General features: G+C 42.4%; 1 protein-coding gene across 5 annotated transcripts; it reads left to right on the plus strand.

The window, feature by feature from the left end:
• Window positions 1–15,179: 15,179 nt before the first annotated feature.
• On the plus strand, window positions 15,180–103,197 carry LOC127569425 (regulator of G-protein signaling 14-like). Of its 5 annotated transcripts, none has more exons than XM_052014053.1 (16): window positions 15,180–15,300; window positions 23,041–23,157; window positions 30,918–30,939; window positions 53,672–53,841; window positions 63,287–63,379; window positions 65,337–65,480; window positions 69,425–69,589; window positions 75,446–75,590; window positions 77,078–77,193; window positions 85,832–86,023; window positions 91,514–91,590; window positions 91,882–92,008; window positions 92,791–92,872; window positions 96,527–96,573; window positions 97,257–97,395; window positions 99,533–103,197. In XM_052014053.1, exons 2-16 carry the CDS (start codon window positions 23,113–23,115, stop codon window positions 99,838–99,840), a joined length of 1,872 nt encoding a protein of 623 aa, XP_051870013.1. In that variant the 5' UTR covers window positions 15,180–15,300; window positions 23,041–23,112; the 3' UTR covers window positions 99,841–103,197. The 5 variants fall into 5 exon arrangements, with proteins under 5 accessions (XP_051870013.1, XP_051870018.1, XP_051870015.1 ...); XM_052014058.1 differs by having other exon boundaries at window positions 91,882–91,939; XM_052014055.1 differs by having other exon boundaries at window positions 75,449–75,590.
• Window positions 103,198–111,667: the final 8,470 nt, after the last annotated feature.

The raw sequence follows: 111,667 nt of genomic DNA on the forward strand, positions 1-111,667 counted from the left end.
TTGGTGGGGAAACCAACACAAAATGCAGAGAGTAATCCTGGACCAATATTGAACAAAATGTTCTAGATATTTCCCCCTTTCACACCCTCATTCATTTGAAACTAGTCCTGAAGATCAAATGGACCAATGTTAGCTGTAGAACCAATTCACCCTCTATCGTCCAGATGAAGGGTCTTGACCTGAAATGTTGACTATCCATTTCCCTCCATAGATGCTGCCTGACCCGCTGAGTTCCTCCAGCTTTCTGTGTGTTGCTCCAGATTCCAACATCTGTAGTCTCTTGTGTCTCCTTCTATATGATGCAATCTCTGCCTCAGCATCTCCCTCTCAAACTCATGTGCCCTCTGAACACTTTGGTTGTAATGCTCCCATCATTCAATAGCCTGCCAGGGCTTATTGCTTTACTCAGGAGGAGTGTGTCATTGTTGATGTACAGGTTGGATAATCTTCAGGAGAGAAAATCACCCAAATGTTTATTTCAGTTTTGAGACATAGAGTGACATTTAATCTGACACTTTCTTTCCTACAGAAAACTGTGGAGGTCAAGGATCTTCCAAAGAAGTTCAGACAACACCTTCCATGGCCCACCTCCAGAAGAAGGTGTGGAAGAAGTAAAGCTTTCAGTGGAAGGTTGGAGGTGAGTCATGTCCATGACAAAACCCCATATCAATTAAAAATGGAATAACTTCTAGTTGCGCCAGTTTCCTTTTGATGGGCAATGCTGCATCACTAAGAAAAATAACAACTGGCCTTCTCAATAATAGACAAAGCTGGCCTTGAGGTCACAGACAGATTGCAACTCTGGCAGAACTGCTCAACTCTTTCAAGCCTTAGATTCATTCAGAATTCACACAAGAGAGATATTAGTGGCAGAGTTACCACTGATTCACTATCAGAATCAGAATCAGATTTATTATTACTGACTTATATGACGTGCAATTTGTTGTTTTGCAGCAGTAATACAGCGCAAAGACATAAAGTTACTATAAATTACAAAAATAAATAAGTAGTGCAAAAAAAAAGAGAATAAAGAGGTAGTGTTCATGGGTTCATGGACCGTTCAGAAATCTGATGGCGGAGAGGAAGAAGCTGTTTCTAAAACATAGAGTGTGGGTGTTCAGGCTCCTGTACCTGTTCCCCAATGGTAGTAATGAGAAGAAGGTATGTCTTGGATGGTGAGGCTCCTTAGTGATGGATGCCGCCTTCTTGAGGCACCGATTCTTGAAGATGTGCTTGATGGTGGGGAGGGTTGTGCCCATGATGGAACTGGCTGTGTCTACAACCCTTTGCAGCCTCTTGCGATCCTATGCATTGGAGCCTCCATACCAAGCTGTGATACAACAAGTCAGAATGCTCTCCACCATACATCTATAGAAATTTGTAAGAGTCTTTGGTGACATACCAAATCTTCTCAAACTCCTAAGGAAGTAGAGCCGCTGGCATGCCTTCTTCATGATTGCATCAATGTGTTGGGCCCAGGATAGATCCTCTGGGATGTTGATGCCTAGGAACTTGAAGCTGCTCACCCTTTCCACCACTGACGCCTCAATGAGTACTGGTGTGTGTTCTCCGGATTTCCCCTTCCTGAAGTCCACAATCAAATCCTTGGTCTTGCTAACATTGAGTGCGAGGTTGTTGTTGTGACACCACTCAACCAGCCGATCCATCTCACTTCTGTACGCCTCCTTATTGCCATCTGAGATGCAGCAAGCAGAAATGGAATGACTTGATAGATTTATTGATATTGATAGTTAAAGAGAAGGAGGGAGAGAAAAGCAGCCAAAGCTAGGATCTGACACAGATAGGAAACTGCAGAGATAGGCATTCTACCCTGGTCTGTAGAATAAATTGCAGAACATTCAATTTGTTTAAATTAAATAAGTTAGCTCATTGATGTGAGTATTCATGATTTGTTCATTGTTTTATATCACCATACAAAATCAATGACTGAATAAATAAAGTGTATCTGAACATAATAAAGATAAATGAGTTAGCAGTTGGTAACCACTAACAATGTTATCTTCTGGTTTGGAGGTTCAAGAGGACATTTTCACAGCTTTTGTTTACCTTCTTAATATTGTCAAAGGGTGTCTTTTTGTTGCTTCTTCTGGTGAATTACTTAGCTTTTGGCTATAGGTTCCAGAGGGTCCAGGTGTTATATTCCTAGATGATCTAGATATCATGATCCAAGAAAATCCAGATGTCATGATATAAGTTGATCCAGATGTCTGGCAATGGGACAGACTTCATTGACTGTCTTGTCTATTCTTGACTATCGTTGTATATTGAGAAATTCAATTGGTTCAACAAATCTTTGACATGTCCTTAGAGGGACTGAAGAAGTACTGTACATTTGTGAAAGGTATTGAGGTCTGGTCTTTGTTACCCTTCTGGGTTTACTTTAGTACATTTAGGTCAGTCTGGGCCAAACGTGACCACTCACACTGCTGAAATCTTCAGGAGCCAAAAAATTTGCTCTGTGTGTTACACAATTGAAATTTGACTCCACCCTGGGGTGAAGTGTAATGACAGCCCTTTTCAGTTGATGATAAGCAATAGGACTAACCATTTCTTGCTGTATTTGCCCGCAGAAAGAACCAAACTAAGCAACCCCTGAAGAGATAATGAGTCTTATTTGGGTTTCCCCGGTTTTCTACTGCATTAGTGCCTGATCTGGCAGGAAGCTTGGACCAAAGTTACCAACAAGTTATTGAAGGGTGAAGTAATTTGGGTTGAAAAACTCAACAGCATGTTTGAGGTCAACTTCATCAGAATGATAGCTGAGTGTGATATTGACAACATCGGCAGGATGTGACTTCAGAGGACTATGAGCCACGCACACGTCATGTATGTCTGAGTAATACTGCAAGGACTGCTCTCAACGGTGTTGATTAGATAAACCGACGCTAAAGAAAATGTGAAACCACTTTAAACTTCAATGAAGTATTATTTCTATTTGTAGTTTCTTTACGAGTCTTAATCTCATTAAAGTGAGGAAGATGGGGAATGAACACTCTTCATTTTGAGTGTTTCTTTCCTTTAACAAACTCTCCCAGAGTCAATATGGCACAGGTGGGATACAAAGCAAAACTTCCTGGGCGGCATAATATCAAGCAGTTCATCAGAAGTACATCTCGGAATTGGAAGCAAGGTGGAACCTGGCTGGATCTGTCCTGCCACCCAGACTCGTACACCGTATTCTCGGCCAGATGTGGATGACTGGACAAGCTGGGAGGCATCTTCATGAAGGGTCTCGACCAGAAACGTCGACTGTCTGTATCCCCCCGCAGATGCTGCTTGACCCACTGAGTTCCTCCGGCAGTTTGTTTTTTGCTCTAGATTCCAGCATCTGCAGTTTCTTGTGTTGCCATTGGCAAAGTGCCTACAGGACTGTACCTCATCCCACGCACTGCTAAGTCCCTGCTCCTGGAATATCTGGACGGGCTTTGACAGCAGGCAAGGCTGGGAGACAAACCTTGACTCTTCTCAAAGTCAGTGAGGCTTTCTAACAGTTTTTAAATGTCACTGAATATCAGAAAAATTTAGGAACTACTAAAATTATTTTATATAACTTAAAAAAAAGAAAAAACAATCACTAAAAGACATTAAAAAATCAATTAAAATCTTTACAATAAAATGAGTGAAACATAACATAATTAAACTTAAATTTTTCATCCGAAACTGGGTCTGGTTGGCTCAGTAAGGAAGTTTCCTCACAATGCTGGGAATCCCAGCACAGCAGGGCTGTGTCACTGAACTGGCAGATATACCAGCATGGATCATTCAGCTCGTCCCAGGCTTAAGGCCAGTCTGCCCAAGTCTGGAACTCCCTGGGAGTGGCTGAATGTCAATTGTTCCCTTTAGAACTCTAGTCCATAACCAGTATCATTTGACCATTGAGTGGAAGCTGACCATGTGTCTAATTCTATGCCTAACTCCGTGCCACATCTCTCTCCTGGGGCAAGGGTACAGCATGAGTTAAACACTAAGTAATGCCCCTCCGCAGTGTGATATCAAGTGCTTGCAGAGTAGGCACACCATGAATTAGATACAAAACGAAACCCCCATCTACAATGCCCCATCAAAGACTTTGTGGGCAAGTGCAGCATAAGTTAAATACAAAGTGAAGTTCTCACTACACTGTCCTACCAAGCATGGGTGAATCTCTTTGATGTGTTTATATGGGATGTGGGAGGTTGCAGCCCTTGTTTTGTGGACTTCTCCCCACGTCCTGGCTGCATTTCAGCCTTGTGTTGCTGATTTTTGGTCTCTCGGTGCAGAAGGGTGGGTGAGTTGGTGGGAGGACTTTCTTATCAGCTCTGGGCTTGGTAAAGTGACCATTTACAGGTCCAAGCTGTGGACCAACAGATGAGGTTATTCATCCTAATTGCCTGCCCCTCCTCTGAGTTACATTGGTGCTTGATGTCCCTGGAGAGAGAGTATGTGGCATCCACTAGAGCACTTGAGGCCTTCTGCGATTGGTGGGCGACCCAATGGTGAAGTGTAACCTCTCCAGCAAGGAGAACAATTTAAATGTTTGCTTTTGCTTTTAATATAATTACTTTAAGACAAAACAAGAAAAAATACACACACATGAAATGGGCGATTGGGTAAAAAGGGTAAATAAAAATTAAAGTAAGGGTGAGCTACTAGGTAAAACAGCCTCTTATGTTCGTACGTATCACATTGCAAAGGGGCTTTCACTATGTGTCTATTCCATGATGTACCCCTTCCCTGGGAGAAATTGATATGGCAGAGGCACAGTATGGGTTAGGCATAGAGTTAGACACATGGGTTAGGTTTTGGTGTTCTGGAGACACAAGAAACTGCAGCCACTGGAATCTGGAGCACAAACTATCTGCTAGAGGAACTCAAAGGGTCAGGTAGCATCTGTGGAGGGAAATGGACAGTTTATGTTCTGGGTCGAGACCTTCATCTGGGTTAGGTTCTGAAGGGATTAAGGATGACTTGCTTCCATTCCAGTTCTGTGGGTTGTCAGGTGGCTGGAGAGGATCATGTGAGACTGCCGTAGGTTCTGCCATATGTGAGGCAGGAGATACTTCATGCAAACTGCCTCCACAGTCCAATAAGTGCCACCATGGCAGATACAGCACAGAATAGATGAACTTTGCACTGTGTCTTTGTTGCATTTTGTACATTACATATGACTGTGGTCATTTTGACTGTTAATGCCTTCAAGGCATAGGATATACTGGTTGATTTTTTACACTTTACTCATAAAGGTAGACAGTGCCATGTTTTTTTTAATCCATTTGATGGAACTAGGCTGAAGTGTTGACCTAGAATAACTCAGGTGAGCCTACAAGGTTGACAAAGATGTTCTGATTGTTCAATTGCCTTAATGTTACATAAAAACAGACATAAAAGCTCACAGCATTAAAACCAGCCTGGTGATGCAGATGTGAAGGTCTCTTTCTCTGGCAGATCACTCCCTGCAGTTCCTCATATGTTACTGAGAGTATCTGACACCCTACAGCTACTGTTCAGGGCCTAGAAACTGCACCCATTTGTATTTGGTGCAGAAAAAAAAGGTGTTAATGCATGAGTTCAAAGGATAGCACCGAAAGGTTAACACCTGTCACAAAATTGGTCTGAGCACTTCAGCACATTGTTTACCTTTGCCCAGAAAACAATTTCCAGTATCATGAAACAGAAATGCTGTGAGAACTCAGCCAGTTAGAGAAACCAGTTAATGTTTCAGGTTGAAGACCTTTTATCAGAAATCAGGGTCCCCAACTTGAAATGTTAAATGTTTTCTCTTTCTGCAGATGCTGCTTGACTGGTTGAGTTCTTCCACTGTTTCTATTTTTGTTTCAGATTCCAGCATTTGCAGTCTTATTTGCTTTGCAAACAATTTTCAGTCATAATTTGTTCAGCTAGTGATTCTGTTGCCGTGTGCAACTCAACTTTTAGCCTTTAGCATTGTAAATTGCGCTTCCAATTGAGATGCGAACACCCTGTGCCACTTTGCTGCTTTGTTCATGATTTGGAAGGACAAGGCTCACATCAAGCCTGAGTGAGGTGACAACAACATGGCAGATGCAACATGCTGTGGAAAAATGCAGAGTTTTTTTTAAATGGTGAGAGTGTGGGAAGGGTTGATGTTCAGAGCTAAAGGGGTTTCCTTGTGCACAAGTCACTGAAAGGAACCATGCAGTTGCAGTCAGTGATTAGGAAGAGAAGTGGTATGCAGCCTTTATTATGAGAGGGTTTGGGTGCAGGAGCAAAGACATATTATTGCAAATATATATGGCTCTGGTGAGTTAGCATCCTTGAATATTGTGAACAGTTTCAGTTTCCTTACCTAAAAAAGAGTGCAGTGAAGATTCAGTAGACTAGGTCAAGGGATGGTGGGTTACACATGAAGAGTTTGCACAAACTAAGCATGTGTTCTCTGGAGCTTGGAAGAATGAGACAATATCTCATTGAAACTTTCAAAATTCTTACAGGGCTCAACAGATTGGATGCAAGAGGGTTTTTCCTGGTTGAGTCTGGAACCAGTGTCACAGTATCAGCATAAGGGGCTGGCTGTTTAGGACTAAATTGAAGAGAGATTTCTTCATGCAAAGTGTGGTGAACATTTGGAATTGTCTACCTTGGAGGCTGTGGAGACTTAGTCACTGAGTTCATTCAAAACAGAGATCGATGGATTTCTGGATATTAAGAGAATCAAGAGAAATGTGGATAGTGCGAGAAAATAGTGCTGGGGTAGAAAATCAGTCATGATCTTGATGAATGGTGGAGCAGGTTTACAGATGCCAATTAGTCTGCACCTGCTCCTGTTCCAATGTGCTTAAGTGGACATTTGAATGGCCACATTCAGAGATCAGGTTTTGCTCTTGAAATGCCTTCCAATGCCCATTGATGGCTGAAGCCCACAGTGAGTGACTTTTATTCCTTAAGTATCTTCGAGGGACTTAGGTAGTCACAACAATGGGTGCCATTACTGGAGAAATTGATGTGGTGATGATTGGCTTCACAGAACATCTCAGGGACCTCAATGCAGGAGGCACACACATTACCAGTAAAGGTAAACCTTACTCCCAAGTCTTCAGAAACTCTTCCACTATTGAGACCTCACTGCTGAGCAGTATCATCAAAAGCAGTCGTATCAGAAATATGTGACCTGCTCAGGGAAGATTCTGGCTCTCATGCCAGAACTGCATCAGTGAAGTCACACAGGAGGAATGACTTTTGTGCAGTTTGATTTCAGTGAGGAAGACGTTACCTACTAGTAAGAATTCTAGTGAGAATGTATTTATCAACTTAGACGTTACCTACTAGTGAAAATTCTAGTGAGAATGAATTTATCAACTTAGACATTACCGACTAGTGAGAATCCTAGTGGGAATGAATTTGTCTACATTCTAGTGAGAATAACTTTATCTACTTAGACATTACCTACTAGTGAGAATTCTAGTGAGAGTGACTTTGTGCACTTCGATTTCAGTGAAGAAGACATTACCTGCTAGTGAGAATTGTAGAGAGAATGAATTTGTCTACATTCTAGTGAGAATGACTTTATCTACTTAGACATTATCTACTAGTGAGAATTCCAGTGAGAATGACTTTACCTAGATGTTATCTATTAGTGAGAATTCCAGGGAGAATGACTTTATTTACTTTGATTTCAGTGAGGAAGACATTACTTCACGAGTGATGGGAACTGCAAGACTTGCTGTTTTCCCACAAATTTAGGGAGCCATTCACTGCACTGATGTGCCCATAGCAGCTCCGCCTGGTATTTCCAATCAGTTCACCAGCAGGAAGAACCTCCACTTACTGAATGTTCAGGTCATGGTAGATCATCAGAAGCTCTCACTCATTGTTCAATGTAATATTTCCCAATGGGGCTCATGATGGATTCAGCTTCAGGGAAAACAGGCTGTCAGAGATTTTCAGAGGGTTTCACTGCCCAGCAGGAAGGATCCCAGGGGACAAGGGCAGCCCTCGCCTTCCTTGCACTATTTACTCACACTATTGCAGAGCACCCCTGTAATGCAAGCCACACGGGTGCCAAGATCATGGTGGGGAGCATCATAGTTGTCCTCAAAACATGACTCGGATTTATCCATCAGTCCATGGGCACCCTCCAGTGTACTCCACACAGGTGTGTGACCTTCATCATCATGCACTGTATGCCGCACAATCTAGCAGCGCTCGTGTGCTGGAGGAAGAAGCAGAATGAGCCCCAGAGCCTGAAGACCTGAGGAGAGAGTCAGGGGAAGAGGTGCAAGAGGAGGAATCCCCAGGTGGATGGTAGCTTCATCTACCTGCGGTAGGTAGGAGACTAGCCACCAGATAAGGGTGGGAAGAGATGCTTCTCATGATCACTCTATATAAATAGAGTTCCAAACCAGGTGACCCAACACACAAAAGAATCGCCGTCGACAATATACTTCTCCAGTATCTAGCCAAGAATCATTCAATGTGAATACTCAGCTCTCACTTTCAGGTACAGAGGCACTGCTGATCGCACGTTAACGAAGGGTTGCCGTGCCTCGTGTGTCATAATGACCGAATATGTTTTGAATAGATTGGACCTATCAAATCCAGCACGTCCTCCAGAAGCAAAACAACCTACCCTTTGCATCTGCTCCTCCGTACAATTGTTGTTTCAACATTCAAGGTCAGTGGTCATTGTAGGTGACCAATAAGAACCAGAGTGTCCACAGCAGCTGACAGTGATTAACATAGCAACAATGTAATCTGATGGGCATTCAGAGGTTTCAAGGTTAACACTTAAAGCCATTCAAGTCACATCTCCCATATCAATGAGATTCCATTTCAGGGTCATCTGAATCCATTGGACACACAAATCATTTCATGGCAGGGTGTACGGTCAGAGTCCCCACAAGGTGTGTGTGGGGTTAGCATAAGTGGCAATGACCCAGCGCTCCCGGATGAGCTCAATGCCCTTTATGCAGGCTTTGATAGGGAAAACTATGACACACCCACACGAGCCCCCACATCTCCAGATGTCTCTGTAATTTCAGTCTCTGAGGCTGACATCCGGGCATCCTTCAAGAGGATCAATCCATGATACGCGTCTGGTCTGGACGACATACCTGGCCAAGTACTAAAGATCTGTGCGGACCAACTGCTTGGAGTATTTACAGACATATTCAACCTCTCGCTTCTGTGTTCTAATGGTCCCACCTGCTTCAAAAATGCATCTTTTTGCCCAAGAAGAGCATGGTGACCAGCTTCAATGATTACCGTCCAGTAGCACTTACATCAACCGTAATGAAGTGCTTCCAGAGGTTGGTTATGGCGCAAATCAACTCCTGCCTCAGAGATGACCTGGATCTGCTCCAATTTGGCTACCGCCACAGCAGGTTAACAGCAGATGTGATATTTCTGGTTCTTCACTCTCCTCCGGAACAACTGGACTCATACGTCAGGCTGCTGTTCATCGACTACAGCTCAACGTTTAACACAATCATCCCATCCAAACTCATCATCAAGTTTCAAGACCTGGGCTTCTGTACCTCCCCCTGCAGCTGGATACACAACTTCTTCATCAGCAGAACTCAATTGGTGATGATTGGTAACAACATCTCCTCCTCACTGACCGTCAACACAGGTGTACCTCAAGGCTGTGTGCTTAGCCCCCTGCTCTACTCTCTATGCATACATGACTGTATGGTTAAGCACAGCTCCGATGACATCTTCAAATTTGCTGACAACGCTATTGTTGTTGGATAAATCACAGGTGGCGATGAGTCAGGTACCAGAGCGAGATAGCTGGTTGAGTGGTGCTGCAACAACAACCTCTCGCTCAATGTCGGTAAAACTAAAGAGCTGATTGTTGATTTCAGGAAGGGGAAGGAGGGCAAACATGCGCCAGTCTTCATTGGGGGATCGGCGGTGAAGAGAGCCAGCAGCTTTAAATTCTTGGGCATTAAAATATCGAGTGACTTGTCCTGGGCCCAATACATAGACGTGATAATTAGGAAAGCACCCAGTGTCTTTCTTAGGAGGTTGAGGAGGTTTGGCTTGTCACCGAACACTCTAAAAAAACTTCTGCAGATGTACTGTTGAAAGTATCCTGACTGGTTGCATCATGGTCTGGTATGGCAATTCGAATGCACAGTAACATAAGAAGCTGCAGACAGTAGTAGACTCTGCCTAATACATCACAGGCACATTCCTCCCCACCATTGATAGTATCTACAGGAGGCACTGCCTCAAGAAGGCAACATCTGCTATCAAAGATCCCACCATCCAGGCCATGCTATCTTTTCGCAGCTACCATTGGGCAGGAGGTACAGAAGCCTGAAGTCCCACACCACCAGGTTCAAGAACAGCTACTTCTCTTCAAACATTTGTTTCTTGAACCAACCAGCACAACCCTAATCACTACAGTTTAGCAACACTGTGACCACTTTGATCACTTTGCACTAAAATGGGCCTTTTTTGTTCTAATTGTGTTCTTTTTTGTAAAAATTGTGTATAATTTATGGTTAATCTATGTTTTTCTTGTGAATGCTGCTTAAGTGATGCCATGTGCCTGTGATGCTGCTGCAAGTAAGATTTTCATTGCATCTGTGCACACATGTACTTGTGCGTATGACAATAAACTCAGCTTTGAGTCAGTGGCAGCCAATGGGTCCGACTGCTCTCTGTAATTGTTAGAAGCAATTTATTTCCCACAACACAGCCTGATCAATCTACTAGACCTCTTCCCCACACGATCTGTCAGTTAACTCTGCAGCTCTCTCACACTCGTGTCTCTGTTTAATTCACCTCCAAGAGGGAGTGGGTCCTCAACAGAAGGTTTTATAATTCCACAAGCAAGCTCCCTCACATTTTATCACCTTGGGCAAGAGTTCCTGAGCCATTTATGGCAGTGATAATTGGAGTGAGTGTGGAACAGGAAGGAATAAGAAGAAAATAATAGGGCTCAGATGTTATACTACTCTCATAGTGAAGAGGGCTGCTGCTTAGTGATTGAGTGGACGTGGAGAGGATATTTCCATCAGTAGGAAAGCCTAGGACCTAAGGGCCTCAAAATGCAGGGAAGTCCCTTTAGAACTGAGATGAGGAGGAACACCTTCAGCCAGAGGGTGGTGAAGCTGTGGACTTCGTTGCCATGGAGGGCTATGGAGGCCAAGTCATTGGGTGTATTTAATGCAGAGATTGATAGGTTCTTGATTGGTAAGAGGGTTATGGGAACAAGGCGGGGGAATGGGGTTGAGAAAAAAAATCAGCCATGATTGAATAGTGGAGCAGACTTGATGGGCTGAATGGCCTAATTCTGCTACTATACCTTATGGTCTTATGGTTATACCACAACTCTATCAATCACACCCAGCAGAGGAGTGCAGGGCAGTTGCAAAAAAATAACGAGGTGCTTTCCATATGAGGTTGTGTTTTAACAGAAATGTGTAAAGTAGCATGAATTTAAACAGGAAAATAAGTGGACAAGCTGTCTTTGTCAACACTCTGACACTCGTGTTTCACTACCTCTTCTGTAGTTAGATAGTTCTTTGCACCACATCGCAGCGTCCCCTTACATTGTGGCTGCAGGCTGAGTGGCTGCTCCATGCTCATTGAGTGTGAACAAATTGCTTGAAGCCCCACGGGAAGTTCTTGCTCGGACCACCAGTTTAGGGTGTCTGGACCTGGGCCACAGTGAGCATGCTGCCAAAGAGGGTGTTGTGCCTGGAGACTTTGTTTCTGCCAGAAGAAGATCGACAACGTGAGTAGGACAGCTGTCAGGACTGGGAAGACAGTGGTGGGATGGCCAGGCAGCACACAGACTGCCCCATTCTTTATATCAACCTCTAGAGCTGTTACCAAGCTAGAATACAGACATCCAGCAGAGGTGACTGGTCCCTGCTGACTGCACTCCTGCTCTCTTTGGCAGCCGAGGACAGGCCTCTGTCTGTGTGTGAGTGGAGGCCTCACGTGCCTGCTCCTACATCAGAGGGAAGGTCACACGAATGCCAATCTGCTTCTGTCTGCATTTTATCTGGTATTACAGGAGAGCAGTTCACTGCCATGCAACATCTGTGTGTTCATTTGTGGGTGTGTGTCTGTGTAATTGTATATTCCTGTGTGTGTTTTTCTGTGTGTGTCATACGTGTGTATCTGTGTGCTATGTGTTTGTTGTGTTTGTGTCTGTGTGTATGTGTTGTATGTGTTTGTGTTGTGTGTGGTGTGTGTGTGTTCTCCTGTGTATGTGCATTGTGTGTGTTTGTGTGTGTGTGTTTGTGTTGCGTGTGGTGTGTGTGCTCTCCTCTGTGTATGTGTGTACGTTGTGTATGTGCATTGTGTTTGCTTGTGTTGCATGTGGTGTGTTCTCCTCTGTATGTGTGTGTGTTGTGTGTTTCTGTTGTGTGTAGTGTGTGCTTGTGTTCTCCTCTGCGTGCGAGTTCTCTGTGTGTGTGCGTATGTGTGTAGAGAAGGGATCACAGGGATCTCATAGAGTCCAACAGCATGAAAACAGGCCCCTCAACCCGTCAAGTCTCCCTGATCATCAAGCAGCCATTCACACTACAGGCCACCCCTGCATTACGGCTGTTCGGGATACAGAAATTCACCCTTAAAGCATTCACAAATCACCACCCAAAAATTTGAGATATGGAATAAATTTTACTCTCATACAGATCGTGTGAAAAAGGTACATAAATCAACGTAAAAAGTAATGTCTTTCTTGATGCATATGCAGGTAATGCCGCTTCATGCTGACAGAAAATAGTGATAAGAGCCGTTTTCTAGGAATGCAACACCACACCCCCATCCATAACTCGGGGGGAGGGGGGGTCATCTGTTACCCCATTTTATTCTCCTCACATTCCCATCAACTGGCCCAGATTCTACACTCACCTACACACTGGCCAATTAACCTACCAACCCACATGTCTTTGGGACATGGGAGGAAACTGGAGCTCCTGAAGGAAACCTATGCAGTTACAGGAAGAATCTGCAAACTCCACTCGGACAGCACTGCAGGTCAGGACTGAACTCAGGTCACTGGAGCTGTGAGGTAGCAACTCTGTTAGCTGCATTACTGTTGCCCCTTTGTACACAGTCACTGAGAGTTAAATATGCAAGTATAGCAAGTATTAAACAGGCAAGTGGTTATGTTGGCCTTCATTGTGGTGAAGCAAACTTGAAGGACCTAATGGCCTACTCCTGCCCCTACTTTCTATGTTTCTGGTATATAGGGCACAGTGTAACGACATGTCGTGCAAATCTTCATTGTTGTCATCATGATTCCTCTCAGTCTTCTCTCTTCTCTCCAGTAACCCTCTCTGCTCCTCCCTCTCTCCGGTGTCTCCTCCTGCCTCTCCCCCTCCACTCTCCCCTTCTGCTCCTCCTCTCTCTCCAGTATCCCCTTCTGCCTCTTCCCTCTTCCCAATGACCCCTCCTGCCTCTACCCCGCTCCACTGTCCCCTCCTGCTTCTCCCCTCTCTCCAGTGACTCTTCCTGCTCCATTCCTTCCTCCTCTGTTCGGGAGGTAGACAGCCCAGGGTTTGGATGCTATGAGGCCATAAAAGGCATTGCATCTTGGCCCCTGTGTTGATGTAACTGAAGCTGTGTGCACCACTGAGGAACTCGGTAGGATTGCCGTATTCAGAATGATATATTGGAGTGCATACCCAGCCTATGTTCTTTCACAGTTGTCTGCAGTTCTCAAGCCCCTCTGCACATCAGTATCAGTATGGTGAACCCCTGTTTGGTAAGCCACCTCTCCAGTCCATGATACACATCTTTGAGTGAGTGTGGGAATGAGAGAGTGAGAAAGAGTGAAAGTAAATATCAATGTGCAAGTTGTCCTTTACGTGGCTTGATACATCTCACCTTGAGGTATCTGCTCCAATCTCAACACTTCCTGGGAAGTTGCTCCATGATCTTTCTGGCTGTTTCTGACCAACCTCTCCCAATGGTGGTCCTGTAAGCTCTCCTTACCGCGCCCCCCCCACCCCCCCCCCCCCCCCCCCCCCCCCCCCCGGTAACAGGGCACCTCTACTTGTGCCTGAGGCATTAGTGAGCACTTGTAAGTCATGCAGGGTGAACTGCAGAGGTCTTTCTCCCTCTGAGCTGCTGCCTGGCATCAACCCTTGCTGTTGTTATTAGCTACCTGTGCTTGCTGAGGTGCTTACCTTGAAGAGCTGACACCTTTGTGGGTTCAGCATGCTAGAAAGTGCGTGCTGACCCACTAAATAGGGTTGCACACTTGGTACAAACAGCTCATGCCCTGTTTAAAAGCATAATTTTGACCAGCTTTTCTAAAGATGTTTTCAGCTAAGTTTGCAGGACTTACTAACGAATATTAGTGTTGTACACAGGGACACTTTAGCATACTGACAGTAGGTAAAGCCCAATTTACAGGCACAAATGTCCAAATATTTTAAGGTTTCCCTTTTAATCCCATCTCCCATTTGGAAACCAGGCAATGGGTGGAGAGATGGTTAAAATGAGGCTGGTTGCTAGCACCCACTTTTGAGTAGGTTAACAGTGCATTCAGTGGGTCTGCATATGCATATTGAGTCTAAGTTATTTCTAGGAACCCACTGCAGTGTTAATCAGAGGCCTTGGCAGGGTTGTGCCAATGGCTTCCCAGCAGACCAAACCCCTTGAAGGAACAGCGTAAGGGAGCACAGATTGTAGAATTGTGAGAATCCTTATTTTCTGTCTCCTTGGGTGTCGGAAGGGTCACATTTGCCTTGTCACATCCTCCCACTCCTCCTTACATTGCACATACACTCTCCCTTACTCTGATCCAAACACATCTCCTCTCTCAATAGACCACAAACCCCATTCTCCAGCTGTGATCTCCTCATGCAGTTCTCCCACCCCATGCAAAGGCAATGGATCTGGTGGCCTTAGGCAGGAGTTGAGAATATTTAGGTAAATCACATGGGCTACAGGGCTCCACTGGATCCAGGACTCTTTTACTCTTTCACCATTGTCATACCCTTATCTCCCCTTCAAAATCATGACCTTAACCTCCAAACAACCGACAGGAGGTTATTAAATATATTATTCAGGTTGTATCGCAGAAGTCGTCCAAGCACCAACCTTCTTAGAGTGAAGTGAAGTACGCCTGACTCAGTAGGGTGAGATTTCGACTTCCTTCTGTGGTCTGTTGCTATGACAGTCTTTCCTGAGGAAGAGTGACTGCAGTACTCTGAGTACTCGTTAGAGAACAATACCAGTCATAAAGCTGCCTCTTTCTTCCAGCAAGCCTCTGTTGAAAATATCCAATGTTTTAGACAAAAGGCATGGCAGGAAAAACAAAGCTTGCCATCAATGGGAGGATGGTGAGTGTCTATTGACCCATGACTTAGAGTGTGTTTGTTTTTAAAGTGTGCATGTTTGCTAATCTCTATGTTCCCTTGTGCCCATATTTTAACAACATGATTGTGCCTTTCGCTGATCTTAATTTACGTTAAGCTTAAACCTACTTAATTTTAACTTTGTTTGTGTTAAACAGGACATTGAAATTGATACAAATGATGATAAATTTGTTTAAGTGGATATGCATTTGTTTTGATTGCAAAGCGTTTTATAATTGTACAATTTTATTTTTGGGAGGGGTCAGTTGGTAAGGACACATTCACTATATTATGAAAAGCAATCTTGCAGGATGACATTAGTATCCAATATCATCTCATGTTGGTAGATTTCTCCTATTGATAAATTTAGGGGGGAAATATCTGTTGGAAACCAATGTTTTTTGTATTCAATTGTTTGTATGCAAAATGAGTGTAAAATGCACAGGACTGGCCTGGTAAATATGTGGGGCTTCCTTTGTAGGCTTCCTGCTCAAAACTGGGCAGGTGCAGGGACCCCACCCTGCTCAGGGATCTTCAAGTGTAATTTTAATCTTTAAATCACGTTAACCCAATTCTTTGTCTGTTGTTAATGAAACTGTCCCAAGACCATTCTAAAATAAGACCAACTGAGGCTGGTGTGCTTATTGATCATCTGTCCGTAGTGTGAAACAGTTCGCCTTTCTGTGATATGTCCAAGAGAGCCCTAAGGAACTGAATGTCGGAGTCTACTTTCTCCTGTTTGTGCAGAATTGTGCCATTCCCTTATTGCAGCATAACATTGTCAAGCCCTTCTGTAACACCAGCTCATTGCTGCAGTGACAGTCTCAGCTGCGTCATATACTGGAGATAGTGAAAACAGTTGACTGTACTAATGAAGGTGCAGTCATACCTATCCCATTTATTCCTTGTGACAAGTTGCTTTCCACCGATTTGTTCTTAGTCTTTTGTTTTAAGAGATTGTTTCTCAATTATGCTGATGAATGGTACATGTGCCAACCAATACCCATCTGAAGGATATGTCTGCACCAACAGAGATGTAGCTATTTGGTTGTTTAACCCTTTAAACAGGATGTGGTTGAAGCTTCTGAATGAAATATCTCAGACATGCTTGCTGTGAGTGACAGGTTAATGCACACATACTGCCTCACCAGAAAAAGTACATTCTGTGTTCATAGTTTCTGCATTTTAGTTCACATGGCAGCACTCTTGCCTCGAAGTCTGAGGGTTCTTGTTTCAAGTCCTACCCTGGAGACCAAAATATTATCAGACACTCCAATGCAGAACTGAGAGGGTGCTACACTGTCAGAAGTGCTATCCTTCAGACAAGGTATTAAATCCAAGCTCTGCCTACTCTCTCTGGTGGCACTTTTTTAAGAAGACAGCCAGTGAAATATCCCCAGCATCGTTGACAGCATTTATCTATCAACCAACATCACCAAGAGCATATTATCTGATCTTTACCACATTACTGTTTGTGGGAACTTGCTGTGAGCTACTTGCCTGCAATGTTTCCTGCATTACACTTTAAAAGTATTTCATTACTCTCTTTATCTTTTTTCTTTTTCGTTCTTGGCTGCTTTCTTTTTCTTTCTTGCTTTTTCCTTCTTTCTTTTCTTTCTTGACTATATTATATCCCTTTCTTTATTTTAAACACTTTGATATGATCAGCGCTCATATCTAATCTCAAGAGAAAACAAAAACTTATATAACTTGCCCTCCACATTTTAACTCTCAGATGCACTTATGAAGAATGATGTGAAAAGCCAGACCTGACAAGTTTAAGGGGTGATATGATAGAGGTATTTAGGATTCCAACTAGATTCAAACAGCGGGATCTGATTAACAAACTCTCGAACATAATCAGAAGGAAGAAACCCACTTTTATGCCAAGGGAATTTTTTAGTTAAAATATAAGAAATTTCTATGGGGCCCTGCTGATCCAGTGTTTCTGTTGAATTGATTAGTTCAAAGTGTTACAGCATTGACTGAAAAGCAAAGTAAACTGTAGACGTTGAAAATCTGACATAAAACAGAAAACACTGGAAATATTCGGTAGATCAGACAGAATCTGTGGAAAAGTTAAAGCTTCAGGTTAATGACGGCATTGCAGGAACCACTTTCTCCCTCACAATTCATCATACACCCAGTACAGTGAGCAAGAGATCACCATAGTGCTTCCCTATTTGCAACAGGGAGCATGAATGGAGCCCTTTGGGGATCAATTTCTCTGTACTACAATGCCTTGTGGGATGACTTGTTTGGCCATGCATGCTGTATCAATTATTGAGGTGTGATGTTACTGCATGACATCAGGTAGAGTCATGCTGTTAATGGTGAACTATACCTCTATGCAGGTGGTAGGGGTTCATTGTACTCCATGTAGCATAGGAGTTGGGCCTAAACCTACAAAGATTTCCTGCATATTTTGGGGGTTGTCATTTATGTTATCTTACTGCAAGGTCATGCCCCATAGTTAAGGACACCATTAACACTGATAATTATATATATGTTGATAAGTTTAGTGCAGATAGAGATAATTGACTAAAATGGACTTTTTTTTGTTCTAATTGTGTTCCTTCTTGTTAAAATTGTGTATAATTTCTAATTTATGTTTTTTTTCTTGTGAATGCTGCTTATTTGATACTATGTGCATATGATGCTGATACAACTAAGTTTTTCTTTGCACCTATGCACATATGTACCTGTGCATATGACAATAAACTCGACTTTGACTTTGACTTAATTCAGCCCATTGAAATCTTTCAAAGAACCACCAGTCTTAGTCCCACCAAGAAGCTCTTCCTCCATATCCCTGATATTTTTCTTCTTCATGTATTTTTCAGATTCCATTTCAAAGACTGCTCTTGATTCTCCATCTATGAGATGGCAAAAGCAATTCTGCATAAAACATTCTTTGTTACCTTTGGCTTTCTGCCAAGAAGCATTAATCTGTGTCCTACAGTGATTGCCCCCACCCCCCCTTCAACCACTGTCAACAGTTTCTCTTTATTTAATTTTTCTAGATCTGTACGATTTTATGCAACTCTATCAAATCTCTTCCTAACCTTATAGGAACATAGTAACAGGTGAAGTAGAAGCAGGAGTAGGCTGCTCAGCCCTTATACCTGGTTCACCATTCATTAGAATCATGGCTGAGCTTTCACCTTTCTGACACTACGCCTGTGTTCATTAATTCCCTTATCTGGTTTTGGGAGATAATCCCAGTTTCTCCAACTACAGAGCAGAGATCCCTCGGTCTGGAACTATTTTCACTTCAATTCCCTGAGGTTCACCTTTAGCCAAAAATACTTTTGCAAATGTTTTCTGCAAATCCACATAAAAAAATATTCATTGACATTGTCCTGTCCACTATTTTAGTCATCTCATTGAAAAAAATCATTCAGGTTATTCCCCTGGTTCTAGATTCTCCCACAAGGGTAGCTATCTTTGTAACGTTGACTTTGTCAAACCTCCCAGGATTTGATTCATGCTATGTAACAATTTTTTCCTCTCTGATGTATGTTTCCAATTCCCTTTTAAAAGTTACCATCAAGCAATCTTCAACCAACCTTTTATGTTGTGTATTCTTGAGCATAGCATCATGTAAATAGAAATCCCTTCAGGTCTCCACTGGTTCTTTAGGCAATTAGCTTAGATCTATAATCCTGGGTCATCATTCCAACTGCCAATAGAAATAGGCTCTCCAATACTTACTTGACTAAAAACCCTCATAAGTTGGAACACTTCAATTCAATCTCCCCTCCATCTTCCCTTCCCTGGGGGTTAAGTGACTATGTTGGTAGCCAATCGTTATATGGCGGGGCTAGTATTTCTGAGCTCAGCATATTGACTTGGCAATGCAAGTTCAAATCCCACTCAGCGAATTTAACTTCGGCTTACTAAATGAATTTTCAGTAACCAGTATTATTATTAATAGTGACTGAAACTAGTGATGAAGGTAAATTTGTTGTCTTTCACCATTCCAGCCTTTATGTGATTGTAGCGAACTCATAATTGAAGGACAATCAATTCAAAGGTAGCTAGGGTTGGAGTTTGAAGGCTTGATATTATATGCAATGCCCACATCCTGTTAAGTAGTAATAAAAAAAGCCACCTCTGCAAGTTATTGAAAGTCCCACGACCCTGCTGTCATCCTGGTAAACCCCCTTCAGTACTTCTCATCAGCGGTGTGAGGGAAGTGAGCAGTGATAATGCATTCCACTCCATCCATGGAAGATTCATGATATTTTGGGCAGACTGAATTTCTGAAAATAAAGAGTGTTTTGGCAGGCTAGAGGAATGCATCCAATTCCCAGCCCAACCGTTGTAAATTCCAGTGAGGTAATCATTTTCTGATGAGCTGTGTGCAGTGTGTCATCTAAAACAAGAAATAGTAAACTCAAAATAAACTCCGCGTTGGTGCTGCCTTTCCTATTTTGTGCTGAGTGTTGAAAATGACCATCTATTGTCATCGTACAGAGGGGAATCCCCAATACAGAAAATTTCCATCACAACAAAGCAATGGCCAAGCATATCAGTCTTTGATAGTCATAATAATCCATGTGGGTGAGTGGGAATAAGTGACCTTTTAGCACTGGCCTACACTTTATCTGTTTTCTGCGTTTTTGGAAATTTCTGTATTTCAAACTAATTCAGGGTTTAATTTCTGAGTGTTGTATGACCTCAAATCTCCAGGCTACATAAGGTGGAAACTAATTTCTAACTCTATTCTGGTGTGTGTGTGTGTGTGTGTGTGTGTGTGTGTGTGTGTGTGTGTGTGTGTGTGTGTGTGTGTGTGGTGTGTGTGTGTGTGTGTGTGTGTGTGTGTGTGAGTGTGATTTGTGTTCATGTATGCTTTTGTGTTTCATTGTGTACCTGAGTGTTTGTGTGTGTGTGTGTGTGTGTGTGTTTGTATATTTGTGTGGTATGCATGTCTATGCATGTGCATGTCTATGTTTGTCTATGTGTGAGCATGCAGGTATGTGTATGGGCTTGTGTGTCTATGTATGTGTGTGGTGTGTGTTTGTGTGTGGTGTGTGTGTGTGCATGTGTGTGTCTCTATGTGAGTCTGTGTGTTTGTGTGCATATACATGTGTGTATATAAGTTTGTGTGTGTTTGCACACTTGCATGTGTGTGTGTGTGGCTGTGTGTGTGTGTGTGTGTGTGTGTGTGTGTGTGTGTACACAAGGGTGTGTGCATGGATTGGAGAATCATAAGCATTTTATGGCAGTAGGCAACATGAACAGCTTCATCCTTGAAGTTGAAAGCTTTTCAGTGCTCAGATATGATATTTTAATTTAAGCGGCAATACTTAACTGAGCATATTTTGAAAATATTGAACTGTAACATTGTGGGATTGAACGTTCATATGTAAGCAACAAGTGAGAGAAACAATAGCCTCATGAATAACTTTAAAAATATTATGTGCTTAACTTTGACCAAATTGATTTGATTGTAAATAGTAGGAGAAAAATCTTTATCCGAAGTACTTCACAATTGATGCAACAAGAAACCTTGTGATAAATATGCCTTTGGGAAGAGGGATCATAATATCATAATTAGATCTTGTTGGAAATTATTGGCAACCACATCATTTATTTCTCCATGTAAGTGACACATATGTAAACACCAAAGCCAATCAGATACCTTGACGTCCCAGAGTTAAATCTGTTTTATTGATGATGTTGTGGATTGAAAGTTGGGCAGGAGCTTGGAGAGAACTCCCTGCTGAAGTTAGAAATAGTCTCATGGGATTGTTTATGTTCACTGGTGCTGGCCTCAGTTTCATCTCTCATCCATTCATCTGATAGTGCAGCACTCCCTTAATGCTGTACTGAGGTATTAGGTTTTTAATTTGCTTTCAAGCCTCTGCAGCACAACATTCTGACTCAGATAGGAAAGGTGAGAGTCAAGGAAGGAATATCTAGAGGTGGGTTGCCTCTTTGTAACCATACGTAGGAGAGAGTTTCAACTCTTAATGGAAATTTCAAAAGCAAATTCATTGTTTATTCTCTCAAAATTAGCAACTAGTCTATTTTAGGGAAGTTGATCTTTTAACCAAAGACCAATCAAACCCCAGTTAAGTTTGCTGGTAATATTAACTGTCAATTACCTAACCCATTGGTATGGTATTCCTTTGCTATTTTATGCTAACTTGTATCAAACTTGGATTACACCAGATTTAGAGTACTGCTCTGATCACCACATTGGGTCGGGGTGTGTGTATAGCAACTGTACACACTTCTCATGGCCCCTGCCCATGCTCCAAATGAGCTAACTCATGAGACAGAGCAAGCTCCACGTGACAAGCAGGCTTCAGATGGTGTCTCTGATATTGCTGCTGCTGCCAAAGATTTTTAAACAGTCTTTATTGGAATTGGAACTGGTTTATTATTGTGACATGCACCGAGATACAGTGAAAAGTTTTTGTTTGCATGCCATCCAGACAGATCATTCCATACATAAGTGCATTGAGTAGTATAAAGGAAAACAGAATGCAGAAAATAGTGTTGCAGTTACAGAGAAAATGCAGTTCAAGTAGACAAATAAAGTGCAAGGACCACGACGTGGGAGATTGGAAGATCAAGAGTTCACCTTTAACATATGAGAGGTCCGTTCAAGTGTCTGATAGCAAATGACTTTGACAGTCAGAGACTTCTAAGAACATGGATTAAAAAAGATAAAATGATTTTAAAAAAATTACAGAATGAAAAGTATTGATTAGAAACATATTAAATGCTAACATGTAATTAAAAAAATAAAGTAAGATAACTCAAGCATTTGCCACATTTACTTTCTGTAGGGCTGCTGAAACTCATTCATTCGTGGACCAGCCTGTCCTGCTGTAAAGTGGAGGATCAGGTGCACAACGTACCCAGCCCTTCTTCAGTATATCAGTGTTCCCTCATGGCACAATAGAGAGTCCAGGGGTGGGGTAGAAGATTAGATGTGTTGGCATTTGATCTCCTGCATATTTTGAATTTCTACATTTCAACTTGCAGTTTAGAATCCAAAGATCATTCCATCTCTGTTTTGAGTACACTCAGCGAACAACATCCATAATGTCCTCGAAGCTTCTTAACCATTCGAGAGAAGAAACTTCCCCTCATTTCAGACCTAAGTAGACAATTCATATTTTGGAACTGTGCCTCTTAGTTCTAGACTCCACAACCAGAAGAAACATCATTTTAATCCACTTCTTGTCAAGCTTCTTAAGAATTTTATATGTTTCAATAAGATCAGTTCTTTAACTTTTTAATGGGCAAAGTAAAAATCGATGGCACACAAATAAAGAACTTTTCACTGTGTCTCTGTGCATGTGACAATAATAAACCAATTCCAGTTCCAATTCCAATACAGACTGTTCAACCTTTTATGGGCGGCATGGTAGCTTAGTGGTTAGCATGTTCAATTCCCACCGCTGTCTGTAAGGAGTTTGTAAGTTCTCCCGTGACTGTGTGGGTTTCCTCTGGGTGCTCCAGTTTCCTCCCACATTCCAAAGACATACAGGTTAGTAGGTTAACATGGGTGTAATTGGGTGGCACAGACTCGTTGGGCCAGAAGGGTCTGTTACCTTGCTGTATAAATAGAGTTTTAAAGTTTAAGACTCGAGAGATTATTACCCTGTATTTTTCCAACTTTCTTATTATGGGATTCAGTCTTGAATGTGCTGGTTGGTAGGTTAATTGCCTCCTGTGACTTGCCTCTGGTGTTGATGTTTTGTAGGAGAACGAGGAGGTGTTGGTGGGCAAATGTGAAAGAACTGGGCAGCCACTGGTCGGCAGGGACTTGAAGGGCCAAATGGCCTGTTTCCATGTTATACAACTCTATGACTTTGTGACTCTAGTAAGTTACAGGGAGATTAATTGGGGAATGGGATGGATGGAATTACTCTGAGAGCTGGCATATTACTCTGAAAGCTGGAATTACTCTGAGAGCTGATGGATGGCTTCCTTCTATGTCACTATGAAGTACAAAATGTAAACTTTATTACACTCCTTCTAAAGAAAGTATATCTTTCCTCAGTTAAGGAGTCCACACTGTACAAAGTACTCCAGGTATGACCTAATAGTGGCCATATATACTTGAACCCATACTTGTTACTCTCATAATCACATTATAATGAAGGATAACAGGCTATTTGCTTTTCTAGTCCCTTTGTATTAATTTTCCATGGTTTATTTTAAAGGACACCCAGCTCCCATAGTATTTCCCAGTTTTTCTCCATTTAACATTTCTATGGAAATGGTTACATCCATCCTTCTTTTCTTGACTGTTCATGTCATCTCTTTCCAGCCTCTTTGTATCCTCTTCCCAGTGTACTTTCCCACCTGTCTCCATATCATCAGCAAAATCGGTCACATGACACGTCCTTATTTAAATCAATGACCCAAACATTGATCCTTGTTGGACTCCAACAACAGCAGTTGCCAACTTGTGAAGAGCCAAATAAAAACAGAACATTCTGGAAACACTCAGCAAATTAGACAGCATCAGCTGGGAGGAAAACAGAGTTAATGTTTCAGGTTGCTGAAGTTTCACCAGAACTGGAAAAGTGAGAAAGTAAGCATGTTTTAAGTTGCTAAGAGGGGGAGAGAGAATAAAAGGGATGCCTGTGATGGGGTGGAAACCAACCAAGGGGGACACAAATGCTGTTGGTGCCGTCTACGAGAGGATGATGAATGCTTGTTAATCACAGATGATATATCTACAGGAGGCAGATGGTGGGCAGAAGGGCCTGTTTTGTGCTGTATGGTTCTATGGAGGTCTAAATAGAGAGAGATGAATGAGGGCAGAAGAGAAAGGAAACAAAATGCTGGAACTATGAATTGCTGAAACCTGAAATACAGGAAAATGCTATAAGTATTCAGCTGGTTTAACACCATTTGTAGCAAGAAACAAAGAGTTGATTTAATATTACATCTTGATGACCTTATATCATAACTGTCCAGTTCAGGGATGAACAAGAAAGGCTAGTGATCTGTTATATTCAATATTGTGTCTCTAGGCGATGTATGTGAGATGAGGTGCTGTTCCCTTTGCTTACCTTGGGTCTCATTGGAACAATGAGAGAGAACAAAGACAGAGAGGTTCTAATGGGGCAACACACAAATCACGGGAGAAACTCAGCGGGTCAGGCAGCATTTATGGAGGGAAATAGACAGTCAACATTTTGGGTCAAGCCCCTTCATCTGGACTGGAAAGAAAGAGGGATGATAGCCAATATAAAAAGGTGGAGGGAAGGGGTGAGACAAGAGCTGGCAAGTGATAGGTGGATCCAGGTGAGGGAGAATGAAAGGCAGGTGAGGGAGGGGTGGGAGAGTAGGAATGATGTCGGAAGTAAGGAGGTGATGGGTGGAAATGACAAAGGGCCTAAGATGATGGAATCTAATGGGAGGGAATGGTGGAGAATGGAATAGAGTGAGGGAGGAGGGGCGGGGAAACAGTGGGAGTGTCGTGTGGGAGATGGGCAGATGCAGAGGGAGAGGGCAGGGAAGGGGAAAGGCATAAGGTGATGGGGGCCAGTTGGATCAGGAGGAGAGAGAACAAAGAAAAATGGGGGGGAAGGGGACAGAGGGGGAGTGGTTACCGGAAGTTTGAGAATTTGATTTTCATGCCGGCAGGTTGGAGGCTGCCCAGACGGAATATGAGGTGCTGATCCTCTAATTTGTGTTTAGCCTTGACGTGGCAGCGGAGGAGGCCGTGGACAGCCATGTTGGTGTGGGAAGGTGAAGTGGAATTAAAATGGCTGGCCACTGGGAGATCCCGGCTGGCATGGTAGACAGATCGAAGGGTATAATAGAAAGATTATAGTGGGAGTGGAGTGAAGAACTAAAGTGATAGATCACTGGGAGCTCAGGGTCATGCTGTGGACTGAATAGAGGTATTCTTCTAAGCAGTCACCCAATATCTGCTTGGTTGCTCCAGTGCAGAGGAGGTCACATTGTGTTCATTGCTCTAGATTGGAAGAAGTGCAAGTGAATTGTTGCTTCACCCTGGAAGGACTGATTGGATCCCTGAATGGGGGGAAGGGAATTGTTGCCTCTCCTGAGATTGCACAGGAGGTTTCTGCAAGAAGTGTGGCTGTTGGTGAAGACAGGAAGAGCAAATCAGCTGAGTTGTAGATGGAATGGTCCCTGTGGAGATTTGAAAAGGGAGAGGAAGATACATCTGGTGTGGCATCTTGCTTAAGGTGGTGGAAATTAGAGGATAATCTAATGAATTTGGAGGTCATTGGCTACAAGGTGTGGCCAAGGGAAGCCCTAATCTTGTTCAGGGAGAGAGGAGAGTGCTTGAGCACAGAAGTGTCAGAAACTAAACATGTGGTTGAAAGCCCTGACAACTATGATAGAAGGAAGCTACAGCTAACCATAAAGGAAGATGTCTCCAAAGCACTATTGTGAGAAGTCTCATCACCAGAATGAAGCCAGAGAAACTGACAGAATGAAATGGAGCCCTAAAGGAAGCTGGGTGAGAGGAAATGTAGTTGTGTGAGCTTGTAATGGGCATTGGTCACTAGCCTAGACCCTGAGATAGAGATCAATATCAAGAAAGTGAAGAGAGAGTCAGAGATGGACCATGTGAAAGTGAGAGTAGGAGAGATATTGGCAGCAAAAGTGAAGTCAAGTTCTTTTTGAGATCAGGAAGCAGAACTAATACAGTCATCAATGTACTGGAAAGAGAGCTGAGACTGGTATTGTTCCACATATTCCTCATGGAGACAGGAATAACTTGGACCCATGCAAGTTCCAATAACTACAGCTTTGACTTGGAGACGTTAAGTGAAGTAGGCGAAGCTGTCCAACCTAAGAATGAGTTGAGCCAGGGTTGAATGAGAGTAGTGGAGAGGAACTGTTGTACCTCTGTTCAGGGAAGAAATGAGGGGCCCTCAGACCACCCTGGTGTGGGGACAGAGATGTAGGAGAACATCCATGGTGAAACTAAACCAGTTGGGAAACCACTATTGTGGTGAAAGGTGTGGAGATATCATAGATGTAAGTAGGAAGGGGCTGCATAAGTGGTGAAAGGATAGTCAAGGTATGAAGAATTAAGTTCAATTGGAAAAGAACAGGCTGAAACAATGGGTCTACATTTGCAGTCGATGCATCTTGGGGAGGAGCTGGAAATGAAATGCACGGGACTGAGGAACCATGAGACTGGATGCTGTGGACGGCAAATCTCCTGAGGTGACGAGGTCAGTGACTGTCTCAGAGACAATGGACTGATGTTCAGTGGTGGGTTCATGGTCTAGAGTGACGTATAAGGAGGACTCTGAGAGCTGACATTTCTGCTTCTGCAAGGTTGAGGTCAGTTTGCCATGCTACAAAAGTACAGTCCTTGTCAGCAGATTTAACAGCAAAGTTAAGGTTGGTACTTACTGTGCAGAGCACTACAAGTTCAGCGATGGTAATTTAGTTTAAGTGAGTATTCTGAACAAATTAAGATGGCCAATGTTGCATTGACAGTTAGAGAGGAATAGATCGAGAGAGCATAGAAAACCAGAAGGAGAGATCAAGGGGGATAAGAAGACAGGAAAGAGATTCAGAGAGTCTGAGGTGAAGATTCTTGGCCAATGTAATGGGCAAAGGTGGTGGGAGAAGAGCTCAACATCATGTTGGACTCAGAATTTGTTGAGCTGGGATGTAAAGGATGAGACAGAGAATAATGAAGTGAATAATGACCCATTTGCAATAACCCATTTATTCCAGCTCTCTGTTTTCTGCCAATTAATTGAGAATCAATCTAGAGTAATATGTATTACTATGACCCATAATATTGAAAAATAGCCTCTTGTTTTGGACCTTATCAAATCAAAATATACTGCATCCATTACCTCCCCCTTATCTAATTTCACAGTTAAGAAAACCTACTTGATTTCATTTTCCAAAACCACCCTTCCCATTTTCTAAGAAAATCTTGTTTTCCAAGAACCTTGTTACTTTATCTCTTAAAATAGCTTTGTCAATTTCTTTGCTACTCCTTGCCAACTGGCCAATAGTTCTATGTTCCTCCCTTCCCGCTTGAAGAGTGGGATTAAGAACTCTAACTTTCAATTTGCAGATATTATTATAAAATCTAGGGAATTCTGGAAGATCCCAGGACTCTGTAGCAACCACTGTCAGAGCCTTGAGATGTAGATCATTAATTTAGACCTGCTGTGAAGATTTTATGTTTTAAAGGGAATATATTTCATTTGTAAATTAGCATATATTTTAAAATGTTTGCCACTGCTTATCTCTCATTATATATCTTAATCTAGTTTTCTAATATATCCTACCCAATATGTCACTCATACCTTTACAGTTTGTTTTATCAATCTTTAAGATGCTAGTTCCTTATATAATTACAACAATTTGAACCTCAGTGTAAAAAGTTAGTGGGTCAAACTTCTTGGCAACCACCTGCTGCTGACCCATGGGCCTAGGTTGACATATATCTTCTCTGGATCTTCTGGTGTTACCTTGCTGTCTGAAACCATCTCAACCATAAATGTATGACCTTGTGTGATAGCAGGGCTTGAATAATGTGGACAGGACTGAACAAGCCCTTCCATAAAATTGTTGGAAAGATTTTTGACAGCCAAGTGAATCACACTTCCTGGCTTTGCCAGCTGTCAATCTATCGAGAACTATGAATGTATCTCAATGTCCTTGGCATTCAGAAACATTCAAATATGCCTAAAGTAAGGGAAAATATAACAAAAAATCATTACACATTAAAAAATAAAAATAGAGAAAGAAATTAAAACATTTAACTAATTTCAATTGATTAAAAATATAAATTGCCTACTACTTATCCACTCTCATAGCTTTTCCTTTCCATTCAAGTTCAAGTTTATTGTCACAGGCATACATACACAGGGTATAAATGCCATGAAAATTAGCTCCTTGTAGCAGCAGCACAGAAGATTACAAAAATGACAAACATAATTTAACATTAACTTAAATCTAAATTAATATAAATTTTACATGACTTACATGACAAAACAAACATAACGACACAAGTGCAAGTTGAGAGAGAGAGAAAAAGAAAATATTCGCCGAGGTAGTGTTAGGATTTTCATGTCGGTTCAAGAACCTGATGGCAGTGGGGAAGAAGCTGTTGTTGAACCTTGAGGTGTGGGTCTTCAGACTCCTGTAACCTCCTGCCTGATGGCAGCATTGAGAAGAGGGCATGGCCCAGATGGTGGATGTTACCTTCCTGAGACATCGCCTCTTGTAGATGTCCTCGATGGTGGGGAGAGCTGTTACTTGTAATGGGATTGGCTGAGTCCACTACTCTCTGTAGCCTTGTGCATTCCTGTGCACTGGAGTTTCGATACCAGGCCATGATGCAGCCGGTCAGAATGAATGGATTTTCTCAGGAATTGTACAAACTATGTGGAGTTCAACATCAGGGTGCATTTGAACGAACCCCAACCTAGAATGGCCAGCTCATCCTTGTGGAGGAATGCTCAGTTTTCCCTGTACTGGTGAGAGTGCCTGTCATTCAAAACTGCCTGCCATGTCATCTTTTAGCTAACCATTCAAAATCTTTATTTGTTTTGTCCTTTGCCAGTTTGCTCATGACTCAGGTTCAGTGCTAAAGTTAGCTGACTAATGCTAACAGCATATGGACAATATTTTGGACTCAAGTTCATTGAACTCTCTCTTAAGTGAACCCCATTCCTCATTCTACTTGGTAACTGGATTGTTCTCAATACTACTTTCCACTCTCTCCCCCATTCACTTCAAGTTCTTCTCAAGCAATGAGTTGATGTCCGTAACCCAACTTAACCCTTGTTGCTCCCAGTCAATGCTGCAGACAACAGTAGTTATCCCTCTATCTGTGTTCCACCACAAGAATTTTAGAGTTTGCTCTTCCTCTCTCCAGGGGTATTGGAGGGGTGTGCCGTTTCCACCAGGGGATCAGGCAGATGATCATTGGGTTGAGCTAGGTCACAGGCTTATCAAGTGAGTCTTGTACTGCCTTAAATCTCCTGTGAGCCTATGCTTCAAACAGCCTCTGCTCTGGCACTACATCAACCTTATTTTACTTTAATTATAATTAGTGCTTTTTGTTAACCTCTCACCTATCAACATTGACTTCTCAACAATTTTTTGTTAATGTGTTTCCTACACATTCTCAACATTCCTTTGGAGTAACCTTTAGTCTTTGAAAGAATTGGTCCTCTTCTGATTGTGACACCACTCCCCCTATTCTTACATCTGCACGTTTATATAGACAGTGAATAAAAGTTGGCACAAAACTAAACCCTGCTGAGACCTCTAACACTTTCCAATCACTTTGGAAGACTGCCTTTAACTCCTACTTTCTGTTTTCATAGAGTTATAGAGTCATACAGCATGGAAGCAGACCTCTCAGCCTAACTGGTCCATGCTGACCAAAATTCCCATCTAAGCTCGTCCCATTTGCCTACATTTGGCCCATATCCCTCCAGCTTAACCAATTTTTAATTCAATTTGTTTTCATTTAATTCTGTACCTCTTAACCTTCTTCTTGAATCACCAATATGATACCTTGCCATAAGTTTTCCTAAGGTTCTTACCTCCAGAAGGGATTATGTGAAGTTTATCCAGCACTACTGCTGCTATAGTTACGAGGTTCATGGTGACCAGATACTAAAGGTCACAACCTTGTTTCTCCATTTGGTTCAGCACTACACACAGGAATGAACCTGTGTTAAAAGGCAGCAAACCAAACCAAAACCACAGCAAAACAAGAACTTTCATTTGCACAGAATCTTTAATACAGAAAAGGTGCTAGACAATATGGGAGGTTACCTGTGGGGGAAAGAAAAGATCATTGGAAACATTTACATTCACATTGTCTCATCAGTTATCACCCTAGCTTCTGATCCATTGACTCTCACCCTGGCCTTTGACCTGTAGACATGCACCTTAAAGTCAGTAATAATTTTTATCGGACTCGTGACGGAAACATTTAGCATTTAAGATATAGTATATATTTTACGTATTATGTTATGGCACAGAAAGCAGCCACTAGGCCCATTAAGTTAATGTTGATTCTCAGAGCACACCCATCAGTTTGATTCCCCCATTTATTCCCTTACGACCTATTCTTTCTCACATGTCCATCAACTCTCTCCCCCCACTTCTCCATCTCTCCTATTGGGACAATTTACAGCAGCCTATTAACCTACCAGTACATCTTTGGGATGTGGGAGGAAACTGGAGCACCCAGAAGAAACCCACACGGTCACAGGGTGAATGTGTAAACTCCACACAACCAGCCACTAGAGGTTCAAGATTGAACCCAGAACATTGAAGGTGTGAGGCAGCAGTGCTAACCGCGGCGCACTGTGCTCCCATAGAATTGTAACTGGAGCCAATTTCTCGTTGTGATGATTCGATCAGTTTGTGAAAGAGAACAGTGGATCCAGATTGTTCTTCTGAGTTACAAGTGATATCATTACACCTGAGTGATTAACACTGGTGTTTATACCTGCTAGTTTGAGCTGAGAACAATGACGTTGGTATTATCAAGTGCTGGTATATATGTAAATACTGTAAAACAAAATTATGTGTTTAACCCTTTCCACATCATGAGCAAAATCTCTCATCTCTTTCTGTGTTTTTTTCTAGGCTGTGGCCATTTCTGATGGAGGTTAGTACTCTCGTATGGAGACAAGTGATGGACAACGTTTGTGGTAGGATTGAAAAGCTAGAACGTCAGGGCACTTGGGGTTAAAGGAACAGTTTTGGAACAGGTGTGAATGTCCAGGCCTAGACAGCATACAACAACGTAGTGAACAACCTTTTGAGGAAACAATTAATTGGTTTATTATTGTCACAGGTACTGAGGTACAGTGAAAACCTTTGCTTTGCATGTCATCCATACAGATCATTTCATCACATCAGTGCATTGAGGTGGTACAAGGGAAAAGCAATAACAGAATGCAGAATAAAGTGTTACAGTTACAGAGAAAGTGCAATGTAGGCAGGCAATAAGATGCAAGGCCATGACGAGATAGACTATGAGGTTAAGAATTCATCTTATCATGCTCGGTGACCGCTCAGTGATCTTATAACAGCGGGATAGAAGCCGTCTTTGAGCCTGATGGTATGTGCTTTCAGGCTTTTGTATCTTTTGCCTGATGGGAGGGGGAAGAAGAGAGAATGTCCAGGGTGGGTGGGGTTTTTGATTATGTTGACTACTTTACCAAGGCAGCGAGAAGTGTAGACAGAGTCCATGGAGGGGAGGCTGGTTTCCGTGATGTGCTGAGCTGCGTCCACAGCTCTCTGCAGATAGACCTGGATCTGTCAGAAGGATCTTCAGTCACCTGTGTCACCTCTCAAATGCCAGACTGACAGCAGAGTTTCTGTAAGCACCCTCCTACAGAGAGGACAAGTTGGTTTAAAATATTTGCCAGTAGAGGAGAAGTTGACTTTTATTTTTTCCTCCATGCTCAGCCACTGAGCCTGACCATGACAGCCCTCTTACCCCCTTCAGCTGGCAGCAGGTGGTTTGGTGAGGTTGGCTATTTGGCTGCTGGAGAGCTCTCATGCCTAATTAACTCCATCATATGTGATATCCTCTGTACAAACATCTGTTGATTTCAGCCTTAAAAACAGCAATTGGTCTGATCATTGAAAGCATTTTGGTGAATGATCTCTAGATTTCTGTGAACCTTTTTGAGAAACTATACTTCCCTAACATTGTTCCAAAGTATTTTTCCCCTGAATTTTGTTATTATGCTGCCTTGATCTTAATTCCTCTCATCAAAGAAAAAGTCTGAAAATACAGATCAGCCAGTATTCCTTAGCTATACAGCCTTGACATGTCCCTTTGTTGTGTTCTTTCTCTACAACTTCCCTCATTCATCTATTTATTGGATGGCATTGAGATCACGTGGGCAACACTGGCTTCACTCTATCAGGGACAATTCTTTGTTATACCCACCCCTCCCCTACCCTCTCTGCAACCTAAAACTGACTTATTTTCCTTTTTATCAGTTCTGATGAGAGGTCTTCAACCTGAACCATTAACTCTGTTTCTGCCATATGCTGCCTAACCTGATGAGTGTTTCTGGCATCATTTGTGGTTATTTCAGATTTCCATTATTTGTAATTTGTTCATTCTTAATGTTTCTTACCACTGCACTGGTCCATAAAGAGGAGCCAACTTTCTTTTGGATGTCGTGTTAGGTGTTCTTGTTTAAGGAAATCCAAGATGCATAACAGCCACCCAGTGGACAGAGATGGGTTTCCATGGGTCCCATTGCAGAGACCTGAGTAACTAATCCATCCTGACACTCCAGTGCATACAGTGGTCACTGTAGTACAGCCTTCAGGCTCAGAGGGATAGTACCGCCCACTGCGCCACAGTTGACATGTGGAAATGAGTTATTGCTTTTACGACCTGGGCCATTAAGTTTGGGCATGACAAAATCCAAAGAGGAAAGTCAGTCTTGAGTTGGTTTGCAGACTGGTCTATTCTTTGCGAGTGAGTGGATGGGAAAACAAGGAAAAAAGGGAAGAGGACCAGAATAATGAGGGAAATAAAGTTCTGGAGAAGAAGAGAGGCTCAGTTGGAAAACTGAATAGAAACTATGGAGCTGAATTGATCTTGAGTGACAGGGCACATTGGATGATGGTGAATCATCACCTTCTCTAAATGGAAGACAGTGAAGAAGCCACCGGTGTTTCTGGTGCCCATAATGTGATGTTGCCATTGAGAGGACATCTCTGACAGGAGGTAGCTCAGGAAGAGTAGGTCCAGAACTGAATGGATATTCCACCCATTAGTTAACAACCTTGATAATATCTATTGTCCTTAAAGTCACAACAGAAATCACCTGTTTGTTGCTATGAACATACAAACAGACAAATAAGGAGCAGGAATCTCCACTCTCCACTCAGTCCCAACAGACATCTTCCACCATTCAATACGATCATGACTGATCTAACTGTAACCACAACACTACATTCCTGCCTATCAGTGGTAACCTTTCACCCACTTGCTTATCAAGTGCCTTAAAAATATTCAAATACTCTGCTTCACCACTCTTTGAAGAAGTGGGGTCCAAAGACTCACTACTCAGAATGTGATGCTTGTAACCCCTCTTATCCCTAACCATTGGCAGCATGTTTTCACCTGCTAAGGCTTTAAGCTCTGGAATTCACTCCCTCAAATGCTTTCCCATCTTAAAGCTGTCCAAGCTAGTGATCACCTGTCCAAATGTCTCTTTATGTGGCTTGGTCTGAAATTTTGTTTGATCACAACCATATGAAGTTCCTGGGAATGTTTTTGCTCTGTTTAAGTCACTGTGTCAATAAGATTTGATCTTACTGAAATACTCAGAGTGTATGTGGCAAGGTGTGGGCAGGACAGAGTCTGAGAGAGGGGATTGTCTCACCTGGATTTGCCTATCACCTGAACTCACCTATCACCTACCTGCGTGTGCTTCTCCCCCTCCCCCCTCCTTCTTATTCTGGCTTCTGCCCTCTTCCTTTCCAGTCCTGATGAGGGGTCTCAGCCCAAAATGAACTGTTTATTTCCCTCTATGGATGCTGCCTGATCTGCTGAGTTCCTCCAGCAATTTTTGTGTTAATTTTTGATTCTGAAGATTAATGGAGTGGTTGTGGGGAGTGGGTGTGAGAAGGAGGTGCAATTGTTCCTTGCATCGTTAGTTTAGAATTCCTTCTGAATGTTTTCCAGCTACCCACCTGACACCAGCTTTGCACTGGGTCACGGACAGCTACGATACCCACCTAAGTCAAATAGCCATTTAGTACTTACAGCTGAAGCTCACACATGGTGGAATCAACCCTGAGTCATTATACTCAGCAGCACGGTAGCGGGGGCGGCATGGTAGCGTAGGGGTTAGCACAATGCTATTACAGCGCCAGCGATCGGGGTTCGATTCCCGTCGCTGTCTGTAAGGAGTTTGTACATTCTCCCGTGTCTGCGTGGGTTTCCTCCGGGTGCTCTGGTTTCCTCCCGCATTCTAAAGATGTACGGGTAAGTTAATTTGGGGTTTAAAATGGGTGGCGCAGACTCATTGGGCAGGAAGGGCCTGTAACCATGCTGTAAATAAAAAAAATAATACAACCACAATCGGTGTCCAGAGAAGATAGGGCAAAGTGCATTGCATAGATAAGTAAAAACTGAGTTCCTTCATTCTGTGAAACAAAATGACCAAAGTATGTTATTGATAAAATTTTTCTGGTGATAAGTGTGCCGTAGGGTTCTATACTTGTGATTATTTGGGGCTTTGAGGTGTGGTGTACAATAGAGAATGGGTCAGCTGTCAACCAGAAGGTGGGGTGGGGTGGGGCTATTTGAAATCAGGATATCCATATATAAATCCATATATGGATATCCATATATGTGAATTGGTGTCAGGATCCCATCGTGAAGACTCAGAATCAACAGCTTGTAAGTTGGCCTTTAAACACAGTATAAGTGCAGTGTGGCATCATTTCGCCCAGCGTAAAACCAAAGGAATTAAATGTCCTTCTTGTTTTGCACAAAACCACTCTTACATTACCATGTTCTGAATGATAAACAAATGCGGGGGCACTGGTCAGGACACAATGCATTTCCTTCCTTAAAAAATATTAGTACACAAAGACCTATTTTACCCACAGTAATAGTTTAATTCCAGTCAATTATTTTAAACTAAATTCATATTCTCAAATTGTGAGATTTAAGTTCAAGTTCAATTCAATTACAAGCCCATTAACAAACCCACTACACCACCATAGCCTACATTTTACTGGGTGTTGGTGAAATGTTGCTGAAATTGGGTCAAGATTGAGTAACCGTGTTTGTCTAGAATTTCTCTTGTAATTTAAATATTTTTAGGTGTGGTTCAAATAAAAGTTTAAGAGGAAGTAGATACAACGGTTTCAGTGAGGATAGGATGTTTATGGGGCTGCTTCCTAAATACAATCTCCAAAAATAAACTTGCATTTTGTGTCATTAATTGGTCTCAGCACCTTTACCTAGGCAAAATTTTCCAATAGAAATTGCCAGCTAGCTGCAGATTTCGCTACACTGACACCACATTTGTGACACACGTTAGTTTGGTAGGAAATGCCTTAGCTACATTGATGCAATGCATGTAAATTTCATTCACATTTGCGTGTTTCATTAACATTCAGCATACAAAAAAGTAACTCACTCCCAACAAAGAAAGATGCACTTAAGCACTCTGCTGAGTATTCTTTTTAATTCCCATATAGGTTAATAAAACACAATGTCATTTATTAATATGCTTAAAGGAAGGAAATCTGTTTGCCCCGACTTGTTCTTCAAAATCTGTTTATTGTTCAGAACTTTGCAATGTACGATTGGTTTTGTGCGAAATAAGCGGTTGATTTAATTCCTTTGGTTTCAAACCGGATGACCCTACGCTGCCCTGTACAGCTTTGTACTTGTCGTCCAGTTTATAAGGTGCTGATTTGGAGTCTTTGCCATGGGATCATAACACCAATTCACACATGTAGGTACCCTGATTTCAAATAACTTGCCCTCCTACTGGGTTGACAGCTGAATGGCAGGCACCCATTCTCCATTTTATACCATGAAAAGTAAGGAAGGATGTTTTTCAAAGAAAGATAATGAATGCAGTGCAATTGCCTTCCGTTGGCAGAACTTCTGATGGCCCTGCCCATATGACAGTTTTACTCTGTGAGGGCTGGGGGAGCAGGGTTTGGGGGCACAGGGATGGGGAAGTCTGCTGTTATATACAGAGTCTCGGTGAGAAGGTTTAAGCAGGCATTGTATAGCTAGTTCAGGCTCTAATCAGCACTGATCTCTTTCCACAAAGATATGTGCTTTTTCTTAAAACTCTACTGCCAATGTTGTCCTAGGTTGGTGGTGTGAGAATTTCTGCTGTGCATGAAAAACACTATGATGCTGGAGGAACTCAGAAGGCCAGGCAGCTTCTGAGGAGAAAAGCAGGGGGTCAACGTTTTGGGTCAGGACTTTGGGGGGAAAATCATGGCAAATCTGCCAGTGCTTAAGAAATGGAAGCAGGAGGAGGCCATTCAGTCCTTCATGCCTGCTCATGGTTGATCTCTTGCTTCAGTAACACTTTCCTGCACTAACCCTTGAATCCCTTGGTATCTACAAATCCATTGGCCTCTGAACGTACAGTGACTGAGCCTCCAGAGTCCTCTTGGGTGGTGAAACCCAAAGACTTGCCCACCCTTTAGGAGAAGAAACTTCTTCTCAACTTTAGTCTGAATGTTGAACTTTTATTTTGAAACAATGATTCCTGTTTTTAGATCCCCAAGCCACGGGAAGCATCATCGCCACAGTTATCCTGTAAAGCCCCTTGCCATTACACCATGTTACCAAGGGCAAATTCCTGCTTCCGGGTGCAATGTGTTTGGGATCAGAGAGTCATAGAATCATACAGCACAGAAACAGGCCCTTTGGTCCAACTGATCTATACTGACCAAGATGTCTATCCAAGCTAGTCCCATTTGTCTACATTTGGTCCATATCCCTCTAAACCTCTTCTATCCATGTACCTGTCTAAATGTCTTTTAAACATTGTAATTGTACCCACTTCTACTGCTTCCTTTGACAGCTTGTTCCACATATCCACCACCATCTGTGTGAAAAAGTTTCCCCTCATGTCCTTTTTAAATCTTTCCCCTCTCTATGTCCTCTAGTTTTAGACTCCCCTACCCTGGGAAAAAGATTTTGACTATCCACCTTATCTATGGCCCTCATGATTTTATAACCTCCATAGGGTTATCCTTGGTCTCTTACATTCTGGGGAAAACAGCCCCAGCCTATCCAGCCTCTCCTTATAACCCAAGCCTTCCAGTCATGGTAACATCCTCATGAATCTTTTCTGCTGCTTTTCCAGCTTAGTGGCATCTTCCTATATCAGAACTGCACACAATGCTCCAAGTGCAGTCTCACAGATGGCTTGCACAGTTGTAACATGATGTCCCAACTCCTCTACTCAATGCCCTGACTGATGAACACAACCCAGTGCAAAAGTCGTGGTGTTGCAGGCAGCTGCTCATGGCTGTTTGCCTGACTGTGATCTTAACGTTAGACTCTGTGTGCAATCCAAAAAGGGTCAGATACTACAAAGTTCCACACAGCATCAGATCCCACAGATGGACATCCTAAATGGAGACAAGAATTATAAAGCAGCCTCTGCCAAGTGAGGGAAGGAAAGCATTGTTGAAGCAGCTGTAGATGGGGTTGGTGTGTTTATAACACTGACAAAGGAACATTGATTCCATTGACTTCAACAGAGGATAATGACTCTCAGGACTGAGATAAATGGTTGTTTTTCAGTTGTTTAGATGCACTTCAGTATTTTTAATTGCTTTTATCTGTTTTCAAAATATTTTTTAAAAATTTGTTAACCATTTGGAGAGTTTTTATAGTTTTGTTATTGAATGCCAGAATGAATAAGTGAATGCCAAACCTTCATTGTATTTTGACACTTGCAATAGTCCTGGCTATGTTAGGGAGCATGTTTTAGCCTTGTTTTTTTTTCAGTAGTTGTAGCATATTCTGGCACGCCTAGTTGCTGGAGTTATATGGAGGTGAAGTCTTGCTCATGCATAAGGTTTCACCATGACCTCCAGAGTTAGCTCTGGGTTGCATGTTCCAGATGGAAGAACCACCAAGGTAAGTGCAAATTTCCTTTTGAGTAAAATAGAGGGCTATGAGTAAGCCTAGTACTTTCTAGAGTAGGGACATGTTTGGCACAGCTTTGTGGGCCGAAGGGCCTGAATTGTGCTGTAATTGTTCTATGTCAGCAGTCAGCTAAAAAGGAGTCCAGTGTCATTCTGTGTCCCACTGAAGTGTGGACTTCCCAACTTGATAAGAAGAAGTGGCCACCCTATACATGGGACGTGGATGTTCCTGTAAAGGGCAGAATTTATTGCCCATCCCCCAAGTACCCTTAGGAACCATGGTGGTGAGTTTAAACAAAAACTGATAATGCTGGAAATCCTCAGCCAGTCAGGCCATGTCTGTGGGAGGAGAAACAGAATCAACATTTCAGGTTGGAAACCCTTCATCAGAACTGAAAAGGAGACAAAAGAAGCCTTAATCTGCAGGGAGGGTCGGGGTGGGGGTGTAAGTCTCTGATAGGGTAATACCAGGGTGACCATGGAGATAAGCAGTAAACAAAGTCATCTGGTCAATGAGTGAATGGGAATAGTTAGTGAGAACATAAACAAAAGAATGTAAGAGATGTGAAATGCAGAGCAGGAAGATATGCCTGGCAGGTCAGGCTGAGAATGTTCTCCAGTTCCAGAGTGAAGGAAGAAGAAAAAACAAACAGGCTGAGCTAATATCACAGATGGATGGCTGATACAGACTGAGAATTCAAGTTACCTGCAGTTGTAGAATTCAACATTGAGTCTAGAAGTCTGCAACGTGACCAGGTTGAACCTGAGATGTTGTTCCTCAAGCCTGTATTGGGCCTTGTTGCAACTTGCAGGAGGTCACAGGCAAGAGGTCAGGATGGGAGTAGGATGGAGACTTAAAGTGGTAGGCAACGGGAAGCTCAGAGTCGTCCTTGCAGACTGAAAGACCGCAAGAGTTCCTCAATGAGGTCACCCAATCTATATTTGGTTTCTCCAATGCAGAGGAGACCACACTGTCAACACCATTTGCAAGTCACTAGATTGGATGAATCTGGAAAGACTGGGTCTCTGGATGGTGAGAAGGGAAGACGTTCTTTTGTTTATGTTCTCACCCTCCAACTGCTCTCATTCACTCATTGACCAGATAACCTTGTTTACAGCTTATCCCCATGGTCACCCTGGATTTGATGGGCTGAAGGGCCTATTTCCCTGCTGTGTGACTCTGTGACTCTATATGATTATGTGAGAATGACTATGTTAGCATGTTGCCTGATTAGTCTGTGGAACAACGTTCCCAATTTGTGGACAGCTCTCTACATATTGGTGAGGAGGATCTTGACTTGGCTGTTCGTGGCTTTGCCACGTTGGAATCTGCTGGAGAATCTGGCCAGAGTCTTATTGCATTAATTCAGTGCAACTGGATGACCTCCCCAGGATGTTCCAAATTTGGAGATATCTCACCATTCCTTCATTACATCGGGGTCAAAATTCTGGATCACCTTACCCAACACCATGGGTGCGCACCTTCACTAGAAGGTTCAAAGGGCAGCTCATTAAGGGTCAATAGGGACGGGCAATAACTGCTGGCATCACCAGCCATGCTCTGATTCTGAAAAAAATGATTGAACAAAGAAAGAGAACTGTTAAGAATCAATCACATTGCTGGGCGTAAGGTTACTAAACCAGATGGGTTCTTACAGGAGTTCTGTAACCTCTTAATTCCACTACTATTCTCAATACTTGGCAACTTTACCAAAACACAAAATGGTTCAGCTTCTCATGCACTTGCTAGGCGATTATGCTTATTGAGATCACAGGCCCAATGAGAGTCTATCGCTCAATTTTAACTCACTAGTTGGACACGGATTGTCACTTGTGGCTTACAGTTAACATACTGAACTGGTAAGAGAAGACCAATTAGGATTCTTAGCACAAGGAGGAGGAAAAGTAAGGGTTTGTAGGCAGGATTTGTGGGTATTCCAGGTGACTAATTATTACTCATTCATGCATATCATTACTCACCCCCTGGAAGCACTCTGGTGGTTGAGATTGCAAGTTAATAGTGGTTGATGCAAAGAGGAAGAGCAGCATTTACACAGAGCCATATCAAAGCAGAACTCCCTGCACCTGTTCATGTGGTGCTCTTTCATCTTTATTGTCCATTAAGGCCAGTGCCTGGGATGGTGCAGGACTTTCCCAGTACTCCAGCCTTGGTTGTTTGCTTGTGACTATAATGGGCTCCAACCCATAAACGGAGATAAGAATCAATGAAAAAGGATTAGCAAACCGAACAACGCGATGAGCTCCATCTCATGTATTCAGTTCCCTTAAGTGAAATTGGGAAAGGATTGTAATGCTGAAACTAAGCCCAATATTGCAGTAATAAAGCTACTTAACAATCAGGAACAACTTTACTACTGTAATATTGACAAAACATTGTGAAACATCTAAAACTGTCTTTGCTGGATCCTGTTTTTCTTGAGAAGGGATTGCATGGGGAAGGGCAGGAATGGGCGTGGGAACATTTAAAAAGATCCCAACAAGGGTCTGATCCAAGCATTGCTTTCCCATTCCTGCTGGCCAGTTTAGGCTAAAATATTTCTACAGGGTGGAGTTTAACATTACCGAATTGCAAGTAAGGGAGCTTTTGCTCTCTTGTATTGTAGTTTTAAATTAATCATTAAATAATATATAGAAATGAAACAGCTGGAGGTGGGAGGTTATTGAAAGTTTGGGTCTTTAAGAAATTATCATAACTCTATACCTCCATGTAAAAGCACCAATGAAGTACTTAAGTGTAATCCTCATTGTGGAGAAGAGAACTCAGTGACAAATTTGCAAACAACAGGAGCCTTCAAATGGTTTTAATGAGGGGATAGTCAATTTTCGGGATCTCCGAGGTAACTCTGTGGATTTTTAAAAAAAAGTTAGAGGGAAGGATGAGAATTTTTTATGTGGAGAATGGTGATGGGAAGTGAGACTAACTGAACATTACATGTTTGGGAACTAGAACGTCACTTCCTGTGAATTGTGTGGGAGAAAGGAGGAAGGGATAATTCAGGATTCTGAAGAGCCCTCAGTGATTATGCTAGCATGCGTGGAGACTAACATGTTTAATTTGAGATGCTTAGTATTACTTAAGGGCCGATACAGTAACAGAAGGTCTGGTGAGTGCCAGTTTGGCTAATGTGATTCTCATGACTGTGGGTTGGGTGGAACTGTTGGAGGAGAGAGTCACTTTTTTGACAGTAAACACTTGATGAAAAGTCATGCGATTGAGGGAGAGGTGAGGCATTTGAGGGTGATGGGTTGGGTTGGGTTGGGGATGGGAGGGTGGGAAACAGTCACTGGTGCCAGATTGGATACCTAGGAGGTGGATGGATTTTAGTACATCTTGTTGCTTCCCAGAGCACTGCTTCTTAATTAGACTTCCATTTCAAAATCTGTGGCTCAACAAACTGTTTATTCTCTAGCCTTCATGCTATGGTCTGTCTGAGTGGTTCAATGGGTTCTCCTTATACAGAATATAGTGTACCAGTCAATGATGTGCCAGAAGTACAAAATAATACGCCTCAGCTACGATGGAGTTCATTACTTGATATTACAATAGTGTAACATTTCCAATAAGATAACATCACTGTAGAGGTGGGAAGCTGCAGAGGCTGGTACAATTACAACATTTAAAAGACACTTGGACAGATAAATGAGATGAGATATCTTTATTAGTCACACGTACATCGAAACACACAGTGAAATGCACCTTTTTGTGTAGAGTGTTCTGGGGGCAGCCCACAAGTGTCACCATGCTTCCGGTGCCAACATAGCATGCCCACAACTTCCTAACCTGCATGTCTTTGGAATGTGGGAGGAAACCGGAGCACCCGGAGGAAACCCACGCAGACACGGGGAGAATGTACAAACTCTTTCCAGACAGCGGCCGGAATTGAACCCGGGTCGTTGGTGCTGTAATAGCGTTACGCTAACGGCCACACTACCGCCCCTGCACTACCTACTCGACATAAAGAAAGGTTTAGAGGGATATGGGCCAAACACAGGCAAGTGGGACGAGCTCAGACAGACAACTTGGTCGGTATGGACGTGCTAAGCTGAAGGGCCTGTTTCTGTGCTGCATAACTCTGTGACTCTATGACTGTAAAACATTTTTTTATGGATAGTTCCCTTGAAATTTACCTTCAATTCCCCATGGTAAAGGGGTGTTGAAATATTACATCTCCATTTTGTTGACTTGGCTGTAGTCATTCGTCCCAGTGATGAATTGGTACATTGCTCTGATGATGTGGCATTACTTATCCCTGTTTCTGTAGAAGTCACATTGACTTCTTGGTGTTGGTATTACTGGTGTTGGTATTACTGGTGTTGGTATTGCTGCTCATGATGCTGGTGTTGTTGATGGTGATGTTGGTGTTGCTGCTGATGCTTCCCCTTCCATCAGCTCTGGCGTACCTCGCAGTTGGATTTGCTTTCATTCATCTGTCTCGGGTCAATGAACTACCATCTTGGGTATCAGCAACATTGATGACCTTAGCATTGTTCCATGTTTTCATTGTACAGGCACTGCTTGTCCTTTATAATGTTGGTTTTATAGTGTTGGCTTCCTGTCACTTGGTTCAAATACAAGCAAGAATGTTATCTCATATTTATCGACTGCTACTCCAAGTTCTCATTTTTCAGAAGAGTGGAAGTCTTAAGAGCTACAACAATAACCACAACAGTCAGAATCATGTTTGCAGAACAGGGGATTCCTGCGATATTGATAAATAATAACAGAACCCAATTTATTTCCAATGAAATTAGAGAGTTCTTCATTTTCTCTACATGTCCCTATTTGTTACTTGCACAGCTTTTCCCAATGGCTGTGGTTCACTGGGGTTTGATACGTATGCAAGGCATTTTTATCTGTCTGTAAATTTGTGTGATCATCTGTCGTAAAACCTATTTAAGATATCTTTATTGGTCACATGTACATCGAAACACACAGTGAAATACATCCTTTTGCATAGTGTTCTGTGGGCAGCCCGCAAGTGTTGCCACACTTTCGGCGCCAACATAGCATGCCCACAACTTCCTAACCCGTATGTCTTTGGAATGTGAGAGGAAACCGGAGCACCTGGAGGAAACCCATGCAGACACGGGGAGAACGTACAGACTCCTTACAAACAGTGGCCAGAATTGAACCCGGGTCGCTGGTGCTGTAATAGCGTTACGCTAACCGCTACACTACCGTGCCTGCATTCATTCTTTTGTTTCTGTTTTTTAACTGAATCAACGCTGTTTTCTTTCCTATAACTGGTAACACTTGGGTGTGATAGTGAATGTGGACACCCACTATAGTAGGGTTCTACCTGGGTATAATCCCTATTACATTTAAATAATTTCAGGATTGGCCTTCTGATTTCAGCCTGGATACCATTGCATCTTAAGTAAAAACAGCATTGAGAAGTTAAGCTTAGGACTGGTGGTCAATGCTTTCTTTGAGTCAAAATCTTAACAACATTGTGTACTTGTTTAGAATTTGTAACATCGAAAAGACTTTCCAGGGGGATCACAGGAATTTTAACAGAGAAAATATTAAACCTGGCCATATAAAGAAATCTTCAGACAGCTGAGCCAAAACTCAGGCAAAGTGATAGGTTTTAATGAGCATTTTATTGGAGGAGAGGGAAGTAGAAAGAGATGGAGAGGTCTAAAAATGGCAATCAAGAGGTAAAGGACAAAACACTGAAGGTATGATAACTAACAAAAGGCTGAAGGAATAAGGAGTGTACAGGATGTCAGAGATCTCAAGGGGTAATAAATGGGAGAAGCTTGCAGAGAGAGGCAGGTGTGAGGCCTTAGAAGTAGGAGCCAGGGTGCTGGGGGCCTGCTCAAGAGAGGGTGTGTACTTGGATGTCTAAACTCAACAGTCATGGCCCCAAATGTTCTGGCCAGGTTTGGCTGGGTGGATTTGGATTTCTACGTTAAGAAATTTGGGAATTCCTTTTCATACTGAAACCATGACTCATGAATGATTCATGAATTCACAGGCTTTTTTAACAGGGTTATTTCCACAACAACTATTATAACTATCAGGAAGTTCTAAAAACAGCTAACTGTGTGATTTAGTGTAATGTCCGTTGCAGCATCCGGAGAATGCACAGAAAAATCCCGTAATAGAAACATGCCAAGTGACAAAATAATCAGGTTTTGCCCCTATCAGTTCAGGATAAATGTTCCCTTGGACTCAAGTCCTTCTTCAAATTACCTGTCCTTCAAATTACTGCATTCAACTTTTGCATCAGTTCAAGTGGTGACCATAGGTTCTGTTTAAGGTCTCAATCAAAGACGGTCTCTCAACATGGTATTGGAGTTTTACTTCAGAAGCTGTGGGCTAAGCTGAATACTGTTTGATGTAAACTCAGAGATCAAGATACACAATTACCCAATACCTGATGACCAGTCCTGATGAAGGGTCTCGACCCGAAACATCGACTGTTTGTTTCCCTCCGCAGATGCTGCTTGACTTGTTGAGTTTTGCTGGAGGAACTCAGTGAGTCAGGTAGCATCTATGGAGAGAAATGGTCAGTCAACACATCAAGTCAAGATCCTTCATCTGGACTCGACCCAAAACGTTGACTGTCCATTTCCCTCCATAGATGCTGCCAGACTTACTGAGTTCCCCCAGCGCCTTTGTATGTTGTTCCAGAATTCCAGCATCTGCAGTGTCTTGTGTCTCATTGTGAGGTAATGTTCTTTGGAAGGACTAGTAAAGCTAGAAGATACACAATGAATGGTAAGACCTCAGGAAGTAGTGAGGAACAGAGGAGCCTTGGTGTACAAGTCCTGAAGGTGGCAAACAGGTAGATAAGGTGGTTATGAAAGCATAAAAATACTTATCAGCACATAGGATATAAGAGAAGGAAGGTAAATGGTACAACTATGTAAAACATTAGTTTGGCCACAGCTGGAGTACTGTGTTCCCGTTCTGGTCACCACACTTTAGGAAGGATCTGATTGCAATGGAGGATTCACCAGGATGTTGCAAGGGATAGAACATTTCAATTAGGAGAAAAGAATGGATGGACTGGGTTTGTTTTTCTTGTGATGAAGAAGGATGAGTGGGTAGCTGATGAATACAAAATGTGTGAGGAGCACAGACAGGGTAGATAGTGAGAAACTTTTCCCTTTAGCAGAGTTGTCTTTAACTGAAGGTTTAAGGGAAGCAGTAGAAGGTTTAGAGAGGACCTGAGGAAGATTTTCTTCACACAGTGAGTGATTGGAATCTGGAGAGGTGTTGGAGGCAGAGACTCTTAAACCTCTAGTTAAAGACAACTCTGATAAAGAGAAAAGTTTCTCACCATCTACCCCGTCTGTGCCCCTCACAAATGTTGTGTTCGTCAGGTACACACTCATCCTTCTTCATCACAAGAAAAACAAACCCAGCCCACCCACTCTTTTCTCCTAATTGAATTGACCCTCACAAGATTTATAAAGTATCTGGACGAGCACCTGAATCGCCAAGGCGTAGATGACTATGGATCAAATGCTTCTGGGTAGGTACTTGATGGCTGGCATGGACATGATGGGCTGAAGGGCATTTCCTGTGCAGTATAAGTATGACTATGTTCTCTGGTTTGCCTCTTGCATCTTCCATCGCTGCCTCTTGAGCTTCCTTCTGCTGTTCCTTCTGTTTACGCTCCTGCTGCTCAGCTTCAAGCCTGTAATTCGGAGCAGGGACTGTGGATCGTTCATGATGAAACGATACTTATCAGGCCGAACCCCATGAGTCTAGAGATGCACTCAAAATCCTCAGCCACCAGGACAGTAGAATCGTTGCTTCAGCATGCCAGTGGTCTATCACACTTCTGGCTCTCACTGTTGTCATAACATACAGTTTAGGACAGATCAGCAGAAGTTCTTCACATCTGAAGCTTTATGCCTATAGTGCATAGGGTGTAAACCAGAATCCTGATCTGTGTCCAGACAGTGCCTCATCCAGCAATCAACCTTCAACTTGCCATAGTCATAGAGTCCCTAGGGAGATAAAGCATGGAAACAGGCCCTTCAGCCCGCCAAGTCCGTGCCGATCATCAACCACCCATTGATACTAATCCTGCATATGGGCAGGCATGGTAGTGTAGCGGTTAGTGTAATGCTATTATAGCGCCAGCGACCCGGGTTCAATTCTGGCTGCTATCTGTAAGGAGTTTGTACGTTCTCCCCGTGTCTGCATGGGTTTCCTCCGGGTGCTCCGGTTTCCTCCCACATTCCAAAGATGTACAGGTTAGGGAGTTGTGGGCATGCTATGTTGGCACCGGAAGCTTGGCGACACTTGTGGGCTGCCCGAGAATACTCCACGCAAAAGATGCATTTCGCTGTCTGTTTTGATGTACATGTGACTAAAAAAGGTATCTTATCTTAGTTTATCTTATCTTAATCCTATTTTTTACTCTCTCCACATTCTCATCAACTACCCCCAGATTCTACCACTCAACTATATGTGAGGGACAATTTACAGTGGCCAATTAACCTACTGATTCACATATCTTTGGGAAGTGGGAGGAAACCAGAGCATCCAAGGAAATCCACATGGTCTCAGGGAAAACATGCAAACTCCACACAGACAGCGCCAGAAGTCAGGATTGAACCTGTCATTGAAATGTAATTTAAGGTAGAACAGCAGAAACTTTTTACATGGGCAAAGATTTGTGAGGCTGTAGAACGTACTTCAAAAATCAAATGAGTGAAACAGGGTCCATGTTGAAGGTTTAAGGATATGTCAGTAGGAGGGTTGAAGTGCGGATTAAGGGAAGACGGTAGGCAGAGCAACAGATGGGATCGGTATTCCTGTTTATGTGGAGGATAGACAGTTCCTTCCCATTTCTGTGTCATGCATTAAACTTGGCATACAGTGGACTGAAAACCAAAATGCTGAAGATGCTGGAAATCATAAATAGAAACGGAAAATGTTGGGACACTCAGCAATTCTGGCAGTATCTGTGAAGAGAAAAAAATGAGCTAATTTTTCAGGACAGTGATGCTTCATCAGAACTGGGACAGTAAGGAAACAGATGTGTTTTAGTTTTCAAAGAGAGTACAGAGCGAATGTCTATGATGGAATGGGGACCATGGTTGTCCAGGTAACAGAATTGCTTTGGTGCTGTCTAGTTCATCACAGCTGATCTGTCTGAAGATGCATAAATAGAAGGAGATGAACGAGGGCAGTTAGAAAGAGGAAAAAATAGCAGACAGTATACTGGAGCTGTGAGACACAGAACACAGTGGTTGCTGAAAGCCTGAACATTCCCAGCATTCTTGATTTAATAACAGACAGAGCTAATCCCCTCGCTCAGTAGTGTTTATTGGTTGAAACTATAGCCAGGATCAACATTTCAGAGAGATTGCTAAAAGTGAAATAAATAAGTTAACAAATAATATACTTTCAAATCATTAAAAACAGTAACCAAAGTGTCACAGGGTCCTAGAGCAGAAGCAGGCCATTCATCAACCATCAAGCACTCATCTACACTCATCCTACACTAATCCCATTTTATTCTCCCCAAATTCCCCTCAACTCCCTCAGGCTTCCATCACTCACCTGCACACTCGGGGAAATTTACAGTGGCCAACCAACCTGGGCGTCTTTGGGATGTGGGACAAAACCAGAGTACCTGGGGAAAGCCCACGTGGTCACTGGTAGAACATGTGAACTCCACACAGACAGCATGAGAGATCTGGATGTGTATGTGCAAACTATTCAATGTCTCTTGAGGCACCATTCTCTTCGCATTGTCAGATCCACACTCAGTGCCACTCATTGGCACATGCATGCTCTTGACCTCCCTCTGTAACAATACCAACTCACTCTATCTCAAAGCTGTTGTGGTCCGCTGTTCCACTTTGTTCTTCGCCGCACTCAGTGCTGCCATACACAACTTTTCTCCTTCCTTTCATATGTCAAAGATCATAAACTCCAACAGCTCTTGCATTCCAATAGCCTTACGGATCTTTCTCCCGCTTCACTTTCCTCAGACCTCATCTCCCTCCCCCATCCCACTTCTACCATGTGTTACGTACCAGCAAAAAAAGAAACACACTGAGTCATGTATGTGTTAGAAACTATTTTATTAATAACTACTTATGATAATAAGAAAAGTAAAAATGTTAGATATTAAACATTAACCCCAAAACTAAACTCGAAGTGTGTTTGTGGCAAATTCCCAAACTCCAAGTCCAGGAGTAGTTCTCAAAGTTCAGTTCAGCAAGTCATAATGTGAAACGTGAGCAAAGGCTTTTGCAAAACCACCGTTGACTGAAGAGAAAATGTAGAGAGAATATAGAGAGAAATTAAGAAATCCAAATGTTCCACAGTGGAACCCATACGACACCTCAATCACTGATGATCTCCATTGCTTTGTTCCGAAGTATCTGCCACCCCGAAAGGCATTCTAGACGTGGACGCCCACACAGATACCTATTTCCCTCTACAGGTTAACGACGAAGTGGACTCCACTTGTTTGTTCCAAAAATCCATACATGGATTGTAGTGACAGACACAGTTATTGTTCTTCATCCATTGTTATAGAGACCAGCAGTCAGTGTCTCTCTCTCTCTCTCTTCTCACTGACTGACTGAGCAAAAACATCAGCATGTTGCAATCTTGCTGTCGTGATGACACCACACACACACCACTACTCTACTGTACTATGTCTTAAAGGGACACTCACCAAATAGCAACCTGATCCGTAACACATGTTTTAACCATCTCTGCTGATCTTCCTCTCTCTGATCCCAAAGCATCAGTCCTCGGCAGCTGCCTCAATTTCATCCCCCTACATTCTCATCTTGATGAAGTCCAAGCTTGACATGACGTTGAACTCTTCTTCCACCATCTCCGCTTCAAGCTCTGTGCCTATTTCTTTGGCCAGGAGACTTCACCCTAAACAGTGGACCCCTTCCCCCATCTTCATTACTCCTGGATACCTCCCTCTGGCCAATTACCCTATCTAGATAAATTCACTGAGAAGTGTTGTCATGACATTGACCATCTTGACACTTTCACTCCCCTCTCACACTCTAACCTACCCCCTTCTAAACTTGCAGCAGTCCATTCACTAAAAACCACCCCTGTTATCATCATCAAACCCAATGGCAAAGGGTGGTGCTGTTGAGATCTGGTGAACTGAACTCTATCTCATAGAGGTCAGACATCAGTTCTCAGATGCCTCCTCATACTTCCCTCTGGATCATGATCCCACCATTGAACATCAGGCCATGGTCACCCAGACAATTCATGGACCTCATTTTCCAGGGAAAGCTTCCCTTCACACCTTCCAGCCTTGTAGTGTCCCAGTCCTGCACAGCCCGCTTCTACCTCCTGCCCAAGCTCTATATAAATCTACAAGGTTACCCCTCAGCCTCCTTCATTCCAGGGGAAAACAGATCAGTCTATCCAGAATCTCCTTATAACTCAAGCCCCTCAGTCCCAGAAACATTCTTGTGAATCTTTCCTGCACCCTCTCTAGTTTAATCACAGATCACAGCCTTCCTATAGTATGGAGATCTGACTGCACACAACATTCCAGGTGTGGTCTCACCAACGTCTTGTACAGCTGTAACATGTCATCCCAACTATTGTACTCAAAGCCCCGTCCAATGAAAGCAAGCATGCCATCTGCCTTCTTCACCATCCTGTCTACCTGTGTCACCACTTTCAGGGAACTATATACTAGTACCCCTGGATCTCTTATTTCTTTTACTCCCCGGGGCCCTGTCATTCACTATGTATGCCCTGCCCTGGTTCAACTTCCCAGACTGCATCATGTGCTGGCTTTAGACCATTGTGAGATAGGTTAATTTTACCCTACAGATGATGTGTTGTTGCAATAGTAATCCTGTTCAGTACAGGAGAAACTGCAGGTTCGGACATTTGGTATATATGCTTGGCTGAGAAACCAATTGTGCAAAGCTTAAATTGTGCAAGTCTGTGGGATTATGACTGAATGCCCCTAAATCAGAATAATTCCTAAATGATGTCCCAGTCAAGTTCCCAGCTCTGACAGAATTTTTGATTTAAAATATTAGCTCTGTTTCTCTTCCCACAGATTCAGTCTGACCTGCAGAGTACTTCCGGCATTTTCTGTTTTTGTTTTAGATTTCCAGGATCTGCAGTTTTTTGATTTTATTTTATGAGATAAAACAGTAACCAAAGTGTCACAGGGTCCTAGAGCAGAAGCAGGCCATTCACCAACCATCAAGCACTCATTTACACTCATCCTACACTAATCCCATTTTATTCTCCCCAAGTTCCCCACAACTGCCTCAGGCTTCTATTGCTCACCTACACACTCGGGGAAATTTACAGTGGCCAACCAACCTGGGCGTCTTTGGGAGGAAACCAGAATACCTGTATAAAGCCCACGTGGTCACTGGTAAAACATGCAAACTCCACACAGACAACATCAGAGATCCGGATGTGTATGTGCGAGGCAGCAACTCTGCGAGCTGTAGCACTGTGTCACCCCTGTGCAAGTAATTAAAACACTGATTTTCCCCAGGGTGTCCAGTGCTGGAGTAAGCTCTGGTCAGCAATTGGGGACTCTCACATTTACGTGTTAATCCCTGGGAATTTCATGCTGAATTCTGAAAGTCTGGGCCACTAAGTCATGTGCGTCTTCTGATTCGGTCTTGTGAATACTCTGCAGCAGAACGATCTATTAATCCTTTCTCTGTTTTGCGTTTGAGTTGTGTCAATCCTCTCAGTGTGTCAAATATCACAAGATGCTGATGGAATGAAAGCTTTGATTTCTTCCTGGCTGCTGCTGCGCTGTGGTATTCAGAGTGGCTCCTATTCTGACATGTCTCAGTGCTTTCAAGAAGTGAAACGTCAAAGTAGAAATTTCAGCAAGCCTGCTTAGTAGGTGCTGGCAAAGAGAGGGAACAATAAGATCATTAAGGACCACAAATATGAAGAGAAACCTGAAGTAGCCAGTATCAGTTTTATCCTATGCATCTTGTTGCAACATGTTGCATAATAGTGACAGATTGTAATTCCAAGGCAGACTTCAGCCCATGCGAGGTACCGATTTTCTGTATGAGTATTGGACACATCCAGCTGAGAGAGGTTGGTTGTGGGGAATAAGACACACTTCATTTTTGGGGAGGGAGGGAGGAGCAGAAAAGGATCCAAATATTATAGAATACCTTTCACAACTTCAAGATATACCAAAGTACTTCAAAGTATTTTTAAAGAGCAGTGGTTTCTCTTGTAATGTAGGAAACCAATTTGAACACAGCAAGATTCCAGTAACAACAGTGAGGTAAATGACCAATTAATCTTTTGATTACTTGTTTATGAAATGGGAATGATGCTTGGAAGACCCACCCCTATTTGCCTTTGCTCTGCATTGTTGAATAGCCTTTTCAGAAGCAGTTAAGGGTCAACTACATTACTGTGGGTCTGGAGTCAAATAAAACAAGACTGGGTAAGGACAACAGATTTACTACCTTGAAGAACTTTATTGAACCTTGTGGGTTTTTTATGACAGTAGTTTCATTGTTACTGTTGATGATGCTGACTTTTTATTGGAGATTTAGTTCAGTTTTAAATCTCCAATTGCTGTGGTGGGATTAACTAAACCTTACTGACCTTTCAATAGTGCTGTCAGATGGTTACAGGATATCAAAGAGAACATAGAACAGTACCTTCAGCCCATGATGTCTGTGCTGAACAAGATGCCAAATTAAATTAATCCCTTTTGCCTGTACATGATCTATATCCTTCCATTCCCCACATATTCATGTGTCTATCTAAAAGCCTCTTAAATGCCACTATTGTATCGGTATCCACCACTATCTATGGAAGCCTGTTCCAGGCATCTACCACTCTCTGGGTAAAAAAACTTGCCCCGCACATCTCCTTTAAACTTTCCCCCTCTCACCTTAAATGCATGTTCCCTAGTATTAAACATTTCTACCCTGGGAAAAAGATTCAGATTGCCTATAGATAGGATTATCTATGCCTCTCATAATTTTATAAACTTCTATCAGGTCTCCCCTCAACCTCTGATGCTCCAGAGAAAGCAACACAAGTTTGTCCAATCTCTCCTTATAGCTCATACCCTCTAATCCAGGCAGCATCCTGGTAAACCTCTTCTGCACCCTTTCCACAATGTCCACATCCTTCCTGTAATGGGGTGACTAGAATTGCATACATTTGAAAACTCCCCATTTTCTTTTGAGTGGGAACTTAGGGCCTTGGTGAATATCTTTTCTGATACAGGAGTGGAGCCCATGATCCTCTGTCTCATGTTGGACAGAACTCCTTTTGCAATACTTAGCCTTCAGCAGAGCACCATGACAACATGTGTGATATGTTCATCTCCCACACTGACCAACCTCATGTTCTCTGAGTGAAATTCTCCTCTCTTTTGTGAGGATCAGGGTATTTTGTGCCAATCACTGCATAATTATGGCAGCATTGTACACTGGGCCGAGTTCCGTTAGCTGCTGAGATGAGACAGTGGAGGATCACCATGTCAAATGTAATTAGTATGACATTTAATTGAGCTGCTGATGTGAGTGTTGCTGGAAAGACCAGCCTTTGTTGCCTATCTATACATCTCTATGTGCCTGAAGTACATGCCTTATTTTGGGTGGCTGTGAATTCTCTGTCCTGCCCCTCATTAATACAGGGATCTGACCTTGGATGATGCTGGAAAACACACTCTTCTCCATTCCTGTGGGGTCAGTAATGGCACCCATTGAATGGCATTGCATTGTGCACATCTCCCCACGCCAATAGCATACATACCTGAGGTTTATGCTTGATTCACCACAATGCTCCAATGTGTCCCAAAGCCCCAACTTTCAGTTTCATTGCGAATCCTCCTCATGATGGATATTCAGACTTACGTAAACATTTCCTACAGTCACAGAGTTGTACAGCACGGAAGCAGGCCGCTCAACCCATAGTCCACATGGACCATCAAGCTCCCTTTAAACTAACCCCATTTTATTCTCCCATCAACTACTTCAGAGTCTGCCACTTACTCGCACATAAGGGGCAATTCAGAGCAACCCATTAACCTACCAAACCACATATCCTTGGGATGTTGGAAGAAACCAGAGCACCCGGATAATTGTCACACAGTCACAGGGAGAATGAGCAAATTCCGTAGCACCTGAGGTCAGGATTGAACCTGAGCCATTGGAGCTGTGAGACAGGAATTGTACAAACTGCACTTCTGTACCACCCATATGGTTGGCACTTAGGACAAAGTTCCCTGCTGTGGTGAATGCCTAGAGGCTTGAAGTTTCTTGGTTGGTCTTTGAATAAGGTGATTGTGCCCCAAGGATTTATACCATTTGGAAAAATAAAATCTTTTAGTAATGTAATTCCTGGTAGCAGCTCTTTAATGAATGTTGGCATTTGTTAGGGTGACCCCTAACACTCAATTTAGAAAAAGTATGCAGTTTGTGACTACTGACCATTTTTTAAAAAAAGTTGATATTAATATAATTCCATGTGAAGGGATCAAGCAAGGCCAGGTAAGGTACAGATCATTGTGATCGACTTGTGGAGTGGAACAATCTGAGGGACTGAATGTCTCACCTCTAAGCCTATGTTCCTAGATCCGTTAGATACTTGCATTTTCAGCAAATTGTAATTCATGGCCATTGATGATTTTTTTAGATGACTTTTTTTTTTCGTTGAACTTCAAGATTATAAATCCAAAGACAATAACACAAATCATTTCCCACAGAGCTGAATGTCGATGAGGTGGATGGAAGGGGAAGTGACCAGAGTTTGAACAGCAATGTCAGTTTGCCCAATGTTCAGGGGAGTATGTGCTACTCCGAGAGGTCAGTAGCCAGCTGGGCAGTTTCCTTTGAACGGCTTCTTCAGGATCCAGTTGGTGTGAAGTACTTTACGGTAAGTATTCACCACCCTTCGTCATCAACCACCACAACCCCACCTACCAGACATGCTCCATGCTCTTGGATTTTCCCGGAATGCAAGGATTATTCTGAATTCTTTGCTCCACTATCTATCTCCTCATCTCTTCTCATTTCTCCCATCCTGTATTCAACAGGTGGGAGGAGCTTATGAACATTTTACACAAAGATTAGCACCAGTGGTTCAGCTAACTCGCTTTTTATTTCCTTCCGCAATAAGTCACACATCTCTGCTAGTTCCTCCATTTACTGCACTGAAAACAGCTGTTGTTTTGTCACCCTTGGCTACTGGCCAAGTTCCTCTCATGCCGTCTGTGGAAGGGGTATAATATTCCTTTGATTCTAGCCTCTTAAATGCTCTCTACTACCTTTCTGGAATAATGATGCCTCTTTAACCTGAATCCTACACCCTAGCATTCCAACACCAGTTCTTCCACTATGTTACTACATCTTTGACCATGCTCCTAATAAATTGTTCTTTGGCTCATTATCTATTTTGCTTTATAGTCCAGATGAAGGGTCTCACCCCCTCTAATACGCAAGTTATTCTTGATATCAGAGGGGGTGAAATTTGGTAAGTCAAAAGTTAAAGTCAAGTTTATCGCCATGTTCACTAGTACATGTACACACAGGTGCAATGAAAAACTTACTTGCAACAGCATCACAGGCACATAGCATCAGAGACACAACATTCTCAAGAAAAGCATAACTTCTACAAAATTATACAAGAAAGAACACAATTAGAACAAAAAAGAACACAGTCCATTGAAGTGCAAAGTGGCCAAAGTTGTCATAGTGTTGCTATACTGAGGTAGTGATCATGGTTGTTCTGGTTGGTTCAAGAACTGAATGGTTGAAGGGAAGTAGCTGTTCTTGAACCTGGTGGTGTGGGAGTTCAGGCTTCTGTACCTCCTGCCCAATGGTAGCTGCAAGAACATGGTATGGCCCAGATGGTGGGATCTTTGATAATAGATGTTGCCTTCTTGAGGCAGTGCCTCCTGTAGATACCTTCGATGTTTAGGAGGGATGTGGCTGTGATGTATTGGGCTGAGTCCACTACTCTATGCATCTTTTTACATTCCTGCTCATTCAAATTCAAGTGACCATTGTTCCTGGTGACTTTTTAAGGCATTTTAGGGACAGAGGATCACCAATAATTGCCCAGATCTGGATGATTTGAGAAAAAGTGTGAATTTGTGCCTTATTCTTGAAGAACAGGCAATGGTTTCAATGCTGTGATGGGGCTTGTTAGGCCAATTTGAAGGACAGCTGAGCATTGTTGATGCTGATCAGAGACAGGCCAGGATTTGGTAAGTGTGACAGGCTTCCTTCTTCAAAGGACATCAGTGAACCAGTGCATCACTCTTACTAATCCCAGCTAGTTATAACCAGGCAAATTAGCAAAAAAACACGTAACTCAAACTTGCACGGATGGAGTCTGAACCCACTTTCTCTAGATTATATAAGCAGCCATTTAACCATAGTTCAACCCACATGGGGTGATAAATATTCAAGTGTATTTTTAGTGCATAATAAAAAATTGCTAAAGCTATTCTGAGGGTTGAACATAGTGTACATAGTGAAAGTCCCAACAAGAACAATATTCTCACATGACAGTGACTGACTGCCCCACTTCCAGAAACGTTGCTTAGTTTTGAGTTTTTTGAAGGATTATACCTACATGGAGAGGATTTACTCATAACAAAAGACTAAATGGGATGGCTGTCTTTACAAAAGTGATAGCAAAAGTAAGTGTTGGTCTCTTAGAAACTGAGACTGAGTAATTAACAATGGAGGCTAAAGAGATGGCAGTGAAGTTAAACAATTGTTGTCTTCACAGCAGGCGCATAAAAATAAATAAAATAAATCTTGGGGCAAAAACAAGACAGGAAATTAAAACAATCCCGGTCACTTGGAAAATATAAAAGCAGAAGAAACAGACACAGGAGAAGGCTAGCCGGTTCTTCACATCTACTCCCAATTCAATTATAGCTTTGTGTCACTTTCTTGGTTTCCTCCAGGTTTTCTGGGTTCATCCCACATCCTAAAGATGTGTGGGTTGGTAGGTTAACTGGCCAGTGTGAATTACCTGAGTGTGTAGGTGAGTGATAGAATCTGGGGGAGTTGATGAGAATGCAGGGGGAATAAAAACTTTGGATTAATGTAGCAAAATGGGTGGTTGGTGGTAGGCAAGGACTTGAAGGACCAATGGGCCTGTTTCAATGTTGTATCTCATTATGACTATGACTGTAACCCCTGTCACTTGATTCTCTTAACATCTAAAAATCCAACTGATCTCTGTATGAATATACTCAGTGACTGAGCCTCCACACTTCCCTTGGATAGAGAATTCCAAAGAATCACTGACGTCCAGGTATAGAAGGTTCTTCTCATCTCAGTCCCAAATGCCAATACTAATTTGGGACTGTGACCCTTGGATTCAGAGCGAAGTACATCCTTTAACTGTCATGACTGCTGAATTTTTTTTCTCTCTGAGGTATTCTTATGATGTACAGCGCTAGGATTTCCAATGCTTGAGAAAAAGTATTAAGCAAACCAAATCCTCTGGATTGTATACTCTATATCATAAGAGTTGTAAAGGAAGTGGCTGCAATGTTAATGGATGCATTGGTTGTGATCTTCCAAAGTTCCCTACATTCAGACCTGATTTGAAAACTGTAACCATAACACCTTTATTCAAGAAAAGAGGAAGGGTGAAAGGAGAAAACCATTGGTCCCTTCAGCCAGCATCTGGAGGTGGAGAAGTGCTGGATTCCATTATGAAGGAAATACTATCAGGACACCTAGAAACTCAGAGTCAGAGTCAATATCACTTCATGAAAGAAAAGTAGTGTCCAACAAATTTAGTAACATTCTCTGAGTGGGTAGATAATGGGGAACACCAGTGGATGTAGTGTATTTAAACTTTCAGAAGGCATTTGATAGGTTTCACATAGAAGGTTGCAGTACAAAGTAAGGGGTCAAGGTATTGAGGGTAATATATCAGCATGGATAGAGGATTGGTTAACTGATGGAAAATGGTCAGGAGAAACAGGTCATTTTCATGTCGACAAATTGTAACAGGGATCAGTGCTGGGGCCTTGTCCATTAACAACGTTAATGATTTGGGTAATTATATGGGGGTATCTTATCAAAGTTTTCTGATAACAGGAGGTAGATGGTGAAGTAAATCATGAGGAGGATATAGGCTCAGTGTGTAGGTCACAATATGGCAGATGGAGTAGGAAGTGGAGAACTGTATGGCTTTCCACTGTAGGAAGAATAGAAAAGGAGGATATTCATTAAATGGTGTGAGACCATGGAATGTTGAAGTACAAAAGGATCCAGGTGCCCTCATACATGAAGCAGAAAGTTAACAGGTGCCAGTATTTAGAAAGGACAATGGGATTTTGGCCTTTATTGCGAGGGGAATTGAGTGTAAAAATGGGAAAGTTTTGCAAGAACTGTAGAGGACTTTGGTGAGAGCATATCTGGAGTAGTGTGTACGATTTTGGTTCATTATTTAAAGAAGGATACACTTGCCTCATTGGCAATGCAGATAGGCTTCATTTGATTGATTCCAGATATGAAGGGCTTATGTAATGAAGAATGATTGTATACTAAGGTCCTATATTCTCTGGAGTTTAGCAGAAAATGAACAGGCAGATGGTGCAGAGGACCCCGGAGGCTGTTCCTCTCAATAACAGGTTTTCCGCTTTGGAAGCTGTTGAGGGGGATAACCTGCAGAGCTCAAACAGCAGTAGCCAGGTCTCTGGTACTGAGAGCGGTCCTGCTGCTCAGAAGGGAAGGGAGGAGAAGAGGAAGGCAGTAGTGATAGGAGACTCAATAGTCAGGGAAACAGATAGGAGGTTCTGTGACAGTGAGCATGAATCTTGGATGGTATGTTGCCTCCCAGGTGCCAGGGTCCGAGATGTCTCTGATAGGGTCCACAGGATTCTTGAGCAGGAAGGAGAACAGCCAGAAGTCGTGGTTCATGTTGGTACCAACGACATAGGTAGGAAGAAGGATGAGGTCCTGAAAAGTGAGTTCAGAGAGCTGGGCAGAAGGCTGCAGAACAGGACCTCAAGGGTAGCAATCTCAGGATTGCTGCCAGTGCCACGCGATAGTGAAGGTAGGAATAGGAGGAGATGACAAATAAATGCGTGGCTAAGAAGTTGGTGCAGGAGGGCAGGTTTTAGATTTTTGGATCATTGGGATCTCTTCTGGGGAAGGTGGGACCTGTACAGAGAGGACGGGTTACACACGAACCGAAGGGGGGGCCAATATCCCTGCAGCCAGGTTTGCTAGGGTGGTTCGGGAGGGTTTAAACTAGTTTGCGAGGGGGATGGGAAGCAGAGGGGTAGGTCAGAGGAAGAAGTGGATGTTGAAAAGTCAGATCTAACACGTAGAGAGGCTTTGAGGAAGGAGAAGCAGAGTACAGGGTATAAAAGTAGTAAGGTGGATGGGCTAAAGTGCTTTTACTTAAATGCGAGAAGCATCAGGAATTCGGGTGATGAACTGAGAGCTTGGATAAGTACATGAGACTATGATATTGTGGCTATTACAGAGACATGGCTGACATTGGGGCAGGAATGGATATTGAATATTCCTGGTTTTCAGTGTTTTGAAAGGGATGGTGGGGTGGGGGGAGAAGAGGAGAAGGGGTGGCGATACTGGTCAGGGACACTGCAACAGCTGCAGAAAGGGTGGATAATGTAGAAGGATCCTCTCTAGAGTCAATATTGGGTGGAAGTTAGGAACAAGAGCGGTTACTCTACTGGGAGTATCCTATAGGCCCCCCGGTAGCAGCAGGGATACTGAGGAGCAGATTGGGAGGCAGATTTTGGAAAGATGCAAAAATAACAGGGTTATTATCGTGGTGGACTTCAACTTCCCAAATATTGATTAGCACCTGCTTAGTGCCAGAGGTTTAGACGGGGCGAAGTTTGTTAAGTGTGTCAGGACGGATTCCTATCACAGTATGTTTACAGGCCGACTAGAGGGAATGCCATATTAGATCTAGTTTTAGGTAATGAATCGGGTCAGGTGACAGATCTCTCGGTGGGTGAGCAGTTGGGGGACAGCGACCACTGCTCCGTAACCTTTAGAATTGTCATGGACAGGGATAGGAGCAAAGAGGATGGGAAGATACTTAATTGGGGAAAGGTGAATTATGAGGCTATAAGGCGAAAACATTAGAGTGTAAATTGGGATGACATTTTTGAAGGGAAATGTACTATGGAGATTTGGTCGATGTTCAGGGCTCTCTTGCAGGATGTTTGGGATAAATTTGTCCTAGTAAGGCAGAGAAGGAATGGCAGGGTGAAGGAACCATGGGTGACAATAGAGGTGGAACAACTAGTCAGGAAGAAGAAGGCAGCATACATAAGGTGTAAGCAGCAAGGATCGGATAGGGCTCGTGAGGAATATAGAGTAGCAAGGAAGGAACTTAAGAAGGGGCTGAGGAGAGCAAGAAGGGAACATGAAAAGGCTTTGGTGAGTAGGGTTAAGGAGAATCTCAAGGCTTTTTTCTCATATGTGAAGAGCAGAAGGATGGCTAGAGTAAAGGTAGGTCTGATTAAAGACAAATATGGAAGATGTGCCTGGAAGCTGTGGAAGTGGGCGAGGTTCTCAACCAATACTTCTCATCAGTATTCACCAGGGAGATGGGTCTTGATGATGCTGAGGACAGTGTTGGTAAGGGTAATGTTCTAGAGTATGTAGATATCAAGAGAGAGGATGTGTTGGAGCTGTTAGAAAATATTAGGACAGATAAGTCCCTGGGCCCTGACGGAATATTCCCCAGGCTGTTTTGTGAGGCTAGGGAGGAGATTGCTGAATTGTTGGCTAAGATCTTTGAGTCCTCGTTGTCCATGGGAATGGTACCGAAGGATTGGAGGGTGGTAAATGTTGCCCCCTTATTCAAAAAAGGTAGTAGGGATAGTCCAGGGAATTACAGACCAGTGGGCCTTACGTCTGTGGTGGGTAAGCTGTTAGAAAGGATTCTAAGAGATAGGATCTATGAGCATTTAGAGAATCATGGACTGATTAGGGACAGCCAACATGGCTTTGTGAAGGGAAGATCTTGCCTCACAAGCCTGATAGGGTTCTTTGAGGAGGTGACCTGGAAGATTGATGAGGGTAGTGCAGTAGATGTGGTCTACATGGATTTTAGTAAGGCGTTTGACAAGGTTCCACATGTTAGTCTTCTTCAGAAGGTCAGAGGCCAAGGGATCCAGGGAGGCTTGACCGTGTGGATTAAGAATTGGCTTGCCTGTAGAAAGCAGTGGGTTGTGGTGGAGGGAGTGCATTCGGATTGGAGGGTTGTGACTAGTGGTGTCCCACAAGGATCGGTTCCGGGACCTCTACTTTTTGTGATATTTATTAATAACTTAGATGAGGGGGTGGAAGGGTGGGTTAGCAAGTTTGCAGACGACACAAAGATCAGTGGTGTTGTGGATACTGTGGAGGGCTGTCGAAGCTTACAGAGGGATATTGATAGGATGCAGAGCTGGGCTGATAAGTGGCAGCTGGAGTTCATTCTGGAGAAGTGTGAGGTGGTACACTTTGGAAGGACTAACTCCAAGGCAGAATACAAGGTTAATGGCAGGATTCTGGTCAGTGTGGAGTAGCAGGGGGATCTGGGGGTTCATATCTACAGATCACTGCATGTTGCCTTACAGGTGGATAGGGTAGTTAAGAAAGTTTATGGGATTTTAGCTTTCATAAATCGTGGGATTGAGTTTAAGGGCCATGAAGTAATGATGCAGCTTTACAAAACTCTGGTTAGACCACACTTAGAGTACTGTGTCCAGTTCTGGTTGCCTCATTATAGGAAGGATGTGGAGGCTTTGGAAAGGGTGCAGAGGACATTTACCAGGATGCTGCCTGGATTAGAGAGAATGGATTAGAGGAGAGATTAAAGGAGCTAGGGCCTTACTCATTGGAGAGAAGGAGGATGAGGGGAGACATGATAGAGGTATACAAAATCTTAAGAGGAACAGATAGAATGGACAGCCAGTGCCTCTTTCTCAGGGCACCAATGCTCAATACAAGAGGCCATGGCTTTAAGGTAATGGGTGGGAAGTTCATGGGAGATGTCAGAGGGAAGTTTTTCACCCAGAGAGTGGTTGGTACATGGAATGCGCTGCCTGGGGTGGTGGTGGAGGTTGATATGTTGGACAAGTTCAAGAGATTGTTAGATAAGCATATGGAGCAATTTAAAATAGAGGTATATGTGGGAGGAAGGGGTTAGATAGTCTAAGGTGTGGTTTAAAGGTCAGCACAACATGGTGGGCCGAAGGGCCTGCATTGTGCTGTATTGTTCTATGGTTCTATGGTTCTATGGTAACTTATAAGATTTGGAGGGAGTTTGACATGGTGGTTGCTATGACAGCGTTTCTCCCTGTGGGCTATCTGGAACCAAAGCGCATTGTTTCAGAATAAGAGGATACCTAGTTAAGACCGAGATGGGACATTTCTTCTCTAAATGAGTGTGAATCTTTAGAATTCTCTGTCTTGAAGAGGTCCATCTGCTGAAGCGTTATGTGTATTCTAGGTTGAGTTTACTGAGGTAGATAGATATCTGAGACACAAGAAATTCTGCAGATGCTGGATGGACATGAGGGGAATTGTGTGTTTTGTAGATCAGGCAGGAAAGTGGAGTTAAGGCCTAGATTAGATAGGTCATGATCTTACTGAGTGGTGGGGCAGGCTTGAGGGACCACGTGGCTTACATCTGCTCCTATTTCTTAAGTTCTTTTGTTCCCAAAATGCCTTACATCAGTGAAGTACTGTTGGAATGCGATCAATTTGTATCTAGCAAAATCCCACAAACAGCTCTGTAATAATGACCAAATAATTTGCTTTTTGATGATATTGAATGTGGGATAAACAGTTACCAGAGCATACGGAATAACATCCCTGATTTTTTTCAATATAGTATTATGGGTTCCTTTGGGTCCCCTCAGAGAGTTCACAAATTCCCAGTTTAACATCTTGTGCAAAAAAACACCACCGATATTGCAGCACCCCCTCAAAACTGCACTAGAAATGTTAGCCAAGTCTTTGTGCTTAAGTCTCTGGAGTGGGGTCTGAACACATGACTGTTTGACACACAGTCAAGTGTGCAGACAATTGCGCCAGTGTACATTGCCAGCTGACAGTCGTAGAAAAGGGAAGGCAGAGGGGTGATGTAACTAATGCCTTAAGAGGGATTTACAATGGTCGACACAGACAGATATTCACACTTACAGGTGACCAACCAGGGGTCAGAAATGGAAGATATGTCCATTAAGGAGAAGATAGATAAATATATGAGGAAGAAAGAATTACAAGGATATTCTAGCAGATTAGACATGGTGGGGGAGGCCTGGAGGAGGATCAAAAGGAGCAAAGACATAACTTCATTAACAGATTTATTGTAAATTAGAGGGGATCTGTGACCAACAAATCTGCACGTGAAAGAAATTGGAATTCATTGTAAACAGTCCTTGCCCTATGAGTTTTTTTTTCATATTTATTCGTCTGTAGGAAATGGATGCTGCTGGCAAGGCGAACATTTATTATCTATTCCTAATTGCTTCCTGAGTGCTGTGGCTTGTCAGACCACTTTAGAGGGCATTTAAATGTCAGCCACGTTGTTGTGGGTAGGTAGTCAAATACAGGCCAGGGCAGATGAAAATGGCAGATATCCTGCCTGAATGATGTTGATGAACCCAATGATTGTTTCAACAATTTCATTTCACCATGGTCATGAACATTTTATTTCCAGATTTATTTAGTTACTTGAATTTAAATTCTCCAGCAGAGAGATCAATGTACTTTCATTGCTTATTCAATGCATTTTTTGAGATAAAAAGCAGTAATTTGGGACATTTTGGAACTGCTCTTATGCTGGTGTTACATTTAGAAGTGATTCTAACCTTGATCAGAAATTCTCTGACCTATGCATCATGGTATATTAAATGGTCCAGGATTCCAACTCATGGTACATGATGGAGGCCTGGGTGTGATGTCCAATTAGATCTCTCATCTAATAGGGAGATGCCTGAGCATGGCACTCTAGAATTGAATTGCTCCTGTTATCTGCTTTGTGTAGAACTTATGTCCCTCCTTACGTTTGCACAGGATAAGACTGAGAATCTGGGTCAATCCAGAAGTACAAAACACTTCTTAAAATGTAACTTTTGGGTCAGTCTTTTAGCCCATTAATTACTGATTATGCCACTGTGAATCACCTCGGGATGTTTAAGGTACAGGTACTACAGCAAGTTATTTCTCCAGCAGTTGTGGTTTGGAAGGGAGAGATGTTAAAGAGATTATCAGTTAGGCTGAGTGGATCTCCAAACTGGAATGGTGCTAGTCACCCCCATGAACCATTCACATTTTTACAGTGATTAATGTGTTTCCTCTTCCCTTAGGAGTTTTTAAAGAAGGAATTCAGTGCAGAAAACATATTGTTTTGGCAAGCCTGTGAACGCTTCCAGCAGATCCCAGCAGATGACTTGGAACAGGTAAGAAAAACACACACTGCACTTGTTGCATTTGTTTCTCTGTGCAACTGCAGCTTTCTATTCTTCTCCAGAGAGTTGAGCTGAGGTTGGGATGAAGGCTCCCTGGATGCTGACTGTGCCCACGTATTCTCTTGAAGTGCACAACCTTTGAGTTCAATAACGAGGACCAATTCCCTCTTCCCAATGTCAAGGGATCTTCAGCAAGGTGAAGCTTCCATTTCCTCTTGCTGGCTCCTATCGTACAAACTACATCTGTCAATATTTTGTGTCGGTATGGAGTCTATTCATATCAATGCCCAGCTCTGTTTGGGATGGTGTTATTATCATGTGTTTCAACATATTTTACATGGGTATTGGTAGGTGGATGTCTTAAATACATCTGGCATCCCAATAATCATATTATACAATGACTAATCAAACAGTTAATCTGCATCAATTAGGATGCTGCAGACTTAGGCAGAGGTTACAGTGGGCAGCACAGTAGAGCAGCTGCCTTGCAACTCCATAGACCTGAGCTCGATTCTGACATCCACTGCCTTCTGTGTGGAGTTTGAATGTTCTCCCCATGACCACATGAGTTTCCTCCAGCTGGTCTGGTTTCCTCCCACATCACAAGGATGTGTGGGTTAGTGGGTTAATTGGCTACTGAATTGTCCCTACTGTTGTTATTGAGTGGTAGCATCCTGGGGGAGTTGATGGGATGTGAGGAGAACAGGTAACATTAGTGGGGAATAGGATTGCTCTGTGAAACAGCTTAAACTCGATGGGTTGATATGAACTCATTCTGTGCCGTAAGGAAATATGGAAATGATAAGTTCTAGTAATTGGGAACTTTGGGAACCAAAGTTCTCAATTCATCTTATTTTTGAAATTGTCAACTTTTTTATGGACCCCTAAACCTCCCTGTGTCTCCATATGTCTTACCTTTTGGAAAATCATCAGATTGATCTTTGTCAAATCCAAAATGGATGATATTAATCTTCCTCATGTTAAACTCCATCTGCCACAGTTTAGCCCACTTGCTTCATGCTCCTTCACAACTTTCTGCTTTCATCAACACTGTTTACTGTGCCACCTAACTTGGTATAATTAGAAAACAGATATACGGCTCGCTATTCTTTGAGCTGCGAATGCAATGAAGAGTTGAAGCCCCAATACTGTCCCTAAGGGTCCTATTCTACCATTTGATACACACATTATCACTGTTCTCTTATCTCCTACCTCCTAGCCAACTGCCTACTTAAGTCAGTAGATTGATTCTAGTTTCACCTTTGCCAACTATGCATGGAGTGTTATTAAATGCGTTTTGAAAGACCATGTAAATACCATCCATAGCTACCCCTGTAGCTACTCCATTAGTGACCTCAAAACATCCAACTAGGTTTGTCAGGCATTATAAACTTGATGCTGGTCTCTCTGATCAATTCATCATTGTCCAAGAAGCCAGTCACTCTGTCCCTGATATTGTCAGCAACTCATTCACAATGATCTTTAGACAATAAGTCATATAATTTCCAAAGTAACATACAAAGACACTGGAGGAACTTTGTGTGTTGCTCCAGTTGTATCTCTATAATTTCCTAACATATCTCTCTAATGCTTCTTAAATAACGGAATGACACGAGCAATTTCTGATCCAGGATATTTCCCGAATCAGGAAAATTTGTTTACCTTTTAATTCCCTTGATTTAAAATCATCAGGCCTGATTCCTTCCCTTGATTTATTTTAGTTTTCTGGATATCTCTGTTACTTGACCAACAATGAAGATGGATAATGCGAGCAACTTGCAGCCACATTGACTAACTAAAGCAATTAAGCCTTGATACACTGAGGGAAAACTACACCAATATCATTGATTAATAATATTTTCTGATTTATCCTCCCTTATTATTTGTGTAGCTCCCACATATATAGAAGAGCATTGTTTTGACCTAATTCTCTTTGTCCTGTGTTCAGCTCTCACAGATTGCTGGCGAGATCTACAGCACATACCTGTCCAGCAGCTCCCTCAGTCCTATCAACATTGACAGACAAGCACAGCTGGAGGAAGATGTCCTTAATGACCCTCGGTCAGATATGTTCAAGGCACAACAGCTTCAGGTACAATCTGCCAGTCCTCATCTCACTCTACTTCATGACCACATGTCAATTAAACTATCTCTCACATCTGCAGTCTTAGAGTCAATACCTTCAGGAGGTGCTTATATAAAAAACTCTGCTTGGTACATGTATAACTTGACTGGTGGTTGAAAGTATTTTGAATATCTTTAATTTATATTGCTTTTCCGGCTTCAAAGTTTCTTGAAGCACTTCTGGAGTGTAACCACTCTCAAATTCAGGCACCCAATTTACACAATGAGGTCCAACTAATAGCATTGGCATAACACCCAGCTAATATCCGTCACTGATGTTGATTCAGGAATAAGTAGTGGCAAAAACACGAGAAGAACTCACCAGCTCTGCTTCAAAGTAACAGCATAGGATTTTATCATATTCATTGGGCCTTACACCTGCAAGTGTCACATCTCCACCAGTTCAGCACTTCCTCAGTACTGCCTAGCTGGTGAGTTCAAGTCTTGTGAATATCCCAATTCAAGGTGAAGTTGGTATGTCAGATCCCGCACCGAATTCAGTTGAAAAGATGTTGTATCTTCACTTGAGAGAGTAAAGATGAGCAAAGGTTGGTTCACAAAAGATAAATTGAAATTGCCCATTGTTTTTGGCAGGGAGGGGAAATAAATATAACTGTTAACGTTTTGACTCCATTTGCACCAGAATTTAAAAATTGGTATGGGTGTTGGTTTGTAATTGTTATGTGTACCGAGACACAGTGAAAAACTTTGTTCACATGCCATCCAGGCAGATCATTAAGTAAACTTCATACTTATTTCTTGGCCTGAAATTGGCTCAACAAAGAAAGCATATGTCCTGAACATTAGGCCTGGGGGTTATTAATAATGCCCTGTTTCCACTAGGCACTTAGATTTTGAGCTGCTTTCCCTGGTGTCACCATCCAGAAGATAAGCCTTGCCTCTGGTCTAAACATAGGAACAAGTCCTTCCTGTGGTGACCCCCAGCCAGGCCTCAACCACTCCTGAAAATGTTGAGTAAGGCAAGCCTGATGTATGCCAGGAGCACATGCTTGGTCCCTATATACTTGGATAGAGAACCACTACCAGAGGGAAGCACTGATAAACCATGATGGTTCACTAAATTATATTTAGTTATGCTGGAGTTCAGTTTAAGCATTATAGACTCTTGAATCAATAAATGATTCAGCTGAGATGCATGCCATTTTCCATCTTGTCTGTGCCAGGCACCCAACCTTTCCTGACCTCTGTCTCATTTACCTTGGATCTGAACATATATATAATTTTTCAAATGTCTAATTCCACTTTGAAAGATGCAGTTGAATTTTCTCAATTTCAGATCACAACTTGCTGTATAAAGTAAATCGTCCTATTTCCCTTCTGGTTCTTTTGCCAGTCACCTTAAATCTGTGTGCTCTGGTTTGTGACCTTTCTCCCACTGGAAACTGTATTTAAACTTTCAATATGTTCATGATTTTGAATTATTCCATCAGATATCCTGTTAACCTTCCCTGTTCTGGGGAGGGCAATCTCAATTTGTTCCATCTCTCCATATAACTGAACTATCTTATCACTGTCACATTCCAAAAAAATCTCTATGGTCTGAACCATGGAACAAAAGAATGGTAGTATACTATTCAGTTTCTAAAGCCTGTTTTACCTTTTAATGAAATAATGCCTTATCTGCCAACCAATTCAATATATTGCCTTTGGCTTATATTCCTTAAAATCTTTGGTTAACAAAAATTTGTAAGAATTAAATTTAAATTTAATAATTGACCTAACATCAATTGTCCTTTGCTGAAGAGGACTTCTGTCATCATTTGTGTATAACTTTGTGTATCTGTGCATAACTTCTTATCTGGTGTATCACTAGATAATGTACCATTGTCACAGACTCTCAATTTAGGACAAGTAGTTTTTCTCCAACCACCTTACCAGACTTTTACTTATCTTGAAAACATTAATTAAATCACCCCTTAAGCTCTAAAAATCCATGCACTGTGATATTAGTTTGCATATCGGAGACACAAGGGACTATAGTACTGGAATCTGAAGCAACTGCTGGAGGAACTCCTTGTCTCCACAGATGCTGCTTGACCTGCTGAGTTCCTCCAGCAATTTATTTTTTGCATTAGTTTACATAATCTTGCCTTGCACTTTTACACTTGGTATTCGGGTGTCTTTCCTGGAAGTCTTCACTGTACTTCCTCCCATGAGAATGTATCATCCCTGTAGAATGGGGCCCCAGAACTGTGTTCCAAGCATAAACCCACTGGGGTGATGTGCAGCTCCAGTACTCTACCATTTTGTCCACTTGGTACTAGGGACAGCATTCCATTGTCTTTCTGATCATTTTCTGTACCCGTCCATTGCTGTTTGATGATCCATGTACCTGGACCCCTGGTGTCTTTGGAATTCCATTGCTCTATGTTTTCATCATTTGGAAAGTACTCTGGTTTAACCTTTTATGGTCTAAACTGAATGACCTCATAACTGCTTACCTTGATAACCATTTCCCAAGGCTTTGGCCATTAACTTAAATTATTAGCTTCACTTTATAATTTAGTTCTTCCATCTGTACTATTGCCCATGCTTATTGCACAAACAAATTTGGATATGTGGCTTTCTATTCCATCAAGTAAGCATTCCTAAATACATTGTTTTGTTTCATTCCCAACACAGAAACATGCAGGACATTTGCCAGTCTGTGTACTCGCCCATTGTTCCAACTCTCTGTCTCTGGGCCAATTTCTTAAACAGGCCAATCATTTTCCTTCAATTCCATGAGCTTCAGCTTTGACTAACAGTCTTATGAGGGACTTTATCTAATGTATTCTGCAAGTAATTTTACATAACAAACACAGACATTCCCCTGTAAGTGAGTCACGTCTATAAAGAAAGGGTTTCTCCCAGTCAAATTTTTCTATTTATCCTGGCTACATAGAATTAGGTTATTCAGCCGTCACATCTATGCTGGGTCACAGATCAATCCCATTCCCCCAATAATGTTCCCTGTGCCCTATGTTCGCCACATTCCCATCAATTCGATCATCCACCTGCACTTGCTTACACAGTAGAGAGAATTTATAGTGACCAATTAACCTACCAAGCTGCACATCTTTGGGACATGGGAGGAAACTGGAGCACCATGGGGAAAACCCAAATGATCACAGGGAGAATGTGCAAACTCCACACAGACAGTGAAGCTGAGGGCAGGAAAGAGCCTGGATCACTGGATCTATGAGGCAGTAGCACTACCTGATGTATCACTGAACTGCCTCACCAGTATATCTGTAGTCAGCTGATCGATCCACCCATGCATGTTCAACACTTGTTCCCAAAGACAAAGCTACATCCTTCTGTCTTTGAACTTTCAACTACATCATCACGTTCTAATACCATAAATAGTTCTTGATTATGCAACCTTCATGCTACCAGATATTGTGTTTGTTGCACTGATCTACAATATCACCCTCAGAATTTTATCTGTTTCAATAAGATCACCTCTCATTCTTCCACATTCTTGTGAGTATCAGCCCAAATGCTCATATTTTCTTCATAAAATATTCTTCATCCCAGGAATCAAACTTCTCTGAAGCAAAAAACAAGCTGCTGGAAGACTCATTGGGTTGAGCAGCGTCTGTAGGGGCAAACGGATGGTCAATGTTTCAAGTCAAGACTCTGCATCAGGACTAAAACATCGAGCATCCTTATGCTTCCACAGATGCTACTTGACCTGCTGAATTCCTCCAGAAGATTGTTTTCCTGCTCCAGATTCCAGCATCTGCAGTTGGTTCTGCACCATTCTGTTGTTTTGCGCTTGTCACTGTATTTATTGTTATATTTATTATTACCATGTTTACTGTTTACTCTGTAATCTTTATGTGTGCAAGGAATTTCAGTGCACCTTGGTGTTTTTGACAATAAACTAATCTGAATGTCTCTCCACAGATCTTTAACCTGATGAAGTTTGACAGCTACACCCGGTTTGTGAAGTCCCCACTTTACCAGCAGTGTGTGCTGGCAGAAGTCGAGGGTAGGCCCCTCCCTGGCAGGACCTCACTGCAAGGAAGTCAGTCCTTTGATCATAAGCATGACCAGGAAGGTTCCAAAAAGGTAAAGTTCTGTTTCTAACATGGGATAATGTACAGATGTCATGACCGCTGACCTACAACCTCTTTAATTGCCTCACTGAAAGAAACACTTTTCAGATTGAAAATTCCATTGCCCAATGGATAAGCTCCAGACTCATGGCTTTAGTTGTTCTGTAACCAACCTATGCCCATCCTGAAGAGCACATAATGATAACTCCCTGGGTTGACATGATCTGAGATGACATACCTGGAACTGAGTCTATCCTCATGTGGTGTATTGTGAGACCTGAACTGGTCTAGATTTGAGTTTACCCCCAATTAGATGTTTCCATTAGTTCGACGGTCTTGAAAAAGGGGACAGAACTACAAAGTAAGGGGTCAGTCATTTAAAACCAAGGTGTGTAGAAATTTCTTCTCTCAGACAGTCGTGGATCTCTGGAATTCTCTGTCCCTGGGGTGGTGGAGGTGAAATTATTGGATATATTTAATGGTGGAGGTAGATAAATATCTGAAAGGTTGAGGAATTGGGGTTTGGGGAAACCGGCACAGAAAAGGAGTTGAAACCAGTATAAGTCAGCCATGATCATATTGAAAGGCAGGTTAGGCTTGAGGCGCTGAGTGGCCTACTCCTGCTCCTATTTTCTTGTGTTCTTAGTCAGCAGAAGCTTCAAACATGCAATATTTCCATGATCAATCATGTGACAGGGTCCTTCAAGTGAAAGTAACCTCGGGATCCTTAAAGTAATGATTACTCTCACAGCCATTAAACCTGCACCTCTGCGACACATTCTAATCCTGCTCCAGGTTGCCTTATTATTGCTGAATGACCAGCCAGCCTGGCCTACTGATGAGGCAGCCATAGAATTCTGCTCACACTGCAGCAGGTGGGGAAGTGCTGGAACTCAATGTCTTTATGTGTAGGGTAGACCAAGCTGATCAAATGAGGTGAAAGTTGTAAAAAGAATATAGCAGTAGTTGAACACTGAAACAAGTAGAGTCCATTAGAGGGAACTTCTTCACTCAAAGAGTGGTGGGAGTGTGGAACGGGCTGCCATCTGATGTGGTAAATGCGGGCTCACTCTTAACTTTTAACAGTAAATTGGATAGATACATGGACGAGAGGGGTCTGGAGGGGTATGGCTGGGGGCAGGTAAATGGGACTAGCAGAATAATGTTTTGGCACAGACTAGAAGGGCCGAATGGCCTGTTTTCTGTGCTGTAGTTTTCTATAGTTCTGTGGTTTACTCTGCTCTTGATTCAAATACACTGATCTCTCCATTTATCCACCTTTGTTGTTCATCCTTGTATTATAGGTTATGGTTATTATAGGTGTGATAAACATACCTATAATGACATTTTACCAACCCCACTCTTACGAGCTCCAGTTATCTGTGCATCTTTTGTTGGAGAGAATTCTAAATTTCTTCTATCTTTGGTGTGAAACACCTAAAAAGAAATCTAGCTTTAACTGTAAGATTTTGTTGCCTCTTTCTTAGTTATCCTAGAAACAGAAATAATTTATCTACAGTTACCAAAACATATTGAACACTTTGTCTAGATGCCCCTTAATGTTTATTGGAATAAATTTTAAACATATGAGCGGTATGTATTGGTTTTGACATGCTAAATTCCACTGTGTCCATTTGCACTTCACTAGACCTCAGCTCTTGCTGATGTAAAGTCTTAGATTTGGAGTAGGGGTTGATAGGGTGCTTCTCAAGGCAACCCCCATTAACAAGAGTCACTTATGCTGCTTTAAACATTTTTGCCATGAGTGCAAACTAATAATGTGCAGTGAGGACAATGGGGGACCAGAAACACGGTGAAGTTGGGGCAGCCAATCCATCTCCTCAACCAATGAAATAAATAGAGGTAGGATGATGAATCTGAATGGGTGAATTATTGCCCAATCACTTATGGAGCTGGGGGGAGGAAAATAAGGATATGAGAGAGAAATCAAAAAAAGAGAAATGTATTTTTAAAATAATTTAAAATCTTGAGAGTTTTGAAACTCCTGACGTAAAGGAATTTGACTTAGTTACTAACTTTCTTGAAGAGGAGATAATTGGCTGTTGTTAATTATTATGCTTTTAAATAGGTATTAATTTTAGATTTAAATTCCACTGGTGTGTTAAGTGCAGAAATTTGTGTGAAGATTAAGGGCAATTTACTGCAATTGTGATGTTAATTATAGAGCAGTGCCAATTGTCCACCAGTTTAAAGTGATTTCTGATTAAGACAAGATTTCTTCTTGGTTGCACTTTGGCACAATATACACCACCCATGTACCACTACTCTCACAGCAAGTTCTTTATAGAGAATAGAACTATACAGCACAACACAGGCCCTTCGACTCACCATGTTTTTAAACCATGCCTAAGACTATCTAACCCCTTCCTCCCACATATCCCCCTATTTTAAATTCCTCCATATGCTTATTTAACAATCTCTTGAACTCAACCAATGTACCTGCCTCCACCACTACCTGAGGCAGCGCATTCCATGCACCAACCACTCTCCGGGTGAAAAACCTCTCTCTGATATCTCCCTTGAACTTCCAACCATTACTTTAAAGCCATGCCCTCTTGTATTGAGCATTGGTGCCCTGGGAAAGAGGCGCTGGCTGTCTACTGTATCTATTCCTCTTAATATTTTGTATACTTCTATCATGTCTCCCCTCATCCTCCTTCTCTCTGAAGAGTAAAGCCCTAGTTCCCTTAGTCTCTCCTCATAATCCATACTCTCCAATCCAGGCAGCCTCCTGGTAAATCTCCTCTGCACCCTTTCCAATGCTTCCACATCTTTCCTACAATGAGGCGACCAGAACTGGGCACAGTACTCCAAGTGTGGCCTAACCAGAGTTTTGCAGATCTGCATCATTACCTCACGGCTCTTAAACTCGATCCCACGACTTATGAAAGCTAACATCCCATAAGCTTTCTTAACTACCCTATCCACCTGTAAGGCAACATGCAGTGATCTGTGGATATGAACCCCCAGATCCCTCTGCTCCTCCACACTACCCAGAATCCTGCCATTAACCTTGTACTCTGCCTTGGAGTTTGTCCTTCCAAAGTGTACCACCTCACACTTCTCCGGATTGAACTCCATCTGCCACTTCTCAGCCCAGCTCTGCATCCTATCAATATCCCTCTGCAATTTTCGACAGTCCTCCACACTATCCACAGCACCACCGACCTTTGTGTCATCTTCAAACTTGTCAACCCACCCTTCTACCCCCTCATCCAAATCATTAATAAATGTCTCAAAAGTAGAGGTCCCAGAACTGAACCTTGTGGGACATCGCTAGTCACAGCTCTCCAATCTGAATGCACTCCCTCTACCACAACCCTCTGCTTTCTACAGGCAAGCCAATTCTGAATCCACACGGCCAAGCATCCCTGGATCCCATGCCCTCTGACCTTCTGAAGAAGCCTACCATGTGAAACCTTGTCAACGCCTTACTAAAATCCACGTAGACCACATCTACTACACTACCCTCATCAATCTTCCTGGTCACCTCCTGAAAGAATCCTATCAGGCTTGGGAGACGTGATCTTCCCTTCACAAAGCCATGCTAGCTGTCCCTAATCAGTCCATGATTCTCTAAATGCTTATATATCCTATCTGTAAGAATTCTTTCCAACAGCTTTCCCACCACAGACATAAGGCTCACTGGTCTGTAAATCCCTGGACTATCCCGACTACCCTTTTTGAATAAGGGGACAACATTTGCCACCCTCCAATCCTCCGGTACCATTCCCATGGACAACGAGGACTCAGGGATCCTAGTCAAGAGTTCAGCAATCTCCTCCCTCGCCTTGCGGAGCAGCCTGGGGAATATTCCATCAGGGCCCAGGGACCTATCTGTCCTAATATTTTCTAACAGCTCCAACACATCCTCTCTCTTGATATCTACATGCTCCAGAACATTAACCTTATCAAGATTGTCCTCAGCATCATCCAGACCCCTCTCCTTGGTGAATACTGAAGAGAAGTATTCATTGAGAACCTCACCCACTTCCACAACTTCCAGGCACATCTTCCCACCTTTGTTTCTAATTGGTCCTACCTTTAATCTCGTCATCCTTCTGCTCTTCACATAAGTGAAAAAAGCCTTGGGATTTTCCTTAACCCTACTTGCCAAGGCCTTTTCATGTCCCCTTCTTGTTCCCCTCAGCCCCTTCTTAAGTTCCTTCCTTGCTATCCTATGTTCCTCATGAGCCCTATCTGATCCTTTCTTCCGACACTTTATGTATGCTGCCTTCTTCCTCCTAACTAGTTGTTTCACCTCACCCTTCACCCTGCCATTCTTTCTCTGCCTCACTGGGACAAATTTATCCCTAACCTCCTGCAAGAGATCCCTGAACAATGACCACATCCCCATTGTACATTTCCCTTCAAAAACTTCATCCCAATTTACTCTCACAAGTTCTAGCTTTCTAGCTTTATAGCTTTATAATTTGCCTTTCCCCAATTAAATATCTTCCTGTCCTCTCTGCTCCTATCCTTTTCCATGACAATGCTAAAGGTTAGGGAGCGGTGGTCACTGTCCCCCAAATGCTCACCCACTGAGAGATCTGTCACCTGACTCGGTTCATTACCTAATACTAGATCTAATATGACATTTCCTCCAGTTGGCCTGTAAACATATTGTGACAGGAATGCATCCTGGACACACTTAATAAACTCTGCCCCATCTAAACCTTTGGTACTAAGCAGGTGCCAATCAATATTTGGGAAGTTGAAGTCTCCCATGATAACAACCCTGTTATTCTTGCACCTTTCCAAAATCTGCCTCTCAATCTGCTCCTCAGTATCCTTGCTGCTACTGGGGGGCCTATAGAATACTCCCAGTAGTAACTGCTCCTTTCTTGTTCCTAACTTCCACCCATATTGACTCTAGAGAGGATCCTTCTACATTATCCACCCTTTTTGCAGCTGTAATAGTATCCCTGACCAGTATCACCACCCCTCCTCCTCTCCCCCCCCCCCCCCTATTAAAACACTGAATTCCAGGAATATTCAATGTCCATTCCTGCCCTGGTGACAGCCTAGTCTCTGCAAGGGCCACAATATCATAGTCCCATGTACTTATCCAAGCTCTCAGCTCATCACCCTTATTCCTGATACTTCTTGCATTTAAGTAAATGCACTTTACCCTATCCCCCTTTCTACTTTTATACCCTATACTCTGCTTCTCCTTCCTCAAAGCCTCTCTACATGTTAGATCTGACTTTTCCCCATCCACTTCTTCCTCTGACCTACCGCTCTGGTTCCCATCCCCCTCGCAAACTAGTTTAAACCCTAGCAAAGCTGCCTGCAAGGATTTTGGTCCCCCTCGGGTTCAGGTGTAACCTATCCTCTCTGTCCAGGTCCCACCTTCCCCAGAAGAGATCCCCATGATCCAAAAATTTAAAACCTTCCCTCCTGCACTAACTCCTCAGCCAGGCATTCATCTGCCATCTCCTCCTATTCTTACTTTCACTATCAGGTGGCACTGGCAGCAATCCTGAGATTGCTACCCTTGAGGTCCTGTTCTTTAGCCTTCTGCCCAGCTCCCTAAACTCACTTTTCAGGACCTCATCCCTCTTCCTACCTATGTCGTTGGTACCAACATGCATCGCGACTTCTGGCTGTTCTCCCTCCCGCTCAACAATGCTGTGGACCTGATCAGAGACATCCCGGACCCTGGCACCTGGGAGGCAATGTACCATCCAGGATTCATGTATTGAATTTAGTCCAATACATATGATGGACAGTTCAACTGACCACAGATAAGAACACATGACTGGTATTTGATTACTTTCACTTTCGAGTGTACAGGGTAAGTAAGCAGGATGATAACTACAATGAAATGTCTCTTGCTGTCCTAAAGCAGAAGCAGAAACTGAAGCCGGGAAAGTCCTTCAGCGGCGTTCGACAGGAGAGCTACGATAGAAAAGGAGGAAACTTGGAAAATAAGATGTGGAGAAGTACAAGCAAACTAAGCCGCAGGAAAGAGAAAGGAGATTCCTTGGGAGGTGAGGCACATGCTGGAAATAGACAAACCAATGAATATTTGAATAAGTGCATAATATTAAGCACTACATTGTAATAGAGTCAACATAATGGTTCACATTGTAAGTTAATAGGATGCAGCATGTTCTAATAGTATGCTATCAAATTTAAGAGGATGCTGTAGGGTATGTTTGGATCTTCCCATTATTTAACAGATATTGGTATCCTAAGAGTAAAAATAAACAGGGGAAATGCATCCATGATTGACAGCACTAAACATGCAATGGAGCAACTGCTACACATTGCATTCTGCTTCCAAGAATTTGTTCCATTGAAGTCATATGTTCCTATCTTGTGAGTTTATCCAGTGATTTTACACTGCTGGCAGGTTCAGACAATATTTAATTCTAACTTTTGAGTGTGTGCTTTTTGGCAAGTTTCTGCCTTCTTCATCATTTCCTGAAAATTATATCTCTAAATTGGATTATAGTTTAACAAATGCCTGCTGCCATGAGTACCCATCCTAAAATGCCTGACAGTGAAGGATGCCTGAAGGATTACATGAAGCTGCTCATATTCTGACACTGAAACAGAACTTGATTCCTCCCAGTCATAATAAGTGTACGCCACATTGGGTAGTGTTGGTTATTTTAATCATCATCTCTGTTGCTGCTTTGGAAAGGGCTTCTACCCACTCCTAAAGTGGTCAGTCTTTCAACCATATGAGCAATCTCACTGAGGTCTATTTGGCAGCACTTTCCAAACCACAATATTCACCATGTATAACTACAAGGGCAGCAGTGAAGTCTTTCTAGCTTGGAAGTATATCATAGTTCCTGAGTTATTATCGGAGTAGAATCCTAAAACTTCCTACCCAAAAACATTGTGGGGTTACCCTCGCCACACAGACTGCAACATGGACGTCACCCCATCATGCCTGTGCCATTATCTCGACTTACTTTTCTGCTCTTCCAAAATCATTATGGTTTTGTTCACTTCAAGTATTTATCAAAATTCTATTTCATGTTTATTATTGAATCTGCCTCCATCACTATTCCAAGCAGATGATAACAACTTGTTGCATCCAGCTTTTGCTTAAGCCACCAAAAACCTTAAATTTATGTTTACTGCTTATCAACATTTCTGCCACTGGAAGCAATTTTTTGACATTTGATTGATCAGTCCTGGCTCACTGGAACCTCTACTAGCTGTGTCAATACGCCACCCACACTTAACTGTGGACAGAAGCATAGCCAAGCCTAATCTTCTCTCTCAGCCCAACCACACACAGACTGATTTGGTAGTCTCCCCATCATCTAATCTGGATAAGATTACTTAGTTTGATGAAAGATTGATTCTATGACATGTTCTTGTGGTCTTAGAATCTGGATAGTTTGTGTATCCATTGACCCCCCCCCCCCCCCCCCATCAAGAAACAAACTCAGGCACTTTATTACTCAGATGCATTTTACAATATGACTAACAATTCTCTCTACCTCTCTTTTTTCAGTGGATTTTCCAGAGAGTAATGGTCTCTCCCTGTCTCGCCGTGAATCTCAGGGATCTGTGTATTCCACAGCCAGCATGGAACTAGGCTATCTCAGCTCGACTAATTCCAAAAATGAGGTACGACAGAGGAAAATGTTGCCCTAGTGAATGAGATTGACCAATCAGTCTGCACAGATTTACAACTGATGAGACTAATTGTTGAGTAGCATTTCTGCCTTGGTTCCAATCAACAATCAAGGTACAACAGTTTTACAAATTGATTGCCTGGTTAAGATTTCCATTCTAACTAATTCGTATAACCTTATCAATCAGACTGTAACAGAACAAAATGTGTTCATTTCCTTCAATGCATTATAAAATACTCTTTGATACCTTTAAGAATGGTAGGTTGGTGCTATAATATGATGCAGTTAAAAATGAGAAAGATAGATTTTCATTCAGTTTGTAGTCCATACCTTAGGAATAAATTGATTTTAAATAACTGAAAATGACTTTCAGCAATTTATTGATTACAGTTCCACAGTACACATTTTTCATGTCAAAGCTTTTGAAAACCTATGCTTCACTAAAAAAGATTAATTTTAAACAGCCTCCTTGACAGCTCAAAAACCATTAGTGCCAACTCACCATCCTGATAAATTCTCTTGTTGTTGGTTTCCAACACAATGTTTCTTTAACAAATGAAAAATATGAAAATATATCCTTCTTACTTTTAAGTCTATAATAATAATTGCAACTGCTTACACTCCCTTAAAGGCATCGAGAAATATCCTTTAATGCTTTGAAGAAAATGAATAATAATGTTTTGTTTCACTGTATTAATGTATTATGTACATTGCATTATGTAAACTGAGTTAGAATGGAACTCTGAGTTAGAATGGAATATGTGGACAGGCCAACTAGAGGAGAGGCCATACTAGACCTGGTACTAGATAATGAGCCCTTTCAGGTTTCAGATCTCTCGGTGGGAGAGCATTTTGGAGATAGTGACCATAACTCCTTGACCTTTACCATTGTCTTGGAGATGGATAGGAGCAGACGATATGGGAAAGTATTTAATTGGGGGAGGGGGAATTATGATGCTATTAGGCAGGAACTTGGGAGCGTAAATTGGGAACAGATGTTCTGGGGAAGTGCACAGCGGAAATGTGGAGGTTGTTTAGGGAGTACTTGCGTAGGCTTCTGGATAGGTTTGTCCCATTGAGGCAGGGTAAGGATGGTAGAGTGAAGGAACCCATTGTTGACAAGAGATGCAGAATATCTTGTCAAGAGGAAGAAAAAAGCTTACCTAAGGTTTAGAAAGCAAGGGTCAGACAGGGCTCTGGAGAATTACAAGGTAGCCAGGAAGGAGCTTAAGAATGGACTTAGGAGAGCTAGAAGGGGACATGAAAAGGCTTTGGTGAGTAGGATTAAGGAAAACTCCAAGGCTTTCTAAACATATGTGAAGAATAGGAGGATGACTAGAGTGAGGGTAGGACCAATCAGGGATAAAAGAGGAAACATGTGCCTGGAGTCGGAAGAGGTAGGGAGGTCCTTAATGAATATTTTGCTTCAGTATTCACCAGTGAGAGAGACTTTGACATTTGTGAAGATGGCGTACAACAGGCTGATATGCTAGGGCATGTCAACATGAGGAAGGAGGATGTGCTGGAACTTCTGAAAAGCATTCGGATAGATAAATCACCGGGGCCGGACGGGATATATCGGAAGCAAGGGAAGAGATTGCTGTGCTTTTGGTGATGATCTTTGCGTTCTCACTGGTGACAGGAGTAGTGCCAGATGATTGGAGGGTGGCAAATGTTGTTCCTTTGTTTAAGGAAGAGAGTAGGGATAACCCTAGGATTTACAGGAGAGTGAGTCTTACTTGAGTGGTGGGCAAACTACTGGAGAAGATTCTTATAGACAGGATTTACGGTCATCTGGAGAAGCATAGGCTAGTTAGGGACAGTCAGCACGGCTTTGTGAGGAGCAGGTCGTGCCTCACGAGCCTGACTGAATTCTTTGAGGATATGACAAAGCATATTAATGAAAGTAGAGCAGTAGATGTGGTGTACATGGATTTTAGTAAGGCATTTGATAAGGTTCCCCATTCAGAAAGTCAGGAGGCATGGGATACAGGGAAACTTGGCTGTGTGGATTCAGAATTGGCTCACCCATAGAAAACAGAGGGTGGTGGTAGATGGAGCGCATTCTGCCTGGAGGTCGGTGACCAGTTGTGTTCCACAGGGATCTGTTCTGGGACCCCTGGTCTTTGTAATTTTTATAAATAACTTTGTGAAAGCAAAGGAGAGGGCATACAAGGAAGCAAAAATTAGTGGGAAGATAGAGGATTGGGAAGCTTTTAAAAACTTACAAAAGGCAACGAAGAGGGTCATTAGGAAGGAAAAGATGAACTATGAAAGGAAGCTAGCAAATAATATCAAAGAGGATACTAAAAGTTTTTTCAAGTATATAAAGAGTAAAAGACAGGCGACAGTACATATAGGACCGATAGAAAATGACGCTGGAGAAATTGTAATGGGAGACAAGGAGATGGCAGAGGAACTGAATGAGTATTCTGCATCAGTCTTCACTGAGGAAGACATCAGCAGTATACCGGACACTCAAAGGTGTCAGGGAAGAGAAGTGTGTGCAGTCACAGTTACAACAGAGAAGGTACTCAGGAAGCTGAATGGTCTAAGGGTAGTTAAATCTCCTGGACCAGATAGAATGCACCCTCATGTTCTGAAGGAAGTAGCTGTAGAGATTGCAGAGGCTTTAGTAATGATCTTTCAAGAATCAGTAGATTCTGGCATGGTTCCGGAGGACTGGAAAATTGCAAATGTCACTCCACTATTTAAGAAGGGTGCGAGACAGCAAAAAGGAAATTATAGAACTGTTAGCCTTACATCTGTGGTTGGGAAGTTGTTGGAGTCGATTGTCAAGGATGAGGTTATGGAGTACCTGGAGGCACATGACAAGATAGGCCGAACTCAGCATGGTTTCCTTAAAGGAAAATCCTGCCTGACAAACCTATTGCAATTTTTTGAGGAAATTACAAGCAGGCAAGACAAAGGAGATGCAGTGTAGGTTGTGTATTTGGATTTTCAGAAGGCCTTTCACAAGGTGCTGCTCATGAGGCTGCTAAACAAGTTAAGAGCCCATGGAATTACAGGAACGTTACGAGCATGGATAGAGCATTGGCTGATTGGCAGGAAACAGAGAGTGGGAATAAAGGGATCCCATTCTGGTTGGCTGCCAGTTACCAGAGGTGTTCCACAGGGGTCCGTGTTGGGGCCGCTTCTTTTTACGTTGTATAACAACAATTTGGATAATGGAATAAGTGGCTTTGAGGCTAAGTTTGCCGATGATACAAAGATAGATGGAGGGGCGGGTAGTGTTGAGGAAACGGAGAGTCTGCAGAGAGACTTGGATAGACTAGGAGAATGGGCAAAGAAGTGGCAAATGAAATACAGTGTTGGAAAGTGTATGATCATGCACTTTGGTAGAAGAAATAAAGGGGGAAACTATTATTTAAATGGGGAGAAAATTCAAAATTCAGAGATGCAAAGGGACTTGGGAGTCCTCGTGCCGGACACCCTAAAAGTTAATGTCCAGGCTGAGTCAGTGGTGAAGAAGGCAAATGCAATGTTGGCATTCATTTCTAGAGGAGTAGAATATAAGAGCAGGGATGTGATGTTGAGGCTCTATAAGGCATTGGTAAGACCTTACTTGGGGTACTGTGTGCAGTTTTAGGATCCTTATTTAAGAAAGGATGTGCTGACATTGGAGAGGGTTCAGAGAAGATTCACTAGAATGATTCCAGGAATGAGAGGATCAACACATGAGGAATGTTTGACGGCTCTTGGGCTGTACTCCTTGGAGTTCAGAAGAATGAGGGGGGATCTCATAGAAACATTTCAAATGTTAAAAGGCCTGGACAGAGTAGATGTGGCAAAGTTGTTTCCCATGGTAGGGGAGTCTAGTACAAGAGGGCCCAACTTCAGGATTGAAGGGTGCCCATTCAGAACAGAAATGCGGAGAAATTTCTTTAGCCAGAGAGTGGTGAATCTGTGGAATTTGTTGCCATGGGTGGATGTGGAGGCAAAGTCATTGGGTGTATTTAAGGCAGAGATTGATAGGTATCTGAGTAGCCAGGGCATCAAAGGTTATGGTGAGAAGGCGGGGGAGTGGGGCTAAATGGGAGGATGGATCAGCTCATGATAGAATGGCGGAACAGACTCGATGGGCCGAATGGCCGACTTCTGCTCCTTTGTCTTATGGCCTTATGGTCTTATGGATGAGGATGTGCAAGGGTGGGTTAGTAAGTTTACTGATGACACGAAGGTTGGTGGTGTTGTGGATAGTGTAGCAGGTTGCTGTAGGTTACTACGGGACATTGATAGGATGCAGAGCTGGGCTGAGAAGTGGCAGATGGATTTCAACCCAGAAAAGTGTGAAGTGATTAACTTTGGAAGATCAAATTTGAAGGCAGAATACAAGGTTAATGGCAGGACTCTTAGCAGTGTGGAGGAACAGAGGGATCATGGGGTACACGTCCATAGATCCCTCAAGGTTGCCGCGCAAGTCAATAGGGTTGTTAAGAAGGCGTATGGTGTCTTGGCCTTCATTAGTCAGGGTATTGAGTTCAAGAACCGTGAAGTAATGTTGCAGCTCTATACAACTCTGGTTAGACCACGCTTGGCGTATTGTGTTCAGTTCTGGTTGCCTGATTATAGGAAGGATGTGGAAGCTTTAGAGAGGGTGCAGAGAAGATTTACCAGGATGCTGCCTGGATTGGAGAGCATGTCTTATGAGGATAGGTTGAGCGAGAAGGAGGATGAGAGGTGCACAAGATGATAAGATGCATAGATCGAGTGGACAGTCAGATACTTTTTCCCAGGGTGAAAATGGCTAACGTGTGGGGGCATAATTTCAAGGTGATTGGAGGAAGGTATAGGGGTGATGTCAGAGGTAAGTTTTTTCACACAGAGAGTGGTGGGTGCATGGACTGCACTGCTAACAGAGGTTGTGGAGGGAGATACATTAGGAACATTTAAGAGACTCTTAGATAGGCACAGAACTAGACTCTTAGATAGAAAAATGGATGGCTATGTGGGAGGGTTAGGTAGATCTTAGAGAAGGATAAGATGTTGGCACAACATCGTGGGCCGAAGGGCCTGTACTGTGCTGTAATGTTATATGTTCTATAATTTATGCTTGAAATTCATTCTTTTTTTTTCTGGATTGGCTGACTGTTGGTGAATTTCCTATGTCACACTCCAGAGTCACCCGCTTCTCTGCTTACTTGCTCTTTTAAAATCAAGATGTATTGCACCAGTGGTATCTGTGATTTGGAAATAGGGGAATCTGGGATTGGTTCCAACTTTCACCCAGAATGTGAGACAGCATTTTCCCACAGTTGTAGATATCCAACAGGGCTGACTTTATTGATCTCAATTCCATTTCTAGTCGATGTGGGCCTATTTTACTTTAATTTGGCAATCTTACTCAGCCTCAGCAGTCATGATCAATGACAGTCCAAAACATGGGCAAGTCAAGAAGGATTAACATAGTCAACTGCGTGATGTTCTATTGTTACTGATTATGCAGAACTGAACTATTCTGGCCCATCTTCTCAGTATTTCCATCAAAGCTCATAGCAGTCACCTTGGGTATAAAGGCAGGTAAAAAAGTAAGTTGTGAAGCGGGCATAAAAAGCCTAAACGGGATAAAAGTAGGGTGATGATCTGCCAAATGGGAGTAGAAAGTGGGAAAATGCATTATCACTTTGGCAGGAAAATTGAGGAAGAAGCATATTATGTAAATAGTGAGAGACGGCAGGACTGTCAGATGGAAACACAGAAAAATAGGAACAGGAGTCACTCATCCAGTCTCTTGAGTCTGCTTTTCCAATCAACACTTTCCTGGCTGACCCTTAGTCTCAATACCATATTTCCACTCTCCCCCAATACTCCTTGATGCATTTTGTGTCTATCTTCTTCTTAACTATCTTCAGCAACTCCCCCACTACAGCCTTGTATGCTAGAGATATCCATTGGTTCACCAGCCTCAGAGTGAAGAAATGTTCCCTCAGTATCTCCCCATGAGAGGTTTGGTTTGCAGAAGCGAGGGGATCTTGAAGCAAAAGGTTATGCATATATTGGGCATTGCTGTGCCCATATCTGGAGGATTGTGTATAGAATTGTTCTCCTTACTTAAGGAAGCATGTTAATGCTTTGGAAGCAGTTCAGGGAGGACTTACTAGACTGAGAGCTGGAATGGCTGGGATGTCCTGTGAGGAAAGATTGGACAAGCCAGGGCTGATTGTAGTTTAAAAGAGCGAGAGGGAACTTGATTGTAGCATATAAAATCTTGAAGTTGTATACATACATAATGTTTCATCTTGTGGGAGAATCTAGAATAAATGGTTGCTGTTTAAAACTAAGGAATTGCCCATTTATGACAAAGATAATGTGCCTTTTATCCCCTTGATCATGAGTCTTTGAGGAACTTTCTTCCTCAAAAAAACAGCAGAAGCAGAGCCCTTGATTTTGAAGGCAGAGGTGGATAGATAGAGCCATAGAATCGTAGAGAGATACAGCACAGAAACAAACCCTTCAGCTCACCAAATCTGCACTGACCATCACCGTCCACTGACACCAATTCTACATTAATCCCAAGCAACACACACAAAATGCTGGAGGAACTCACCGGGTCAGGCAGCATCTATGGAGGGAAATAAGCAGTTGACGTTTTGGGCCGAGACCCTTCCCAAAATGTTGACTGTCCGTTTCCCTCCATAGATGCTGCCTGAACTGTTGAATTCCTCCAGCATTTTGTGTGTGTGTTGCTTCAGATTTCCAGCATCTGCAGTCTCTCTTGTGTCTACATTAATCCCATTTTGTTATTCTTCCCACATCATCAGCTCGTCCCAAGATTCAACCACTCACCTACACACTAGGGGCAATTTACAGTTGCCAATTCCCCTACCAACACACACATCTTTGGAACGTGAGAGGAACCTGGAGCACTCTGGGGAAACTCCTGTGATCATAGGGATAATGTACAAGGTCCACACAGACGGCACCTGAGGTCAGGACTGAACCCCGGTCTCTGGTGCTGCAAGGCAGCTGCTCCACTAGCAGCACCACTGTGCTGCCCTGTTGAGCAATGGGGTGAAAGGTTACCAGGCATAGAAGGGGAATTGAACCTAACATTGTAATCAGATTAGCATGATTTTATTAAATGGTGGAGCAGGCTTGAGAGGCCAAGCAGCCAACTCATGCTCCTAATTTGTGTGTTTTTAAGATGTGCATTGCTGGGATTTGGCCTCTTGTTGGATCAGTCCACAATCCTTCAATCCTTCATGCAAGGTTAAGAAAGATATTTTATGGGTCTTCAAGGAAGATGTTGAAATTAAAATAAGCCCTTGACTCAAGAACATTAAGAAGCATATTTTAAAACTTTCTAAATGAACCTTTAACAAAAATCACCAAGGAGTCTCACTGTACCCCAAGCTGTGCAGAGAATAATTCTGTACAGTTTTAAAAAATAAATGTTAGTAATTCTGATCAAGTCACTCACAGGCATTGTCTTTTAAAGTGTTTATTTTATGTGATAAGCTCTTTTTCAGCAATTCTTCATAATTTGCCTTCTTATCTATATCAAAGAATACCTCCAAAAGTATTAAATAAAAATATGGCCTGTACATTTATCAGAGCTCACAGTTACCCTTAAAGAGTCAGACATGGAAATCCAAAAATGCTTTGGTTGTCGGTGTGCTGCTTGAACATTCAATTGTGGCTGAGATTTGGTGTTTCTCTAGGGAGAAGGGAGCCTGGTAATTGGGGATCAGGATATTGGATTGGGCCCAATGAATGAGAGGAATTGTCAGACCTTGGCCGAGGGAAGAGCAAGATTTGAGGGTGGAGGTGGTGATCATCATCTGAAAGTCGTGAAGAGTCATTGGATTGGGCCCGGGGAGCTGACTGGGTCTTGCAGGGGTCACTAATATGAAGGAAGGGGAGTGATCAGAATCTAGACTCAAGAAGGTTGTTAGATCAAGGCTTGGAGATTAGAGGGGTCTAACAACAAATAGGCATACAGAGACAGCAGCACTATTAATATGTTGTTCTGAGAATGCCCTCACACAAGCATACCTGAGATCCACTTGATCTAACTTCCCCAGCAGAGATGCAAGGAATGATCAGTGGGTGCACTTCTGTACAAGTGCAATTAACATCTGGAAACAGGCAGTCGAATTTCCAAAGTGAGGCAATTCAAGATCCACTTCAAAGCAACTGACATTCATATAAATTACGAAGGAATCAATGCTGTGAATCTGAACTTCCAGATGTTCCTTTTTTAGGTTTTGGTCCACAGTAGATTTTATGTTCAATGTTATGCAAATATACTGTAGCTCAAGTGAACAAAATATGGCCAAGTCTGAGCACAATTTAAGTTGGAATTGCCAATTGGATCCAAATGGAAAGCCAACTCTATGGATATTAAAGAGAGTCTTAAAATTGGAGATTTAGAAAGATTTCAGGTCTAGTTGGCTAAAGGCATAGGTGGGAATGAAAGGAGTGGAAGATGTACAAGCATCCAAAGTTGAAGGGTTGTCAGGCATGAGGAGACCTTGCTATAGAGAGAGGTGAATATTTTCAGTTGTGCAAAGGGTTTCCAACAAGGATCCCCAGAGAGGTCATTGAATTGAGATGTGGCGAATGATGAATAGTGGGAGTTTTATCGTAATCTATGCTCTTTCTTGCAGAGTGAGAAAGTGAATGCAGACATTGAAACAGAGCAGAAGGTGAGATACTGCTGTGTCTACCTCCCTGACAAAACTGCCTCCTTAGCGATGGTCCGGCCTGGGTTGACCATTCGAGACTTACTGTCTGGGGTATGTGAAAGGCATGGGATTCCTCTAGCTGCCACAAGTGTTTTTCTGGCTGGAAGTGACAAGGTAAGTTAGAATATTATATATGCTGTACAGACCACATGATTTAATATAAAACTGGATTTATAAAACTTTGGTTATACCGCACTTGGAGTATTTTCTGAAATTCTGGTTGGCTCGTTGCAGGAAGGCTATGAAGGCTTTGGAAAGGGTGTAGAAGAGGTTTACCAGGATGCTGTCTGGATTAGAGGGTATGAGGTACAAAGAGAGGTTAGACAAACTTAGGTTGTTTACCCTGGAATGTTGGAGACTAAGGGGAGACCTGATAGAAACCTATAAAATTATGAGAGGCACAGATAGGGTAGACAGTCAGAATCTTTTTCCCAGGGTAGAAATGTGAAATACTAGAGGAAATGCATTTAAGGGAAGAGAGGGAAAGTTTAAAGATGTGTGGGGCAAGATTTTTTTACACAGTGGTGGATGCCTGGAACGGGTTGCCAGGGGTAGTGGTGGAAGAGGATACAATAGTGGAATTTAAGAGGCTTTTAGATGGGCAAAAGAATATGCAGGGAATGGAGGGATATGCATCATGTGCAAGCAGAAGAGATTTAGTTTAATTTAGCATTGTGTTCAGCACAGACATCAAGGGCCGATGGGCCTGTTCCTGTGCTGTACTGTTCTATGATTTCCAGATAGGTTCCCTGAGTGGCTTTGGCCAAGGTAACTAGCTAATGTAGGCTTTATAGAGGCTGACAGTTCAATGGTTGATTCACGGGAACAGGAATATGTCACTTAACCACTTGAGCCTCCACCATTCTACAAGACCATTATTCATCACTATCTCAGCTCCCTTTACTACCCTTCTATCAACGACTATTGATGTCCTCCCACCAAGATGGACAAGGAGAGCAGAGGCTTGGGAACACGACCACCTACAGGTTCCCCTCCAGGTCGCACTTTTAAAAAAATTTTTTTTTTAGGTTTTTATTTACAGCGTGGTAACGGGCCCTTCCGGCCCAACGAGTCCGCGCCTCCCATTTTAAACCCCCATATTAACCTACCTGTACGTCTTTAGAAAGTGGGAGGAAACTGGAGCACCAGAAGGAAACCCACGCAGACACAGGAGAACGTACAAACTCCTTACAGACAGTGACGGGAATCAAACTCCGATCGCTGGGGCTGTAATAGCATTGCGCTAACTGCTACGCTACCGTGCCACCCACCTGGCTTGGAAATATGTTGCTGCTTCTTCTTCATCACTGGGTCCAAGTCCTGATACCCCATCCTCAACAGTACAATGGGAGAACCTTCACTTGAAGGATTACAGTGGGTCGCTCTGATTGACACAGTAACTGTAATATTGAGGCCATCAATATTTGTTACATGGGGCCCAGCTTTACCTGCCAGCCTATATTCAACTCCTTTCTACCTCCATCCCAGTCCCAATTGTCTGCCTGTCTCTCTGCAGCACCAGATTGCATTTCAGAACCACCTCTTGGGACCATTAATGAAAAGCCTTTTCTATAATACATAATGCCTTGGGCTTTACAGACAATATAGTTTCACTGCTGAAAGACTAGAGAGGAACTTCTTACCCTCCTGTGTAAGGTACCTTCTGAGGTAGTTTGATGCATCTCTCCTTGAACTACCCGATGGCATAAGTAAAGGTTCCAAGCCTCTTGCACATTATGTCAAAAATAAAGCATTCTTTCCCTGCTTGATGCAGAGTTTAACTTTGCCAGGTGTATTACAACAATTATATGATTGATCAATTACAAAAACAATTATTGGGAAATATCCTTGTCGGTGCCCTGTTCCAACATTAACACAGCTACCTGTGTTTCCAGCCTTTCCTCTTGCTATAATTTGGCTTTTGTCCTGGACTGAAGCAGTGAAAAAACAATACACCTGGCCAGCTGATATTTTATACCAATTCTGATTGTTTCCTTTACTGTTCTGTCTCCATTCCCTTTAAAAATAATATAAAACAAACCTATGTTCTTGCAATAATAAGAGCAGATCACAACAGACCCAAATTATTCTGGTTTACTCCTGATTATAAATTTTAGATACAAGCAGCATTTTTTTAGAATGAATTTAAAAATACAACACAAGCCAATTTATCTAAGCTGTTTTATAGGATGTACAACTCACAACCACATGGAGCAGTTGAAATAAATAGTAGCAAATGTTTTTAAGGAGAAACTCAGTAAGCATGAGGAAGAAAGGAACAAATGGATGTTCTGACATGGTCTGATGATGGAGAGCAGAAGGAGGCTTAATATTGACTCACAGCAGTTGCATCAAATACCCTGTTTCTATGCAATACTCAGTTTGAACAAGCTCAGCTTTGACCTTAGTTCTTTGACACAATACTTTCATTTTGGGCTGATGTTAATGCTAGTGACTAAGGGAAGAGAGAAGTTACAATCTTCATGTATATTACTGTGGAAAGTAAAAGTGATGTTGTAATAGGTGGGTTTAATGGAGTCAAGAGTGTTTTAATATTAGATGATAAACAAACATTTTTTTGTTTAGTGGAGTTTTATGTGTTTATGATCAAATTAAAACCCATAGTTAGGGCAGAGGCGGGCTGGAAATAAAATTGACAAAGAAGCAAAAATTTGAGAGTAATGATGAAACAGTTGTTTTTCATACTGGTGGAAAGTATCCAGGAATAACTCCAAAAGTCAGTATTAATACCATTGGTATCACTACATACACTGACAACCAAGGAGACATCATTTCAATGCTTGTTGATGATAAAATACAATGAAGAGAAGGATACAATACATTTATCAAAGAGAAGTGTGAAATGATTCATTTTGGTAAATGAAAAAGGGGGAGATGCAGTATACAATGTTAAGGAGGTGTGGAATGTATAATGCAAATCTTTGACACCAGAACACACTGTGAAAAAAAGCAATTTGGGATTCCTGGCTTTATTGCACAAAGGAATCTTGCAAAGTGATGTCAACATGTGCACACCAGTCTGTTCAACCTCTCTCTTGATCCCCAGTATCTTCTTTGTGAATGCAAAACACATTGAGAGTTTACGGAGAGCATCACCATCTCAGATCCAGATGCAGCAGCCATGCACCACGAGGAACTCGCATCGCAATTAAAATGTACCTGGATAAACACTTCATACTGAAACCCTTTAGAGTTACAGACTAAGAGCTGGGAAAAGAGTTTAGTTTAAGTGTCATGGATTTTAGTAAGGCATTTGACAAGGTTCCGCATGGTAGGCTTCTTCAGAAGGTCAGAGGCCGAGGGATCCAGGGAGGCTTGGCCGTGTGGATTCAGAATTGGCTTGCCTGTAGAAAGCAGAGGGTTGTGGTGGAGGGAGTGCATTCGGATTGGAGGGCTGTGACTAGTGGTGTCCCACAGGGATCGGTTCTGGGACCTCAACTTTTTGTGATATTTATTAATGACTTAGATGAGGGGGTGGAAGGGTGGGTTAGCAAGTTTGCAGATGACACAAAGGTTGGTGGTGTTGTGGATAGTGTGGAGGGCTGTTGAAGCTTACAGAGGGATATTGATAGGATGCAGAATGGGCTGAGAAGTGGCAGCTGGAGTTCAATCCGGAGAAGTGTGAGGTGGTACACTTTGGAAGGACTAACTCCAAGGTGGAGTACAAGGTAAATGGCAGGATTCTGGGCAGTGTAGAGGAGCAGAGGGATCTGGGGGTTCATATCCACAGATCACTGAAAGTTGCCTCACAGGTGGATAGGGTAGTTAATAAAGCTCATGGGATATTAGCTTTCATAAGTCATGGGATCGAGTTTAAGAGCCGCGAAGTAATGATGCAGCTTTATAAAACTCTGGTTAGATCACACCGAGAGTACTGTGTCCAGTTCTGGTCACCTCATTATAGGAAGGATGTGGAGGTGTTGGAAAGGGTGCAGAGGAGATTTACCAGGATGCTGCCTGGATTAGAGAGTATGGATTATGAGGATAGACTGAAGGAGCTAAGGCTTTACTCATTGGAGAAAAGGAGGATGAGGGGAGACATGATAGAGGTATACAAAATCTTAAGAGGAATAGATAGAGTGGACAGCCAGCGCCTCTTTCCCAGGGCACCAATGCTCAATACAAGAGGGCATGGCTTTAAGGTAATGGGTGGGAAGTTCAAGGGAGATGTCAGAGGGAGGTTTTTCACCCAGAGAGGGGTTGGTGCATGGAATGCGCTGCCTGGAATGGTGGTGGAGGCTGATATGTTGGTCAAGTTCAAGAAATTGTTAGATAAGCATCTGGAGGAATTTAAGATAGAGGGATATGTGGGAGGAAGGGGTTAGATAGTCTTAGGCGTGGTTTGAAGGTCGGCACAACATAGTGGGCCGAAGGCCTGTATTGTGCTGTGTTGTTCTATGGTTCTATGGTCTGTCTTTACAGTTTAAAATGCAAAAAAAATCTGGAACAAATAGAAAACCAAAGATATGGTGAGAATGAAGAACTTTAAAAAAATAGTAAAGAAATAACACTGTAGGAATTATTGGGACATTAGTTGGAGCTATTGGGATACAACTTTTGGTTTAATAGAAGTGGTTGCACAAGTGATGCTTTAGTTCTTATCTCACTGAATTTCCCTAGGTTTTAAAATAGCCTCTGCAAAACCTGGAAGGTAAAATTCATCAGCATGTCAGAGAGTCATGTAGTCATAGCCATGCAGCACAGAAACAAGCCCTTTGATCCACCGAGTCCATGCCAATCAGCAATCACCAATTTACACTAATTCATCCAATTTTATTTTCCCCACATTCCCATCACTCCCCCAAGATTCCTTCACCAATCTACACAGTAGGGACAACTTACAGTGGCCAATTAACCTACCAATCCGCATGTCTTTGGAAACCAGAGCATCTATAAGAAACCCACACTGTCACAGAGAGCACGTGCAAACTCCACACAGACGGCACCGGAAGTCAGGATTGAACCCAAGTCACTGGAGCTGCAAAACAGTGATTCTACCAGCTGCACCACTGTGATGTCTAAATGTTGTCCTTGGTGTATTTTTGTTTGTATATCTGGTGCTGTTGGGAAATGACAAAATTCTCTCTGGTTGTTATACTACAATAATGGTGCCAACAATTTGCACAATGCTAATAAACTTAAGTCATCGGGCATATTTCCCGGTTGCCTAAAGTCAGTGTTTATGTTGAGGAGGTTCCCAAACTTTTATAGAGATTTTCCTTTCCTGGCAGTGAGGATCCTTTCTCATGGAATAGTCTAAACAATGCATGTTGGCAAGCTATTTCAACATACAGACTAGAGTCGAAGTGTATCCATTACTACTCCCAATGAATAGCAAAGAGGAATGAAAACCCTACCTGATTTGGTCTCTGCTGCCTTTCCTTGCCCAAGATTATCAAAGCAACTGTCATGCTGTCTCATGTCAGAGCAGCGTTTAACGGAGGGTCTCCAGGTCTGAGCGCTTGTCTATTCCTCACTGGACAAGCCAAATAATATGTTGGCGGAGTTAAAATATCATAATTAATGATATATTAATTTATGACTTTAGTAATGCTTAAAACCTACCTTTACTTTAAATTTCAGAAACCTCTTGTGCTGGATCAAGATAGCATGATCTTGTGTGACAAGGAAGTTCGTGTTGAGAAGAAAGTACTATTTGAGTAAGTTTACAATCAATAGAATAGCATAGCAGAAAGTCAGTAATCAGACCATCCAGAGATCTCAATGGCAAGAAACTGGGGAGTATTATTTAGAAATTTCTGGTGTACCAGACATTAATAGAACATTGTGTTAAGATATGGCTGTTATGTTTGTTTTCTAACCAGTGGGAGGTGCGGGTATTTAGTGTCCAGTTTGACCTCGATGATGAAACATTAAACCTCAGGTCTGGGGAGATTGTCTTGGTGCCAACTTGAATTCATTCCCTATCTTTCCCTCTGATTCCCTTTCAGATTGGAGCTTGTTCCAGCAAATCGAAAACTTTGGGTGACAGCAAAACCTACCAAGACAGTATGTGAGGCTTTGCAACCATTTCTGATGAAATATCACTTAAATGCCAAGGACATGGAGGCAAAAATTGTATGTATTAACAAAAGCAAATATACTTTCCATTTAGACAGTACCTCCTATCTCCTCAAGATGCCCAAAAGTGCTTTAGAGTTAATTAATGATTTTTGATGCAGTCACTGATGGCCATTTTCCATAGTCCAAAAATCCACAAACATCTGTAAGGTAATTGAACCATCAGAGATGTTGGTTAAGGGATATGAATTGGTCAAGGGGAGAACTATTCTTGGACTTCCTCAATCAGGAATAGTTTTAATATAATCCGCTATTCAGCCATTCACCTTTGCAAACCCCACCTTGCAGATTAACTCAACCAGAAGGGGTCTAGCATGTTCCTTCTTTGAAGACATGATTATCTACTGGTGAAGACATCAAACTGGAGAAAAAACTTGGACACATCCAGTCTGGCCTTGTGTATCATTATACATTCACTCCCCAACCAATCTAAAGCCGAGCAGTTTCTAGAAGTTATAAAATGAACTAAAACTCTGATCAATCTGTGCAAAAAAAATAAAGTAAGGAATTTCCTATTTAAAACTACCCCATGACTTGCCACCTCAGACTATGATATTGGGAAAAGTCCAGGAGATTGTCCTGATAATGTGTCAGTATTTGCTCTTCTGTTGAGAAGTGATCTCTATGCAAGTCAGAAACGGGTTCAGTCTCTATATGTTTATACTTGGATCATGTTATTAAATCAAAGTTGGGTGTGAAATGCCCTTGGCATGGGCAGTGGTGAAGCAGATTTAACAGGTATCAATTGAATATAATTTCTTTTAATCTATGTAAAATAGAGTGGAGAGTCCCAGCCTCTGAAAATGTACAACACCGTGTCTTGCCTGGATAATCAGCGGGTGATCCTTGACAAGATTAAAAGTATGTATCTTGTGCACATCTTTCTTGTTTTTTCATACTTTTTCTACTGGACTGCTCCAAGCAACACCTCAGAGATTACTCTTATTGCTCAAGATTCCTGGCAACCCTGAGGGGGAATGAATAGATGGATAACTGGAGTGGGAAGCGGTGAAATGTTATTACAGATGTCTTAGGTATACTGTAAGGTCCTGCGTGTGCTCCTCCCCCTCCCCCCACCTTCTTATTCTGGCTTCTGCCCTCTTCCTTTCCAGTCCTGATGAAGGGACTCGGCCCGAAACGTCAACTGTTTATTTCCCTCCATGGATGCTACCTGACCTGCTGAGTTTCTCCAGCACTTTTTGTGTATTGCTCCAGATTCCAGCACCTACAGAACTTTTTGAGTCACTGTGAGGTCCTTCGCTGCCTATCTATATATTAGACTGGCAAGTAACATGCTTAAAGATTAATTGGGGCTATATAATTAGTCACTGCCGATGGACGCGACTAATGTTTTTAATGCATTAATGAGAAAACAGCTTTCAAAATAAATCATCGCAGTTTCAATGTGGAACCAGAGTGAAACGTTCTGGACCCCTCCCCATCCCACTGTTAGACGTAGACAGTAAACTCCTGGCTATCATCCTCTGACTGCCTTTGGGAACCCCTTCACTCACCCCTCCATTTTGCCTTTTGAAGTCCAATTTTGACTCAGATTCCAGTCCCCTTTGCTCCTTCCTGCTCTCTCAATGGCAGGAGTGAATTCAACATCCAACTTATGTTCCTTGCCACTCCAGAAATTCAGGTATTACCTCTGGGTCCTGCTGTCTTTAATGCTGAGGGGCAGCTGGTGTACCCTTGAGAGGGAGGGAGTGGGGTTGCAGGGAAAGTGGGAGGGTGAGGAGAGTGAGTGGATATAGGGGAAGAAGGTGGACGACAGGGTAGAGAGAGGTAAAACAAGGGCAAGAGAGTCAGGGTGTGGAAGGGAGTGGATATTGGGGATAAAGAGATTACTGAAGAGATGAGAAAATAAAAGGAGAGGATGAAGGAATATGTGGGAGAGACAGTTATGAGAAGGGTAAGAGAATTGAAGGGTGGGATCAAAGAGAGAAGGGGAGTGAGGGTGGATGTGTAGAGGGGCTGGGTGTCATGGGGAGGAGACAGAAGAGGGGTAGGGGACAGAATGGATGATGATAGGAGGAAAGAACTAAGGAGCTGATGAATAGAAAGAGTGTGGGGTCAGGGGAGAGTGTAATGAGGTGTTGATGAGGAGCGATCTTATGGCTCCCAGGTTTTGGCCTGACTGGCTTAGGAAACCCTAACAAATGGTGAAATGCTTTGAGGTCATGGGAAGTTCTGTGTCTTCCCACCTCGACAAGGAGCTGTACCAAGGAAGGCAATGAAAAAAAATTCAACCCATGTTTCGGGTATTCTGACATAGTTTCTTCAGGAATACATTTCAGTAAATGACATTGCAAGTTTGTATCTGGGACGTATGAAGGAAATTCAGAAGCCAATTTGTGCACAGCAAGATCCCACAAACAACAGTGTGATAATGTTACCGATGATGATTGAGGGATGGGTATTGATCAGAACACAAGGGATAACTTTCCCACTGTTCTTCAAAATAAAGCCACCTTAATTATTCCTGTTTTATTTTGAGATGGCAAGCAGTATCTCAGTTTGACATCTTCTTCAGAAGACATTACCTGCAAGGTCTCCCTTGATATCATTCAGAAGCATTATCCAGGATTGTTGCACTCCAGTCTCTGGAATGAGACCTGGACCCTGGAACCTGCTGACTCAGTGCTAACAGTGCTACCAACTGAGCCACAGCTAACGTATTCCCATGCAAGCATAGGTAAATGAATCACAGAAACTTGCCCTATCTCCCCACTCCCCCTACCACTTCACAGCCATGGGTAGTGTGTGTGTGTGGGGGGTGGGGTGGTGGGGGGAGGGAACTCAAGTTAATTACTACTAGCTAATTCTCCAAATGAATGTGATTAGCTCAGTGCTTTTTTATTTCAAAAAATATACTTTATTCATAAAAAATATATACAGGAAATGCAATGCAATCAGTACATTTCTGTTTACATTTATTGTGCAATCAAATTAATGCATTCTATTTATAATCCATCAATACTACTCATGTTCCTCTTTAAACAATACACCCATGAAGTGTTTGGTTACACACAGCTACAGCCACAAAGCAATGGTAAGAAATTTCACTATGAATGGTGGAACAAATCTGTTATAATCCATGTTACTCAGAGCTCTAAGAGCAGATAATATTCATTTTTACAAGCATAGAGACTAGCTAGCTCAGTGCTGTAGAATCAGGACCCTTGTTTCCTCTCTATACTGGGATCACTACATATTAAGCTGTGTGCATACTGAGCAATGGTGGATAGTTGCATTATGTATTGTAAGAAATAAACCATCTCTTTCTGTGAACATACTCAAATAGCAGGCAATAATTGGATGGTGAGATGAGCTGTCTGCTTCTTTTTGTGTGTGAGCCACAAGATATCAGCTCTAAATGTTAAACAACCAACTCTAAGTGAGCTCCCACAGAGCTGACCTTTCACTGGCCAATTGCACAGAATCTCTCTGTGGCAGGTTTAGGTTGCCACATACATCTTGGCCCACAGCTGCTGAAATCTTTTTTTGCAGCCTATTGCATCCCACAGTTTTCATTCATTTAGACAATTGATACTAGTGGGCAAAAATCTAAGGTATCTGAAATGAAGTATGGCTCTTCATATGTATTGCTAACTCACACACAGTGCATTAACAAAACTAGTTTCGTCCCTAGTTGCAAATCAGAGTTATATTTTGCAGCAAGTGAAAGACCCATGTGTTGACCTATCAGATTACTATGACCTTCTCCAGAAAGCATTGCTCCTTCTCCCTTTTCCTGCTCTCTCTCAGGTCACAGATGCTGGTGTGTGGTGCACCTACCCCATTTCCTGTTCCCCACTTCCCACCGTGCCACTGTTATCTTTTTAACCATTTATATCTCCTCTGAAAATCAGACTGATGATTTACAGAGTTATAACCAGTCAAAGGACATCGTGATCAAACATCTCTCCAATCAGACAACATCCTATGTGCTGCCTCCAGTTCTGGCTACTGAAATACAAGGGAAAGATATTCATTGGAGAATTGGAGGATGAGGGGTGATTTTATAGAGGGACATAGACAGGGTGAATAGAATTTGAGGGGTAACTTATACATGCAGAGGGTGGTCAGTACATGGAACGAGCTACCAGAGGAAGTGGTAGAGGCAGGTACGTTAACAACATTTACGACACTTGGGCAGGTACACAGATAGGAAAGGTTTAGAGGGATATGGGCCAAACACAGGCAAATGGGACTAGCTAAGATGGGAATCTTGATCAGCAAGGACTAGTTGGGCTGAAGGGCCTGTTTCCACACTGTATAACTCTGAGTGCTGGAGGAGGTACAGAGAACATCCACGAGGCAGACCTGTAGTGGCAGGGATCTGAGTTAACAAGAAGCCATTGAACCTTCCTAGACTTGTTCTGACTGGGAGAAATAAGATGGGTCCATCTCATCTGAAATGGTCCAGCATTTTTCAAACTAAGAGGAGTGGATTTGACACAATCCTGCTGAGTGCTTTCTAACTATCAGCCCTGTTTTCAATGTTCACAGACACAGCAGAAGAGAAAACGAATTCAAAACAACCATCTGCATACCTTGTAAGTGCAATATCATTTAACAACCCCATATCAAACATGATAAAGGCTGGATTGCGGCATTTGTGCACAACAACAACACCATGCATTTATATAACACTTTAGTGTAGTGAAATATCCATGTCTCTTTACCTGTGGAGATAATGGACAAAATTTGTCCAGAAACACAGATGGGTTTTTAGAAGTGTCTCAATAAAGGGAAGATAAATGTAGAAGGAGAAATGATTTGGGAGGAAATTAGAATTTAAGGCCTTGATAGTAAATTCCACAGCTGTAAATATTGGAGCAAACAGGACTGGGGAGAAATAACGGACGAGAAGTTGAAGAGTGTGGAGATAGGGTAAAGGATGTTACGTAAATGAGGACTGACTAACATTTTAAATGCATTGCCAAAATGGTAAATATAGTAGGTCTGTGACTATGATGTAGTGAGTGATCATAGTAGTGACTATGATGTAGTGAGTGAGTGAGGGATCTGATGTGAGTTAGAATACTGCTGAACACATCTGTTGTAGCACTATTGTTACTTCAAAGCCCAATTTGAGCTGATACTCCACCCAGTATGAAAGAATACTGAACTGACTTTGGGGGATGTTAAGATGACGTAGTATTTCACTGGGATGGAGGGGTAATGGTACATTAAAACAAAGAAGTACTGTGATTTGTCCAATTATTTTCATCAACAGAAGCAGCAGGAGGCTCCCATAAATGCAAACCAAGCCTGGGAGAGCCTCCCCGTCAACCCGCAGCCCGTTAGAAGAAGTAGAGACAAGGAAACTCATGAAGGAAGAAAGGAAATGCACCGTAAGACTTATGATGTTGAAGGTTAGTTGAACCAAAAACTTCTCTGTACAAATACATGAATACTAGTCAAACTCTCATATCTTAAAGAGCACAAATGGAAATGAGAGAAACACTTGCATACAACAGAAATAAATGTCATTGGACCTAAACTCTAGGCCAGAAAGATTGAAAGTGCAAAGTCTGATGGCATGATAAGACTATTGAACAGTTCCCTTACACAATGAGATGGACTGTGACCTATGACCTCATGACCTCACGATCTACTTTGTTGTGACCTTGCACCTTATTGCACTGCACTTTCTCTGTAGCTGTGACACTTTACTCTGTACTGTTATTTTTTTTTACCTGTACTACATCAATGGACTCTGTACTAACTTAATGTAACTGTGCTGTGTAATGAATTGACCTGTAAGATCGGTTTGTAAGACAAGTTTTTCACTGTACCTCAGTACTAGTGACAATAATAAACCAATACCAATACCAATTTCAGGGTGTTTTCTGGAAATGTGCAAAGTGGATGGTTTGTTGGGAGGAAGGGTTGGGGACTGGGGAGGCTGACTAAATTGAAGTCAGCAGCCTTGTTGCACAAACCTAGACTTCCTCAGAATTAAAGATTAACATGAATATCACAGAGTGCAGTTTCCACAAAATGCAGATTCTACTGTATAAACAACAGAGATTTGATGAACAAGGGGATTCATTGAAGCAGGATCAGAGGTATTGCCTGGCATTAAAAAATGAGTCATATGGAATTATTTAATCATTAACTTAAATTTACCCCTTAAGCTATGAAACTAAGTTTACAAAAAGATGATGCAATCCAATCAGAGTAACAAATTAATAGGATGGAAATCTAGGCAGGAAACAAACAAGAAATATAAGGTTCCTTACATCACAGGTGTGCAACAAAGGACTCTTGCTTGCCATGTGGAAAGTTCCAGATTTATTACAAGTCCTCAGAGGCACATCCATGATTCCTATCTGACTCTGCTCAAGCTCAGAACTCGAGAGACAGCTGGAGTCACTGCAGAGCATTAGGAAGGGCAAGAATTTCTTGGCCTGTACTTCCAGGAGGTGGGCACGTTGCAGTCACAGAGAGTTTGGGGTAGCATTTGCATGGTCATCCAAAAAGGCTAGGAGAAATCTTCAGGGTTGGTGCCAATCACAAACCAGTAATTGGCATTGGAGATTGATGAAGGTAATGAGACCTGTTCAAGACAGAATAGATTTGGAATTTTGAGCAGAAGATACAAGGGGGTGAGTGGAGGAAGTTTGGGAGGGGGAGGGAATGAGGGAAAAAGAACACTTTCATTCAAGTAGCTAGGATCTGAAATTCACTGCCTGTAGGAATGGTGGAAACAGAATCAATTCGTGCCTTCAAAAAGGAATTGGCTGGACATCTGAGAGAGGAGAATTTTCAGGACTATGGGAAATGGGTCTTGGGATGGGATTGGTATACCAGGAGCTGGCATAGACTCGATGAGCCGTAAGGCCCCCTTCTGTCTCATAACCATCTGTGGTTCTAATAACCTCTACGGCTCTGCCATAGGTGATCTGGGGGAGTAAAATCAATTTGGCTGGAACTACAGCAACAGGGGTGTGGAATGACCAGAGCATACCGCAGCCCTGGTCCATGTACGTTCACTAACTGGTAAAATCATCTGGTGGGTAGGTCTGTTTCTTGAATGTGAAGCATTACGGGTACAGTATTTCAGTTGCCACTATTGACCAATTGCTGGGCAAACTAATATGTCAGGTGATCAAATGCTAGACCACTGGCAGAAGGTAATGTCCTGCAATCTCACAGAATATGGTTCAACAGCCTTGGAAACCCAAATCCAAGGAATGTCAGAGCAGCAGGACTAAAAGGGCAAGGGTAGAGTATCTTGAGGATTGCTGTCAGGTCAGTTGGTGTGAGAACCGTCTAACATAGACTTGGGTGGTACTGAATAAGAAAGGTGTGTAGATGTGCAGCAGACCCCTCATTAGTGGCTATATTGATATAACAATTGGACAGCATCCCAAACCTGAAGTTATTCTGGGATTGATTCCTAATAATTACTTATTGGCCCTGAAGGAGGGGAAAGAATGGAGATACAGAGAGTGACTTCCATTATAGAGTTCTGATGTAACGGCACTTTTGCTCTTCTTGTTGCAGCATTGTTTGAGATGTTATCAAAAGCACAAAGTTGCCGTGTCAATGATCAGCGTGGCCTTCTGAAGAAGGAAGACTTGGTGCTTCCAGACTTCCTGCAGCTTCCCGAAGAGTTGGCTGAGATCTGTCTTCACCCGCCTGAATCAGAAACAGGGAGAGAAAAAGGTGCTGGAGATCTAACCCAGCCCGAGGGAGGTGCAGCCGAGGGTGACCAAACTCCAGGGGTTTCAGGTGAGAAACCAGCCCCAAGAACATCCACTTCACAGGACACACAGCTGGGAGACTCAACGGGCACCCCGACAAATGTCTAATGAAAGAAACAGCTCGTGTATGTGTGCGTGTGTGGCTGGCAGAAGTCGACACAAAGCAGGACCCTCTTACACCAGCTGTCCCCCTTCTGCCCATTCCCTCTGTTCAGTAGTGGGGGCAACGGTTGTCAGACCAGGGAGACAACCAATTACCACCCCCCCCCCCCACCCTCGAATCGCAATGATCCACACTGCTGAAGCTTTCAGCACCTTGCCAAGTGGAATTGCATCAACTCCCATTCAGGTTGCAAACACCTCTTTTTCTTTATGGTTCTATGATTCCATGAACTCTACGCTCAAGGCACTTTACCTCAAACAAACTGTGAAAGAATAATGGTGAATACTGAATCAAATCAGCCCTATCAAAGTAAGCAAAACCTAATGAAAGATGCTTTGTTTCATGACTAATTCTGTTTAAACGTCCAGCTGTTACTACTGAGATCTTGGGTTTGAATAAACTGAGCTCAGAGGACTGGCTTAAATTATACTCCCAACCTTTTCACACCAAGAGGAATGAACACTTGTTGGGGAGGGTCAGCTTTTACTACCGGATACCTGGATCAAAGATGCAGGCACTTGACTGATAATTCTAACTGTTTATGGATCGGTTCAAAGTGACTTCAGCCAATTCAAAAGACATGTATTTATCGAATCTCCAATTTGTTTACATATATCATTTGTCGTTGTTGAGTCTTTGTGTACTTTTGGTTCGCAAATCAGTTAAAGAATGTGAGTCTCAGGGAATTGCACTTGTCCACGACCAGGACTGAGGTTACAGTAGTTTGCAACACTGATTGTTTGGGCAATGATGAAATCATGTTATTTGTGGTGTGTTAATGTTATGTGCTAAACTGTGGTTTCCAACTTGGGTGTATGTAATATGCATGAGAATCCCCAACAACAATGAAAACAGTTCATTCTGGATATTGTCCAAAGAATGTTCAAACCCTCAGAGGAACACTAGCCTGTTGCTTCAGTGGGACTATTTCAGATGGTTTCTTTTGAATAACTAGGCTGTATAGTTTACTGATCTGAAAGGAATATTTTTATACTCTTGAGCCAAAACTAACTTCCTTTTCAAATCATGGGCAGATAATACAATGTCACTCAATATCACAGAGTCATACAGCATGGAACCAGGCTATTCTGCCCACCATATCATATATCAGTTCTTTATATGCAGTTGTAGTGCATGTAAACCTAAGAAATAACTTGCTTATGCTCCTAGACTTGGTGTAGGTATGGCCTTGTATGAATATTTTTGAGAGAAATGTGTCAATCCTGAGTGGCTGGGATAAATGGAGACACCAGAGATTGCAGAGGCTGGAATCTGGAGCAATAAACAATCTGCTGGAGGAACTCAGCAGGTCGAGCAGCATCTGTGGGGGGAAAAATTTTCCAGCGTTTTGGGTTGAAACCATGCATCAGGATAGGAAGTGAGAAGAGTCAAAGGAGAAGTTGTTCAGGGTCAGAACAAGTTCAACCAGTAGGATGAGAGTGTTGGTGGAGGGGAACTGGTTGAATCTTCATTGCAAAAAGAAGTAAAGAGCTTTAAGACCTTCCTGAGGATGGAAATGTATAAAAACTGGACATCCATAGTGAAGGTGAGGCCTTGGGGGGAGAGGGAATCAGAAGTTGTCAAAATAGTGGAGGGCATGCGAGGTGTCCTGGATGAAGGTGGGAAGGGACTAGACAAGGAAGCAGGGCTTCCACCCAAAACATCAACAAGTCTTTATCCCTGCACAGATGCTGCTCAACCCACTGAGTTCCTTCAGCAGTTTGTTTGCGACTGGGTTAAAGATGGTTTGCATAAGCTTTGCTATGTACAGATTTTTGCAGGACTGGTACAGCGGTTAGTGCTGCTGCCTCACAGCTCCAGAGGCCCAAGTTTGATCCTGACCTCAGGTACTTTCTGTGCGGGTAGTGCACTCTCTCCCTGTGACGTGTGGGTTTCCTCTGGGTGCTCCAGTTTCCTCCAAAGCCCTAAAGATTTTCTGGTAGATCAATTGCCCACTGTAAGTTACCCCTTAGTGTAGGTAAGTGGCAAATGTATCAAAGGGCTGGTGGTGGGCAAGTAAGAGAGAATAAGTTGCAGGGTTATGGATAGTAAGAAAGGGAATGGAGCTGATGGGATTGCTGTACTGGCAACTGGCATGGACCCAATGGGCTGAATGGCCTCTGTGTTGTAATTATTAAGATAGTGAGTTGTTGCCAGCAGGGTATATTCAAGACAGAGCAATCAGTTTTGTATGTTCAGGTAATCAAGAGATATGGGGTTAGTGCACAGAGATAAAAGATTAGCAAGGCTCTTATTAATTGACATGAAAGGGTTGAACCCCCTCCATCTGGTTCCTCTTCTTACATGTTTTGTTCTTAATGGCAGAGGGTGACATGAGCTAGGAAGGGCTAAGTTTAGCTAATTTCAATTAGTTCCCAACTCAATTAATCTGCGTGTCCATATGAGTGTGGAAGGAGGAAGAGGAAAATACAAATAAGGATCAAAATTTCACAGAAAAATTCTCCATAAGATGGTTGGTAGAAGTATGGTTGTGAGCATTAAATGTAGATGGGTGATTTGGTATGCATGTGTGTGTATGTGTATATTTGTGTGCACATTTTTGTACATGTGTGCTTGTATATGTTTTTGCCCAACATTTCCATTTTTCAAAGTCTTCATATTTGATTTTATTCATTCCCAGAATGCAGGCATGACTGACAACACCAAGATTTAGTCACCATCCCTAATATTTCCCCAAATGGTGAAGGTGGAACGTCTTCAAATATTGTAACATTCCCAGATGCAGTGACCTTCTGGGGCTCCTCAAAGGGCAGTTAAGTCAGCCAAATTTGTGTGAGACTGGAGTCACAGATCAGCTAATGACAGCAGGTGTCCTTCCCTGATGAGTCAGGTTTTGTTAACAAGAGCCCAGCAATTTTGAGGTTATTTCACTGGTGGCAGCTTTTTATTTGTAGATTTTGTTCCAGTTTTATTCTGCATTCCTGTCAGAAACATATTCCGAGGATGTTTTTTGTGACCAGATAATACTGGAACATGTGATGGTGATGGAGAAGGAGGAAGTATGGAGCAGCAGGAGTCACAGTGGACGGGCCCAAATAAAGCCAACTTTTCTATTAACCCTAATGATGAGACTTGGCTCGGCACAAAAACTACCACTGTCGCAGCCTGCAATATATTTATTTCTTTGGTCATGAACAGATTGATTTTAATGTCTGAGAAAGGGCTGCTTAGGTGATGTAATTTCCCAAGCTGTTGATACATGCAATTGTAAATATTTTTAGTGACTGGAATTTTAAATGTTATGAAATATTTGTATGTTGTGAAATGCAATTAAAGCTGAATTACCGACATTTCAATAGAAATATAAATACATGTGACTGACTTTTCAGAAATTCTTCTGCAACCAATCTTATGACTTCTTACTAACAATGAATAGAAGGGTCTCTCTCCTGTATATCTCCCCCTCATATTCACTCACTTTCTCTCTCCCTCACTGGATGGTGCAAAAATATTATGTTTTAGTGCTACAAATCTTGGATAAGTCCTTAGTCAAGTAGTTAAGGATAGAATTCCTCAAAGTTTCCACAGACAAGATAGAGCCAGCATGGGAGACAGTGAAGGGTGAACCACTTGATTGTTTTAGCAAAGTGTTGTCCGTAGTGATGGATTGGGAAGTGCTGACAGAAGGTACATATAAGGCTCTTCTGTGACATACGACAAAGTTCCTCCTGACGGCTAGAGCAAGTTAAAGTTCATGGGATTGAAGGCAAGTTATTAACCTGGTTAAGAATTTGGCTGAACAACAAAGAAGGAACACAGTAAAATAAGGAAGTGCTCTAATTTTTAAAATGTGCATGGTGGTGTTCCACAGGCATCCAAATATAAAATACTGCAGATGCTGGGAATCTGAGATAAAAAGCAGAGAATTCTGGAAATGCTCAACAAGTAAGGCAGCATCTGTGGAGAGAGGAGCATCAGAGGGAAAAGTTAGAGAGAATAGATGTTTTAAGGTGGGAGGGACAGAGACAACAAAGTTGAATGTCCATGATAGGGTGAAAGAGAGATCGAATGATACATGTGGTGCTGGTACCAACTGGATGACGATGGTAAAGACAGGTGGATAATGATAGATGTCTCTGGAGAAGGTGTAAGTATGAGGAGGATCTTACAATGGAAGGAAAGTCATTGATGAAGCAGCTGAAGATAGCCCCTTGACTTCAATTTTAACAGTGCTCCCTGATGATATACTCCGTCAACGACCGCCTTGCTGTCAAGCAATGAATCTCTCACCTCACCTCTGGACTTCAGCCCTTTGTTCCATGTTTGATCCAAGGTTGTGATGAGATCTGGAGCAGTGTGATCCTGGCAAAACCCAAGCTGGGCATTGGTGAGATGGTTACTGACATGCAAGTGCCACTTGACTGCATTGTTGACGACAGCCTCCTTCACTCCGTTGAGGACTAAGAATGAAGTGAACTGGCAGTTATTGGCTGGAGTGTATTTATCCTGCTTTTTGTGAACAGGCAGACCTAGGCAATGTTTCACATTGCCAGGGTGGTGGAACAGCTTGTGAGAAGTGTGGCTACTTCCCGAGTGCTCCAGTCAGAGTGTTCCCTGCTCTGAAAACCTGGGTCCAGCTGCCCTTCTAACCAATGACCCGATATCCATTGATCTCCAAACTGAAGCACTGCCTTTTGTTGGTTTCCTAAAGCAAAGCACTGACTTCTTTGTTTAGCAATAACTCACTGATTCCTGCTGACTTCTTAGCAGAAGGTCCTGACCCTAATGATTTCTTACCCAAGGTCATGCTTCCTGCAGGTGTTCTGACCTGAAAGTATGACTCCTGCTGGCTAAAAACAAAAGACTGAACACTTGCTGATTTCTTGGCAAACTCAGATCCTACTGATTTCATAAACTAAATCTACATCAGTGGTAAATTCTATGAGGGTCTGAAGATCCATTTAATAAGTATTAAACCTTATCTTCCAAAATTCCACAGAGCAATTCTTATAGATTGGAGAGTGGCAAATGTGATTCCCCTATTTAAAAAGGAGGGAGAGAGAAAACAGGAAATTACAGACCAGCTTGCCTGGCATCAGTGGTGGAGAAACTGCTACACAACATTATAAACAATATAAAAACAGAGCACTTAGAAAATATCAATGGCATTGCACTAAGTTGACATGGATCTTTGAGAGGGAAATCATGCTTGATAAGCCCACAGTTTTTTTTCGAGGATATAACTAGTGGAATAGATAAGGGAGAACTAGATGTTGTATACTTGGTTAATAAAGAAGATATTTCATAAAGACCGATGCAAGAGGTTGGTATGCCACTTACAGCAATTGGAATTGTGGATAGTACACTGGCATGGATTGAAAATTGGTTAACTAGGGGCTGCAGTTTCAAGATATTCAGGACAGAGATGGGGGGAGTTCTCCACTCAGAGGTGATATTCTCTATCACAGAAGACTGTGAAGGCCAAGTTACTGAACATATTTAAGAAGGTATAGATTTCTAGACACAAAAGCTGCCAAAGACCACTGGGAGACAGCAGAAATATGGTATTGAGATGAGGCATCAGGCACGATAGTACTGAATCACAGGGTAGGTTCAAATGATCGAATGCCTTCTTCCTGCCACTGTGTTTTTAAATTTCTGTGGCTCAAAATCACATAGTGTGTAAAAACAATGTTAATGAAACACTCAACATTTGAATTGATTGTATTTAAAAACAAAAACACATCTCACAGAAGTTCTTGCCAAAAAAAGAGAATATAATTGCAGATCATTGTATGGAAGTACATTTCATCGAACTGGTATAAATTGCTTTGCTCTGACAGAACTGCATGCTTGGTGTCCATAGCAACCTTCATGTAAAATTTTTCTTTCTTTGGAGCTGAAACATAGTTCTTGTATTGTGATTCAAATGCAATTATATTCATCAGCCCTGCTGTCAAAACCCAACATGGGACAAGGATTGTTGACAATTTAATTCCTAGTTGGTTGAACCTCCTGCGTTTTATAATTGATAAGTAGGAAATGAAACTTTTCAGTACATATTATCCATTACATAATATTCTCAGAGGTTTATGATGAGTATTCCATCCGGGGTTCTAGGCAAATTAACAAAGTCTCCTTCAGAGATCCATAGCATCGATTTAATATTTTACATTTTACAATAGAAATTTCACAGACCAGATTTTGAGATACTTCTTTCTCCTTTTCCCCACAGTTTATTTGTCTATTCATGAAAATGGTCTCTAGGCTTGACAGGACCCTATTTGTCTAAATTCAAGGACACCTTTCTCACTGGCAGAAAGGAGGATAACATTTGTTTTTTACACAGGGAGTGGTTGATATCTGGTACGCACTGGCAGAGGAGGTGGTGGACACAGATATAATCACTATGTTTAAGAGTTACTTAGCAGGCACTTGAGTAGGCAAGACATTGAAGGATATGGGCCTAATGTGGGCAAATGAGATTAGTGTAGATGGGCAAAATGGTTGGCATGGACGTAGTGGGCCCATTTCTGTGCTGTATGACTTGATGACTATTTCTCAATATTTTACATGTTTGAAATATTTTCTTGGTAAACTTAATCTCAGATGTTGTTTTTAGTGACAAAGCCAGCATTTATTGCTTATCCCTGGTTGTCCTGACAACGTGGTATTCTAATACATTTGTGGGGAGGGGGGGTGCTAAGTCACTTCAAAGAGAAGATTACCCACAGTGAGATGGGACTGGAAACAGAAACATGTAAGGATGGGTAAAGAGAGCAGATTTTCTTCATCGAGGCATGAATAAACTCGTTAGATTTTTATCATAGCATGAGAAAAAGGACCAGGAGAAGGCCCGAGCGAACCTCAAGCCTGCTCAGCCATTTAATAACATTATGACAGATGTGGTCTTGATATCAGTTCCACTTTCTTGTGTGTTCCCCATAACCTTTAATTTCCCTAAAGTCCCAAATTAGAATGTAAGATTCCAAGAACTGATAACCTCACCATTACTGATATGAGCTTTATACTTTCAGTTTGTAAAACTGAATCAAGTTTCTCAAACTGTCAGTATATTTGTTTCTGCCACATGAATGTTTTTTAACAGGGCTAACTTTAAAGGAAAATTATTGCATTATAGAATCAGATTTAAACAGTAAATCAGTACCTATGTTTAATTTTCCATTTTGCTTATCCTTCCCCCTCCCCATCTCTCCTCTCCCCAGCCCTGGTTGAGGTGAGTTTCTGGACATCTATTGCCCTTCAGCACCAGGTTGTAATTGGCTCTTTGTCTTGCATGAGCCAAGAGAACAAGCCCTGAAGACAACTAATGGGAAGTTAGTCATTACATGAAAGGGGCTGGAATGCACAGGAAAGGAAATAATACTTCAGCTGTGTGGAGCTCTGGACTGACCTTACCTGAAGAACTGCACTAGGTTTTGAGAACCAGCTCCTAGAATTTTCTGTTGCTAAATACCATTGTGTGTCACCATGACCCTCTTTGTGAAAGTCACATAAAGAGCAAGAACTTCTATTACAATATTTACAGGTCAGTTTGATCAGGTTTCCCCATGTAATGCTGCACAACATCAGGCATTGTTGGGTTCAGCGCTGTGTTCCTTTTTGGTGTTGCACGTTCTCACAATTTTTAGCACCTAGCTCACAAGTACGATCTCTCAAACTCTTAAAGGGACATACCGTAATCCAAGAGCACTTTTCCAGCTACTGGGAGTTGTTGTCACTAAATGAATGGGAATGGGAAGGATGAGGGAAAGTGCTCCTAGAGGGTCAAGGAATCTGGAAAGGTTATAAAGAACACCGCCCACAGGAGGCATGTTCTTCATGCATGGGACCCATGGAGATTCTCCTAGTGCTCTTGGTAGGAAGTTACCAGGGGGGGCGGGGTTCTGCATGAAGCAGACCACAGCCTCTAGTTGCGTACACATTAGGGAAGCCTGCGACTCAGGCGAATCTCTGTGCTTATTTTGCTTCTGGGACTGAAGTAAAATTAATGAAGCCTCTTCTCCTTGAGTATGGAGTTTGGGTGACTTCTCAAATGCAAAGTGTGAGCTGTGGCAGAGATCAGAAGCAACAACCTAGAGTGGTCCTGAGGATTGGAATCTAAAGGTAACCGTGATCATAATCTCCCAGGATAAAGCAAATGTGAGGCTGCATTTGAGATCATTGCAGGCAGAGGTCTCAGCGGGAGCAATGAATTCTGTTTGTGTGTTGGCCTTTGAAAGGGACATGTTCCAGGAGAAACAGGTTGGTTTGGTTGGTTGTTCTGTGAATAACTAAGAATTATAATTTTTCAGATGGATGGGATTGAAAATCTCAACGTAGGTAAATTTAGTGTTGCCCTACAGGTGATGTTATTTGGGGAAGTTTTATACCAGAGGTAAAGTGGAGAATAAAGATCCTGCCAAAAAATGAGGGGATAAATTTCTCACTAAAATTCTCAGAAAAATGCCCAGAATTTCTCTGTTCTCCTTGAGCCTGATTTTTATCAGAATAGCATAGAGTCGTCAGGAAGAAAACATGCCCTTCGGCTCACCGAGTCCACATCGACCATCAAACATCCATTTACTCTCATCCTACATTAAACCAATTTTATTCTCCCCACATTCCCAGCAACTCCTCCCAGATTATTCCACTCACCTATGCATAAGAGGTGATTTACAGTGGCCAATTAGCCTACCAATCTGGATGTGTTTGGGGTGTGTGAGGAAACTGGAGCATCCAGAGAAAAATGTTTAGTTTCAAATTGTGTTAAAGAATTTCTAGCCCAACTACTTTTACCCATCAAACAGATGCATGGTAGGTATGGGTTAGTTTATGAGATTGAGATCAATAATAGGCTAAACTGTGAAATTCTTCATAGTTGAGCAGCCAAAATGGTTACCACCTGCAGGGGTTAAGAAAGAAACACAAGATTAAAAAAAAATTAAGTGCCAAGGATGATTCCAATCTTTCTGCTAATGCATATCTGGTCTAGAACCAATAAAATCTTCCCTTCAACATTATGATGCTTTGAAAGATTCACTTGGCCATCTTCAAAGTAATGCAAAGTGACAACGGAGAGAAGTACAGCCTGTTTGAAACCTGACCTACAGTCTCAGACTCATGTTGTGTGGCACAGAAAGCAGCCTTAGGTTTTAAGATTTAACATATTGCTAAAAGAAGGCCGAAATGAAAATGAAAAAACATTGATCTATGCTCATGAATTATTTTAAAACATTGTACCTTTTTGACTGAAGAAATTATATTTTTAAACAAAATGCACATTGACTTGCTGAGGAATTAGAAAAATAAACACAGCATCACTTTGAGCTCGCTGCACTATCATCTGTTTTCGCTTGTTCTCCCTTCCTCTCCTCAAGGAGCTGACTGTTGCTAGGGAGATGTGGCCTTACTCACTTCAAGCACTTGCCTTGATGGGATGGAGAGACTACTAGAGCCAAGCCTGATAGAGTCCATTCAGAAATACTACAAATGTGTACATGGTACAATTTAACATTCTTACACGTGTGTTCAAATCCCTTCATGATCTTGCCCCTCACTTTTTCCGTAGCCTCTTCTGGTCCTACATCTCTCTGTGAAATCATATCACAGATTATGCACCCCACTAATGGCAGTATATGCCAGGTATGCAGGGTTTAACCCTTGATATTCCACACAAACCTTTCTGACCCTCCACCTCTGCTGTAAAATAAAACCTGTTTCATTGACAGATTTCTCCTTATAGGGTTCAGTGTCAAATTTTGTCCAGTAATAATGGTTATGGATTGCCTTCAAACATGTTGTTATCTAAAGTGGAAATTGTTGTTGTTGTCAGTGACACGCTGGGGGAAATGTAGTTAGGGTAGGGTGTGAGGATGGTGAACAAACTTTCTAATTGTCTATTTTGTTTGTTACTCGTTCTGTCAGAGTGTGGGGTCATACAGCACAGAAACAGGCCCTTTGGCCCACTGAATCCATACTAACCATTAAGCATCCATTTACACTAATCCTACACTGATACATTTTTTTGTTCTCCTCACATTCCCCACCAACTCCCTACCACTCACCTACACACTAGGGGCAGTTTACAGTGGCGAATTAACCTACGAACCTACACGACTTTGGGATGTGGGAAGAAACTGGAACACTCTGTGAAAACCGCTGCGTTCACAGGGAGAACATGCAAACTCCACACAGGCAGCACCAGACGTCAGGATTGAACCCAGGTTACTAGAGTTGCGATGTAGCGGCTCTATCAGCTGTGTCACTGTGTTGTTCTCCGTTTGGGTGAAGGTGATCTCACATTCACACTCAGTTCCCCATGACCTGTGGAAGGAATCAGTCTGGGATTTCCTCCCCTCATCACTATTGTGTACAGTTTTGGTCGCCCTGTTATAGGAAAGACATTATTAAACTGGAAGGAGTGCAGAGAAAACTTACAAGGATTCTGCCAGGACTCAAGGGCCTGAGTTTATAGGAAGAAGTTGGGCAGGCTGAGACTTTATTCCTTGGAACATAGGGGATTGAGGGGTGACCTTATAGAGGTGTATAAAATCATGAGAGGAATAGATATGGTGAATACACACAGTTTTTTTTCCCAAGGAAGGGGAACTACCATACCTCACAGGGTTGTAGACACTCAGGCACTGGAATTACCTAATTCAGGTGAGGGACATGATTTCCACAGCTTCCCCAATCCAGGATGAGGCCAGTAGTCACCTATCCGTACTTAGCACGACAAACCTCTGGACCAATTTCTGCCATTAACTCGGTTAACACAAAACCTGAGACATTAAAGAGGCTGGAGCCTGGACTGGTAGGTTGACTGCTCTGAGCAGTAATGGAAACACTGGTGGTAGGAGAGGATAATGTGTCAGAGAAAGAACCTGTCCCCCAACCTTCTTAGGAATCTGACTGTGGTGTACAAAACACAAGGTGCTGGAAATACTCAACAGGCCAGGATGTCTTTGTAGAAAGAAATGCAGAGTTAGTGTATCAGGTTGATCGCCTTCCATCAGGACGGTTATAGACTTTGGGAAGAGGAAGTGGGAAAAGAAGGTAAGAACAAACTGGGCACAACTGTAAAAGGCAAGAGAGATTAAATGAGAAAAGGGATGTCAGTGCAAGGTAAAAGAGGGTATTAACGGGACAAGAAATGGAACAAAAGGCCAATTTGGAGGAGGTGAAAATTGAGGAGACCAAATCATTATCCGAAAGGTATCATATCCAGCTGCAGAGATGATTGGATAAATCCCCTGTCAGTCATGTTTGGTGACCACATTGCGACAAGTGACTGTGTTGATTTTATGCACATAGTTTATATGGAACTATCCTCCATTCATGGGAGAAGTTAGTCTGCTTTTAATGGGAGAGGTTTTCATCCACTCTTTAAATGGACTCTGATCTCCGATTTTGCCTGTTGTATTTTGGATGTTTTGATATGGGTCAAGTGTCTTACCTCCACCTCCAACTCATCAGCTGACACATTGTTGTCAGTAAATTCACTGAATAACCAAAGGAAAATCCTATGAATCTGCCAAAAAAAATGCATGGATTATGATTACCTAAAATTGCTGAAATAAGAGTTGAGTCCAGAAAGTTGTCATGTGCCTAGTCAGTCTCAAGATGAGATGCTGTTCCTTGAGCTTGTTTTGGACTACATTGGAAGAGTGTAGAATACTGAGGATGAAGAGTGGGCATGGGATACAGGCTTGAAATGATAAGCAACTGGATGCTTAGGATCACACTTGTGGACTGCATGGATGTGTTCCATATAGTAGTGACCCAATCTGCATTTGCTGCACCCAATGT

The sequence above is a fragment of the Pristis pectinata genome, chromosome 4 (genome assembly GCF_009764475.1).
Source record: "Pristis pectinata isolate sPriPec2 chromosome 4, sPriPec2.1.pri, whole genome shotgun sequence".
NCBI classification, from domain to species: Eukaryota; Metazoa; Chordata; class Chondrichthyes; order Rhinopristiformes; family Pristidae; genus Pristis; species Pristis pectinata.

What these genes read in the sequence shown, in the direction of transcription:
- LOC127569425 (XM_052014053.1), top strand. Translation starts at nt 23,113, where the DNA reads ATGGCCTGTTTCCATGTTATACAACTCTATGACTTTGTGACTCTA. An exon ending in GAAAGGAGATTCCTTGGGAG is followed by an intron (nt 75,591 to 77,077) that starts GTGAGGCACATG and finishes CTCTTTTTTCAG; the next exon opens with TGGATTTTCCAGAGAGTAAT. An exon ending in CGACTAATTCCAAAAATGAG is followed by an intron (nt 77,194 to 85,831) that starts GTACGACAGAGG and finishes TCTTTCTTGCAG; the next exon opens with AGTGAGAAAGTGAATGCAGA.